The following is a 144,179-nucleotide window of genomic DNA, read 5'->3' on the forward strand; positions in this document are numbered from 1 at the left end:
TGAGCAGTGCCACAGGCTGATTGCCTCCATGCCACGCCGCATTGAAGCAGTCATTTCTGCAAAAGTATTCCCGACCAAGTATTGAGTGCATAACTGAACATAATTATTTGAAGGTTGACTTTTTTTGTATTTAAAAACACTTTTCTTTTATTGGTTGGATGAAATATGCTAATTTTTTGAGATAGGAATTTTGGGTTTTCATGAGCTGTATGCCACAATCATCAATATTAAAACAATAAAAGGCTTGAACTACTTCAGTTGTGTGTAATGAATCTAAAATATATGAAAGTCTAATGTTTATCAGTACATTACAGAAAATAATGAACTTTATCACAATATGCTAATTTTTTGAGAAGGACCTGTACTGCACATATGAATTTTGTTCAATTTCTGGAAGTTAAAATCTTCAGGTCTGGTTGTAAACTGGGGTATCAATTTACATGACCTGTTGGTCAAAAATGATTCTTTAAAACAGGAGTCCTCAAACTACGGCCCCCACGGGCATTTAACCGGCCCGGCTCCCTCCTCCCTAGTTAGTACCTGTGTTGGTGTTCTGCTCTGCCCCAGCGTGTCGGCACGTAACGCCGTGTAATGTGGTGATGTCTCCATGTTACACTTTGTTACGTGGTAACGCGGTTTGCCTGGATCTGGCTACTCTTTCTGAGGGGGGTGACTGCACATGCAAAATGCCTTTTTAGAGGTATAGAGATCTACATTATGGTAATTGCTCTTCTTATGACAGGTGTCACAGTGATAGATTGACCATTGCTCACCCCAGAAGCGTTCCTGCAGTAAAGCGCTGTTAAATAACTTTCATCATCCTGTTTATAAGTGCAGCTGCCTGTTTCTCTCTCTGGAGACTAGCATAATGGAGATGGCACACAGGGACATTCTCCCTCTGAATAATTTTGCTGCGTCACTCCTCAGCCACTGGGGACCTTGTGTTGGCGCCAAACAATGAACCATTGCTCCTCAATCCCTTTTGAACTCCAAGGGATTACTCACTTCTGCCCAAACTCATATCCTCCCTAGCTAGTACCTGTGTTGACGTTCTGCTCTACCCCAACCACCGCGTTACACACCGACGCACAGGGGCAGAGCAGAACGCCGTCATTCACTGAATCCCGCATCTGCATTTCTCCCTGCTCTTTCATGTTTTTTTGCACTACAAATAATATATGTGCAGTGTACATCGTTGATATTTTTTTTTCCAAACTATAGTTCGGCCCCCCAACAGTCCGAGGGACCATGAACTGGCCCCCTGTTTGAGTTTGAGGACCCTTGCTTTAAAATGTTATTAGAAGATAACTAGGTCATGGTTACCCAGTGATAAGCCAGGCTGCAAAATTGCACATCATGCAGGTTTATTACCCCAAGGGATATTTTTTTTACACCCTCACACAGGAAAAAGGTTTTCTATTAAACATCGTATCACATGTTCTACAACTCGTGCCATTAATTTTATTACATGTCCATGCGGTCTCTCGTATGTGGGTAAAGCGGATTTAACCCTTAAGATTAGGATGGATGGACACTGCTCAGCTATAAGCACTGCATTCAGGGATGGGAAAACCTCCAAGCCAGTTGCTAAATGCTAAACATTTCTTTGAATTGGGGCATAGGTTACCTATGTTTAAATACATTGCTATTGACCATATTCACCCGCTTAAACGTGGGGGTGACCGTGCTAAAATATTACTCCAGAGGGAGGTTTTCTGGATTAAAAAATTAAATACATTGTCATCATATGGTTTAAATGAACAGTGCTCATTCTCATGTTTTTTGAACCAGGGATAAAAAGAATCTGGCCAGGTTCTGGGCAGGTTTGAAAATTAATCGGATCGGGAACTGCATCGACGGACACCTATACTCATCATCGCCAAATGAATTAGCCTGATATTGCTGACCTGAAGGTGGGGATATTGGGAGATCTATTAGTGTGTATGGCCACCTTAACTCTACACCTGTGGTGGTGGGCCTTCCCTCTGTTGGGTAGGTGGGTGGGTGTGCTGATGTTACAACCCAGGTGGATGTTGCACATTGATTGGTGAGCCTGTTTTTAAACTTGTATATATTTATTGCTTTTAACTGAAAACTGTCTTAACAAAGGTCCAAGATGGGAACCTTTTTTAAATGCTATCTCTCACACTGAGAATGCACCTACAATGTGGATTTCAGACCCCTCCATGATGCAGCAAGAATGTAAATTGCCGGTGAGCTGGCTTACGCATCACTTTGGTTTTCCAAAGTCGCCCAAAGTTGCCTGACAAGGAAACTAATCTTCCCATCTGCTGCCTCTCTTAGGGGAATGGCACATGGGGTTGCTTTAATCTCTGCACCTTTAGTAGCCTAAAAATGTGGCAACAAGATACCCTCCATAACCATGAAGCAGCATTGGACTGGGCCGCCGGGGCACCGGGAAAAACCCGGTGGGTCCTGGTGCCGAGACCCAAATCTCCCGGGGTATTCCCACAATCATTCATCTGATTTTTTTAGCGCCGCAACTCAAAGTTGCAGGAAAAAAAATTACTACAAATTTGATTGCGACAATTCGCCAGCCAAAACTTGCCAAGATCATGTAGAAGTCAACAGCAGATGTCCCATCCCTTTCCCGGAGGATCCTTCTTTGCTTCAAAGCTTTAGAGGTTTTCAGATTTTTGACTCTGATTTTTGTGTGACAATTCAAAAAGTTGCAGTTTTTGTGCGACAATTCCAAAAAGTTGCGGTTTTCGTACCATAAGTTGAAAAAGACTTTTTCCCGCATGTGATTTTTTCAGTCCGGATTTTTTGATAAATCATTTAAATCAATCATCATTTAAAATACACTTAAGGATTTAGTATCATCAAGTTTGTTTACAGATTTGACGAATGGGAATGGTCAAAATTTTCCTCAGGTTTCAGGGAACTATAAGTGCAGAAGCTGTAGGTGTGTAACTTGCCAATATATAAAAGTTTCTAAGGAATTTAGATCAACTGTTACAAGTTTCAAGATTAGGGATTATATTAACTGTAACACCTCTACAGTTATTTATCTAATCACCTAGCCATTTTCTTCATTTCCCAGGGTGCCACAGCCATGTGACCTGTGCTCTGATAAACTTCAGTCACACTTTACTGCTGCGCTGCAAGTTGGAGTGATATCCCCCCCCCCCCCCAGCAGCCGATCAGCAGAACAATGGGAAGGGAGCAAGATAGCAGCTCCCAGTAGGTATCAGAATAGCACTCAATAGTAAGAAATCCAAGTCCGGCTTGGGACTCCTCCAGTTACATGGGAGTAGGAGAAACAATAGGTTAGCTGAAAGCAGTTCTAATGTGTAGCGCTGGCTGAAAGCTCAGACTCAGGCACAAGGCACTGAGATGGCGCCTACACACCAATATTACAGCTACAAATACATTTGTTGGTTCAAAAGTGCCCCATAAAAATCATGACAGACAAAGTTTTGGGGGGTACACACCTCCCTTTGTCAGGTTATAAAGCGCAAGGTTATAAAAATCTATATCTATATATCAAATCTCAGCCCCATCTCTATATATGGTTAAGAGTGGCTGTGCATCAATTCTAAGCTTTCCAATACATATGTATTCTAAAATGGAAATGGTAAAGTTTATAGTTGTGTAAGTGTGGAAATGTCATTCCTATTGAAGCAGAGATTATTTATGCCTTTCTGTTCACTGGTTCTGACTCATGAAACAATGTAGCAGAAGTCAGTTTTCCCCCCAGATTATTACTTAATACATGAGACTGTTTGAGGGTATAAAGTACTTCGACAGTAACAGTAACATCCCTAAAATCACACACAGGTCATCCATTTATAGTAAAGGCCACGCTATTGCTTATCTGGTATAATAATAATACAGTCACGTAGAGCGGTGAGTCTTTTATCCATCTTTTATTAACATTTATTACTATACAAATCTGGAATATTCTGTAAACCTGTAACCCAGTCTCTAGAATGTTTGCAATTTGTAACAACGTTCACTTATTCCATCGTTGGCGGAGAGGTTGAAGTGGTTTGCGGATTGCTGTGAGAGTGATTATAGCGCACTAACGAACGTTATTAATTTACATTCATATTAAAAACATTATAAAGTCACATTCAGAACAGTAAACACACAGCACATCCCACAGACTGGAGAGTACGGAATCTGTACTTCATATACAGGGATCTCCTGAAATAAATCAACAATGAAAACAACTTGGTAAACATGTAAAGGAAGGAACCGGTGTTGTGGTTCGAACAATGGGCAATCCCAGAGCTCTCAGCTATTGGACAGCAAAGATCTAGAACCCTTATTATTTCTGTCTGTATAACCCAACAATGAATATACTGTATTATTCTCTCAGATGGATGAATGGAAACTAAATAAGGTTCCATACAGAGATAAACAAATTCTGTCACAATCTGGAACCTTTTCCATTCACTATACATTTGATTAGTGCCCCTTAAATTGCCCGCCCCTGAGGAGCCTCCAGTTTGGGAAGAACTATTAGACACTCCCCTGACATATTCCATGGATTATAATGTTACATTCCAAGTAGAGGAATGTGGGAATGGAACATGACACACAGAACCTTCTCTTTCTAAACCTCACTTATGATTCAGGCCGATGCTTTCCAATGTAATTGAACATTGCTGCAGTATCTGATATTCTACTTATCAAATGCAATGCGAACAGTATAGAAAGAGAATTTGATCTGCCCTTACTGGGTGCAAAAAGATTGCAGTAAAATATGGAACAAGGTACCAGTAGGAAATAATGGAAAACACAAGAATGATGCAGGGGGGCAATTTTCAGGGGAAAATAGCAAGATAACTGGAAAAACATGGCATGGCCAGTGTGATTTTTTTATTAAATTAAATATTTTATGGTTTAAGACATAAGCCTCACCTCAAAAAAATCATTTTATTGTGCTTCTATGGCATAAGGGGGTAAATGGTGTTTCTGAAACATGAATGCACCTACAATGTTGAGTAGTTTTCTCCATTTTTTTGCTTTATATGGTGACAAAATGACTACAGTCTCCCCAAAAACTGCCACTTACTAGCTATTGAAACAGGTCTCTCTATAGCACAAACAGTCGGCCATGGCCTGGCTTAGAATGTGCTTATGAGCACAGTAGGTAGAGGACAAGAAGCCAGTGAACATTCAAAGTTACTCTGTTAGGCCGCTCCTTGGGCACTGCCACATGTACTGCCTTTGCATTTCATAAAGGTTTCTCTGGGAGACTGTAAGGCTCATTTATCAACACTGGGCATATCTGCCCATGGGTAGTACCCATAGCAACCAATCGGCAATTGGCTTTCCTCAGCCAGCAGCAGGCAAAACAATGAATGCAACAATTTGATTGGTTGCCATAGGTTACTGCCCATGGGCAAATTTGCCCGGGGTTGATAAGGACCCCCATTGTGTGCCATCAGCCTTAGGATCCTACCTAACAAATGAATCTGTAGGGCTGTAAGTAGATCATAGATCATCTGCCTCTTTGAGATTAGTGTGAAAATCCATGCAATTCTCACCCCACAAGTCTCACTGCCTGTTAGTAACAAGGGCATTTAGCTTCCATGTTGTTACCTAGAAACATATGTACTAAATGTCACATAGATGCCAATTAAAAGGTGCACCCTGTTAGTTTACTTGATAACTAGTTTGGAGTGATTTTAGGAAATGTATATTTGGGGGTAAATTAATACTGCAGTATTTATTGGATCGAGTTATGGTACCTGACAAATGCCGGTGGGTAGAAGTTTCCAGAATGTTCAGGCCACTCCTGTAGCTCATTATCAGGTTACAGAGGAGCAGTAATACTGAGCAATGCAGAGACAGACTGCTGTATATCCAGAATAACTCACATATTGCCCAGGGATTGCAGGAAAGCAAGTAGGCATTCAGCTCTAGGGCTGCCACCTTTTGGGGATAAACTACCGGCCTGCTTGTCTATGTTACTTTAACTGGCATCAAGCAGAACGCTTACTGGCTGGGCCGGCAAAATACTGGCCAGGTGGCTACCACAGTCATCATCAACAATTGGCTACTCATTAACTAAATTGGGCCCCCTGGTGAGACACTCTTGGGCACTGTTAGTACAAATACACGACAAAGCTCAAAATGCCCTACACCCCTAGCAGTAACAATAGTTCCAATAACAGGATGGGCAGATAATGCTGATAATGGGAATAGACTATGGTTGCTCTGCAGGGACTGAAGCAATTAAAGTGCTGCACGTGCCATTGGCCAACAGAACCATTTTGCCGACTTATCAAGATTCCTCCATTAATGACAGTTTTGCCAACACCAGGAATACAGATGACTAAAAAGCCTTTATGTATGAAAAATAACAAGACTGGACTAACAAAAATATGCAGTGTTCATAAAATAACCCCACTATGAGAATGAGAAACAGAAAACGCAGAAATTAAAAAGGGTCACAATGCAATAGTAAAACCGATACATTTTAGTCCTAAATGTGCCCTTTAAACCTATGGTTCCTGTGGCTAGCATAAGTATTGATTCCCCTCATCCTCCTGTATTGATTCTTTCATTGTAGTTTGACTTCTGTAAATGTAAACTGGAAGCTACATACACATGCAGAATGCAAGTAACTTTGCTTACCCATTTGTAAATTGTCTCTAAATATCAGTGTCTACTAAATAATTCTGAGATGAACTTCCCTTTATGCATAAAGCGAGGTTGCAGCTTTCCAATAGGCAGGTGTATATATAACGAAAAATGCACTATTGGGTTCCAGTTCCACCAGGATTTCGCCATCACTAAGCACTACTTATCACTTATGACATCACTATGATCCGTTTATAAGAATATCTGTAGAGGTGATGCATGGTTGCAGTGTATTATAATCCATTCTTAGGACATGGAATTGGCTTCTGCATTTTGTACCAAGCGTTTATAGTTTATGCGTCTGGAATAACTGCATATGAACTGTGGGATTATTTATATCATATAGTGCAGCCAATGAGGACAGTGGCTTATACATAAGCAGCAAATGATCATGTGACCAAGGAGAGCCCCCAATCTGTACATTAAAGATAATAAATAAACATAATAATCTCTTTGGACCTTATTTTTTTGTACTATGTTGTAGTTCTGCATTCCAGAACACGTCGCTGCAGAAGGGAATCGTAAATGCATAGATAGGAAAATATAAATATATACATATATATTACATTTCAGTAGTTTACCTTCACGTTTGAAAGACAGAAAGACAGTTCAGAAAGGAATTTCTCTCAATGACATCTCCTGAACCATGTCAGATCTAGAGGACATTTCCACCCTTTGGCTGATACAAGATATTAAAGTCCAGTCGTTACATTCTAACAGCTAATGGCACTGGTACCATTCACAGCAATGAGTAGTGCTGCACCAATCCCAAGCTGCTGTACAAGGGTAATGGAACAATAGCATTTCCCTTGGTTTAAAGTCAACTTGCTAGTTTCTCCAAGAAGTCAGACTCAACATTCTCTTCTAGCTCCTTTAAAGCCCTCTTGAAGTCTTCAACAGGGTATTCAATGGCGGGGTCTGAACTTTGAGCCTCTCCAGATATTTCCCCCTTTGCCTTGAATGCATAGCTGAGAGTTTTAAAGAACGGGGTCAGCTGTGTGATGGACGATATGGAATGGAGATTCAGAAGAGGGAATTCCGTCCGCTTCCATTTAGGATCGTCAGTGGCCTTCTCCTGTAATTAGGAACACAAACTACATGAGATTTCATATTTAATATACAGAGTTGTTCCCTCAGGGAGACTTACTTGTGTCATATCTTTATTATATACAATATGTGTGTCCTATTTAGCACACAGCTGGACCAAGGGTAGTTGAAAATTCAATCCTTTCTGTCCCCAGTGTGCATTTCCTACCTACCTTCCATTGTCCTGATTCTTGAATGGACTGCCTCAGGGATCCATACCCAACTTTGTCTTAGAATTCCCCTTCTACATCATTATTAATGGGGGATACTTACCCCAAACCTGAATTTCAGTAGTTCCAGTATTCGGAGTACATGAGGTTTGCATTCTTGGTAATTTTCCACTTTTTCTGAAGGCACACTGCAAGATTCTGTGGCTACTTCAGGTACAAATGCCCATCTGTATCTGTAACACAAGGAGTAACAACTTACAGTGGAGCAATGGGTAACATAGTATCAGGTGATGTGTTAGAGCAGCCATGAATCATTGGCACATTCGACTTGATGCCTACACTGTGTCTTGATTTGGCAAGCCATATAGCTGGCACAAAAAAACCTGTTTGATTGGTTTTATTTTACTTCTAGATATTTTCAAGATTTAAAAATGGGTTTTTGTCAGTACTTGATTTTTCTGCTAAATTTGAGTCTTTCGAAAATATTCTTGATTTTTTAATGTTTAGTTAACTTTTTTTTTCAAAAAAAAAATTGGCAGGTTTGATCTGTCAAGTACCATTGAGTCCTATGGGGGCTTAGAATAGTAGAGGAATAGCATAGTCAGTGACAGCCTGTCCTTGATACATTTTCAAGGAGAAGTTAATCCACTCATTGTTTTCTGTTTCATCCAGTTTCAAGGAGAAGTCAATCCCCCATTGTCTTCTGTTTTACCCAGTTTCAAGGGGAAGTTAATCCCCTTACTGTTCTCAATTTCACACATCAGCAAGGGGAAGTTAATTTCCTCATTGTTTCCGTTTCACCCAGTTTCAAGAAGTTAATCCCTCATTGTTTTCTGTTTCATCCAATTTCAAGGGGAAGTTAACCCCCCTTATTGTTAGCTGTTTCAGGCAGTTTCAAGGGGAAGTTAATCCTCTCACTGGTTTCTGTTTCACCCAGTTTCAAGGGGAAGTTAACCCCCTTATTGTTAGCTGTTTCAGGCAGTTTCAAGGGGAAGTTAATCCTCTCACTGGTTTCTGTTTCACCCAGTTTCAAGGGGAAGTTAATCCCCTTATTGTTTTCTATTTCACACATTTTCAAAGGGAAGTTAATCCCATGATTGTTTTCTATTTCACCCAGATTCAAGTGAAACTTAAAAACATTATTGTTTCCAAGAATCAAGAATGAGTACTAATGCTCCTAAAATGGCTGCTGGAGCGATTCCTGTTTGAAAAAAATAAAAAGGATTCATGGAAACGAATGTGCGTTTAAACTTGAATTTTTCGAGTTTTAACAATACTTTATGCTAGAAAAATTTGGAATTTTTCGAATGTAAACTCGAATTTTTGGTATGAACGATTCAAGCATTATTATGACATTTTATAAATACAACTATGATAGAGTTTAATTTGAATTTATACCATGTCGACTTTATACGACTTTCAAGGCAAGAAAACCCTGAATTTTAGTAAATCAGCCCCAATAACTCCAATAACCCCAGTCTCTGCGTGGCCAAAAAAAATGTTTATTACATTACAATGAGTTGTAGTTAACAGAAGTTCAGCACTTACAGTTGAAACAAAGGCATCTTATCTGGTGGGATTGAAAGAGCTGTGTCCAAAAATTTGCAGGCAGAGAGGTACAGGTCCAGTGCGTTCTGCTGGATTTCACAGTACACCGTCCCATTGACTTCCGCTGTTGCAGCCTTGTGTTTGTTTGCCTTGCTGGATCTGCAAAGCAGTTACATTACTACACAGCAGCACTACAGGCAATCTCTTATTGTAACTATAAAGTGGCAGCAAGCACAGTAGGGAGACACTGACATACAGAACTCATTCTGCAAAAACCTAACATGATCCTACTGGCACCACTGCTTTTATAAAGGTTGTTTATACAGGTATAGGACCCATTATCCAGAATGCTTGGGACCAAGGGTATTCTGGATAAGGGATCTTTCCGTAAATTTGGATCTCCATACCTTAAGTCTGCTATAAATCATTAAAATATTAATTAACCCCAATAGGATTGTTTTGCATCCAATAAGGATTTTTTATATATTAGTTTGGATCAATTACATGGTACTGTTTTATTATTACAGAGAAAAGGGAATCATTTAACCATTAAATAAACCCAATAGGGCTGTTCTGCCCCCAATAAGGGGTAATTATATCTTAGTTGGGATCAAGTACAGGTACTGTTTTATTATTACAGAGAAAAGGGAATCATTTAACCATGAAATAAACCCAATAGGGCTGTTCTGCCCCCAATAAGGGATAATTATATCTTAGTTGGGATCAAGTACAGGTACTGTTTCATTATTACAGAGAAAAGGGAATCATTTAACCATGAAATAAACCCAATAGGACTGTTCTGCCCCCAATAAGGGGTATTTATATCTTAGATGGGATCAAGTACAGGTACTGTTTTATTATTACAGAGAAAAGGGAATCATTTAACCATTCAATAAACCCAATAGGGCTGTTCTGCCCCAATAAGGGGTAATTATATATTAGTTGGGATCAAGTACAGGTACTGTTTTATTATTACAGAGAAAAGGGAATCAGTTTTAAAATTCTCAATTATTTGATTAAAATGGAGTCTATGGGAGACAGGCTTTCTGTAATTCGGAGTTTTCTGGAAAACGGGTTTCCGGATAAGGGGTCCAATACCTGTATAAGCAAGTGGAACTGCTCTGCTGGGTCACACCAGCCTCCTGATAACTAAAGCATTACAACACCATATAACACGGATCTGATGGAAAATCAAACCTGCCTGATCGGGCTACTGAATTTGCTTTTGTATTTTAGGCTTGATGGCACAAGTCTGCCTAAATCCACTGGCACAGAATATGCCCTGTGTGCCACCAGTCTAGTTGTACATTAACTCAACAACTGTTTTGCCATGCCAGCCTGTAACTGGCCACGCCATGCTGGTTTGGATGATACCAACTTACTTTGTTGGAATCTCTTCCATTAAATCCTCTTGAAGTTGGACAAACGTGTGGATCTTTAAATTAAAAAGAAACAAATAGGTAAATGCACTAAAATGAAAACCGGGGTATGAGTGGAGTGAAGTCCATCAGCCTCTGTGATGAACATTTATTTTTAACATATGAGCAATTTAGAATGACGACTATTTCCTTACCAGCTCAGTCACCATAATTGGCCACAGAGAGGTGAGATGCTGAGGGGATATCCTGAGCAACAGAACCCGGAAAAATAGGTACATCTGTGCAGCCATGATGGGAGTCTGTCCCATGCGGATATTTTCTGTTAGGCGCTCTAAAAAAAGAATGTGTTATTTAAAATGAGAAAGAACTCACAGATTTATTTCACTAACAGAGCAAAAGGTGCTCAAAGTAATATCATTGGTAATCTTTGGAAATAATAATCTTGGTAATAATGTAATTTAATTGTTTTGCAGGCTTTACTGATGCTGAAAATTATGTACAACGCAAGCCCTATTGAACTCTTGTTATACTGTCCCTTTTTGCTGTATGTAAAACAGTATTACCTTGTATTAGAGGCAGGTACAGATGGTACTGATCCACTTCCCCACTGAACACAGCAAAGCCCTGGCGTTTCAATAGCATAGCTTTCTGCTCGCTGCTAGAGTACAGCTTCAGGGAGCTACTGGGCATGCCTGCAACAACACCATATGCATTATATTAAATCCAGGCAGCATGTACTGCTTATTAAAATCAACAACATACAAATAGGATCGGATACACAAATGGACAGTCTGAGAAAACTATGTTGTCAGCTCAAGACTGCATAAATAACATATAGAAAGGATTTAGGGCGAAGACACACAGAGCTTCTAGTAGCAGCTACTTGTCCCAGTTACTAAACCCTCAAGGGACAGCAAAGAACCAGCCATAGAATGGGTTATACTGAAAGTGACCGGCGCTCTCTACAGTACAGAGAATCTATTATCCTGGACTATCCCAAACAAAATGGCTCCAGGGACAGTTGAGGAAAGATTCCCAGTGGGCAAGACAGTAATAATTTGGGTGCCCTTGGTCCCTCCAATGCCCTTTATTTGCTGATAAATTCCATCCGACAACCTTGTATACTGTATATCCCTATGGTGCATCATCACTAATACTCTACTAACCCCTCTCTATGGTGCACTGGTAGAAACAACAGAAAAATAATGGTCCCTTGATGACAGACATCGTTGGGATTCACGCTTATTACTAAGGTTGGTAATAGCTCATATCTAAATGAACATGTCAGGGCCACTGTGGCCCTTAGACTTTAAATGATATGTATTGGTCTCTTATATAATAAAAACACAAACATTGCACTTACCCATTAAATCCTTAAACATTGTTTTCTCATGAGTCAAGAAGTGATCAATGATTGCCTTCCAACTGTAGAAGCAGAAGAAACATCACTTAGAAAGTCACCAGAGAACATGGATTTTCATGTAGTAGATACACAGTATATAATTCTTTTAATCCAAAAAGCCCTTAATTTGGAAAACTGGATTTCTTTTAAACATTTAGCTCCATTGTTCTTTGTGACTCTTTGGAACAAACATTCTGCCCACCAAATGGGGGCCACAGACCCCAGCACCCAAAAAACTATTGCTCTGTGAGGCTACAATTGTATTATTACTTATTATTAGCCCCTCCTCTATTCATATCCCTGTTTCTCTTTCAAACCACTGTCTGGTTGCTAGTTTAAACTGGATCCTAGCAACCAGATAGCTGCTGAAATTCCAAACGGGAGAGTTGCTGAACCAAAAGCTAAATATTTCAATAACCACAAATAAAAAATATAGACCAATTGCAAACGGTCTCAAAATAGCACTCTCTACATCATACTAAAAGTTAATTCAAAGGTGAACAACACCTTTAAAGATATGTAGCAAGGAAAAAGGTCAATAGCTATTGATGTGTGTGATTGGACTTCCATAGCTTGAAATTGCAACTTGGATATAAGCATGTGTATTTTGGAGGGTTGTGTAAGACGATAAGATGGAGGTTCTGGGGATCACTAAAGTCTAACTAAGTCCTTTGTATCTCTGAAATCTCTCTGCAATCTACTAAGCCCCAGGACAAAGGGTAAGGCCGACTGAACTTACTGAACGCAGGAGGTGTCCATCTGGAAGAAGCCTGGATCCATGTACAAGTCCAGCACTTCCTTCTTCCAGGCCCGCTTGGTGTAGGCGTATCCACTGAGACTGCTCAGGAGCTGAGCACCAGCACGGAAACTGGGAATGTTGTACGCACTGGGACAGCCAATAAGATCATCAGAATTTGTTCATAAACAAAAATGGCCACTACAACCTATGTATTGGGCATCTATATTCTACATCAACACTTGTGAAAGGGAATCAATGTACATTTAGCCTATAGCTGCATTCTTGGTAACTTTCAATGGTCCTTTTTTGTTATTTTTAGGTGGGGCATTGAAAACACAGTCCTGTTATCTCATTCTCTTGGTTTCCATACATCATTCAAACTCAATACAGTATATACAAAAAATGAAAAAAAAACATACACGGCGGTTAGTAGAGGATAAAAAAGTTTATGCAGATGGAGGAGCCCTACAGGTTTAGCCTTTGGTGTGGAATCTCATGCTACAGACCCTGGTTTAATTCCCTGTTGCAACTCCTTCTCCATAATCCATAATCCCTACAATGGCTGCCTTGCTTGCTGTAAAGCACTTTGATTCCCACTGGAGAATAGCACTATATAAAAATAGATCCCTTTCCCCCTACATTCAGTTTTAAAATAGCCCTATAGAGTGCCAGCTGTACAGGCTTAGAGGCCCAGAATGTACCTGTGATTACGTAGGTAGGGAAACACGTAGTACAGAAGGCGGGATATTAGGGGTACAGCTTTCTCCTTCTCGTCGCTTCTGTACACCATGTCTAAAAGATTCGCCAGAACCTGGATTTATGAAGAGAGTAGGAAAAGAGAGCGATGTTAGGGGAACGATCTAGGTCAGCTATGCACTTTTAAGGAATACTGTCATGGTAAAACATCAGTTAATAGAGCTTCTCCGCAGAATCCTGCATTGTAATCTGTTTTTCAAAAACACTGATTTTTTTTTAGATTTAATTTTGAAATTTCACATGGGGCTAGTTATATTCTTCATTTCCCAGGGTGCCACAGCCATAACATAAGCAACCATTATAAGTTTCCATAGACCATTTTTTAATTATGACAATATAGGTAAAGAAAAAGCTTTTATTCTTATAAGCTAAATTGCTGATTGGCTGCATTAGCAGGAACCCGGTGTCAGTTGGTGACACATAAGTGGAACTTACCTCTGCGAGCAGGGACAGAGCCTGGACACTATACACGGAGGGAGCAGAAGCCGACACCATAGAGGACTGAGCTACCACAGAATCTTCTGTAAAGAGCAAATGGGAAACTCAGTCAGATATAAAGGGAAACTAACACAAATGGAACAATTCATGTATTTTCAGTAGGCAGTATATACACTAATATTAAAGTAACAATAAAGTAGATAACAAATGGGGTCATTCCCATTCCCACGGGTTAGGCAATTATCTTTCAAAAAAGCTCACTGCCCAATTTCTGAGCAATAGTTGTCCATGATCCATGAATCCACTGGCAGGGTCCAGAACATACTATACAAAGATGCAAGAATAGTACAAGTACAACCACTGAAGATTCAGATTATTCTCCTGTATTTTATATACCTTATGTAAAGTACATGACTTGGTCTCACCATATAAATCTTCTTCCTCTGCCTCATCCATTGAAACTTGGGGCTGAGCCTTCACCTCCAGATTCCTGCTTAGCCAACTGGTCTGTTCTAGGGAAGAGCCAGCAACATTCCCCACGGCCTCCAGGATCTTCTGCGTAACTTCCTGCAATGTGGGAAAGACCTGGGTCAGTCTCAAGCAACAAGGAAGGTTTTATTTTTTATCCATGAGTTACTCCCAGAACTCATTTATCTGGCTTCTCCTAAGCCACTAACATAAAAACAGCACTACTTGCTGCAAAACCAGGCATTTAACCTGTTGCTACGTGTATCCCACCTTAAATATTGGTGAAAATTACACCAAACAGTAATCTTATTAAAGGTCCCCATACACTATAAGATCCGCTCGCCTGGCAATGTCGCCAAGCGAGTGGATCTTCCCCCAGTTTCCCCACCTAGAGGTGGGCGATATTGGGGGGCATGTAGGTGAATTCGATCGTTTGGCCCTGGGGCCAAACGATCGAATTCTAAACGCTGCAATGGGGCAGTCGGTTCGGGGACCGCATCAACGAGCTGATGTGGTCCCCGATCCGACTGGATTTTCTAACCTGGCTGAATGATATCTGGCCAATTTCAGGCCAGATATCGGTCGGCCAGGCCCCTCGGTTCTGCCCCCTGCCGAATCGGTCCAAGGCACCGATATCAGCAGCTACTATCTGCCCGTGTATGGGGACCTTTACTGTATCTCTCACAAGATAAATATCGCTGTTAGCATGCATTTCAATAGCTGTGTCTATTGTGCGTGTAGGTACAACACAAGAGCGGAACTCTGGGAGCTCCACCTCAAGAGTTCCGCTCTACCCCAGGCAGAAGGTACTCCCAGTGCTCCCTTGTGTTTGTGTGCCCTGTACTCTGTGCTTGGGTGCAAGTGATAAGATAAGGTTCAACAGGCACCTTGGCACTAAGCTCAAGAGTATGTTTCTATGGTCAAAATATAGAGAAGCACATGAAGAATTTGAAGTAGAAATACATGGCAGATGCAGTGTAGGGGATCATAATATCAAATGGCACATTGCATTATTATGTAACTTTACCTGCAGTTCCTTCTGGTCCTTCTTATTTTCTAGATTAGGTGTTCTGATTACAAAATCATTGAGCATACTGACAAGAGAGAAAGTGGGGTTTATAGCTGAATATATAGAAATCACAAAAATCAGAGCATTGTGTGTGGCTACTGGTGAACGTACTATGGAATACTGCATTCGGGGAGGAGGCTTACTAAACAGTTGTGGGGTTTTAGTAGAATCTTAAACTCTACCAGAATGTTCTATTTGTATGTAGATATAAAATGGTGTAATTACATTTTACATCCCAAATAGCAGGCCAAATCTGATATAACTGCTCATAGCAGTGCCACCTACCAGCACCCCCATGTGAGTTTTTATCAAACTGGAGTTTGGACTTTGCTGATAAAAATGAACGAATTAACTTTAATTATTTTGTTCAAGCATCCAATTTTTTGTTCAGTATATTATAATTGTACCATAACTCAAGCATTTATTCTGCTAGATACAGCCAAAAATAATGATTAGAATGTAAGAATATATACATAGGAGGTAAGAATTACCTTAACAACAGGAAAAATCCAGGTGGAGCCAAGTTCAGAGGAACAGACTCTTTTAGTAATGCCAGCAAGGACTGGGAATTTTCCTGCAACTCGGACCCTGAAAGCCTGTAAATAAAACCAGGACTAATAAACCAAATGAAGACCAAATCCAAACAATCTGAAATTGTTCAGTTGCAGTTTGACTATATAAATAACACCCTGTGAGGAAGGTTTATCAGCATTAAGTGTGGTCTAAATGCTCTGTTATACAGCTAGAAATTTCAGCCATAAAGCAGGGCAGGACTGCTGCATACAACAGGGGGGGATCAGATAGGATCTGTGCCACTGTGACAGAATGCTCTGTTATACAGATGGCTAGAAATTTCAGCCATAAAGCAGGGCAGGACTGCTGCATACAACGGGGGGGATCAGATAGGATCTGTGCCACTGTGACAGAATGCTCTGTTATACAGATAGCTAGAATCTCAGCCATAAAGCAGGGCAGGACTGCTGCTTACAATGGGGGGATCAGATAGGATCTGTGCCACTGTGACAGAATGCTCTGTTATACAGATGGCTAGAAATTTCAGCCATAAAGCAGGGCAGGACTGCTGCATACAACGGGGGGGATCAGATAGGATCTGTGCCACTGTGACAGAATGCTCTGTTATACAGATAGCTAGAATCTCAGCCATAAAGCAGGGCAGGACTGCTGCTTACAATGGGGATCAGATAGGATCTGTGCCACTGTGACAGAATGCTCTGTTATACAGATAGCTAGAATCTCAGCCATAAAGCAGGGCAGGACTGCTGTTTACAATGGGGGGATCAGATAGGATCTGTGCCACTGTGACAGAATGCTCTGTTATACAGATAGCTAGAATCTCAGCCATAAAGCAGGGCAGGACTGCTGCTTACAATGGGGGGGATCAGATAGGATCTGTGTCACTGTGACAGAATGCTCTGTTATACAGATAGCTAGAATCTCAGCCATAAAGCAGGGCAGGACTGCTGCTTACAATGGGGGGGATCAGATAGGATCTGTGCCACTGTGACAGAATGCTCTGTTATACAGATAGCTAGAATCTCAGCCATAAAGCAGGGAAGGACTGCTGCTTACAATGGGGATCAGATAGGATCTGTGCCACTGTGACAGAATGCTCTGTTATACAGATAGCTAGAATCTCAGCCATAAAGCAGGGCAGGACTGCTGTTTACAATGGGGGGATCAGATAGGAACTGTGCCACTGTGACAGAATGCTCTGTTATACAGATAGCTAGAATCTCAGCCATAAAGCAGGGCAGGACTGCTGCTTACAATGGGGGGATCAGATAGGAACTGTGCCACTGTGACAGAATGCTCTGTTATACAGATAGCTAGAATCTCAGCCATAAAGCAGGGCAGGACTGCTGCTTACAATGGGGGGGGGGGGGATCAGATAGGATCTGTGCCACTGTGACAGAATGCTCTGTTATACAGATAGCTAGAATCTCAGCCATAAAGCAGGGAAGGACTGCTGCTTACAATGGGGGGGGATCAGATAGGATCTGTGCCACTGTGACAGAATGCTCTGTTATACAGATAGCTAGAATCTCAGCCATAAAGCAGGGCAGGGCTGCTGTTTACAATGGGGGGATCAGATAGGATCTGTGCCACTGTGACAGAATGCTCTGTTATACAGATAGCTAGAATCTCAGCCATAAAGCACGGCAGGACTGCTGCTTACAATGGGGGGATCAGATAGGATCTGTGCCACTGTGACAAAATGCTCTGTTATACAGATAGCTAGAATCTCAGCCATAAAGCAGGGCAGGACAATGCAGGATCTGTGCCACTATGACATATTTCATTTATTTTCTAAATTGTAGTGGATTGTTAAAACTAATAGCTGATTGGTCGCTAGGGGTAACTACACTAGTTCAGTTTAGTATCCCAGAGAGTGTATTAGTCCATGTCCCTCAGATTGTAGGAAAATGTTTTTTTACCTTTGTATAAAAGTATAGCTGAACTGCAACATCGGAATATCAACTAAAGACGACTTCTAGAAATAAAAGATGAAAAAGGCCATTAGAAGTGAAAATGCAACTAATCACATAATAAAACTGACAAATGGATTCTCAGACAAGAAAAGGGCGTGATTTAACACGGTTCTACCAAATCAAATGTGTAGGTACAATACAGTATAAGTATTGTTATAATTAGATTAAACTAAGAAAATTGAAGATTTGCAACATATATATTTTATATATTACAGAATTTAGTCTACATTAGAGCTGGCAAATAGCCATCGCAGCCCTTATTGGACACCCCCAGGAACTTTTTTATTCTTGTGTTGCTCCCCAACTCTTTTTACATTCAAATGTGACAGGTAAAAAAAGGTTGGGGACCCCTGGGTTACAGGGTCAGGGTATTTACAGTTGATAATGATAAGACCTTAGCATCAATACCTCGTCCCCTTTTATCTGCGGTGGCTTCTTGACAACCTCTTTCACCAGATGCAAAATGGTGTCTGTCTTCAAGGTCTTCAGTGCACACACAAGGTCAACAAGTGTGAGCTGAGACTCACTGGGCACTGGAATTATCTGCAAAAAGCATTGTAAATACTATTATCCAAGTAGGAAGCGTCTATAGAATGTATTTTCAAAGCGCTTGTTTGATTCTTTTTTGAGTTGCAGATAAAGATTTACTCTTTCCCTTTGTACATAGGCTAACATTGAGGACAAGTTCCTCCAAGCAAGGTCAAAACTTCAATTTTAGTTATTTACAATAGCATCTAACCTAGTGCATGTCCCTCCCAATAGGGTCTAACCTAGATGGCAAGTTCCTCACTCAGCGCTAGGCCAAGCCAGCCAGGTTGCCTAGGGTGTGTGTGTGGCCACGCTAAAGACAGAGGGGGGCAAGGAAGGTGGACATGTAGGTGGTGGGGGAGGAATGTGCTTAGCGTCCCCCGCACCATTGTGCCCTAGACAAGTGCCATTTATGCCTACCCCTAGTTTCAGTCCTGTACTCACTCACAAAACTAATGGACCAGTTTCTCCAAACACAGCCCAAAAGCATCAAACACTGAGCAAGTTATAACTATGTAACTATGCAAGTTCCTCCCAACAGGGACGAACCTAGAGAGTGAGTTCTTCCCAATAGGGCCTAAGCCAGACAGCAATTCTTTCCCACAGTATATGACCTAGTGCTAACAAATTATAATATATGCCAAATGGGGTCGTGCCTGTGCAAATTGCTCCAAAAAGTGCATAACACAGAAGCAAACAGCAACTCTAGAACTCTAACCCAGAGTGCAAAATCCTCCAAAAATTGGCTAATGTGGGTCCTCACCTTGGCCTTACTGAGGCTTTTGTTGAACCTTTTTCTCTTCCACACCGCAGCAACAGCCGCAATAAGCTGCACCCCCAGCGGAGATGTCAGTGGGTTCAGGAAATCCAGGATTTTCTGTTTCAGTGTCTGTCACACAAACAAATAAACCAATAAAGAGATACATGCAAAACAAGTAGCTTTTGAAAAGTTGTGGGATGGGAAAAGTATAAGCTCTAAAGAAGCAAGAGAGGCATGACTGGAAGGTCAGGAGATGTTATATACCAGGGTCAGTTCTATTGAGGTTCTTAGAGTCTGTACAGAGGGATAACTATGTCTATGTCTATGCTAGCACAGGTATTCCCCCCTTCTAAGCTAAATTATATTGTAAGAAATGCAAACTAATGTTTTTTTTAGATTGTAAGCTCTTTTGGGCAGGGCTATCTGTACATCTGGTATCACTTATTTTTTTAATATAATCTCTATGTTTAATATATAGACACACTTATTGTACAGCACCACAAAATATGCTGGTGCTTTATCAATATTTTATTTCAATAATAGATCTTATATTCAACATTTAAGGGGGCCCTGAAATGATTCTGTTGTGGGGCCCAGTATCCTTTGTATATTATATTTACCCTGCTGGGGAAGTATCTGTGCACTCTGGGAGTAGCAGGGTATATATCCCATGAGCTGGCATCAGTTATATAAAGCAAGTTGGTTTGGGAATATGTTCATAATATAAGTGTTGAGTGTTGACCCAATGAAAAGCAGATCTCTAGTTCCTTACTTTGGTCGATTTGAAATACACTGAAGAGGATGCTTTGATGGTACCCAGGAGATCCGAAGGTCTCTTCTCCCGTTCCTGTTTGCTGATGACGCTCCAGAGAAGAGACATGGTGTTAATGATGCGGGGGAGCTCTTCCAGGAGAGCATTGCGGGCATTCTTCAGATTAGCAGGATCTGCCGAAGAAGACTGAAAATAAAAGAGAAGTTTATCTTTGTTGTCCAGCTTGTCAGTGGTGCCCGCTGGGGGGGTACCTACCATTTTGGCACACCCCAGTGATTGTACCTTTCCATCTATTATAAGAGATCAACATCCACAAAGGGAGGATATACAGGAACTTTACCTTTTTCGATTGTGTGGGATGGTCCAAAAGACAAAAATGGCCAATCATGGTGAGGCCTTCCAGGAGCGTGAGTGGATAATCAGGAGAAACATTTTCTCTTTTAGATGTTGTGCTGTTGACATAAAGAGATCTAGTTTACTGCCTCGCAACAAGGACACACTTCCCGATGAACCTTTAATCTGGGGGTGTCACCCCTCCAGCTTTAGGGAACTCCAAGTATTCTCATTCAACTGTTGTCAGTAGTGTTTCTCCATACCCTGCAAGTCTGACATCCCTGTTCTACGTAGCTACGGAAGCCTAGTGAGTTGTCTACATGACATCATACCACAAACAAAATTGTCATACTTGCAGCTCTCTTTTTGTTGTGACTTACAACTCCCAGCATGCTCTGGAGGGTGAGATTTAGTTTAAAATCTTTGGAAAATGCCATTGCTGCAAAGTTTGTAGGTTTTTAGTAAAACTCCTCTGCATAGTATTCCCTTCTTTCTACTATAGACTATATAGTCTAGACTATAGTCTACTATATAGACTTCATTAGGCTTGATTCTGACCTGTAGTCAACTGCAGGAACATGCAGGTTACAGAGACCTAACTGCTGAGTTAGACAACTAGGCCACTAGAATCTCACCAAACTGGAATATATATATCAGTAAATATTGCCCTTTTACATCCTTTCCCTTGAGCCGCCATTTAGTGTGTGCTCCTTCAGAGATCAGCTGACAGGAAGTGATGCAGCTCTAACTGTAACAGGAAGTAGAGTGGGAGTAAAAGGCAGAACTCTGTCCATTCACTGGCTGATGGGGCCTAGCATGTATGTGTGCCTTGGCTTGTTTGTGTGCACTGTGAATCCTATGATCCCAGGGGGCGGCCCTTACTACTTAAAATGGCAGTTTCCTATTTAGGATTACCCAATGGCACATACTATTAAAAAAGTACATTTTTATGAAAATGGTTTATTCAGATGAAGCAGGGCTTAACAAATGAGCTGTTTATGCAATATATTTTTATAGAGACCTACATTGTTCTTAGGTATAGTTTTCCTTTTAAAACATTAAACTTACCTGATTTTAAAAGACTCATTTTCATACTGCTTTACAAGTTCATCCAGGTTTTTGCAGATCTGCACGACAAATGGAGCAACTGTTAATCCCAGCGATTTCCCAAAAAACGGCAAAGAAGAGGTGACCAAAGCGACCCACTGGGGGTGCATTCCATAGCCATATTCTGGGCGCAGAGCTTTCACAACAGCCGAGACAAACAAACCCTGGGATGTTATGCTATGGGCCTGCACGTACTGCATGGCATTAATGGACTGCTGGAAGTTGATGCCCCGTTGCCATTCCTTAGAGAGGTCTCCTTGTGTATCCTGGTCTTCCTGCAACTGCCTCAGATGATGCTCTAACACAATCAGCACCTGCAGAAGCTTCAGAAGCTCAATCTGAAGAGGGTGCTCACTCCATATCTGGTCTTGACCAAAATTAATGATTCCCTCCTCAAAAAAGCCTTCGTCCGTGTATTTGTTCCCACCAGCTGACACCAGCTCATACGTCTTCTGGCTCGTGTACATAGAAGCAGACAAAGACAAGAGCACAAACTCTTGCACTTTGCATCTTTCCAGCAAACAGTGTATGAACTCAACTTTCTTTCCCTCTGAGGACTTGGCAACGTTGACCAGCTGAGACATTATTCTGATCAAAACTTCAACACTTTTCACTTGAACATCCCTGTTTCCAAGCACATCCCTGTGGCTGACCTTCAAATAACAAGGATAATAGGAACGTAAGAAACTCAAGCAGAGGTAAGTCAAAAGTTCTATCAACAAAGAATGAGGGCACATCAATGGGGACTGAGTCTGAAGTTTGCCGTAGAAGCTCTGTCCAACTAAGGCCTCCTGGTGCCTGGCAAGAAGGTTGTAGATCAGGTTGAGATGTGCAGTTGAACTGGTGTCCATACTGGTGGTAGCTACAGATTCAATAAACTCTTTGGGATTGGTTTTTAGAATGGCTTCCAGCACAGTAAAAGCATACAAGACCCTCTTGGAATCATACGGTTGTAGGTACAAGAGGATGTGTTTGAACAGAGCTTCAATCATCTCCTCCTTCTCCTTTTGTTGCTTTAGAAGCTGAGAGCTTTTGATTGCTTGAAGCTCCAGATCAGCTTCATCATCACTAGAGAGGGATTCGGAGGTCTGTGTTACATCTGATTCTGTGCGAACAAGAGTTAATAACGTATTTTGTCTGGGCATTTCCATTATTTGTTGGCCTGTGTGCTTGAGGGTAGCTTGCCCTGCTGTGTTCTCCCTACAGTTCTGATCACTGCTGAGGTCCAAGGAGCTGGGAGAGAAGGATGAAGTGTTCTCACTGTCATTATGCCCAGTGCTGGTATCTGCTGATTCTGTATGCTCACTGTCATCCTGCTCCTGCTCTACACAATAAGGAGCATCCCTAAAATCTGATGTATGGTTCTCAGCCCACTCATTTTTCATTTTCTCGGGATCCTTCTCAACTTCAGCCCAAAGGGCATCTCTGTCCACGGTGTTAAACTGGGGTAAATTTTCCTCTGAACTGCTCAAAGGAGAGTCACGAAATCCCGCTGAGTCTTTCAATGAGGTTCTTTTCTTCCGACACCAGTAGCTGAACTCTTCAGAAAGAAAAATCAAAATGACATTCTGTTGCTTAGTTAGTAATAACAAAAACCACAAGACAGGATTATATTTTTTAATTGAATGTTCCTTTAAAGATATATTATATCATTAAAATAAATTGCAGAGAGACATGATTTAATATCACAGATATGGCGCAGTATAGTGATGACCTTGGAACTACCTAATGGTGGAAGCACATCGCATTGCATTTTCAGTAGGGATGCACTGTATCCACTATTTTGGGATTGGGCCGAATCCTGAGTGAAAGATTCAGCCAAATGCCGTAACACTCCCGTGTTTATGTGATGAAAAGTCACATGATTTCAAGGATTTTGATTCGGTTTGGCCAGGACCATGGATTCGCCCAAATCCAAATCCTGCTGAAAAAGGCTGAATCTTGCCCGAATCCCGGATTCGGTGAATCCCTAATTTTCAGTTTGCTTAAACAACTGATTTACTTATACCAAGGGTAAATGCCAATGGGTGCACTCAACAGACTATACACAGTGTGCTTGCTTCTAGTGTAGAGCAGCTTCCCTTAGCAGGGTCTAAGTAGGTGCAACATGAGGGTGGGAAAGTGCACTGTGGGTAAAGTGTCATAAAAAGACAAGTTGCAAATGGTCTAACTTCTACCTCTAACCTTCTAATCCAATGGTTCTCAACCTTCCTAATGCCGCCACCCTTTAATACAGTTCCTCATGTTGTGGTGACCCCCAACCATAAAATTACTCCTAAGACCATTGGAAATATGTGTTTTCCGATGGTCTTAGGCGACCCCTAAGGGGTCCCAACCCACAGGTTGAGAACCGCTGTAAAATAATCCTAGAATAACAGCTTTATAATAACTGACTGAACCCCAAGTCTGCTACCTGAAGAGTTCTTCTGCTTGATGCAGTGGATAGAGTTCCGTTGAGTCTTTGGGTGGAGCAGGAGCAAGAAAACAGCTTCCAGAATCCGTGCAACATCGTTCAGGGACAAGGCCCGTACCAGCCACCCCTGAGCAGCAGCTCCAATAGCACCGTCAGAGCAATTTAAGCTATCAAGGACCACAAATAAGGACCTAGAAACATAAGAATGATGGTATTAAAATCCTGGGATAAATTTAGAACACCTCCCCCAGGGTTTAGGGAGGGTTTCAAATCCCCTACTGTCCAGTCCTCTCTGCATTGGGAAGCAATTTTAAACCAGTACACAGTGGCATTACTTATAGGCACTGTGCATACTGCTTTTCAATTGGCTCCTTCTGCAGAGAGTAGAGATTGTGGCAGGTTAATTGGAGATCTAGTTGGAGCACTGGACCTTTTATGTAGTAAACAAGAAACAAAATAATAAAAGGTAAATAAGAAAGTAGCTTATTTTAGGGGATGTTAATAGAATCCCTAAACTATATGGGGAGCCTTTACTTCCCCTTTAAACATCTACTACATTTTGGGTGCAATTTATAGCTGTGTAACTTCTCCTTTAATGAAATTTGGGCCAAATTTCTGGTAAAAAAAAATAAACAATTATTTAAATGTTCTTCCTACAACAGATCAAGTTAGCAAGACATTTTTTAGAGAAATCATTTAATAGTGCGGCCCCCCATTTTTAATTAACCTGTCAAATGAGCGGTTATGGGATGTGACTCTGCTCCCCTGAATCTCCCGAGTTAGGTGCCAAATCACAGAAAACCGGAACAGCGCTTCCAGTCTGGTCAGCTGGGAAAAACAGAAAAAAAAGAATGGTTAAAATGGACACGAAAAGCACCAAAACGTAGAGAACAGTGGTATTGTGAGGCTGAGGGTCATGGAACATAACTCATTGGGGGAAGGTTCAAATACAGGCAGGGCACTACATGCAGGAGTCTGTATATTCTCCCTGTTTCGGTTTCCTTTCACACTCCAAACACTAAGGCAGGTTAATTGGCTCCTGATAAAACTGACCGTAGAGTGTGTGAATGTGATAGGGACCTTAGACTGTAAGCTCCACTGGGGCAGGGACTGATGGGAATGTGATAGGGACCTTAGATTGTAAGCTCCACTGGGGCAGGGACTGATGGGAATGGGATAGGGACCTTAGATTGTAAGCTCACTGGGGCAGGGACTGATGGGAATGGGATAGGGACCTTAGATTGTAAGCTCACTGGGGCAGGGACTGATGGGAATGTGATAGGGACCTTAGATTGTAAGCTCCACTGGGGCAGGGACTGATGGGAATGGGATAGGGACCTTAGACTGTAAGCTCACTGGGGCAGGGACTGATGGGAATGGGATAGGGACCTTAGACTGTAAGCTCCACTGGGGCAGGGACTGATGGGAATGTGATAGGGACCTTAGACTGTAAGCTCACTGGGGCAGGGACTGATGGGAATGTGATAGGTACCTTAGACTGTAAGCTCACTGGGGCAGGGACTGATGGGAATGTGATAGGGACCTTAGATTGTAAGCTCACTGGGGCAGGGACTGATGGGAATGTGATAGGGACCTTAGATTGTAAGCTCCACTGGGGCAGGGACTGATGGGAATGTGATAGGGACCTTAGATTGTAAGCTCCACTGGGGCAGGGACTGATGGGAATGTGATAGGGACCTTAGACTGTAAGCTCACTGGGGCAGGGACTGATGGGAATGTGATAGGGACCTTAGATTGTAAGCTCACTGGGGCAGGGACTGATGGGAATGTGATAGGGACCTTAGATTGTAAGCTCCACTGGGGCAGGGACTGATGGGAATGTGATAGGGACCTTAGATTGTAAGCTCCACTGGGGCAGGGACTGATGGGAATGGGATAGGGGCCTTAGATTGTAAGCTCCACTGGGGCAGGGACTGATGGGAATGTGATAGGGACCTTAGACTGTAAGCTCCACTGGGGCAGGGACTGATGGGAATGTGATAGGGGCCCTTAGATTGTAAGCTCCACTGGGGCAGGGACTGATGGGAATGTGATAGGGACCTTAGATTGTAAACTCCACTGGGGCAGGGACTGATGGGAATGTGATAGGGACCTTAGATTGTAAGCTCCACTGGGGCAGGGACTGATGGGAATGGGATAGGGACCTTAGATTGTAAGCTCACTGGGGCAGGGACTGATGGGAATGTGATAGGGACCTTAGATTGTAAGCTCCACTGGGGCAGGGACTGATGGGAATGTGATAGGGACCTTAGACTGTAAGCTCCACTGGGGCAGGGACTGATGGGAATGGGATAGGGACCTTAGACTGTAAGCTCCACTGGGGCAGGGACTGATGGGAATGTGATAGGGACCTTAGATTGTAAGCTCCACTGGGGCAGGGACTGATGGGAATGGGATAGGGGCCTTAGATTGTAAGCTCCACTGGGGCAGGGACTGATGGGAATGTGATAGGGACCTTAGACTGTAAGCTCCACTGGGGCAGGGACTGATGGGAATGTGATAGGGACCTTAGATTGTAAGCTCCACTGGGGCAGGGACTGATGGGAATGTGATAGGGACCTTAGATTGTAAGCTCCACTGGGGCAGGGACTGATGGGAATGGGATAGGGACCTTAGATTGTAAGCTCCACTGGGGCAGGGACTGATGGGAATGGGATAGGGACCTTAGATTGTAAGCTCACTGGGGCAGGGACTGATGGGAATGTGATAGGGACCTTAGATTGTAAGCTCCACTGGGGCAGGGACTGATGGGAATGTGATAGGGACCTTAGATTGTAAGCTCACTGGGGCAGGGACTGATGGGAATGGGATAGGGACCTTAGATTGTAAGCTCCACTGGGGCAGGGACTGATGGGAATGGGATAGGGACCTTAGATTGTAAGCTCACTGGGGCAGGGACTGATGGGAATGGGATAGGGACCTTAGACTGTAAGCTCACTGGGGCAGGGACTGATGGGAATGTGATAGGGACCTTAGATTGTAAGCTCCACTGGGGCAGGGACTGATGGGAATGTGATAGGGACCTTAGATTGTAAGCTCCACTGGGGCAGGGACTGATGGGAATGTGATAGGGACCTTAGATTGTAAGCTCCACTGGGGCAGGGACTGATGGGAATGGGATAGGGTCACAAGCATGAAAAAGGTTCCTGGGGGTGACAATGGGAGCTATAAATGGCAGCCTACAGAATGCTCTGTTTGGCTTTACACTGGGTTTTTATGCAACCAAAACTTGCCTCCTAACCAGAAATTCAAAAATAAGGGGTTGGCGAGCAAAATGTTGCCCCCGAGTCACTGGTTGGGGATCACTGCTATACTGTATATAATATCCTAATATATTAAGTGAATATAATTCATTTTACTTATTACAAAGATGTACAAAATCCATGCCATAGTGCAGTGGAAGTTTTGCAAATAAGCTATTGTATCTTCTATTCAATGTATACTGAACAGTTGCTGAAAATTACATTTTCTTTATGCATAAACTATTTTATGGTGGAGTTTCCATTTAACAGTTTATTTACAGAGAATACAAAAAAGGAAAACCCAACTAGCTTTTACTGCATCAAATTGCTGGGAAAGTTAGGGCACAATCTGGCCAAATCATTGAATATCTAAGATGTGCACTATGGCAGAGAGCAATACAACTGTGGCCCTTACTTTGTTATTGTGCAGCAGAGTCTGGCAGATGATCTCCTCACAGATACTGGCAGATGGAGCCAAACAGTGAAGTCTGTAGAACAGTTCCACACATGTGATGTGATGCTCCCTGGTTTCTATGTTGAGCTGATTCCACAGTACATGCGCCACCCTCTGGTGAGAGAAATAAACTGCATTACAAGAACAGTAACACCAAAAAATAAAATGTTTTAGGGCTCTGGCACACGGGGAGATTAGTCGTATTCATATTCCGTTTGTCATCGAGGCCTTAACATACCTGATAGAAATCAGTCTTATCAGCAATAAGTTTCAAAACTCCAGGTGAAACAGGCGGAATTGTGACCATCTGGAGTTTCCCAAAAACCTCGCCGTACCCTGGCGTCTTACTCCTTTTCATTCGATCCTCCAGAACCAGAGAGAGGGACTGGGAGTGGTTGATGACTTCGAGCAGGGTAGAAATGGCCACATTTTGGATATAGCAGTCCTTTACACAGCAGCACACTGTCATGAGAGACTTGAACCACAGGGGAAAGTTAGCATCACCCGAACCTTAAATCATAAAGAGAAAGGAAAAATAAGTGGAGTCTAAAGGTCCCCATACACCTTAAGCGAGCGGATCTTCTCCCGATATCCCCACCTGCGGGTGGGCGATATCGGGAAAATCTAGGCTAATTCAATCGTTTGGCCCTGGGGCCAAACGATCGAATTATAACAACGGGTATAGGAAAAGTTGTCCGGGGACCGTATCAACGAGCCGATGCGGTCCCCGATCCGACTAGATTTTTAAACCAGCCCGATCAAAATCTGGCTGATTTCAGGCCAGATATCGGTCGGGCAATCCTGTCGGTAGTGCCCATACACGGGCCGATTAGCTGCCGAATCTGTCTAAGGGACCAATATCAGCAGCTACAATCGGGCCGTGTATGGGGAACTTAACATTCCGGACTCAGTACATTTTTCCCTATAAAGAACTACTAAGGGCCCATTTACAATCATGATAAATAGTGGATAGTGGAATTGGACTCACCATGTTTTTTTTTTACCAAGAATACAGTGTTTACCCACTGAATTCCAAAATTAAAGTGGACGCACACGAAGTAGCATCTACTGAAGTTGTGTACAGTGTGCCAATACACACGTTATTTAGAGCAGGTACGGTGTCACCGCCAGTACCCCAATGTGTCAGCTTTATAATAGCATTAGCACGCAATATGCTTGGTGCAGATCAGTAGCGCCTATTGACATAACCCTCGAACCACCCCCTTATCCAATCTGTGACAGTGAGCACAGTTGTGCACTATTCACTTATAGAGAAAAGGGTGGGTGCTTTGGCACCCCCGCAAGTACAAGGACCTCAATTTTGAGTCCATTTGTGTTTGTGTTCCTTAAATCAGTGGTCTCCAACCTTTTGTGCACCATGGACCGGTTTTAAGCAAAACAATTTTTCTGAGTACCAGGGGTGGTGGGTATAGACCTGAGCTTGTTTCCGTGCAACTAGATGCACTTAGCCCCCTTGCTCTTCTTACTCCCACCTAAGTGGTAACATCCCCTAACGCTTAATATGGAGCTTTAAGTACTTTGGTCCTTTTTGCAATCAGTAGAAAGCTTCCTCGGCTTCGCCTAGCAGTTGTCATGGAGTTTGGATCACAGGTAATTAGGACCAGAGGTGGCCCAGTTTAGCACAGCCCACGGCCCGGCACCGGTCCCTGGCCCGGTGGTTGGGGACCCCTGCCTTAAATGAGCCTGTGTTTGGTATGCAGGTATATCTTTATTTATATAGTGCTACTTTTGTACACAGCACTATACAGTAAAACAATAGATTAATACAAACAGACAAAAAAAATGATAAATATAAAATAAGATAATAAATACATGCAGATCTGCAGGAAACTGCAGGTGACCTGACTACTTCTATGCTCTGAGGGGCTGATCCCCTCAACATATGATTATAATATTTAAAGCCTATGATGTAGAGAGTCATATTTGGAGACAATTTATGACTGGTCTTCATTTTTTATTATTTGTAATAAAGTTTCAGCAGGTATCTGGTTGCTAGGGTCCAAAGTACCTTTACACACAGGATGTGGTTTGAATGAGAGACTGGTAAATTAATATGAATGGAACTGAATAGAAATATAACTTATAAGAAGGACCAATAACAATAAAACTACAACCTCACAGAGCAATAGTTGTTTGACTGCTGGGGTCAGTGACCCCCATTTGAAGACCAATTGAAAAATTGCTTAGAATTGGCCATTCTAAAACATACTAAAACTTAACTTAAAAGCTAAAGCACCCCTTTATTCGCCATTATAGTGGCCAAGTCATACAATAAAATGGTCTCCCTTACCAGGCACTTGTGACAGAACAGAATATAAATGTTCTGTCTCCTCTTCTGACATGTATACAGGGAAGGTGGCACAGTCCAGAAGCACATGACAGGCAGCAGCGAAGGCCTCCCTACAGTCCTCGTTCATCTCCCCCATGTTCCGTAGGAAGCGCTCAATATCCCACTCCTCATCCGTCCCTTTATTTGTTGCTTTATTGGGGCTTTGCTCACTTTTCTGCTTCAACCCTGGGGCTCGGGGAGTGAAAAAGTCCGTCAGCATCTGTTTGAACTGGGGCCCGGTGATCGGCTTTGTTTCCCACGATCCCCTCTTTTTTGTGTTTGTTTCATTATCAGTCATCACTCCATTCTCAGGGGGGTTTTGCCCTTCACCTTCAAGCTGGATCCTAAAGAGATGTTTGCTTGCAAAGTTGGCCACCACCTCCTGGAAACAGTGCAGGGTCATCTGAATGCTCCCTCCCTTCTTCCACACATCTCCTTTGTCTGGGCACACCCTGGGCATCCGTAGGTGCTGAGACAGTTCCGGGGATGAGGCACTCAAGCCAATGCCGCTGTCCTCTGACTTGAGTGGGTGGAAGACAGGCTCGTCTTCTGGAATCTCCCCCTCGACTTCTGTAGTTGGATTCAACCTCTCTGATTCTTTCATTGGATCCTGATATGGAAAGGAAACAATCAATTAATTAATTAAGTAAATTGGAGCAGGACAATGAAATGGTTTGTAAAATATAATAAAAGCAACTTAAGGGCTTTGGCACACGGGGAGATTAGTCGCGCACAACGAATCTCTCTGTTCGTGGGCGACTAATCTCCCCGAAATGCCATCCCACCGGTGAAAATGTAAATCGCCGGTGGGATGGCATACGCGGCGCCGCGATTTCCCGATTTTTGCCAGAGCCCTAAGAGGTACGCAAACCACAAAAGGACCTGGTATGCCTGCAGCCCATGCTGTACCGGTAAGCCTACCATGTCTGAATTGGGTGTTTCCATGTCCAGAAATGCTGGCGGCATCTGCACTTTGCTGAGAACTTTAAAGCACGTCTTTAGGGCTACGGTCAGTTCCGGAAGGCTCAGAGAATCCATGTTGTCAGACAGGGACTGAGCCATGAAACTCAGCATCTGAGGTAGGTACTGTGTCTGTACTTCTGAATAGAGCTCCTAAAGAAAATGGAAATAATTCAAATGGTTATTTAATTATTTATATCAACCCAATATTTTAATGACGATACCTGCTTCCCTTGATCCTCCATGTACATAAACATACAGCACTTAATCACCTTTGAGCACTAAATGAGCAGCTAGCATAGGTAATATGGAACTGCTGAAGTAATTAGTTTAGATGTATACTGTATGTTGTACAAAAATCTGTTTCAAAGCTAATTGCATCCAAACTCATTTGCTATCAGCCCTGCAACATTTAGACTTCATGAGGTTGCCTTCAAAATACATAAGAAAGAAAACCCTCATTTAAGGCAGAAGATTATTTTCTGTTTAATCAAATCTGCAATCCACATTTGTAATGCAGGCATAAGATCTACTATCCGAAATGCTTGGGACCTGGGGTTTTCTGGATAAGGAATCTTTATGTAATTTGTATCTTCATACCTTAATCATTTTAACATTAGACAAACCCAATAGGATTGTTTTCAATTAATATGGACATGCAGCTTAGGTACCATAAAGTACAAGCTACTGTTTTATTATTACAGAGAAAAATAAAATCATTTTAAAAAATGAGAATTATTGCCATTAGGAAATAATTAGGAAACAGCCATAATTTGGCTCTTTCTGCATAATGGGCTTCCAGATCAGGGAACCCTTTCATTTGATACGTTTACTTTACTTTACAAAGTTAGATTGTACCAGAGGCCTAATACCCTGGCCTATTCTCTAAGAAAAGCAACAGCTGATATGGTGATCCAGTGGATTTGTTCCATCTTGAGGCAAAAAATGTTTTATTGTGATAGGCTAAAAATATTCTTATTGCTCTACTAAGAGACCCGCGTGTTTCCACTTTGATGTTTTCATGCTAGCGGAACAGATCAGATATTTTGAGAAGTAAATCTAGAACACAAGCAAAAAAGCTTGGCTTTATGAGTTGCTCTGGTCATTCCAGGACATGGGAAAATATGATGGCAAAATCAAGGCTCTTCTGCAAATAAGATTTACATGTCCCAGCATCCCCAGCTTGTTGCATCACTGAAAGCATTCCTAAAAAAAAGCAATTATACTTGTAACACTGAGAAACTTCCATACCAGGGGAATCACGTCCAGTAGAAATACCAGCAAACTGCAAACTTCTGTAATACTGGGAGCTCGGCCCAGATAGTTACCAGCAGGGGTATCATGGTCTTTTCTCCTAATGGAAGAAGCAACAATTAGCTGAAAAGCAAATAAACATTTATCACAGTTAACAGTTTCTTTAATGTTATGGCTTTCTGTTTCTTTATAATCGGGTCTTATGAGGCCAGGATATCTTTAGCTTAAAATGGGTCACACTAGAACGTTCTGATGGCATCTAAAGGTGGCCATACACAGGCTGATAGTAGCTGCTGATATTGGCCCCTTGGACCAATTCAGCAGCTTATCGGCCCGTGTAGGGGCAGGAACGAGGGGCATGCCCGACCGATATCTGGCCTGAAATTGATCGGGCAGGTTAAAAGTTTAAGTCGGATCGGGGACTGAATCGGCTCGTTGATGCGGTCCCCGAACCGATTGCCCCATTGCTGCCCAAGGGCCAAACTATCTAATTAGCCTACATTTTCCCTGATATCGCCCACCCATTGGTGGGTAGGTGTGTATGGGCACCTTTACAAGGAGAGAGACGGTTTTAAAGATACACAGTGGGCTGAATTAGAACAATGTGATGGGTAAATAGTGGCTCAGAAAAGAGTATGAGAATCTGTCACAGTTCTCTCCTGCCTTATGTTGCAGGGGGTCTGAAAGTCAACGATGGTGCATTATTACAGTGCTCTCCTAGAAAGGGGATCGATAGGAGGGTCTTGGGAACCTACTTTAATGCGCCATTGGACCTGAGAGATTGCTCAGACGATGTGTTAAGTGTAGGGCTCTCTTTAGTAAATTCAGCCAGGGTTCCCTGCTCTTATAGGTAAGTAACCTGGATCTTTCTATTTCTGTCCTTAGGGTTAGGGTGAGCTATTGTATTTGTAGGGTTAGTATAGCGTTGTAAATATGTATATATGTGTGGAGAAATCCTATGATGATAAAGGAAATGACATTCAAACACTTTGTTTGAAAGTAGGTTAAATGTCTATAACAAATCATTTGATTTAGGTGTTTACTGATGTCCATTTTGTTTTGTATCTATTGGTTTTTGTTTGAATTTAAGACAAAGTTTCAGCTATTATTGTAACTGTATTATATCCCTTTGTTTCTTTTGTTGCTTGCTTTTCAATACAATAAAAATCAAGAACAATGCGATGGGAGCTTACATGGGGAGGAACAGGAAGTCTGTAATTCAAGTAGTGGGTGGGGCTAAAACAATGCAATGGCAGCTTACAGTGAGAGGGTCAGGGAATAGCTAATTTAAGAAATAGGATAGAATAGACCGCCGATGGCATCTTACAAGTAGAGGGATAGTTATTTTTAAACTCATGCACTGGGCAGGGAAAGAACACTGTAGGAAGTGTATATTGATTTTACCCAATCACATTAGGGATGACTTTCCCTCTGTAATTGATTTCTGTAAATAGGTTTAGGCTTGCCTTCAATTCTTTCAATAATGCAATTTTATTTTGTATTAATCTGCTAAAAATGTGTAATAATCAGTCAGGCTTATTTCACAAGGAACTTTTATGTGTAAATAACACACACATCAGTACGGCATCCACTCACCTGAAGCTGTCCTCAAAGCAGATGGTCATGTAATCCCACAGAAAGTCTGAGCTTAAAGATGAGATCAGTAGGTTGACTGTTTTAACAATTTCAGAGGCATTCTTGTTTTCCTTAATGGCACTGTAAAACAAAACCAAGGAGTAAGATACTATTATTACTAGATTTTATTACTTTTAACAGTGGACAGGAAAATTAAGGGTTTAGTTTCCCTTTGTGACACCATGTTTATTGGACTATGGTTACATCAAAAAACATGACAGAATCCCTTTAAGCTGTGCGATAAATTGGCTATGGCATAATAAATATTACCGAGGGATCAGAACTGTTAGACACACACCTTATGAGCTGAGCACCATTTTGGCTGTAGCTGAGTTGCATCTGTGTCCCCAGCGCATCTTTGCAGTAAGCAATGAAGGCTCGCATCACTTCCAGGAAGAGTTCTCCCACCAATGGGGGGCCTGGAATTAGATTGAAATGATTGAAATATAGCCTCCATGGTTTGGCGTTAAATCATTTGGGAGTACACAAAACAAGCCTATTCTTCCACATAATGAACTTGCCAGTATTATGTTCAGTAAATTTTTTTGTACTACCAAAAAAAAAATAAAAGGTTGGAACTGAAATACTGAATTATTTAAGTTATACATTCACCTCCCCACTATTAGTCCTGCATTAGGTTAGACCAGGGGTCCCCAACCTTTCTTACACGTGAGCCACAGTCAAATGTAAAAAGATTTGGAGAGCAATACAAGCACCATAAAAGTTCATGGAGGTGCCAAATAAGGGCTGTGATTGGCTATTAGGGGCCTCTATGCACCCTATCAGCTTACAGGGGGCTTTATTTGGTAGGAAATCTTGTTTTTATCCAACTCTGTCCCCCAAGTCAGAATTCAAAAATAACTCCCTGGTTTGGGGGCACTGAGAGCAACATCCAAGGGGTTGGGGAGCAACATGTTCCCCCCGAGCCACTGGTTGGGGATCCCTGGGTTAGACAGTCCCAACAGTTGAAAGTGGGCAGGGTTTTGGATGGATAGGGGCATAACTGCACTGGCCAGGGGTTGATCATGGCCTAAATTGAACCTCCTCTAGATTTTCTAATACTTTCAATAATGTCATTTTTAAACAATGTGTTTGCTATTAGCTCTGCTGTGTTTCACGGTCTTTTTTTTCTAAACAAACCCTAATCTGGATTGCTGTGTTCAATATATAGCATAAATACCAAATATTCATGAGCTTTCCTGCTTACATAAATAATCTATGGGTATTTTAAATACAAATATTACGTTTAAAGTTGATTTTTTTTTTTTGGAAGACATATTGATCATTATGGGTACCTGTATTTTTATTTCTTGAGTTAATGGGCCTTTAAATAACCAAATGATTGAAAACAATGATATATATATATATGTGTGTGTGTTTTCTGTTACCAAAACTTGCTAAGCCAGCAGAAAGGCAGAAAGTACCTGCACACCCAAGGGCACGGAGTACATTGCACCTGCTGGGTGCCCACATATGGCTTTCCCATGTCTATAGATGGGACGTGGCTGATAAAGCTGCAGAGAAGATTTACTGTCAGCAGGAACAGTACTCACACATGATTAAAGCTGCGGGTTCCATTCACCTGATACAACAGACTCACATAATAACCCATTCCAGCCTATTGCACAGTACAGTACCCTTCTCTGCACATTCAGTATATGAGTAATAGATCTCCCACATGATATGGCCTCAGGCAGAGCACAAGGTTGTAGGAATGGTACCAGGAGCTTACTTACCTAGCTCAGGTTTGTCCAGAAGGCTAACAAGGATACGGAAAGGTTTCAGATAAACCAGCAGCCCCTGCTCTGTGTCTGAGTCCAAAGTGTTCTGGTGCAGTATCTGCATTAAAGCCTAGCCAGATAGATAAAGGGGTTTACTTAATTAATATTACTTGCATATTTATTTAGGGATTTTACACACACACACACACACTAGAAAATAAAGGCTACAGTAAGAATCAAAACTATAGAATCCTATATAATATAAGGATGCCATTAAAGATTACATCATCTCTTACAGTAAATGACCAATACCCAGAGTTCCCTAGCCTGTATTTTTCAGCTTTTATATGGTCTCAGAACCCCTCGGTGACTTCTAATATCCTTATCATATACAGTAGGGGGTACATTATCCCTTATAATAGATGAGTGATACTCAGAGTTCCCTGTATAACTCAGCCTGCAGCCTTGTGCCTTTATATGGGCACAGAACCCCTCAGTGACTGCTAATATCCTTATCATTTACAGTAGGGGGTATATTATCCCTTATAATACATGAGTGATACTCAGAGTTCCCTGTATAACTCAGCCTGCAGCCTTGTGCCTTTATATGGGCACAGAACCCCTCAGTGACTGCTAATATCCTTATCATTTACAGTAGGGGGTACATTACCCCTTATAATACATGAGTGATACTCAGAGTTCCCTGTATTCCCTGTTGCCTTAGTGACTTATAATCCTTATAATTTACATTACAGGGTTCTTTAATCACCTATGTATATGGGATTCTATCTTTTAAAGCTGTCAGCATGAAGCACAATGTGAAAATTCCACAAAAAATGTATGTGAATAACTTAGCTTCTGAAAGGGCTTTAGACAATGCTCTGAAAAAAATCTCACCTCAATCAAAAGATCTTTGGAGTATTTTGCAAAGAAATGGTTGCAGTACTCTTCATCCCCCAGGGAGTCTTTTAATTCTGGATCCACACACCTTCCCTTGATATCAGAACCTGCAAAATGACAATGAATATAAACAGAAAAGGCATTTGGTCTGTGAAGAGCACACATCAGTGGAAGTACCTGCATGTTATGTATGTAAATATATACTTGATACATTAGACACCCCCCCCCCCCCCCCCCCCATTAAGGGCAATGGAATAAGATATTTAACAAATCTGCTCTACTGTAATGGGTAACAATTGTGCCCTTGAAATTGGCAGTGCACTACCTGACTGACTGCAGTATTATAGACCAAAGTTAGATGGATATATCTAATAGGAATAATAGGCAAAAGGCCAACGTCCCCAGTTCCACCTACCCAGCAGCCAGGCAAACAGCCTCCTGTTCAGTGACATGTCCCTTCTTAGCACAGCCTGGATAGATCCAGTGAGTATTCGCACCATATCTGATCGCTGCAGCAGCATGGCGCATTCACTGGGGACCTAAACCAACAAAATGCAAATACAAAGTACATATATGAAAGAGTGCTACCAGCAAATATGTTTAGGGAAAAATGTTTCCTTAGGCAAGGGTGGTGGGAGTTGTGGTTTACCAACTATAGGATACAGTCTGAAAGCCCGTTGCCCAGCCCCAGAGGGATCTAGTAACAGGAATGTACACGTGCCAGAGGCGAATATCTCTCCCACCAATAAAAACTCATTCCGACATCTTGTGTCTCAACCCCTTCTCCTTATAGATTGTAAGCTCTTTTGGGCAAGGAGCTCTTCAGTTTTTGTATCTGTATTGGTTGCTTTGTTAATAATTCTGTATGTCCAATGTATAAACCTAATTATTGTACAGTGCTGAGGAATATGTTGGTGCTTTATAGGTACATGTTATTAATAATAATATGTGTGTAACATTAGCCTTAAAGAGACACAACATGCTCTATCTTTTTATACTGATAGAACAGTGTCAGTGTCACTGAAGGACACAACAGGGCACAGCACATTAATGATATAAAGGAGAATATGCAGTGAAGGAGAACTATGCATATAACCAATTTCACCTTTATATCTTATGATTTAAAGGAAAATTAACAAAAAGACAAACTATTCTAATGGTAAATATTTTCTCAAGGCTAGGAGCTACAAGCTCCAGGCTAATAAGCCTAATATAAGACACAATGCTGATTTTCAGCAAATTTAGCTCCTCCTCCTGTACACTATGTGGAGCAACGGTAAACATGGAACTCCACTACCTTCGCTACAGATCTTACCAGGCACGTGTTAAATGGAAAGAAGAATAGAAGAATTTCCAGTGTATTTCGCTGCACCAGGACATTGGAATCCACGACTGAGGCGCACAGAGATTTTATCTGCAAAGACCCAAAAAAAAAATATTTTTTAAATAAACTATAGCGCTGGCAGTTAGAGTTCAGCAAGTGAAATGCATCGCCGAGTATTAAACAATCACTAGATAATGTAACACTTTCTCATTTATACTATAACAAATATATTTTACAGCTTAGCAGCCAAAGGGCCTTTCTGTCTAGCCATAAAGTCATCCATGTCAATGCTTCGGTGCCACATCACTTCCAGGCCAAATACAGCACAGACACAGAGAAGATTATATGGAAACTCTGATTTTCAGCTGGAGCACTATTCTTAGAATGAACTTAGGGCTACCGATGGCCCCTTAAGGTGACCATAAATGTAAGGGCTCTGGTACATGGGGAGATCTCCCTGTTCGCGGGGGCGAGTAATCTCCCCGAGTTGCCATCACTTGCCATCCCACTGGCGAAAGTGTAAGTCGCTGGTGGGATGGCACACGCGGCGGCGCGATCTCTGCAAATCGCTGAAGTTGCCTCACGAGGCTTTTTCGGCGATTTGCCGAGATCGCCCAGGCAGGTGATGGCAACTCGGGGAGATTAGTCGCCCGTGAACAGGGAGTTTTGTCGCGGGCGACTAATCTCCCCGTGTGCCAGAGCCCTTAAGCTCTTGCCAAATAAGCTGGGCATATCAGGATAATTCAATTGTTTTGCCCTGGGGCCCAAGGATCAAATTACAATGAAAGGTATAGGAGCCGGACCCAGTACTTCATTGATAAGCCGATGCCCGATCAACACCTGGATAATTTTTGGACCAGGTATGGGGACCACCGACGGGTGTGCCCATACACGGGCAGAATAGCTGCTTAACTGCTCTAAAAAAAACTTGACTTGCCAGCTTAAATCTGCTTGTGTATGGCCACCTTAACACTTCTGTCCCCTCAGCAGTTGCAGAATACGCTCTATTGTTACACCTCTGTCTACATGTCAGAGAGCTAATGCAAGACCGCAGTATCCCTTGCCACATTCTTTATGGGAGCGTTCTAAATTCAAATCAATATCTGTCTATGTTCATTAAGTTTAATTTGCAGAAGAAGAAGCAACGTAAATTCCCAGTGGAATTCCAGGAAAGTGTTGGCATATTTGTCTATTACAGCTCTCAATTGTTCTACAGCTGGACTGTGCCTTTAATTATCTGTGTTCTGGAATGTACTTAAATTACTTATAAACTACACTAGTGGCTTAAATAATAGCATAGGGAGGTCAAAATTAAAAATAAGGTTAAAAAATATGACATTAAGGGGTATATTTATCATGCTGTGTAAAAAGTGGAGTGAAGCATTACCCGTGATGTTTCCCAGGGCAACCAATCAGCAATTAGATTTCAACAGTTAGAAAATAAAAGCAAAGCATCTAATTGGCTGCTATGAGCAACATCACTGGTGACGTTTCACTCCACTTTTTACACAGCATGATAAATATACCCCTTAGACAGCTTCATGGTTTCCTAGCAACACTAGAGCTCACCACAGTCCGCTAGAATGAAACCCACCACTCTATTCTATTTATAAAATCTATTTAGTTTGTGTAATTGTGCCTATTTGCTTATGTTTAGACCCCGATTTAGTGAGATGTCAGTATGGCAGACTTACGGCTAGCTCCTGATCCTTCCCAAGCATGTAGCTTTGTGACTGGGCAGATAAATCTTTATTAATGTGACTAACAACAAAGAGAGAAGCGGGAAGCCGGATGGAGCTGCTGACCAGGACACTTCCCCAGAGTGAGCCATAGAAGACGTCTTGTCCCACTACAACGGCGAGACGCTGGAGCAGCTGGTCTGTCCTAGAACAAGGGAAGAACAGAAATATGAATTATTACCTGGCAGCAGCGGGCACAATGAAGACAGACAGGGACAGTTTAACCGCTGGTGTTTTCCATCAGAAAACAGTGGCATTCAATAAACCTGAGTGCCATAGGCCTAAAGATCAGATGCCCGTTTAATACCCCTGTTATGTAACAGTCTCAGGAAAGGCCGTGTCAAACCCACTTACAGAAAATAGCTGCTGATTGCACTGTAACAGAACTAAACTTCTGTAGTGGCAAAGACAGGTTGGGAGTTGCATGGCAAAAAAATTATGGGAGTTTGGGCACAAGTTGCACGTTTTTTGCCCCTTTTAAACCAGGGACAACTCCCTGTATCCTGTAACAGCTGAGCTGGCAATACTTGGAGTTACCAAGCTCTAAAAGTTACCAGTTACTGCCCTACATTTACATTATAGTTCCAGTGATCACATTATTATATGTCTCTCTGCCTGCAGCTAATTACATCTTTAGATGAAGCCTAATTAGCCGACAGGCTTTTATAAATATTTAATATACACCTTGCCAAGTAGATATTATGCTAAATGGAACCGGTTAGAAATGCCTTTGGGTTCCCAGAGTGCATGTGGTGGTATCCAGGAGGGGAGGGGAGCTAACACATTATAAATAAATATTATAACTGGAAAATACGCTGATTTATTACATATATTCATTTATCCCTTTTTCCAACACGAACATTAAAATCTTCCTTAATGATAGCAGAAAAGCAAGCTCTTATTTATAGCTACATTTTTTAAAGATTATTTTTCCTCATATAATTTAGAATTCTTCATTCTGCCACTAGGTGGAGCATATACCAAAAACTAAAAGCAGAAGCGAGCCTTTATCAGAAGCTTTGGAAAATGGCACTGCTGCAAAGGCCCAAGACATAAGTGAAAGCAGCCTTTTCAACATTGCAGTCACTCATATTTAGATATACTTGAAGTAGATTGCCTCCATAGACTTTGTCTTTAGGTCTGGATCTGACCTGAAGGAGCCTGTGTCAGGAGAATGCAGATAAAAGAGACCAAAAACTGTTGTCACATACAGCTTGGATACAATCTAGGCAATCCCACCTACCCTTATGCAAAAGAAATGCAGCTTTTTAACCAGAATAAAGCACAATACTTAAATAAAAAAGTTATAGTTTCCCTTTAAGCCACATAATGATCACAGTGTCAGATGAGCCATTACCTCTCATAAATCTCAGATCCCTCCTCCAACCCGGGCAGCAATCCAGTGATGAAAGCCTGGAGACTGGGGAGCAGTGCCCTCTGCAGTGGGATAAAGTAGGTTTCATACAAACCCAGGAGAATAGGTCTCACCGACATGGCTGCGTGGGACAGCAGTGGAAATAGGCCAGAGCTTAAATCAAAAGAAACATATATTAATGCATATTGTTTCTATTAGACACAAGTCACCAGCGACTCTCCAGATGTAATGCTGGGGAGTTGTAGTACAACAACATTTTCAGTAATACAGGCTGGACCCACTAGGGACAATGGGTGTGCTGGGAAATGGAGCAAGGCATAGGGCAGCATCCTCACACATTTGTAAGGGTGGGCCAACCGAAACAAGGTACAAGGCAATTACCATGACATTTTTGGCAATTACCTTGTAGGCCCATATAACATGTGCCCCACGGATTCAGCTATAGAATGAACGACTGTATTACCCAAAGGCACAGAGATCACAGCTCTATGCTTGATAATGAGGGAGGGGTCAGGTCCACTTACTCCTAACATGAGCCCTAAATACAAATAATAATAAACTTTATTTTTACCTGTAGAGGAAGAGGTCCTTGGCCAGACATTTGGTTCCAATAATTTTGAATATGATTTCGTAGGTCTCCAGGGCCTTTAAGTGCACCCCACTGGGCAGGGCTGGGTGCAGGCATTGTGCTAATCGCTTGCTAACGATAAGGCGCCTGGGGAGCAGGCTGTACTTTATATTGCTCTGCAAAGCCTGCAAAACAAAACACATTACCGATTACTCTTTCACAATAAGGCATGATATGGGAGTCATATGGGCCTAGAACCCATGTAGTATGCTCATAACCTGGGCCCTTTAGCTTAGGGGACTACGGTTCTACCTATATGTGTATGGTTATCCATATGTTCTCAGTCACAGTTACTCACTAAGGCTAATGTTACCAGACCTGTTACCTCCGCCTTCCCTTAGTAATGTATGGAAAAGATGGTGCCTAAAGCACATGTAATGGTGACAGGCCGATCTCTGCTCATAGATTACTAAGAGAAACGGAGATACTACTGATGTTTTTTTGTGCCTGATGACAGCAGTAGTAAAAACGACCATGATAACATTAGCTAAGTTGCCCTTTAATTCTATAAAATGGAGACAGGACACGCGCAGCTTACCAGTCGGTTTCTTGGTACTGTTTTACCCACTGGCTGCCAAGTCTTGAAATCCCCAGCTCAGGGTTTAGCAGCAATTAGGTCTGATTATTTAAAGATCAGTTTAATCCCTAGTAACCTGGCTTTCAGAGCTGCTAGGTAGGTTTTAAAGATGATAACATGTAGAAATAGGTCAGTATCACTTTAAATTGGAACTATTTGGTTGTTAGGGACAGCGACCCCAGAAATCAGATCATTTTTATTGCTCTCTGTTCTGGTGCTTCTGGCTCTAATGTGCAAAGCAGCAGGCCTATAAGACAACCTGGCTTCCTGCTGTGCATTGCTTTAGCAGAAATGTCCCTGACAGGAAGTGAAGGCTGCAAAGGCAAATTAGTCCCCTACCCTGAATAAATATCCTTTGCATTTTGGTTAAAGATTCTACTTTAAAGGTGGCCATACACGGAAAGATTTGTTACAACTAATGGTGCCCATACACGTTAAGATCCGCTCGCTTGGCGAGGTTGCAAAGCGAGCAGATCGTCTCCCAATATCCCCACCTACGGGTGGGCGATATCGGGAAAATGTAGGCTAATTCGATCGTGTGGCCCTGGGGCCAAACAATCGAATTATAACAGGAGCAATGGGCACAGTCAGTTCGGGGACCGTATCAACGAGCCGATGCGGTCCCCGATCCGACTAAATCTTTTAACCTGCCCGATCGATATCTGTCCAATTTCAGGCTAGATATCGGTCGGGCAGGCCCCTTGTTCCTGCCCCTACATGGGCCAATAAGCTGCCGAATTGGCAGCTACAATCAGCCTGTGTATGGCCACCTTTACTCTTTCCCCGACATGCCCACCTTGGGTGGGCAATATTGTGCTAATGGAATTGATTGGCTTTAGGGCCAAACAATCTCATTGCAATAAAGAGGATAGGAAAAGTCAGAGTGAATGAGCCAATGCAGTCCCCGATCCGACGAAAAATCAACCTGTTTGATTAACATCTGGCCAATTTCCGGTCAGATATTGGTCGGGGAAGCCTGTCGGAAGTCCCCATACACGGGCAGATAAACAGCCGAGATTCTTAAGGAACCAAATCTGCCCCTGTACGGCCACCTTAACTTGTGATAAGGCTGCAGACGACAGGGCAGTTATGGAAGTAAACAGTGGGCACGCCCCAAAGTCACACATGTAGTACAGAATCTGGGAAATGCCCGATGGACTGAACATAACGCGCTTCCTTTGCCTTGGCCTTGTTTTTGTCACGAAAAACAAGGCCACAATAATTTAATGAAAAAAAGAGCAGTATGTGTGTAAACTGTCTTAATTTTGAAAAATAATAAATAAAAATAGCAAAGAAATTTATATTGAAAAATTAATAAATGTAGACACGTAAACAGCAATTCAAGTGAAAAAAAGTCCCAAAAATCAAAATGTGAAAAGCCAAAAAGTCACAACAACAGCAAAATAAAAGTTAACTTCTATTAAGACATATGAGGCCTAATGCGTTTCACTCCGGAATGGGCACTTACTCATAGGCATGAAACGCGTTAGGCCTCATATGTCCTAATAAAAGTTATTTTTTATTTTGCTGCTGTTGTGACTTTTTGGCTGTTCACATTTTGATTCTTGGGACTTTTTCTGATTTGAATTGCCACAATAATTTAATGTTGTTAGTACAATGCTGACCCTTCCTGTTATTCATTGGAATAAATATTGGAGACTTCAGCCTTGCCTATTATGTAATTATAAGACAAGAAGAACCCATAATAACCCAACAGAGACACCTGTATAGCTGGCAGCCATTCCTTGTTCTGGATTGTAATTTTTTGGGGGGTGGGAAAGAGGAGATGTAAATGTAGATAGATTCCGCTTCCCTACATAAACATTCACGTTGTGCCTATATGCCCTTAATCTGGCCCTGTAGGTAAGCATATTTAAGCTACGATACATCATTTTATCATGGGAATGCCCCCTCAGCCATAAAGGCTCAATTAGTCTTCATTATTTTTTTAATAGTTTTTTAATTATTTCCTCTCTTCTTCTAACTCCTTGCTGCTTTAAAATGGGGGTCACTGACCCCGGCAGCCAGAAATACTATTGTTATTTTTACTTTGTATAACTTATTTTTCTATTGAGGTCCTCTCCTATTCATATGCCAGTCTCTCAACGAAACCACTCCCTGGTTGCTATGGTAATTTGGACCCTAGCAACCAGATAGCTTCTGGTTGCTAGAGCTGCTGAACAAAAACTACAAATAATAAAAATAGAGACCAACTGCAAACTACATCAAACGCTCTACATCATGCTAAAAAACTCAACTCAACAACCCCTTTAACCTAAAACAGCCCTACAGGTGGGTCCCGTTCACTGAATTTAAACAAGCAGAATGATGGCGGCTCTAACTGCGCAGTATGAATATCAGGGCCCCGGCACGGTCCAAAGCAAACCCAGCCGACTGTAACGTCCTGGCACAGGGCGGAACTCACTGCTCCAGGACACACGGCTCCAACGTGTCCAGTGCAAACAATCACAGGGAAACACACAGTCATACTGGATCCTCTGGGAGTAAAGCTGTCATTAATGTGAGAGTTCCCCTTTATTTTTACTTTTTGTATTAAAATTATCTAAACATCCTATTTTTTTTTTCTTTTAAAAATAAATATTGGAATGCAGTCTAGTTGCTAGGGATAATTATTTTGGCAACTAGTAAGTAATTAGGAAGTGAATTGAAGTTTTTACTGCTCAACTAGACAGCAGGGCAAGGGCAAATATACCCTCATATTTTAGGGACTGTTCCTGCTCAATTGTGCTTAGTACAGGGGAATCCCTATGCTGCCATAGTTTTATGGTATCTCTCTGTACAGGCTATGAGCAAACTTAGGGGGCTGTTCCTGCTGAATTGTGCTTAGTATAGGGGAATCCCTACGCTGCCATAGTTTTATGGTATCTCTCTGTACAGGCTATGAGCAAACTTAGGGGGCTGTTCCTGCTGAATTGTGCTTAGTACAGGGGAATCCCTATGCTGCCATAGTTTTATGGTATCTCTCTGTACAGGCTATGAGCAAACTTAAGGGGCTGTTCCTGCTGAATTGTGCTTAGTACAGGGGAATCCCTATGCTGCCATAGTTTTATGGTATCTCTCTGTACAGGCTATGAGCAAACTTAGGGGGCTGTTCCTGCTGAATTGTGCTTAGTACAGGGGAATCCCTATGCTGCCATAGTTTTAAGGTATCTCTCTGTACAGGCTATGAGCAAACTTAGGGGGCTGTTCCTGCTGAATTGTGCTTAGTACAGGGGAATCCCTATGTGCCATAGTTTTATGGTATCTCTCTGTACAGGCTATGAGCAAACTTAGGGGGCTGTTCCTGCTGAATTGTGCTTAGTACAGGAGAATCCCTATGTGCCATAGTTTTAAGGTATCTCTCTGTACAGGCTATGAGCAAACTTAGGGGGCGGTTCCTGCTGAATTGTGCTTAGTACAGGGGAATCCCTATGTGCCATAGTTTTAAGGTATCTCTCTGTACAGGCTATGAGCAAACTTAGGGGGCTGTTCCTGCTGAATTGTGCTTAGTACAGGGGAATCCCTATGTGCCATAGTTTTATGGTATCTCTCTGTACAGGCTATGAGCAAACTTAGGGGGCTGTTCCTGCTGAATTGTGCTTAGTGCAGGGGAATCCCTATGTGCCATAGTTTTATGGTATCTCTCTGTACAGGCTATGAGCAAACTTAGGGGGCTGTTCCTGCTGAATTGTGCTTAGTACAGGGGAATCCCTATGTGCCATAGTTTTATGGTATCTCTCTGTACAGGCTATGAGCAAACTTAGGGGGCTGTTCCTGCTGAATTGTGCTTAGTACAGGGGAATCCCTATGCTGCCATAGTTTTAAGGTATCTCTCTGTACTGGCTATGAGCAAACTCAGGGGCTGTCTGTGCTTAGTAAAGGTTACTATGTCATGCCCCTCAATAGGGATTCTATGGAGAGAGATAAGGAAGCTTGTTGCCAGTATGAGAGACAATGGCAGTTTAGGCAGAAGCTTTAGAAAACAACACAGGAAATAAAATATATAATAAGCTGTTAATATGTACGTCAGACAGGGACATTTTAAACCTGCACTTATAAAAGAGGTCTGTTTGATTCATATTATCTGCTATACATATATTCCAGGATAGTTTTAGTGATAACTAAGCAAGGTTACATTCATGCTTTTCTACATAACCTGGAGCTGGGTGGGGCTTGCAGAGGAGTGGGAGGGGTTTGGCTTGATCATGGAGAGTAGTGGGTGTGGCTGAGCAGACAGAGACATAGCCATGCATGAAACATATTTTTGCCATTAGGGACTCATTCTACTTGTTGGTAGGGGTAGAGGCCTTGGGGGGGCTGCAAACTTAATAGTATGGGGCCCCATATATTCTGATGGCAGCGCAGGCAGCACCTACAATTCTACAAGAATTGGTTATTGGTTCATTGTTTGTGGAGAAATGAAATGGAACAGGAGGAAATACAAATATGGCTTCCTCCTGCAGCACCTTCATACTTAAATACAGTAACATACTGCCAGTGGTAGGAAGCGAACGATCTATATTTGCACAGATAACACATCTACCTAGCAATTCCAATCAGATCCCGGAATATCTATAGTGACCATTTAATAAAATGTTATAGGCCGATGCCTTTACCATAGCACTATGGGCTGCTCGTTACTCAGGCTTGAAAAACAGGTTCCTCAGCTTCCAACTCCGCGCAAGGGAGGAAGTTTATGGGCCTCTTCCTTTGTACTAGATCATAGAGATTAATAAACCTGCTTGTCACCTTTCTCTATAAGCAAATTGTTGCCTCAGGATACAGAGTATACACTTTATCAGAATGATTTATATATATATCACATGCCAAAAGTTACACTAATAATCGTCTTTCCAAGATCTGCTCAGCTTAATACTGAGCTACACTTTATTTTTAAACAGGGTCCAACTCAACAGCGCCCCCAGTGGCCAAAACCAGATTTGTTTTCAAATGCAAGAAAATATAATTATAAGCAACTTTCCAATATTCATTAATTACACATTTCCAATGGTTTTAAAGTTATGTCCTATTGGGTTTATTTAATGGTTAAATGATTCCCTTTTCTCTGTAATAATAAAACAGTACCTGTACTTGATCCCAACTAAGATATAATTACCCCTTATTGGGGGCAGAACAGCCCTATTGGGTTTATTTAATGGTTAAATGATTCCCTTTTCTCTGTAATAATAAAACAGTACCTGTACTTGATCCCAACTAAGATATAATTACCCCTTATTGGGGGCAGAACAGCCCTATTGGGTTTATTTAATGGTTAAATGATTCCCTTTTCTCTGTAATAATAAAACAGTACCTGTACTTGATCCCAACTAAGATATAATTACCCCTTATTGGGGGCAGAACAGCCCTATTGGGTTTATTTAATGGTTAAATGATTCCCTTTTCTCTGTAATAATAAAACAGTACCTGTACTTGATCCCAACTAAGATATAATTACCCCTTATTGGGGGCAGAACAGCCCTATTGGGTTTATTTAATGGTTAAATGATTCCCTTTTCTCTGTAATAATAAAACAGTACCTGTACTTGATCCCTGTACTTTCATTATTATGAAAATAATGAAGAAAATGACCCCCCCCCCCCCCCTTTAACACTGGAACTCTTCATGGCTTCATAGCAGGGGTCCATAATGACCTCTTTATTTCATTATTAAGGGAACCCAAATGGAGCTCAGAAAATGTTCAGTTGATTCTCCTTCCATGTCTCATGTGTTGTCTAAATGACTCACCGAGGTGAGAAAGGGATGATCAATATGTTGTTTAGGTTTAACCCCATGTAGTAGTTATGCTTTGGTTCCATTTTATTTGCCTTTTAAACCAGTAACAGTTGAAAGGGCAGTTGAGGAGTGAATAGCAGCAGTGCAGGAGTGAATAGCAGCAGTGCAGGAGTGAATAGCAGCAGTGTAGGAGTGAATAGCAGCAGTGCAGGAGTGAATAGCAGCAGTGCAGGAGTGAATAGCAGCAGTGCAGGAGTGAATAGCAGCAGTGCAGGAGTGAATAGCAGCAGTGCAGGAGTGAATAGCAGTAGTGCAGGAGTGAATAGCAGCAGTGCAGGAGTGAATAGCAGCAGTGCAATCAGAGCCAGACAAAGCGGAAGCAGAAATGTAGGAAATGGCCAAATGATTGCCTGTCTGGCCATCGGCATTGCACAAACCAGTTTGCATGTATGCGTGTGGGTGCAGGGTGCTCTTTAACCCCTGTACTGTAACAGGTATGGGCAGCACGAGCCCTGTTCTTTGCACTATTGCAAAAGAGAGTATACTGCCTATCTGCCTGACCTACACTGCTAGTGCGGGATGATTGCAGGTTAGAAGGCTCTGCTAAATTTCAAGAATGTCTCACTTGCCCCTTGTAAGTTTGCCGATGTCTAATGGGTCACTAAGGCAAATAAAAGAAGGGGGGTAAACAGTGTTGTAGGAGTATTGTAATTGGACAGATTCATTTCCTAACTTGCCCTGCCTGCTTTCATTGTTCTACTAAAAAGCTAATCACTGGTTGGTTACTATGGGTTACTGCCCCGGTGCAAATTTGCCCAGTGTTAATAAATTACCCCAATTATGTATCTAAAGTAGTTTGTAATCCATTTCTTCCCACTGGGGAGCCAGTCTCCATAGCTAATAATCCACTTCACTAACAAAGTGACTAACAGTAAAGATATTCTCCTCAGTAGTCATCTCCATATACCAACTCCAATCTATTTCTACAGCCATGTAACTAATGGAAGAGATATATTTTCAGCAGCCTGGCTGTATATTCAATATTTAACTTTTCCAACCATGTGACTTGACTTTATATGCCATATAGCCTGACTTTATATCCCATATAGCCTGACTTTATATCCCATATAGCCTGACTTTATATCCCATAATCCACTTCTCCAACAACCATGAAACTAATGGAATAGATATTCTTCTCAGTAGCCAGACTTTATATCCAATAATCTCCTTCTCCAACCAGGTTACTAGTGGAAGAGATATTCTCCTTAGCAGCATAGCTTCATATCCCATAATAAACTCCTCCAAACATGTTACTAAGGGCAGAGATATTCTCCTCAGCAGCTTAACGTTATACCCCAAAATCCATTTCCCCAACCATGTAACTAATTGAAAATATATTCTCCTCAGCAGCCAGACTTTATATCCCATTATCCCCTTCTCCAACCAGGTTACTAATGGTAGAGATATTTTCCTTAGCAGTCCAACTTCATATCCCATAATCCCCTTCTCCAACCAGGTTACTAATGGTAGAGATATTTTTCTTAGCAGTCCAACTTCATATCCCATAATCCCCTTCTCCAACCAGGTTACTAATGGTAGAGATACTCTCCACAGCAGCCCAACTTTATTTCCCATAATCAATTTTTCCAACTATTTAACTAATGGCATAGATATTCTTCTCAGATTCCAGACTCCATATCCCATAGTCCACTTTTAAAAATATGTGACTCATGTTAAAGATATTCTCCTTAGCAGCCCAACTTCATAACCCATAATCCACTTCTCTAACCATGTGACTAATGGTGGAAATATTTTCCTTAGCAACAAGACTCCATATCCCACAATCTACTTCCTCCTGTGACTAATGGTAGCGATAGTCTTCTCAGCAGCCCAACTTCACTCTCCACTTCCCCAACCATGTAACTAATAGTAGAAACATAATTAAAATCACTGACCAGATGCACCAGGACAGCCCCAGAAGTGACCTTACTGGCATGTGTGGAATAACCGAGTGCTCACTCGCTATTTCTACAGTGATTATACTGGTATAGCTGGGGTTAATATGGTAAGGTAAATTCTTTTTTGTAGTTATTATACTGGCACTTCTAGGTTTTGTTTTGATACAATTGGTGCAGTGTTTAGGGGTGTGGCCTAAAAGTGGGCATGGTCAAAAAGGACAATGGAGTCCCACCAATTGGATCTTTGCTCAGGGCACACCAGGGCCTTCAAATGGCCCTGCTTCCTAGTAGATTCAGTCACATTAACAAGATACTGACTGCAGAACCTACTCTGCTTTACATAAACTAGAATCCAAAAGGCAATTGTAGGCAAGAAACAGCTTTTCAAAGGTACTGCTTAAAAGCCAATTTATCAAATGAAATGAAAATTATTTGATTCTTAGTGAAAATAACACTTTTCTAATGCAGATTGTAATTCTCTACAGCAGTGCTGTCCAACTGGCGGCCCGCGGGCCGCATGCGGCCCGCGACCCCCCTCTGTGTGGCCCCCCACCTGTCTGGCTGCTTTGATGGCTTACCTTTGAGTAACCATTAAATGGTATCAGTACTGAGATTAGCTGGCCCCCTGCATGGTTCTCACCTCAGATTCAGGCTGTAATCCCTCTGTATTGTTTAAACATGTAATCCCCTGTGTTGTTCACACCTTTTAATCTCTGTATTGTTCACCCCCTGCAGTGTTCACACCTCAGGCTCAGACTGTAATCACTCCCATTGTTCACTTCTTCACACCTCAGACATAGGTACTGTAGGCAGAGTATGGCACATACAGCCAGCATAGGGCAGGTAGAGTATGGCACACACAGGCAGCATAGGTCAGGGAGGGTATGGCACACACAGGAAGGGTAGGGCAGGCAGAGTATGGCACACACAGTCAGGGTAGGGCAGGCAGAGTATGGCACACACAGTCAGGGTAGGGCAGGCAGAGTATGGTACACACAGGCAGGGTAGGGCACACAGAGTATGGCACACATAGGCAGGGTAGGGCAGGCAGAGTATGACACACACAGGCAGGGTAGGGCAGGCAGAGTATGGCACACAGAGGCAGCATAGGGAAGGCAGAGTATGGCACACACAGGCAGGGTAGGACAGGCAGAGTATGGCACACACAGACAGCATAGGACAGGCAGAGTGCTGCCTGTGTGTGCCATACTCTGCTTGCCCTATGCTGCTTGTGGGAGGTGAACCTGGCAGGGGTTTGTTGTGGGAGTTTGTTAGCAGTTGGAAATAGCCATTAAATGGTCCCTAAGGTGTGTAATTATGTTCTGGGGGTTGCTCTGCTATCCACAGGGGAGGAGGAGGCATATGGAATTTAAGGGTATATCTTAATATCACATAACTCTTTCACATATGAATGATGGTTGATATGCCCACAGTAAGGACCAAGCATTTGGGATTTTGCTGTGCTACGACCATTGTGATAAAATAGGTGTGGTTTGAAGTGGGTGTGGTTTCAAAAAGGGGAGTGGTCAAAACTGGCTTCCATTAGCGGCCCTCCACCATGTATGCTAGAGAAATTCCGGCCCTTGGCACCGTAGAAGTTGGACAGCACTGCTCTACAGTATTCTCTGTTTATCAGTTTTTCTCACTGGCTGCGGGCATCAGTTCTAACTCATGGGCACATCGTTGTCTGTCTGAATGGAAATCCTTATACCTCTCCCCTAAATGTAAAATAAAGTAGTTTCACTGTACTCATGTTAATATACTCCTTCCCCTTTAAGCAATTAGAATTTCGCTGGTCAGTATCTGGTGCGACACAGAACGAAGACTAATTGTTTTTCACTAAGTTTCGGTGCTTACAGCCTCCCCTGCTGCCATATCCTGTTTCACAATACGACATTTGTTTTCCTGGCCGCACCTCGTGCCATGGGATCCTTGGGAAAACAATTTTATTCATGCTCAGAATACTGTACATACAGTAATGGCCGTGCTGGAGGGCCCCAGCATCACATGACAAGGCCCAAATAAACAGGACAGGGCTGGTGCTTACACCTTATAGATACAGGATCTGTGCCAGCTCTGAAAGAATGCGCTTATATAAACCTGGGCGGAACCCTATAATTAATTGCAGGCTGTGTGTGGTTACAAATGATCTTTTGCCCTAATTTCTTAAAAGCTGGGTGCCCACGGTATTTTTTCACTTCCTATTTTGATGTGTGTGTTTTAGATAGCTAGAATCTCAGCCATAAAGCAGGGCAGGACTGCTGCTTACAATGGGGGGGGATCAGATAGGATCTGTGCCACTGTGACAGAATGCTCTGTTATACACATAGCTAGAATCTCAGCCATAAAGCAGGGCAGGACTGCTGCTTACAATGGGGGGGGATCAGATAGGATCTGTGCCACTGTGACAGAATGCTCTGTTATACAGATAGCTAGAATCTCAGCCATAAAGCAGGGCAGGACTGCTGCTTACAATGAGGGATCAGATAGGATCTGTGCCACTGTGACAGAATGCTCTGTTATACAGATAGCTAGAATCTCAGCCATAAAGCAGGGCAGGACTGCTGCTTACAATGGGGGGGGATCAGATAGGATCTGTGCCACTGTGACAGAATGCTCTGTTATACAGATAGCTAGAATCTCAGCCATAAAGCAGGGCAGGACTGCTGCTTACAATGGGGGGGGATCAGATAGGATCTGTGCCACTGTGACAGAATGCTCTGTTATACAGATAGCTAGAATCTCAGCCATAAAGCAGGGCAGGACTGCTGCTTACAATGGGGGGGGATCAGATAGGATCTGTGCCACTGTGACAGAATGCTCTGTTATACAGATAGCTAGAATCTCAGCCATAAAGCAGGGCAGGACTGCTGCTTACAATGGGGGGATCAGATAGGATCTGTGCCACTGTGACAGAATGCTCTGTTATACACATAGCTAGAATCTCAGCCATAAAGCAGGGCAGGACTGCTGCTTACAATGGGGGGATCAGATAGGATCTGTGCCACTGTGACAGAATGCTCTGTTATACACATAGCTAGAATCTCAGCCATAAAGCAGGGCAGGACTGCTGCTTACAATGGGGGGGATCAGATAGGATCTGTGCCACTGTGACAGAATGCTCTGTTATACACATAGCTAGAATCTCAGCCATAAAGCAGGGCAGGACTGCTGCTTACAATGGGGGGGATCAGATAGGATCTGTGCCACTGTGACAGAATGCTCTGTTATACAGATAGCTAGAATCTCAGCCATAAAGCAGGGCAGGACTGCTGCTTACAATGGGGGGATCAGATAGGATCTGTGCCACTGTGACAGAATGCTCTGTTATACAGATAGCTAGAATCTCAGCCATAAAGCAGGGCAGGACTGCTGCTTACAATGGTGGGGGGGTCAGATAGGATCTGTGCCACTGTGACAGAATGCTCTGTTATACAGATAGCTAGAATCTCAGCCATAAAGCAGGGCAGGACTGCTGCTTACAATGGGGGGGGATCAGATAGGATCTGTGCCACTGTGACAGAATGCTCTGTTATACAGATAGCTAGAATCTCAGCCATAAAGCAGGGCAGGACTGCTGCTTACAATGGGGGGATCAGATAGGATCTGTGCCACTGTGACAGAATGCTCTGTTATACACATAGCTAGAATCTCAGCCATAAAGCAGGGCAGGACTGCTGCTTACAATGGGGGGATCAGATAGGATCTGTGCCACTGTGACAGAATGCTCTGTTATACAGATAGCTAGAATCTCAGCCATAAAGCAGGGCAGGACTGCTGCTTACAATGGGGGGGATCAGATAGGATCTGTGCCACTGTGACAGAATGCTCTGTTATACACATAGCTAGAATCTCAGCCATAAAGCAGGGCAGGACTGCTGCTTACAATGGGGGGGGATCAGATAGGATCTGTGCCACTGTGACAGAATGCTCTGTTATACACATAGCTAGAATCTCAGCCATAAAGCAGGGCAGGACTGCTGCTTACAATGGGGGGGATCAGATAGGATCTGTGCCACTGTGACAGAATGCTCTGTTATACAGATAGCTAGAATCTCAGCCATAAAGCAGGGCAGGACTGCTGCTTACAATGGGGGGGTCAGATAGGATCTGTGCCACTGTGACAGAATGCTCTGTTATACAGATAGCTAGAATCTCAGCCATAAAGCAGGGCAGGACTGCTGCTTACAATGGGGGGATCAGATAGGATCTGTGCCACTGTGACAGAATGCTCTGTTATACAGATAGCTAGAATCTCAGCCATAAAGCAGGGCAGGACTGCTGCTTACAATGGGGGGTCAGATAGGATCTGTGCCACTGTGACAGAATGCTCTGTTATACAGATAGCTAGAATCTCAGCCATAAAACAGGGCAGGACTGCTGCTTACAATGGGGGGATCAGATAGGATCTGTGCCACTGTGACAGAATGCTCTGTTATACAGATAGCTAGAATCTCAGCCATAAAGCAGGGCAGGACTGCTGATTACAATGGGGGGATCAGATAGGATCTGTGCCACTGTGACAGAATGCTCTGTTATACAGATAGCTAGAATCTCAGCCATAAAGCAGGGCAGGACTGCTGCTTACAATGGGGGGATCAGATAGGATCTGTGCCACTGTGACAGAATGCTCTGTTATACAGATAGCTAGAATCTCAGCCATAAAGCAGGGCAGGACTGCTGCTTACAATGGGGGGATCAGATAGGATCTGTGCCACTGTGACAGAATGCTCTGTTATACAGATAGCTAGAATCCAGCCATAAAGCAGGGCAGGACTGCTGCTTACAATGGGGGGATCATATAGGATCTGTGCCACTGTGACAGAATGCTCTGTTATATCTAGACATTATTATAAAATATAAAGGCCAAGTAGGAACAGTAAAAAAAAACTTTCTACTTGGCCAGTTAAAGTGACATATTCCTATCAATGTGAAAAACTCCATCAGTATCATAAAATATCCCTGTTTTTTTTCTAATAGCTCCCTAAGCCCCCAAGCTGAGCTTCACCTATTCCAACACATTTAACCCGTACCCTAGGGGGGCTGGATAAATAAGTGACCTGGGCTGGGGCAGTGCAGTTCTTTTATAGGCTGGAGTACAAATACAGCGAATACTTATATATAGGATTGCACTGCTCCCAGTTCAGCGAGAATAACAGGTTTATCAGAAGGAGCAGCAGGTAACTCTGGTCTGGGGGGTAGATTAGGGCAATTAAATGAATAACCATCCAGGCACTATTTAAACCTAACTCAGAATGTATTCATATGAGCCATAGGCTCCTACCTGACTTGGGCTGGTGCTCAGCTACAGCCAAACCTCACTATTACAAACCCCGATTTTCCCACATTTTATACCATTTTCTGTGGTCACACTAGTTTATAATGTATAATATATTTTCCTGATTTTCCCAGATTTTACACTATTTTTTCTGGTCCCCTGAAAAACGTACAGTATAATGGAACGAGGGGACTCTATAGAAAAGCTTTATTGTTGCAGGGAGAAGAAGCAAGCATGCCATTGGTCCAATAGTTTCTAAGGCCTGCATGGATAATTGGGCAGACTCCTTGGCTGTTTCCTTTTATTCAGCCACCCAGTAAGCTCCACTCTCACTACAGCTCCATGTTTCTTCTGCACACAGACCTGGCAGTGCAAACTGGCAGTACAGAGTGTTGCCACATTTTCTGGAAAACACCCAGCCTTCCTATCGGTGTTATCTTTCCTGCTTATTAACATTGGCACAGGTACCAATTTCACTGGCTTGGCCATTAATGCGCCGGCCATATGGCAAGTAAAATTATATACACTACATCAATATATAATATAAGCAGATATATTTAACATTCAAGTATCTGGTGAATTTACCAAGAGGCAAACCATTGACTTTAATTTAAACTGGTTTGATTGGATCATGAACAGAAGGCAGTTGTTAGGGAACAGAACAGGTAAATGTCACTGTGACCCAACAATGCGAAGCAATGTTTGAACCACAAACCTTTGTACACTGAGCCTATTGTTACAATGGGAAATGCTGCTCTTCAAGTTCTACATACTTAGGACAAGCAGGGCTGCCCAGGGTGCTGCCCTCCAGCTTTAGTTCAGCTACAACTCCCAAGTACCTGAACAGCAGGAGGGTCATGGGTCAGACAGTTCTGCACTCAAGACCTATTCACATTGGCATTAAAAAGATACTGACACCAGAAATGAAAACTTTTTTACATCTATCAAAACATTGTCTTTGCACGCTATTTATAATTTTGCCATAAAAGTATTTGTCCAAGCTTTTACATTCCCTATCTGATCCCCCATGTTCCTCTATGAGGGGGCGGCCATATTTGTGCAGCAGGAGGCCGTTAGCATTAGACGCTATAACAGGCTGAGAAGGGACAGTCAGGTTGGCAAAACAGTCAGGTTTAGGGACTTCAAGTAACAATTACTTACAAAACCAGCCCTAAGAGTGAAAAAAGGTCAACATGACCTATAGGTAACTTTTTATGTAGATTCATAATTTGAAAAGTTGTTTTTTTTCGTGTCAGTATCACTTTAAGACAGCAGTGTCAGTTACAGGAAAGTTGGTTTTCAGCACTAATGTAGAAGGGGTGGGGCAAATGTTAAGGGGCAGGGTTTGAGAAATGGGTGGGTAAGAGAAGGGAGGGGATAGCGGGACAGTGGTAGAAACATATCTGCCACAGGTAATCCCTCATGGGACAAATACATAACTATTATATCGAATTATTAAATATAAACCGAGTGACCAACACATCCATTGCTAATATGTTGAAAAAACATGTCATGGCCGCCATGCAGCCTAGGAGGCCACCTACACATCCCTGCCAATTCCATTATCTCAGGGCTCTTGCCTCTCCCCCAGTCACAAGCAGCCTCAGAATTATTTATGAGAACATCTTGCTTCCCTCTGTACATAATGGCCTTTTAAAAGGTATTTAATGGATAGTTCTCCATAAAAAACAAACTTCCGAGATAGTGGCATTCTGAGAAATTTTGCCTCAATTTTTTTATTCTGTGTGGTTTTTAAATTACTGAATCTCAAACCCAAATGCCCTCTCTAGGAGAGTTCCCAAGCAACCTTGTTTCATGGGGAGGCTCAGCATCGTAGCTGTTCCATGTGTAACCAGTACGGCTGTGTGACTGCAGTGGGATACTGATGGACGTAAGATGGCAAGTCAGATCCAGGGTTTATCTTTTATGCAGGTATCAGACCCCTTATCCGGAAACCCGTTATCCAGAAAGCTCCGAATTACGGAAAGCCCATCTCCCATAGACTCCATTTTAATCAAATAATTCAGAATTTTAAAACTGATTTCCTTTTTCTATGTAATAATAAAACACTACCTTGTAATTGATCCCAATTAAGATATAATTAATCCTTATTGGATGCAAAACAATCCTGTTGGGTTTAATTAATATTTTATTGATTTTTTTAGTAGACTTAAGGTATGGAGATCCAAATTACAGAAAGACCCCTTATCCAGAATACCCTTGGTCCCGAGCATTCTGGATAATAGGTCCTATACCTGTATATTAAGGCAGATAATCAACCAGAAGTGCATAGCATATTGCATGTTATAGGGTAACTCCAACCAAACACAACAGTATTCACCTGTCCTCAGCCTGCCTTCAGCCTGCATCCTCCCAATCCCACAATTCCCTGCACATGTGATGTCAATAAGGAAAGGAACATCACAGAGCAATGCATTGTGGGTTATGTAGTTCATGCATGCCGTCTGTAAGCGGTGAAGAAGTTGTTACAATTTGTAACATCAATGTTTTAGTCCCTCCTTCCCTGCCAGGATTTCAAATGATGCAGAAAGAGAAGAACTGTTTTGCAGTTCTACTGTCCTAATGACCAGTGGTGTAAGTACCTTGGGGGCAGGAGGTGCAACTGAACCAGTGCCCTGGCTCCCCTGGGTCCTGGCAGCAATTGTAGCTGCAGCTTGTGATAAGGGCTTAGCAGGTGGTGCACTGTAGAGATAGATAAGGCAGTAGATAAACATTAATTAAATTCCACTGGGAGGGAGAATCTGATCAAATACCTTTTTTTTTTTTTAATTGTTCTGAAGTACCAAAGGGAAGTAGGAAGCATAAAATAAAAAAATAAGTTTAAAATAAAAACTGTTCTCTCTTTGCACCAGCCTGAGAATATATTGTTGAACTATACAACATGTATGGTATTTATATAGTTACACAGCATATTCCCACGCTGCCCATCAATGCAGAACCTAATGATTGGGTAAAAAGGGAGCGCTCAGCTGGGATTCCATGGTGCAGTCATGCAAAGCAGGCAGAAATAAATCTCCCCTTCTAGAACTTGTATTGTATGGAAAAGCCTAGGCCTTACCCAGCGTTAGGGTCTGGCCGGGACCAAGAGCTACAGGCAAACAAAGCAAGAAGTAACAGAGAGAAGGGAAACAATGATCTGTAATGATTACAAAATGAACTCCCTGTAGTTGACCTTTAAATCTGGAATGTGCCCATACTCTAGCTCAGTGAGTGCCTAAGAGACTCTTTATATTGTAGAACCCTTTACTTCTATAGGTAATAATCAAACAGAACTGGAACCACTGATTGGGCACAACATGATAAAGAAAATTCCAACAATCAGGGGTGGGATGTTTCTATCCTTTGCAAATACACACATAGAAAAGGTTAGAGGCGTTAAACAATGTAAGTGGCATGAATATAAATGCATATGCACCATCACTTTATTTCTCCTGAAGCAAAGGCTGGTAGCCAGATAATAATAATAGAGAAAGGAGTCCACAAAGGAGCAATAAATATATCAGATGTGTAAATTGTGTACTTTCACTACACAAATACACACTATACAACTCGGAAACATGCACGGTGTAGGCATTTCCCTTGCACCTTCACATCCCCTTTAACACAAGTTGAATAATAATGCCAAAAAGAGGTGTTTAAGTAGAGTTAATGACTCTGTAAATGGGGCCTGTTATCCAGAATGCTTGGGACCTGGGGTTTTCCAGATAAGGGATCTTTCCGTAATTTGTGTCTCCATAACTTAAGTCTGCTAAAAATCATTTAACCATTAAATAAACCCAATAGGGCTGTTCTGCCCTCAATAAGGGGTAATTATATCTTAGTTGGGATCAAGTACAGGTACTGTTTCATTATTACAGAGAAAAGGGAATCATTTAACCATTAAATAAACCCAATAGGGCTGTTCTGCCCCCCAATAAGGGGTAATTATATCTTAGTTGGGATCAAGTACAGGTACTGTTTTATTATTACAGAGAAAAGGGAATCATTTAACCATTAAATAAACCCAATAGGACTGTTCTGCCCCAATAAGGGGTAATTATATCTTAGTTGGGATCAAGTACAGGTACTGTTTTATTATTACAGAGAAAAGGGAATCATTTAACCATTAAATAAACCCAATAGGACTGTTCTGCCCTCAATAAGGGGTAATTATATCTTAGTTGGGATCAAGTACAGGTACTGTTTTATTATTACAAAGAAAAGGGAATCATTTAACCATTAAATAATACCAATAGGACTGTTTTGCCCCCAATAAGGGGTAATTATATCTTAGTTGGGATCAAGTACAGGTACTGTTTTATTATTACAAAGAAAAGGGAATCATTTAACCATTAAATAATACCAATAGGGCTGTTCTACCCCCAATAAGGGGTAATTATATCTTAGTTGGGATCAAGTACAGGTACTGTTTTATTATTACAGAGAAAAGGGAATCATTTAACCATGAAATAAACCCAATAGGGCTGTTCTGCCCCAATAAGGGGTAATTATATCTTAGTTGGGATCAAGTACAGGTACTGTTTTATTTTTACAGAGAAAAGGGAATCATTTAACCATTAAATAAACCCAATAGGGCTGTTCTGCCCCCAATAAGGGGTAATTATATCTTAGTTGGGATCAAGTACAGGTACTGTTTTATTTTTACAGAGAAAAGGGAATCATTTAACCATTAAATAAACCCAATAGGGCTGTTCTGCCCCAATAAGGGGTAATTATATCTTAGTTGGGATCAAGTACAGGTACTGTTTTATTATTACAGAGAAAAGGGAATCATTTAACCATTAAATAAACCCAATAGGGCTGTTCTGCCCCCAATAAGGGGTAATTATATCTTAGTTGGGATCAAGTACAGGTACTGTTTTATTATTACAGAGAAAAAGGAATCATTTTTAAAAATTAGAATTATTTGCTTATAATGGGAGATGGCCTTTCCGTAATTCGGAACTTTCTGGATAATGGGTTTCCGGATAAGGGATCCAATACCTGTACTTACAGCCATGTCAGCCCAGGGCCACAGGGCTCCTAAACATGCTCTTATGAGCGGCACCCAAACTCATGGAGAAAGCAGCCTTTATCAAACATGTTAAGCACCCATCATCTTGGCACAGACAAACCATAGAAGTTTCAGACCCACACCGGCCTGTACTCTGCTCCTTGCGAGCAATTTGCTATTACAGTGAGTCAGATAACATTATCTTTATCCACTATGGACTTAGAGCCCCTACAGGGTGTGTGCAGGCTAGTCAATCTGGACTGGGCAATTGACTTACCAGAACATGCCCAAGGCTCTGATCTGTATGGCACCTTCCTATGTCTACAGGACCTCACTTGCCATAATGACCCAGGTTCTATGTAGAATATGGACTCAAAGTGCAAGCCCTTTACATTATGAGGAAAGACCTGTGAGTCATGGCTGTAGATGGAAATACAAACCACAGAAGCAGGAATTGAGAGTGAGCACACAGGATGTTGCTGGGGGGTGTCACTTCTTACAAACACTCGGTATAGGTTTTAGCGAGGAAAAGCCAATATAAATATAAATACTGTGAATATTTCCAACGCAGAGGCAGTGGATTGGCCACAACGTACCTTGTTGAGTTTCCCAAGTGATGATATCAGATCTGCCCATTCGCTTGAAGACTCAAAGTTCCGCAGGGCTTTCTCAATGACAGAGGAGTAATTTCTGTATCTGTAGTCTCCCAGCAGCTCCTGTTCTTCTGGATCCATCTTTCATGCATGCCCGGGTCCCTGCAGAGAATAAGAGTCTGAGTGACCCATGCACGGTTACAGAGAAAGTCAATCCCAATTGCAGATGCAAACTGGCCAAACCAGACTGATTGACCCCCCAGGCCAAGGCTCGGATCACAACAGGGTCAGTAGCCAATGTCAGTCCATGTAGGGCCAGCATTATAGACAGGATACAGGCTTTAGCATATTGAAATATATATATATATATATATATGCTATAGGCCAGCAAGTCCCTCGTTTCCTCCTTATACTTATCCTAAATTAAAAACCCAAAGAGCAAACATTAATATAATTAATAATCTGAATTATTCTTTTATATTTATGTGTTTGTCTGAGTATCCGGTTTGGTAGTGCCCACTCATATGAATACAAACAGACATGCAGAATAAGGTGTGCAGACTATGCCAGCATGCTGTAAGGAACATTACAGGTAACGGCTTATGTATGTTATGTATGTATGTATGTATGTATGTATGTATGTATAACTTTATTTATAAAGCGCCACAAGGGTACGCAGCGCTGTACAGTCTTACAGAATACAAAATTACACACAGGGAGGACAAGTGATATAATAAATAAATACATGTATATATATATATGTGCCATGTGGTATGAGACACAGTAGGAAGGAGGTCCCTGCCCCATAGAGCTTACAATCTGAGTGGTTGGGTAACATACAGGCACAAACTGGAAGGTATCCCCTTTAAACATTTTTTTTCTATTCATTCGAGTTTTGTGCCACACAGTTTCCCAAAAATCATATATTTTAAAATACTGACATTGGGACCTGTACTGGCACTTTGGCACCTGTCTGCTAAAAAAAAAACTTGGTACACCATTGCCCTTAAATAAAAGGAGGCAAATAACAGGTGGCTCTCTAATCACTGTGAAAGAATGCTCTGCTGTAAATGTAGCTGGAATCTCAGCCATAAAGCAGGGCAGAAATGTTGCACTGTGAGAGACAGGAAGGAGCATTACATGTTTGCTAAAACTTTTATAGGCAAATACAATAGTAACAAACAATTGTACAATGAAACTATTGAAATAGTGAATAAACATTGATGGTGCTTGATGGTAACTAAGCTGCAAAAAATCCATGTTGGACCATCTGGAACACCCCAGGTTCCAAGCATTCCAGAACCAGGTAAAATACCCAGTAACCCGAGTAACAGGAAACAAATGAATGAACAAAAACTGAATAGAATGTTTTTCAGAAGGAAAGTAAATAACTGTACCGTATACTTAAGCACCCCATGTACCCCTGGCTGCGCCATAGCCCTAACTGAACAGAAAGTGAATACTCTGCACTGCAACAAATTGTTAGGATTCCAATACTAAACCAACAAACCAGTGAGAGAGGGAGATCAGAAATATGTCTATGTACAAACTAGAAAGGTTCCAGACTGAAGGCGATTGAGAACACAGAGCTAGCACCCATCTGGGGGGGGCCCCATATTGCTATTGTAGCAAAGCTGAGGATCTCCTGTATACACATGGGTGTGTAATAACCACAGGACAAAGCAGGGATTACTTGGAGGCCTTGCTGTGTGTTGGTCCTGAAACAGCTATTATGGCCTTGACAACAGAGAAGGGCCCTTAAATAAACAAGCAGAGAAAAGGCAAATACGAACCCCCACCCCCTAAACAATATATACAGATGGAGCAAACTTTATCTAGACATTCTATAGTCAGTCTATATAACCAGATTATTTACCCACCTCTTCTACAACATGTGTCCTGGGACACTGCATAGAAACAAAGTTTGCTCCATCTGTAGGACTGATTCAGTCTCACAACACTTGGCTAATATGTTGCCAGGCAGCCCTAGGTTTACTGGAGGCAGGTCCAGGTTGGAAGTGGAGGACCCCCCAATGCAAAAACTGCCCCATAAGATATGAATGTTCTCGCTGCACTTTTAACCCAAACTGGACCCTAACCTGCACCCAACTCAGTTCAAATTTCTCTACTTTATGACCTGCACCCAGTCCGACTCTACCCCATAAGTCACCAAAGGGGTGGGCTTGGCACGATTACATCACCAAAAATGAGGGTCTCTGCTTGACCTACCAGAACCTGAGACTCACTCATGACTAAACTGAGTGGATGTAGGCTGACTTTCTGTTTGCTATGCATTTGCAACAGGACTATAATTTCCTGGACCTACGGCCCCCACCCTAATAGCTAAATTTTAGTAAAATGGTAGAAAATAGAACTTCCTCCAATACCTCCAGTATTTAGTAAGGTCCTCATCAGGCGGTGAGATTCCTAGTGCTTAGCCACAGAAGCCAATCACATGCCAGCCACTCCAACTGATTCTATGGGACCCCCATTAGGAGTTGCTATGGGAATGGGCATGGAAACCTGTCAGAAAGGGAAACCAGCAAACTGAACAAAACAGTTTTTGGGGTATCACGGGAGAAGATACAGAGGTTGAAAAAGGCCCTGGGCCTAAGGGACCCCAACGGCACAAATAAGCACAACTTCCACCACAGGATAAAGAAACCTGTAGCAGGAAGGAGGCAGCTCCCAACGTTACCTGCAGGCACTGAGCTACACGACTCAACACACAATGTAGGAAAAGGCTCGCATCATAACATCGTCCTCGTTAGCAGATCAGCTCAACGCCCTGCTTGCCACGTGCCAGAGCCACACCCCCTCTTTTGATTGACAGCTTCTGTTCACAAATGGAATGTGAGCACGAGGGTCCTGAAGGTGATCTTTAATTGATTTTGGGAGAAATATTAACATAATCTGATTATACTGGGTGTAACTTTGCACTCCTATGCCCTAGAGTGGTGCCAAAAGCCGAGGGAATGAAGGGTCTGCTCCCCTATAGTTACAGCACTGACACCCCAAAGCAGGCAGACTTTCTACAGCAGCATGTACCCCAGCTCTATGTTGTAGCAAACTCTCCCTTTCAGTCAATGCTTCAAATGATGGAAAAAAACAAAGGCAAGAGGAATCTCAAATATTTACACATATCTTTCTCCGAACTGCTTCATGCGACTCTCTGTGCAGACTTTCCAGTTGGAGATGCCCGTTCAGCTGCCCGTAGATGAGCCAACCATGGCTGAGTGCCTATTATTATTATTATTATTAACATTTACCGTATATACTCGAGTATAAGCCGATCCGAATATAAGCCGAGGTACCTAATTTTACCTAAGAAAACTGGAAAAACTTATTAACTCGAGTATAAGCCTAGGGTGGGAAATGCAGCAGCTACTGCTAAGTTTCAATAATCAAAATAAATACTGAAAAAATTACATTTAATGAGGCATCAGTGAGGTATATGTTTTTCAATATTTATTTAAAAGAAAAACAGTAAACTAGCTCTGTAAGTGGAGAAGAGGGTCAACAAAAACAACATGGTATCAACAATGATGCCTTAAGAGTATTACCCCCTTAGCTCAATCAGCAACCAAGCTAAAACACAAAGAGTTAAAATAATTCAAAACTATATTTAATTTATATAGAATATAAAGTGCAATGTCTAGTGCAGAATGGGGCAGGTGCGGATGGTAGATGAAGATGAATTTGGGAGCGGGCCAGGGCACTGGAGGGTCTGGTTTATGGGGGGCCTAATTTGTACACAAAGGACAGAGGGTGCTAGTCTAGATGGACCCATGGCACCCGACTCGAGTATAAGCCGAGGGGGACTTTTTCAGCACATTTTGGGTGCTGAAAAACTAGGCTTATACTTGAGTATATACAGTATTTATAAATGTGCCTAGTCAGCAGCTTACTGGCCCATGCATGGGGCAAAATCCATGGCCTGTGTCCCATATCTGGGACTGGGCAGACAATGATAGTACAGATGATTCTCAGGCCAATAATCAAGGCAATAACATACTGCATTTGCAGTTCCAATGAAGAAACAGCAGCAGGGCCAGAATCTGGGGGTAGAGTTGCCACTTGGCTGGTATTCCACTGGCCTGGCTGGTATTTTACTAACCGGGGTCAGTATTTCTAATCGACCTGTGATGTACTTGCCAGTAAATTTCTAATAACTAACCCTATGACCCCTGGCATTTCTTCGATATACCCCAAATTCCCTCCTGATCCACCTCGAAATGCCTATTTAAGCTCCCCCTCTACCCACGCCACTTACATATTCTGCTCCTGATGGTTTGGCCCCTCCCCATTTATATCATAGTCAAGCCGCTTATGTCACGGACCCGCCTCCACCTGGGCCAGTAATGTATTGGCCAAAAGGTGGCAACCCTACTTAGGGTTAAGGCAGCAGAGGCATGTGTCTATGGCAAAGTGAAAAGGGGGCATTCTGGGATGCACCAGGTCAAGTAGTGCTATTGCTACGTGGACAGGGTGTCAGGGGCAAATTTGGGTGTTTCTCAGCAGGCCACACATAGCGCGCCACACACACAGAGCGCCACACACAGCGCGCCACACACACAGAGCGCCACACACACAGAGCGCCACACACACAGAGCGCCACACACACAGCGCGCCACACACACAGCGCGCCACACACAGCGCGCCACACACAGCGCGCCACCCCAGAGCACAGGGTACCAATGCACATCCCCAAGAGGAAGATTACCGTGAGTGGGTAGGTCTGGGATACTGGGCACAGGTGGAACAGCAGAAGGTTATTCAGGGCAGATTGGATTGAGGGGCCCCAGCTTCTTGTAAAGCAAGATTTAGTTGTGTTGCCAAAACATCACATTAGAGATTGCATTGCCTAATAGTTCAGTGGTCTTCTTGGACCCGTCTCTTAATATTTCCAATTTTGATACATTTCGGGCCTCTTGGCATACATGCCTAGCTTTAGTCTAACACTGCCCAACCAGCAAGGCATGTAAGGCACCTCAGGGGCAGATGATTCTCGGTTTGAGTAGAGACCAGCTGCTCCCCCTCTGTGAGCCAAATGAACTGAATACTGTGATGTGGCCCCCTGCATACACAGCGCCCCACAATATACTGACATTTGGCCCACGTGTTGGTTGCCACCTTTAGAAGCCCTATGCAGTAGTCAGTGACATCCCATTGCTTCTAGTCTAAAAGCCACCTAACAGTCCTGGCAAGTCAGAGACTAGAAGTGGTTTCCTATGCCGATACGTATGGCTTGATGAGTAAATACGGGCACGGATCTGGCACTTGTCAGTAAATACACTTCCGCCTTTGACTGAGCCGTAGGATCCCTGTGTATTTCCAACTGCCGCCTTTGGTACAGCAGCCCCTCAGCATTCATTTGTATAAAACTGCCACCTTGCACCAGCCCCACTTTTGTGCCAGTTTTATCATTACTCTGTCTGTGCCCCAATGGGCCTACTCACTGGCCATACACGTAACAACTATCAGCTGGTAGGGACAATACTGACCCAATGTTCCATTCTCATACAGTGCTGGTGAGTTCTTTTCTTACAAGGGCAGGCACTGGTGCTAACATTTCCTAAGTGCACAACTGTAGATTGTAAGCTCTTCACCTCTTGTATCGGTTATTGATTGCTTTATATGTTACTGTCCAATGTATGTAACCCACCTATTGTACAGCGCTGCAGGATATGTTGGCGCTTTATAAATAAATGTTAATAATAATAATAATTTATAACAGTAGCCAATGCCAATAAATGCCCCCCGGCAACACAATCTATACATTGCCTACCTGGCACACAGACACCAGATCACAATTAGGACTGACATTTTATCAATTCAACCGACATTGTAGCAGGGGGAGACTAGTTTATCAAGGGGTTACAGCACACAATGCCAACACCAGATGTGAGTAAATTATATTGTAACCAGTGGCCTCACCATACTGGGGGGACAACTTTAACCAACTTTTAGTTGCTAAACTTAATACAGATTTTCATGGACCCATTGACTGGCCCTAATGAAAGGTTTCAGCCTAGATGGAAGTTACAATTCAATAACATCTGAGGGCATGGTGATACAAAATAATATGCTCTTGGCAACCTGCAAAATTCCCCACCCTGACACCCAGCCATGAAGCAAGCAATTATTCCTAAACCAACCGCACCCCTCCCCAAATGGGCTTATTTACCCTTTACTGATACAGCAGCAGCTCCCCAAATGGGCTTATTTACCCTTTACTGATACAGCAGCAGCTCCCTAAATGGGCTTATTTACCCTTTACTGATACAGCAGCAGCTCCCCAAATGGGCTTATTTACCCTTTACTGATACAGCAGCAGCTCCCCAAATGGGCTTATTTACCCTTTACTAATACAGCAGCAGCAGCTCCCCAAATGGACTTATTTACCCTTTACTAATACAGCAGCAGCAGCTCCCCAAATGGGCTTATTTACCCTTTAGTAATACAGCAGCAGCTCCCTAAATGGGCTTATTTACCCTTTAGTAATACAGCAGCAGCTCCCTAAATGGGCTTATTTACCCTTTAGTAATACAGCAGCAGCTCCCTAAATGGGCTTATTTACCCTTTAGTAATACAGCAGCAGCTCCCCAAATGGGCTTATTTACCCTTTAGTAATACAGCAGCAGCTCCCTAAATGGGCTTATTTACCCTTTAGTAATACAGCAGCAGCTCCCTAAATGGGCTTATTTACCCTTTAGTAATACAGCAGCAGCTCCCCAAATGGGCTTATTTACCCTTTAGTAATACAGCAGCAGCTCCCTAAATGGGCTTATTTACCCTTTACTAATACAGCAGCAGCTCCCCCAAATGGGCTTATTTACCCTTTACTAATACAGCAGCAGCCCCCCAAATGGGCTTATTTACCCTTTACTAATACAGCAGCAGCTCCCCAAATGGGCTCATTTACCCTTTACTAATACAGCAGCAGCTCCCCAAATGGGCTTATTTACCCTTTACTAATACAGCAGCAGCTCCCCAAATGGGCTTATTTACCCTTTACTAATACAGCAGCAGCTCCCCAAATGGGCTCATTTACCCTTTACTAATACAGCAGCAGCTCCCCAAATGGGCTCATTTACCCTTTACTAATACAGCAGCAGCTCCCCAAATGGGCTCATTTACCCTTTACTAATACAGCAGCAGCTCCCCAAATGGGCTTATTTACCCTTTACTAATACAGCAGAATCATTCCCACCAGTCACCGCCCCACAGAGCTTACAATCTAAGGTCTTGCTCTACAGATGTTTCTTGGTGAAGGTGTTGCTGGACTACAACTCCCAACATTCTTCACCATATAACCTAAAGTACAAGTATGCTGGGAGCTGCAGTAGTAGACCCAAGATTAGGAAGCAGGGATTATTGGTTCAACAAGCTCTTGATGAATAAGCCCCTGTGTATGTATTATGGATGCGCACTTTTCAAGGGGTGATTTTGGCCACCCTGGCCATTAGCGACAGAATCGCAATAAGCGGCAATCGGAGTGCTACTCACCTGCTCAGCGGCGCCCAGCCCTCTCCCTGCCAGCCAGCAGCCTCCTACCCGCACTGACACATTCCCACTGCCCGGCTGCCCCCAGCGCTCTCACTACACCAGCTTGTCAGCAAGAGCTTGGAACCTACCACTTACCGAGGGGGGGCCGGGCCTGCTGTTATACCGGGCAAACACAACTGGTTCCTATACTGCTTCTTTCTAACACCGTATATCTATGGTAACTTAACACAAGACAGAAGTTGAATTTATAAACAATAAAAAAAACTTGCGTCCGCATAACTCCTGATCCTGAATGACACTATCCCCCCATTAGGCACATGGTAGCGTCCCAGCAGGCTGCCTGGTTGGGCTTGTTCTGCTGCTGGTGATGTCACACAATCAACATTTCTCTCTCCTGAAATCCCATTGGCTGCCTGATTTCTACCCCTTTATATCATCATTATTATTGTTATTATAGAGCAGGTAGTCTGCCCAATTAATACTGTAAATCAGGAAATCTCTCCCATAATATGAATAACAACAACAATAATAATAATATCATTTTATCAGGCATTCACTAACCACCAAGTTAATTATTATTTTTTGTAGTAGTATTCTTTATAATAACAACAATAATAATAATAATAATAATAATAATAATAATAATAATAATAATAATAATAATAATAATAATAATAATAATAATAATAATAATAGTAATAATAATAATAATAATAATAATAATAATAATCAGGCATTCACTAACTATTTTCCCTTTGTTTCCCTTCCTTTCTGCCTAGGGTTGCCACGTTTTCTGTAAAACAATACCAGCTTTCCTATACTTTTGCCTTTTTTCCCTATTAATAACATTGGCATCAAACATCATTTTTACGGGCCAGCAAAATACTAGCCATGTGGCAACCCTATTCCTGCCCCCAACTAATCACCTTTATACCTCTAACATCAAACAGTAGTAGTAGCACCCAGCAGTGCCTACAATAATATGTTACCAGCAGTGTAATTATAGGGGAGAAAATTCCATTGCTGGGGTGGGGGGCTGAGTAGCAGGGCTTCCTGCAAGGTCATGTGATTCCCCATCACCCCCTGCCTGACTGTGCCTGGGGATGATCATTGGCTGCGCATGGAGTGGGGGCAGAAATACATTTTGCTGGGGGCCCAGGGACACAATATACACCCCTGAATATGAAGTAGTTATCTGTACATTTTCATGAAAGGTGAGAGTTGGCTTTGAATTACACTTTGTTTCATTATGAAAAATTGTAGTTTTGGGCTTACTTACCCTTTACACAAAAAGTACCCAATGGGATCTCTTTGCCCCAATACCCATGCCAACCTGCACTATGTATATAGAGAGTAAGGAGCTTACTAAGCTAATAAGTAGCTCTGTGTGTCTTCACCCATACAGTTACCTGGGATGCCAAGTGCTGGGCATGGTGGGAACATGTGGGTGGGGGGTTGGCAGGGTGGGACAATGGGACATCTGTATGGTATCTGCCACTGCAATGGCTGCCACTGAGCTAAAGGGTATCAGGCTGGGGAGGGACAGGGCAATTAAAGTCAGATTAAATCATGCACCTAAAGGGAAAGTTAATGTCTCACATACTGTATCTCACTCCCAGCACAGTGCTGTTCCTACTACTCTCCTCCTCTGCTCATTGGAGTATATTGCTCCATTGCAGTGCTGCCCCTAGTGGAGATGGAACTCTGGGAAAAGTACCCTTTGGCTGCCAGAGAGTTGTAGCCCAGCAACATCTGGAGGGCAGCAGCTCACACCACCTTTCCTTTCTATATTAAGTATCTTATGACAGTAAAGCAATACCCTGTGCCACACCTCTCACAACTCTGGTCATGCCCATTCCCACACCTTGTGTCTCAGCCCTTTCTCCTTGTAGATTGTAAGCTCTTTTGGGCAGGGCCCTCTTCACCTCTTGTATCGGTTATTGATTGCTTTATATGTTACTCTGTATGTCCAATGTATGTAACCCACTTATTGTACAGCGCTGCGGGATATGTTGGCGCTTTATAAATAAATGTTAATAATAATAATAATAATGTAGATTGTAAGCTCTTTTGGGCAGGGCTCCCTTCACCTCCTGTATCGGTTATTGATTGCTTTATATGTTACTCTGTATGTCCCATGTATGTAACCCACTTATTGTACAGCGCTGCGGGATATGTTGGTGCTTTATAAATAAATGTTAATAATAATGACAGTTCCTTGTCTTACTATACACCCTCTTCAGCACTTACAGCTTCATCCTTACACTACACCTGCTTGTTCTAATGCGCAGAAGTGCATGTTTTTCCCATAACCCCATTTATGAGAAACACTTTTATGATAACAATGTGATTAAATAAAGGATAATGATAACTATAGTAGTTATAAGAATGCAGCACTAATAACCCCTGATGCCTCACTCAACTCTCCATCTCTTGCTGTTAAGTATTACTAATTCTCTGTAGTGGGCTGCTCCCTAGTGGTAGTTTCTAGGTATGGCAGGACCAGTCATTTTCCCCTGGAACATTATAGCCAGAAAACATTACTGGAATTTCTCTATACTTTGATGGGTTTATGTTTTATCTGTAACACTTATTGCCACTTTTAATGTGACATTATCTAATAGATAAAGCACCCTAAAGATAGTAACACCCCCTCCCCATCAGAAGTCTTGTCAATTTGCCTCAGAGGGGGAAAACAAGAGGGCAATTGGACAGTCCTTGGAATAACTTTGTGCTAAGGATATAAATGCCCTTATACCCTTAGGCAGGATATACTAAGATTTTGTTATATGATCCCCTTATATACATAGTTATCTTATCCCCTCTCCCCCTTCAAGCACCTCTTCTCCCATCTTCCATTCCCTTTATCAGTTTAGCTTCTTCTCTGTACTTTCTTTATGCTCCATTCATTAACATTATACTCTCTATTATATTATCCAACAAAAACCCAGAGCAGAGCAACATCACATGACTTTCCTGTTTTCCCCACCAGGAACACTGTACTGCTGTGTAAAATAAGGAAGGGAGGTCGCTAGTTTATATATAAAACCTTATGAATATAGACAAAATTGCAGAGCGGGAAGGATTTTGCAGATGCGCTTGACATTGTTTTTGTTTATTGACAGATCAGTAAAGTATTGGCTGCAACTACTTTGAGCAACACCACATCCCCTGAGTCCAATGCAGACCCCCCCATTCCCATATATTAGGCACCAGACACTGTTTAAATGAATTATTTATTTATAAACACACAGGACACACACATCTATGGTGATTTAGGGCTCGGCTCACACAATGTGGATATAAGGGATAACGCGGCACAGAGTATTGCAGTATAATTACCACGGCACAACTTTCTTCTCACTCACCAACTCCCCGTGGGGAGAATGTGCATTGTTGGGCAGGAGAGCTAAATACACAGGGGTCTCTGCACCTTCATCTGGGGATTTGGGGGCTTTGGGCCCAGCCATGTCAGTCCTCACCCACCCCGGGCAGCAGGCGTTGAGCAGAATCCCATCATCTTTCCTCTTCTCATTCAGCTCCCTGGCTTGGATTCGGGACAGTACAGTCACCCCGACTTTGGACACCCCATAAGCTGTGTTTGGCCACCCTTCCTTCTGATGGGCTCCCTTCTTGGCATCTTCTACAAACTTCTCCATGAGGGTCACCAACTCCTCCTCTGTGATGGTGTCGCTGCGGAACACCTTCTGCAGTTCTGGGCTACAGCCTTGGAGAGCACTACTACTTAACATGCTGGATACATTGACCACGCGCCCTGGGGGGACACAACAGTACTATATGTAATCAAACCAGGACTGATACTAGCCATCATTATTAGCTGCCCTACATGCCCAGAATTGGTCAGGCAGTTTGGTTCATTTTGTACTATACTGATTAATTGTCTGGACATGTCTGTGAGGCCCCCTTAGCTCATAACAATGTTATAGATATATAGAAACATTGGGGTAACAGTCACCCTGCTATAGTTCCAGGGGTACCCAGGCACAAATAAGCACTCACCCCAAATCCCCCCCTAACTGGCCTTCAGGCTGGGCCCCCTTAGCCCATAACAAGGTTACAGATATATAGAAACATTGGGGTAACAGTCACCCTGCTATAGTTCCAGGGGTACCCAGGGCACAAATAAGTACTCACCCCAAATCTCCCCCTAACTGGCCTTCAGGCTGGGCCCCCTTAGCCCATAACAGGGTTACAGATATATAGAAACATTGGGGTAACAGTCACCCTGCTATAGTTCCAGGGGTACCCAGGGCACAAATAAGCACTCACCCCAAATCCCCCCCTAACTGGCCTTCAGGCTGGGCCCCCTTAGCCCATAACAAGGTTACAGATATATAGAAACATTGGGGTAACAGTCACCCTGCTATAGTTCCAGGGGTACCCAGGGCACAAATAAGCACTCACCCCAAATCCCCCCCTAACTGACCTTCAGGCTGGGCCCCCTTAGCCCATAACAAGGTTACAGATATATAGAAACATTGGGGTAACAGTCACCCTGCTATAGTTCCAGGGGTACCCAGGGCACAAATAAGCACTCACCCCAAATCCCCCCCTAACTGACCTTCAGGCTGGGCCCCCTTAGCCCATAACAAGGTTACAGATATATAGAAACATTGGGGTAACAGTCACCCTGCTATAGTTCCAGGGGTACCCAGGGCACAAATAAGCACTCACCCCAAATCCCCCCCTAACTGGCCTTCAGGCTGGGCCCCCTTAGCCCATAACAAGGTTACAGATATATAGAAACATTGGGGTAACAGTCACCCTGCTATAGTTCCAGGGGTACCCAGGGCACAAATAAGCACTCACCCCAAATCTCCCCCACAATTTAGGTGCCTTGCAGAAGACACATATCAGTCAGTGCCAGGTACTTACCTTGAGGCCTGACCTGAGGCAGCAGCTCATTACACACATCCCTGGTAGCAAAGAAGTTGGTTTGCAGCGTGACATTAGCCTGGGTGCCAAATGGGGTTGGATCAGTACCTGACGATGATAAAAAAGACAGAATGAGAACAATGATGAGGTACAGTTAGGCCTGTATAGAGGCCACAGAGGCCTGGGTGTAGACCAACAATCTAGCCTTTCCACTTATTTAGGTGCCAAGAGGCTGGCAATCCTTTATTTGGTGCCAGAGTTAAATTAAGGACAGACACAGGTCCATTTGAGAAGCACTGCTGCCTGGTGCAACTTCCAGAGCTGGGGTGCCAGTGTTGGTGGCTTTTTCAGCTCACTATCGCCACCTCCTGTCCAGCTCCATATTACCAGCTGTGTTGGACTCTTAAGGAGCCCAAACAGGGTGAGATTCAAGCTGTCAGTTTGAGTCCTTCAGACTGATCTGGCATCTTATCTGCTAATGTATGGGGCCCCCCAACGGGCCTCCTCTATCTGACTGACAATTGGCCAGGTGTCAAATAGGCAGGTGTGATTTTCCCATCAGATTGGGGACCACATTGGCCCATTGATGCAGTCCTCGGCCCAACGGCTCCTATGTCCGTCCTTGTAATTTGATCATTTGGCCCTAGAGCCTAACCATAGAATTAGCCCAATATTTACCACCTTAGGCGGGCATATCGGTAAAAGATCCGCTTGTGTGGCGAGTATGTATGGACAGCTTTAAACTGGGCTCTATATCTCTAAAGGTTGGTCCCCAGACAGCAGAGGAGGGGCCCAAAGCTCCAGGATATCTGGCTGCTGTTCCACAGAGACGTTCTAATACATAAGGTAATATTTCCATATGCAGAAATAAAGGGGTCCTTCTCCTAAGGGTGTCAGGGTTCCAGATAGTTGATAAAGCCAAGATTATTCTGCACCTGATGCGACTAATACAGATAATAATAATATAAAATAATCCTTATTGGATGTAAAACACTCCTATTTGGTTTATTTAATGGTTAAATGTTTCCCTTTTCTCTGTAATAATAAAACAGTACCTGTACTTGATCCCAACTAAGATATAATTAACCCTTATTGGGGGCAGAACAGCCCTATTGGGTTTATTTAATGGTTAAATGATTCCCTTTTCTCTGTAATAATAAAACAGTACCTGTACTTGATCCCAACTAAGATATAATTACCCCTTATTGGGGGCAGAACAGCCCTATTTGGTTTATTTAATGGTTAAATGTTTCCCTTTTCTCTGTAATAATAAAACAGTACCTGTACTTGATCCCAACTAAGATATAATTACCCCTTATTGGGGCAGAACAGTCCTATTGGGTTTATTTAATGGTTAAATGATTCCCTTTTCTCTGTAATAATAAAACAGTACCTGTACTTGATCCCAACTAAGATATAATTACCCCTTATTGGGGGCAGAACAGCCCTATTGGGTTTATTTAATGGTTAAATGATTCCCTTTTCTCTGTAATAATAAAACAGTACCTGTACTTGATCCCAACTAAGATATAATTACCCCTTATTGGGGGCAGAACAGCCCTATTGGGTTTATTTAATGGTTAAATGATTCCCTTTTCTCTGTAATAATAAAACAGTACCTGTACTTGATCCCAACTAAGATATAATTACCCCTTATTGGGGGCAGAACAGTCCTATTGGGTTTATTTAATGGTTAAATGATTCCCTTTTCTCTGTAATAATAAAACAGTACCTGTACTTGATCCCACCTAAGATATAATTAATCCTTATTGGATGTAAAACGGTCCTATTGGGTTTAATTAATGTTTTATTGATTTTTTAGTAGCCTTAAGGTATGGAGATCCAAATTACAGAAAGATCCCCTATCTGGAATACCCTTGGTCCCGAGCATTCTGGATAAGGGGTCCTGTACCTGTATAATGCCAACCCAATGCAGCAAGGCAATCCAGCCTGTACTGAGCTAAACCCCTTCAATTGCTGTAAAACTACAATTCCCAGCAATCCCTGGAAGCACAGAGCTGAAAAATAATCATATCATATTCATCTCTTTGCCGACAGTTGTAGAATTGGCACTTTGCTCGCTACAATCTGGACAACTTTTGGTCACACCCAGGTCCCCCCCCCCCCCCATTTACACACCAACTGGCTCCAACCACAGCGCCTTTCCAATAGCAATTTATTTGCCCTGGGCAATGGAACAGCCCTCGGGAAGTAACTGGAAAAGCCCACAGACCATATAAAGCAAGTCACTTTATGGCAGTGGTTCCACAATTGGCACTGCCTTTAGCACTGGGGCCATGAGTTCAATAACAGCCAGGGAACTATCTGCAGAGAGTCAGTTACAATACAAATAATAATAATTCAGTGAAGGTGAAGTTCGAGCTTAAAGGGCAAACGCTGTCACAGAAACAAGAAATGCAGGTAATTCTGGGTCCAATGCGCCAATGAAGTGTTATGTTTTAGTTAACCAATCATTATCCTCGGCTGAGGCGTCAGCTGACATAAAGATCCCGTCCAGAAGCACTGGGAATAAATCAGCCCAACTGCAAAGTTGCTTTTATTACTTTTGTCTAAAATGTCTAACTGCAAACACAAGGGGCCCCATAATGCTAAGGGGGGAAATTGTATTATTATTATTATTTATTTATAAAGCGCCAACATATCCCGCAGCGCTGTACAATAAGTGGGTTCCATACATGGGACATACAGAGTAACATATAAAGCAATCAATAACCGATACAGGAGGTGAAGAGGGCCCTGCCCAAAAGAGCTTACACTCTACAAGAGTAAGTGATATTAGAAAGCGTAAGGTGATTACAGTATCAGTAAATACCGGGAACTTCTTTCCATCTGACCCCGGAGTCAGGTCACACACTGCTCTGTAATGGGACGTTGCTATAGACACACTGTAGCAACACCTGCCAGACTCCCCCAAGGAACTCAATGCTGTCTCCCTGAAACACTGCTCCTGGGGGGCACTTACCTTTAAATGCAATGCCAGCGTTGTTAATGAGCACATCGATCCCCCCATACTTCTCCTTTAAGAAACTCCCCAGGGCCCTAATGCTCTGCAGGTCATTGATATCCAGCTGGTGGAAGTGGGGGGACAGCCCTTCCTGCTCCTTCAGGGCCCGGACTGCTTCTTCTCCCAACTTGGGGTCCCTGGCCGTCAGGTACACGTCTCCCTTGAACTGTTTGCAGAGGGCTCTCACTATGGCCAGCCCGATGCCTTTATTGCCCCCTGTGACTACTGCCACCTTTGCACTGGCCATGCTGTTAATATAGTTTATAAGTACAGTGGCTGCAGCCTGAGTCGCTCTCCCACAGCAGCTCCTGTTATAGTGACACTCACTCCCCTCCCTCTGGGAACGCAGCCAGTGTAGCGGCGTCTCTCCGCCTCCAGGGCCCCAGTGCCCATCCCCAGTGCCCATAGCTTCCAGGCTTTGTACTAAACAGCGCCACCTGCTGCATGAAGGCGAAATAACCCTGTGCGCTTTTTCCCCAGTGCCCCTTAAAGTGATACTGACACGAAAAGACTTCAAAAAAATGTCAAAATATGAATATACATATAGGTCTTGCAAAGACAGTGTTATGATATATGTAAAAAAAATATTTACTTTCTGGTGTCAGTATCTCTTTAATTCCCAGGGACAGTCGCTCATTTCCAATCAGAAAGCAGTTCTAATGAGCAGTTCTAATCTGCAGAGGGTATTACTATTATTAACATTTATTTATAAAGCGCCAACATATCCCGCAGCGCTGTACAATAAGTGGGTTACATACATTGAACATACAGAGTAACATATAAAGCAATCAGTAACCGATACAAGAGGTGAAGAGAGCCCTGCCCAAAAGAGCTTACAATCTACTTTATTATTATTATTATTATTATTATTAACATTTATTTATAAAGTGCCAACATATCCCGCAGCGCTGTACAATAAGTGGGTTACATACATGGGACATACAGAGTAACATATAAAGCAACCAATAACCGATACAAGAGGTGAAGAGAGCCCTGCCCAAAAGAGCTTACACTCTACAAGGAGAAAGGGTTGAGACACAAGGTGTGGGAATGGGCAGATTACCCATTGTACAGTGCTGCGGGATATGTTGACGCTTTATAAATAAATGTTAATAATAATAATACTGCTTTCATTAGCAGTGACATTTAAAAATACTGGAATGTATATCATTAGGCAGCATTTTCATTTTGGGTTTATATCCCCTTTAACCCTTTAAAGGTGTAGCCCCAGTGGTACCAAGGGATGAATCGGTGCAGCCGTATTTACACAGTAGAATAGGCCTGGGCTTGCTGTGTGTGCATGTAGCGGCTGGCAGCTGATTGGCAGATTGAAGCTATTGTCTGGGAAATCCTTATTCTGACCTAACATGCTCTGTGCTGCCTGTGCTCTCATGTCAGCGTGACTCAGCCTTTCCCTCATGTCGCTCTTCCAGTCTCACTTTAGAAAAACCCGTAGAACTAATTGGTATAAACGAACCCATATGCACTGCTGTTGTATGTATGTATGTATAACTTTATTTATAAAGCACCACAAGGATACGCAGCGCTGTACAATCTTACAGTATACACAATTACACACAGGGAGGACAAGTGTTATAACAAATACAATAAATATATATAAATACACAGGGAGTAAGGGCCATGTGGTATGAGACACAGTAGGAAGGAGGTCCCCGTAGAGCTTACAATCTAAGTCTGTGAATGGAGGATTCCATATGGTCTTCTGCCACGGTGCCTTTTTCTGAATGTGTCACATGGTATATCCCAATCAGTGAGGGTAAAACACATTTAGATCTGAGGAACATCTTCATACAGCCCCTAAGTTTGCTCATAGCCTGTACAGAGAGATACCATAAAACTATGGCACATAGGGATTCCCCTGTACTAAGCACAATTCAGCAGGAACAGCCCCCTAAGTTTGCTCATAGCCTGTACAGAGAGATAATATAAAACTATTTCTGATAACTGAAATATCAAAGGGATTCCCCTGTACTAAGCACAATTCAGCAGGAACAGCCCCCTAAGTTTGCTCATAGCCTGTACAGAGAGATACCATAAAACTATGGCAGCATAGGGATACCCCTGTACTAAGCACAATTCAGCAGGAACAGCCCCCTAAGTTTGCTCATAGCCTGTACAGAGAGATACCATAAAACTATGGCACATAGGGATTCCCCTGTACTAAGCACAATTCAGCAGGAACAGCCCCCTAAGTTTGCTCATAGCCTGTACAGAGAGATGCCATAAAACTATGGCAGCATAGGGATTCCCCTGTACTAAGCACAATTCAGCAGGAACAGCCCCCTAAGTTTGCTCATAGCCTGTACAGAGAGATACCATAAAACTATGGCAGCATAGGGATTCCCCTGTACTAAGCACAATTCAGCAGGAACAGCCCCCTAAGTGTGCTCAAAGCCTGTACAGAGAGATACCATAAAACTATGGCAGCATAGGGATACCCCTGTACTAAGCACAATTCAGCAGGAACAGCCCCCTAAGTTTGCTCATAGCCTGTACAGAGAGATACCATAAAACTATGGCACATAGGGATTCCCCTGTACTAAGCACAATTCAGCAGGAACAGCCCCCTAAGTTTGCTCATAGCCTGTACAGAGAGATGCCATAAAACTATGGCAGCGTAGGGATTCCCCTGTACTAAGCACAATTCAGCAGGAACAGCCCCCTAAGTTAGCTCATAGCCTGTACAGAGAGATACCATAAAACTATGGCAGCATAGGGATTCCCCTGTACTAAGCACAATTCAGCAGGAACAGCCCCCTAAGTTTGCTCATAGCCTGTACAGAGAGATAATATAAAACTATTTCTGATAACTGAAATATCAGAGGGAATGATGGCGCTCTAACTACCATTTAGATGTGCTTGCTGTATGTACATGTACCAGTCAGTAGATTGGAAAGGAGAATAAGTTGCAGATGCTTCTTGTTGCTGTTGCGCCTGTGCTGCCTGTGCTGCCTGTGCTCTCAATGCTGTGTCACCGTGACTCAGGCTTTTCCTTCAGTTGACCTGCAAGTTAGTTATGTTATATAAAGGAATGAACTATAACAACACTGTGGGCGTTGGTATCTGTGCAGGCAAAATCATACTGAATGCTTGTGTACAGTAGCCCTGGGTTTCTATATATATAATGTTTCTATATATATGTAACCTTGTTATGAGCTAAGGGGGCCCAGCCTGAAGGCCAGTTAGGGGGGGATTTGGGGTGAGTGCTTATTTGTGTCCTGGGTACCCCTGGAACTATAGCGGGGTGACTGTTACCCCAATGTTTCTATATATCTGTAACCTTGTTATGGGCTAAGGGGGCCCAGCCTGAAGGCCAGTTAGGGGGGGGATTTGGGGTGAGTGCTTATTTGTGCCCTGGGTACCCCTGGAACTATAGCAGGGTGACTGTTACCCCAATGTTTCTATATATCTGTAACCTTGTTATGGGCTAAGGGGGCCCAGCCTGAAGGCCAGTTAGGGGGGGAGATTTGGGGTGAGTGCTTATTTGTGCCCTGGGTACCCCTGGAACTATAGCAGGGTGACTGTTACCCCAATGTTTCTATATATCTGTAACCTTGTTATGGGCTAAGGGGGCCCAGCCTGAAGGCCAGTTGGGGGGGGGGGAGATTTGGGGTGAGTGCTTATTTGTGCCCTGGGTACCCCTGGAACTATAGCAGGGTGACTGTTACCCCAATGTTTCTATATATCTGTAACCTTGTTATGGGCTAAGGGGGCCCAGCCTGAAGGCCAGTTAGGGGGGGATTTGGGGTGAGTGCTTATTTGTGCCCTGGGTACCCCTGGAACTATAGCAGGGTGACTGTTACCCCAATGTTTCTATATATCTGTAACCTTGTTATGGGCTAAGGGGGCCCAGCCTGAAGGCCAGTTAGGGGGGGATTTGGGGTGAGTGCTTATTTGTGCCTTGGGTACCCCTGGAACTATAGCTGGGTGACTGTTACCCCAATGTTTCTATATATCTGTAACCTTGTTATGGGCTAAGGGGGCCCAGCCTGAAGGCCAGTTAGGGGGGGATTTGGGGTGAGTGCTTATTTGTGCCCTGGGTACCCCTGGAACTATAGCAGGGTGACTGTTACCCCAATGTTTCTATATATCTGTAACCTTGTTATGGGCTAAGGGGGCCCAGCCTGAAGGCCAGTTAGAGGGAGATTTGGGGTGAGTGCTTATTTGTGCCCTGGGTACCCCTGGAACTATAGCAGGGTGACTGTTACCCCAATGTTTCTATATATCTGTAACCTTGTTATGGGCTAAGGGGGCCCAGCCTGAAGGCCAGTTAGGGGATGATTTGGGGTGAGTGCCCTGGGTACCCCTGGAACTTTATTACCACAGTCTGTAGATAATCTAACAAAGATTTAAAGACTGGCCCCCCAGCTGTTGAGCGCTGCACCTCCCCAACAGGCAAAGACTGACATCCAGGGTTTCAGCCAATTATTGAGTCACACACTGTTTAGTAAATTATGTTTTTATTTCTAATGAAAATAAAATAAGAGAACATTTTTGGCAGATAGAGGGATATATGGTCTTGGGTACTTAAGGCAGGTTTTTTAATAAGAACATACAGGTTAGGAATGAGCAGCCGGAGTGGGGGGACTTTACCAATTTACCACGGCACAACTTTCTTCCCACGGCACAACTTTTTTATCACTCACCAACTCCCCATGGGGAGAATGTGCATTGTTGGGCAGGAGAGCTAAATACACAGGGGTCTCTGCACCTTCATCTGGGGTTTTGGGGGCTTTGGACCCAGCCATGTCAGTCCTCACCCACCCCGGGCAGCAGGCGTTGAGCAGAATCCCATCATCTTTCCTCTTCTCATTCAGCTCCCTGGCTTGGATTCGGGACAGTACAGTCACCCCGATTTTGGACACCCCATAAGGTGTGTCCGGCCACCCTTGTTCCTGAAGGGCTCCCTTCTTGGCATCTTCTACAAACTTCTCCATGAGGGTCACCAACTCCTCCTCTGTGATGGTGTCGCTGCGGAACACCTTCTGCAGTTCTGGGCTACAGCGCCCGAGGGCCATGTAACTCGCAATGCTGGACACATTAACCACCCGACCTAAGGGAAAGGAACAGAGAAAGCAAGGACTGTCTAGGGGGCACCGTCTGGTTCCCAATCAATTGATAAGATGATAATGAGGAGTAGATATATGTACAACTATCTGCAGGCACTGAAACACCAAATAAAACCAGACATAGTATATTTTATAATAATTACAAATCTCACATTTTGGTGCAAATTTTGACTCTTCCTGATCTATAATTCCTTGGTTCCCAGAAGATCTGGGAATATGTTTGGCTTCAGGGTTGTGTGAGTCCAATAAGGTTGTAGGAGCAACACACACATTGTATAGTTATCAGCCCAATACTCAGGGTCTGTGCTGGAAATGTGTCCTGTTGCCAACCAAGACTCCAACTCCCACAATGCATTGTGATTCTCCCTCTCTATACTGGACTGGGGGGGGGGGGGGGGGTACATTTCCTTTAATGTTTATACTTACAATTAAATCTGCATTCATTGTGTAAAATTGGATTTGGGTTTACTTCCCCTTTACCTGTAAAATTAAACTGTTCCTCAGATCAGCACTGCTCTGCATTGTTTATTGCAAGAAATAACAAAATATACTTTATTTGCTTACATTAATACCACAGGCACATATATATATGTGCGCCGCCCCTTTAAACTCAGCAGTAAAGTGAGACTAATGGTAGGAAAGACACTAAGGGGCACATTTAGAAAAGCACGAACGCTCGAGTGTTCATGCGAACGCTCCTAGCATATTTTCGCCATTTTTTTCGGGCGTCCGCACGACTTTTTCGTACAGCGCACGACTTTTTCGGACGTTTGCACGAAAAAATCGGAAAGGTTTTACCGCTGTTTACAATTGTTCGTTACGAAAATTTCGTGACTTTCGAATCGCCAATACGATATTATCGTGAGTAATACGATTTTTTCGTAAGCATTTTCGTGATATTTACGATCTTCCAAAATTTTCGTTTCCAATACGATTTTTTCCCATTCGTGATTCGGATTCGTGGATTAGTAAATGTGCCCCTATGGGTGACACTAATTACTCACCATGGGGCTTAATCAGTGGGAGGAGCTCATTGCAGACGTCTCTGGTGGCGAAGAAGTTGGTTTTCAGAGTCACCTCGGCCTGGGTGCCAATTGGGGTGGTGTCGTCAACTGGCGAGATAGAGAGACAGAAAGGGAACAGGAATATTATACTTGTCTATGGTTTTATAAGCACAGCACTAGCCCCACCAACCGGGGGCATTAAGTGACCCTTTATGTCACAGACTCATGTAGTGGGTGCGACTAGAGCACTCATATGGCAGCTCCCAGGCCCAGACATGGCTGCAATAATCATAATGGCCTTTACAAAGCCAGAAATGATACAGCAGCTATGTTACACTAATCTGTGTCTATATTATAGATACACTCCTGTCAGACTCTCCCAAGAGCCTCTGTGGCTGTATTGTTATGTTATGCTGTGTGGGTAGGTTATTGGAATAATAATCACTCCGAGGTGGGGGGGCACTTACCTTTAAAAGCAACGCCAGCGTTGTTAATGAGCACATCGATCCCCCCGTACTTCTCCTTTAAGAAACTCCCCAGGGTCCTAATGCTCTGCAGGTCATTGATATCCAGCTGGTGGAAGTGGGGGGACAGCCCTTCCTGCTCCTTCAGGGCCCGGACTGCTTCTTCTCCCAACTTGGGGTCCCTGGCTGTCAGGTACACGTCTCCCTTGAACTGTTTGCAGAGGGCTTTCACTATGGCCAGTCCGATGCCTTTATTGCCCCCTGTGACTACTGCCACCTTTGCACTGGCCATGCTGTCCAAAGAGTTTGTGTGGTACGGAGATCTAATGACTGGGGCTCCGGTGCTGCTGTGAGTGGGAAAGCTTTGCCGCTCCCTGCAACTTACTCCCCAGCACTAAGCCCTGCCTGCCCCACCTTAAACTGCAAATACTATACAGATTCAATTATACATATTATATAAATATTAAACAGCACCACCTACTGCCCATCAATGGAATGCTCTGTATCAAAATGATGGTTTAAAAACGTGTGCATGGCTTCAGAAACATGAAAAGCCCTACTATTTAAGGAAAGATACCCTACATTATACTCTGTCCCTTAGGTACTGACGTATACAGGGCTGGGCCAGGGATATAGGGGCCCCTAGCAATGCAAGTAGGCTCTGGTACTCTCTATAGGGATAGGGGGAATAACATGAATCAGGGATGTACAAGATGGTACAAGAGCTGAAAAAGTCCCAAGCCCCCCATCATGCTGACAATGGTGGATTAACTGTGTCCCCCCCCCCTGTATATCTGTTATGAGCTAAGGGGTCCCAGCCTGAAGGCCAGTTAGGGGGGATTTGGGGTGAGTGCTTATTTGTGCCCTGGGTACCCCTGGAACTATAGCAGGGTGACTGTTACCCCAATCTTTCTATATATCTGTAACCTTGTTATGGGCTAAGGGGGCCCAGCCTGAAGGCCAGTTAGGGGGGGATTTGGGGTGAGTGCTTATTTGTGCCCTGGGTACCCCTGGAACTATAGCAGGGTGACTGTTACCCCAATGTTTCTATATATCTGTAACCTTGTTATGGGCTAAGGGGGCCCAGCCTGAAGGCCAGTTAGGGGGGGATTTGGGGTGAGTGCTTATTTGTGCCCTGGGTACCCCTGGAACTATAGCAGGGTGACTGTTACCCCAATGTTTCTATATATCTGTAACCTTGTTATGGGCTAAGGGGGCCCAGCCTGAAGGCCAGTTAGGGGGGGATTTGGGGTGAGTGCTTATTTGTGCCCTGGGTACCCCTGGAACTATAGCAGGGTCACTGTTACCCCAATGTTTCTATATATCTGTAACCTTGTTATGGGCTAAGGGGGCCCAGCCTGAAGGCCAGTTAGGGGGGGATTTGGGGTGAGTGCTTATTTGTGCCCTGGGTACCCCTGGAATTTTATTACCACAGTCTGTAGATAATCTAACAAAGATTTAAAGACTGGCCCCCCAGCTGTTGAGACCTGCACCTCCCCAACAGGCAAAGTCTGACATCCAGGGCTTTAGCTAATTAAAAGACACACACAGTTTAGTAAATTGTGTTTTTATTTCTAATTATAATGAAATATGAAAGAACATTTCTGGCAGATGGAGTGATATAAGGCAGATTCTTATAAAGGGCAAATACAGGTTAGGAATGAGCGGCCGAAGGGGAAGAAAGGCTTTACCACGGCACAACTTTCTTCTCACTCACCAACTCCCCGTGGGGAGAATGTGCATTGTTGGGCAGGAGAGCTAAATACACAGGGGTCTCTGCACCTTCATCTGGGGACTTGGTGGCATTGGGCCCAGCCATGTCAGTCCTCACCCACCCCGGGCAGCAGGCGTTGAGCAGAATCCCATCATCTTTCCTCTTCTCATTCAGCTCCCTGGCTTGGATTCGGGACAGTACAGTCACCCCGATTTTGGACACCCCATAAGCTGTGTTTGGCCACCCTTCCTTCTGATGGGCTCCCTTCTTGGCATCTTCTACAAACTTCTCCATGAGGGTCACCAACTCCTCCTCTGTGATGGTGTCGCTGCGAAACACCTTCTGCAGTTCTTGGCTACAGCGCCCGAGGGCCATGTAACTCGCCATGCTGGACACATTAACCACTCGACCTAAGGAATCAGAATGGAATAAACCAAATCTGTATCTAGAACATAGTAAGTTAGGTTGAAAAAAGACGTACGTCCATCACGTTCAACCATAATGTCTAACTCAATCGTGTCCCGTTTGAGCACCGGAGACCAAAACTGAACAGCATATTCTAGATGGGGCCTTACCAGCGCTCTGTAAAGGGGCAGAATAACCCCCTCCTCCCGTGAATCTATACCCCTTTTAATACAGCTCAGTACCCTGTTTGCCCTTGCAGCTGCTGCCTGGCATTGCTTGCTACAGCCAAGTTTATTATCTACAAGGACTCCAAGCTCCTTCTCCATTATGGATTTGCCTAGTGCAGTCCCATTAAGGGTATACGGGGCTTGCATATTTTTACATCCCAGGTGCATGACCTTCCATTTATCCACATTAAATCTCATCTGCCACTTAGCTGCCCAGATTGCCAGTTGGTCAAGATCCTGCTGCAGGGATGTCACATCCTGGATAGAATTGACTGGTCTGCAGAGTTTTGTGTCATCTGCAAACACTGATACATTACTCATAATACCCTCCCCTAAGTCATTTATGAACAAGTTAAACAAAAGTGGACCCAGTACAGAACCCAGACTATGGAACATAAAACTCTTTAAACGATGACATTCCGACACCCGTTACACAAAGTACAATTTATAATGATTACAAATCTCACATTTTGGTGCAAATTTTGACTAATTCCATGGTTCCCACAAATCCTGGGCTCCGGCAGGCTGAAATGTGTCAAATCAGTTTAAAGCCGCAATACAGAGATACTATAGGAATCAGCCCAATAAGCAGGGTCTGTTCTACTTCCAGTCTCCCACAATGCCTTGTGATTGTCCTTCTCTATACTGCTCTGAAGGGGGGGGTCTATAATATTTTAATCAATGATATCTGCTTTTATTATGCAAACTTTAATTGTAACCTAGGGCTGAACATTCCGGCACAAGTGCCAACTGAATGCAGGTGTGTTTGCTCCGCCCCTTTAAAGCGCTACTAATGGGAGAATAACTGTCACCAATAACTCACCACGGGGCTTAATCAGTGGGAGGAGCTCATGGCAGGCATCTCTCGTGGCGAAGAAATTGGTTTTCAGAGTCACTTCGGCCTGGGTGCCAAATGGGGTGGTGTCGGCAACTGGGGGATCAAAAGGAGACACAAAGAGAACAGGATCTATTACTCTTGTCTACTGTCCCAGTAGCAGCACTAGTACCTACCAACTGGTGCAGGTTAATATCAACTAGAGATCATATAGGAGGAGCTTCAAGGCCCAGACATGGCTGTAACATTAATAAACAATATATAACTCCTGCAAGACTTTCCCTTAAGCCCCTAGGCTGCAGGGTACTTACCTGTATCTGCTGTACCAGTATTGTTATGTTATTCTGTGGGTAAGTTATTATAGATACACTGTATCACTCCTGGGGGGGTACTTACCTGTATCTGCTGTACCAGTATAGTTATGTTATTCTGTGGGTAAGTTATAAAGATACACTGTATCACTCCTGGGGGGGCACTTACCTGTATCTGCTGTACCAGTATAGTTATGTTATTCTGTGGGTAGGTTATTATAGATACACTGTATCACTCCTGGGGGGGTACTTACCTGTATCTGCTGTACCAGTATAGTTATGTTATTCTGTGGGTAGGTTATTATAGATACACTGTATCACTCCTGGGGGGCACTTACCTGTATCTGCTGTACCAGTATAGTTATGTTATTCTGTGGGTAGGTTATTATAGATACACTGTATCACTCCTGGGGGGGCACTTACCTGTATCTGCTGTACCAGTATTGTTATGTTATTCTGTGGGTAGGTTATTATAGATACACTGTATCACTCCTGGGGGGGCACTTACCTGTATCTGCTGTACCAGTATAGTTATGTTATTCTGTGGGTAGGTTATTATAGATACACTGTATCACTCCTGGGGGGGTACTTACCTGTATCTGCTGTACCAGTATAGTTATGTTATTCTGTGGGTAGGTTATTATAGATACAATGTATCACTCCTGGGGGGGTACTTACCTGTATCTGCTGTACCAGTATAGTTATGTTATTCTGTGGGTAGGTTATTATAGATACACTGTATCACTCCTGGGGGGGCACTTACCTGTATCTGCTGTACCAGTATTGTTATGTTATTCTGTGGGTAGGTTATTATAGATACACTGTATCTCTCCTGGGGGGGCACTTACCTGTATCTGCTGTACCAGTATTGGTATGTTATTCTGTGGGTAGGTTATTATAGATACACTGTATCACTCCTGGGGTGGCACTTACCTGTATCTGCTGTACCAGTATTGGTATGTTATTCTGTGGGTAGGTTATTATAGATACACTGTATCACTCCTGGGGGGCACTTACCTTTAAATGCAATGCCAGCGTTGTTAATGAGCACATCGATCCCCCCGTACTTCTCCTTTAAGAAACCCCCCAGGGCCCTAATGCTCTGCAGGTCATTGATATCCAGCTGGTGGAAGTGGGGGGACAGCCCTTCCTGCTCCTTCAGGGCCCGGACTGCTTCTTCTCCCAACTTGGGGTCCCTGGCTGTCAGGTACACGTCTCCCTTGAACTGTTTGCAGAGGGCTCTCACTATGGCCAGCCCGATGCCTTTATTGCCCCCTGTGACTACTGCCACCTTTGCACTGGCCATGGCGCTGGTTACAGAGATATAGTGACAAGGGCGCTGTTAGTATTACAATTACACCTCCCCTGGAACTAACACGCCCTTAGCCCAACCCGCCCCGCCGTCAACCTATGAAACATCGCCACCTGCTGTACATCAATGGAATCGGCCAACTTATATTCACAGAGGATGGACTCACTCCCAAACTTACTTCGCCATCTAGCGATCGCTGCAGGGATTGCACACTTCCTGGTTAAAGCCCATGACACCATGTGAAACATTTAGCCAATATGTCTATTAGCCAATAGAATGCGAGGGGCTTGGTTAGAGAACCCGGAAGTGGAAGCAGCTTGCTGCACATGTTGTACGATGCAGTTCCCTGAGGTGCCGGTCGCTGGCTCTGAGCTGGGCGTTATGGTGCTGCCCGACTCACTCCCGTGGGAATATGGAGCTGAGTGAGTCTCAGGCAATAGTCCGTGCAGTGTGCCCAGTGCTGAAGGTATTGAGTAAACATATGAAAGCCCATGTATTAATAGCCCTATGGCCACTGGCATAATGCAGCTGTAATGGAATATTATACTGTATGAGATAGTAACAGGTCTGGTCTGGGGTTTAAATTAGTCCCTGGCATTTCAAGCACACAGAGGCCTGAAAAGCCCCCAATCAGCCCAGTAAATAGGGACTGTCTGTGGCTTCTTACAGCCCCTCTGGCATTTGCCTGAATCCTTTAATGATTCCCTTTTCCCTGTAATAATAAAACAGAACCTGTACTTGATCCCAACTAAGATATAATTACCCCTTATTGGGGCAGAACAGCCCTATTGGGTTTATTTAATGGTTAAATGATTCCCTTTTCTCTGTAATAATAAAACAGTACCTGTACTTGATCCCAACTAAGATATAATTACCCCTTATTGGGGGCAGAACAGCCCTATTGGGTTTATTTAATGGTTAAATGATTCCCTTTTCTCTGTAATAATAAAACAGAACCTGTACTTGATCCCAACTAAGATATAATTACCCCTTATTGGGGCAGAACAGCCCTATTGGGTTTATTTAATGGTTAAATGATTCCCTTTTCTCTGTAATAATAAAACAGTACCTGTACTTGATCCCAACTAAGATATAATTACCCCTTATTGGGGCAGAACAGCCCTATTGGGTTTATTTAATGGTTAAATGATTCCCTTTTCTCTGTAATAATAAAACAGTACCTGTACTTGATCCCAACTAAGATATAATTACCCCTTATTGGGGGCAGAACAGCCCTATTGGGTTTATTTCATGGTTAAATGATTCCCTTTTCTCTGTAGTAATAAAACAGTACCTGTACTTGATCCCAACTAAGATATAATTACCCCTTATTGAGGGCAGAACAGCCCTATTGGGTATATTTAATGTTTAAATGATTTTTTTAGTAGTCTTGCTAAAATTACGGAAAGATCCCTTATCCGGAAAACCCCAGGTCCCGAGCATTCTGGATAACAGGTCCCATACCTGTATATACATTACACACACACATCATCCAGTTGGCAAACCAACCAGTATTGGTTTAAGGACAACTAAGCGTTTTTCTTTCAGACTATGAACTGAGGCTGCACCACTATGAAATCCAAATGGGGGAGGACAGGGCGAAGGAGAAAAAGGAAAGGGCTGCCTGGCACTAAATCCTATGCAGGTACATTGGGTCTCACACATTGGGCAGTTTGGGGGACCTGGAATGTTCCTTTGCCCGTTACCATCAGATCCAATGATGGTTGACTGCCCTGTGTTATGCTTTAGTATCAGGGGTTTAACTAACTTTACAGAAGACCCCGGGGTTATGGGGGTGTCCGGACCGCAGGGTCTGCTGTATTGTAGTCCCTCCTCCCTGGGCCGGGAGTTTCAGCACTGTGTAGGTCTGGGGGGGGGGGGACTGTTTGCATTGGGCTCCCTTAAAAGATTTTTTTGCAGAGGGGCCCGGCACAACCAAGTTACGCCACTGCTTGGTATTCTATGAAATATAAAGTGTTTCCATGGCAATATCATGTATGTGACTGATGTTTATCATTTTAGTTTAGAATTCACACTAACTGCAATACGCTATCATTATCTAAACTCATACTGAACCTCAGCCCGAAACTCTAATACCAGGTCCGGACCCCACAAATGACCCACCTATCAGTGGTAAAGTTTCTTTGTTCTTGTCCCCAGCCAATCGGAGCCATGAATGGGAGTACATCCAGCTGCGGAGATGGCTGAAGGAGAGGGGGTTTCAGGGCAGGCACCTAAGAGCGGCTGAGTTCACAGGTATGGCCTAACTATAGCTATAATATGGGAGGGTGCAGTGAGCCATATAAATGGTTTTACCCACTGGGCCAGGGGGGCATCTGGGTGTAATGCAGTGGCAGCACCCATAGGGTGGGAGGTTGTAGTTGTCTGGAATAAAGGTCTCTAATACGCACTTTATCTCCTTACAGACACCGGGCGAGGGTTAATGGCTACCAGAGACTTGCAGGTGAGTGATGTTAATAATAAAGTCATTTCCTGGGTTTTACTTTTGTAGAAAAATTAAAAATATTTATATATAAAAGTTTAATATTCTCATTAGGCAAAGCCATAGGGAGGAGAGAGTCTATAGTGCAAGGCTAAATGTATAACTGTTCTTTCTGTTTGCTTTTAGCCAGGGGAACTGATCATCTCCCTGCCTGACAGCTGTCTGATCACTACAGAGACTGTTCTACAGAGCTATCTTGGGAAATATATCCGGACGTGAGTACCCCCTGCACCCAGCCGTGCTGCTAAAGGCTTATCATTGGGTGCCTATGCTTTGTATACAGCATTTCTCTGTCTATGGCCCTGTTTCTCAATCCACAGATATTGCTGGATTACAACTCCCAGTGCTCTTCAACATATTATCAAAAGGTATGCTGGGAGTTGTAGTCCACCAAGGTTAAGAAACATCTTGGGCACCCAAAGCATGCTGGGACACTGAAAACTAGTAACAGGTAATAGTTTGCAAGGAGTGACGTGCATTTCATCATCATTTCTCTTCCTGTGCAGATGGAGCCCCCCTGTCTCCCCATTGCTGGCCTTGTGCACGTTCCTGATCGCAGAAAGGGTTGCCAGGGAGCGCTCCCCATGGAAACCTTACCTGGATGTGCTGCCCAGCAGCTACAGCTGCCCTGTTTATTGGGAGTCGGAAATTATCAGTCTGCTGCCCGCGCCCCTCCGGCAAAAAGCTCTGGAGCAACAAACGGAGGTTAAAGAACTGCATACGGAATCCTGGTCTTTCTTTGTCTCCTTACAGCCCCTGTTTGGGGGCAATATAACTGACATCTATACGTATGGGGCCCTGCGCTGGGCCTGGTGCACTGTCAATACTAGGACTGTATACATGAAGCACCCCAGGCGGCACGGCCTCTCCGCACAGCAGGACGTCTATGCCATGGCGCCATATTTAGATCTACTGAACCACAGCCCAGCGGTGCAGGTAAGGTCATAAGCTTGATATGAAGGGAAACAAAACAGGGGGTTAGGGGATGTTCCCTATAGAGGTGGGCTGAGTTAAAGAAGAGGCTTTAATAATGGGGGGGTGTTAATTTTTTTAGATATATATTAGGGCTGCGCTGAACTCTAACAGTGTTGGTTTGGGAACTAATAGGTAAATCAGCTCTGGGCTCATTGCTCCTCTCTGGTTTCTCCTTTGATTCTCTCTCCATTACTAAAGGTGGAGGCGGCATTCAATGAAGAGAGGCGCTGCTACGAGATCCGGACCAACAGCGGCTGCCGGAAACACGACCAGGCATTTATATGTTACGGGCCCCATGATAACCAGCGCCTCCTGTTGGAGTATGGATTCATAGCGGCCAATAATCCGCACCGGAGCGTTTATGTGACCAAAGGTTCAGTATCCGTGTAACCTTCTAACCTGTCCTTAACCCTCTCTGTTATACTGAGAGATTTATCTGTCTGCTATTCTTCTTCTTATTGTTATGATTACATGGATCTATAAAAGGGGTTTAAATGAGCTTTTAGTATGATGTAGAGAATTTGCAATTGGTCTTCATTTTTTTTATTATTTGTAGTTATTTTTAATTATGTAGAATTATTTAGCTGTTTGTTCAGCAGCTCTGCAGTTTGGAATTTCAGCAGCTAATTGGTTGCTAGGGTCCAGATTACCCTAGCAACCAGGGAGTGGTTTGAATGAGACTGGAATAGGAGAGGGACTGAATAGAAATTTAAGTAATAAAGTAATAATGATGAAACTGTAGCCTCACATAGTAATAGTTTATGGGCTGCCCCATCGGATCAAATTACAACTGCAGGCATAGGCCATGTCAAATTAAGGGTTTAATGAGCTGATGTGGTCCCCCATCCGATGGAAAATCAAACCTGCCTGATCGAGATCTGGAGAATTTTAGGCCAGATATCGGTCGGATAGGCCCATTGGGGATGCCCATACACGGCAGGTAAGCTGCCAATTCGTTTTGAAGGATCTAAATGTGCCCGTGTATGGCCACCTTAAGGGAGGTCACCTGAGGAAGGGTGCTAGGGGCCTCCATTAAGGCCAGAATGTGACTGGGCTGGCAAGTGTTAAGAGATAGAGGGGGCAGGGGCAGCCGCAGCCCTGGGCATAAAGATGGAGTGAGAGAGGGGGCGGGGGGGGGGGGGGTGTATTTATTAACTATGTTCTATGTTGCCCATAGAAACCAATCAGATCTTTGCTTTTGGTTTCTAACTTGTAGGTGATCATTCAAATCCTATTGCTGATTGGTGATGTTTGTCCTACAATGTTGATAAATACACCCCTATTTTTTTAAGGTGGAAATCATCCTTAAAAATTCATTATTTTAATAATAGTAGTAATAATAAGAAGAAGAGGACATGTGATTGTCAACTTTTTATTTTTGCTCCACCCCATATGATACCTGTAATATCAGGCCGAGCCCATTTACACCTTTTTCCTATTCGTGACTTTGTTCAGATGCCATCGTTGGTTATTTGCCTCCCGGGGACAAGCAGATGCCAAAGAAATGGGCTTTACTAGGGGAGAATGACTTTCTGGGGTATGTTCAGATCTTATTGACTAAAACCCAACACATTATTTAGTATCACAGTAACACCCCCCATTCCCCCAACTCTAATGCGCTGCTGCTACTGGACTCTGCTCGCACAGCTCTCTTTTCAGAAACTTACTGAGCTTGGCTTTGTGTGGATTTGGGAGCAATTATCCGGCCCATGGTATTTTATTTTTTTCTCCCCATTAGTTTGTAAAAAAAAAATTGATTCCTTTGCATCTTTTCCTAGGAATTTGACGTTCGGGTTGGACGGCCCATCCTGGAAACTCCTGACTGCTGTGAAGCTGCTTTGCCTTAGGCCCGAAGAATTGTAAGTACACAAATTGGCCCCACCCCTCTTACCTACTCTTAACCAATCATTGTGCTTACTGGGCCCGGACTGCCAATCTGTGGGTTCTGGCAAATGCCAGAGGGGCTGCTGTAAGGTGCCACAGACAGTCACTATTTATTGGGCTGCTGGGGGGCTGTTTGGGCCTCTGTGTACTTGGAATGCCAGGGCCTATTGTGACCCCCAGTGCAGACCTGGTACTTACAGTACGGGAATAAGCATGTGGGTGGGCAGATTTCTACAGCCTGATTGGGTCCTACCCATCCAATGGGCATACTTCTGATGTTGGGCAGTCACGTGCCTTAAAGCTTTGGGACTGGAACAAATGAGGGGGTCCCCTTTCTTTTTACAAAGTAGGAGTGGTTATTCTATGCTGCCCATGGATTGGGGGATAAGTCTTGTTGGTGAATGTGAGGTATGCCCTGTATTGTAATCCAGTAAAATGGTTTCAATTGGTTTCATTCATTTTTTGTAATGAGGAATGTAATCCAAATGGGGTGGCGCTGCCTGCTTTTTGGAACAGGGATCTGCTGCCACCAACAGGTGAATAAGTTGTACTGCAAGTGGATCACAGTTACGGCTGAACTCGGTTCCCTCCCTGTACATGTTCCCTATAGTTATATCCCTCCCTAAAGGAACTTGCTGATTGTTTTTAAAGATGGAGAGTTCTAGATCATTCTTGTAATCATTCCTGCCTTTATTTCCAGCACAGTGAGTTGGTGCCGGGATTTAACTGGAAAGCCTTGGCAGTTTGAGGCTCATTAACCGCTGGCAAATATCTGTTTTGAGAACAGTTCATACTGTGACATTCTATTGCTTTAACGGCAGCTGCTGCCAACTGTTCCCAGAGGCCCCGCCCTCGCCTTCCCATAACCGCCGTGCCCTTTATTCCTATTACAGCACGAGCTGGAAGAAGGTCATTCTGGGAAGTTTTGTTTCCGATGCCAACGAGCGGGATTCCCTGGAACTTGTGAGGAAAATCTGTTTCCACTTGTTGGATGAAACCTCCTGTGCCCTTAAAGAGGCAAGTGCCGTCCTGCACTGGGTATTGGGGGGGGAAACGTTCTCAGGATGTAGTTTCCCTTTAATAACATGGGGGAGGGGATAAGCAAATCGGTGATTAAGGTAATTAGGTCATACAGCCAATCAAATGTTTGTTTTGTTTTAGATTGGTAAGTATAGGGTGTGGGTGCTGGGTTTACTTGGAAGGGTTGAACTTGATGGACTCTGGTCTTTTTTCACCCCTATGTAACTATGTCTTCAGTTAGCTTAACAGCAAATGCTACCAGCTGATTGGTTGCCATAAGTGACAGGCCTTTCAGTAGCTGTGCCGAACAACCCCTTTTACAATTTGCAATTGGTCTTCATTTTTTAAGTGTGGTTTTTGTGAATCATTTCACTTTTCGTTCAGCAGCTCTCCAGTTTGGAATTTCAGCAGCTATCTGGTTGCTAGGGTCTAAGTTAACCTAGCAACCAGGCAGTGGTTTGAAAGAGAGCCTGGAATATGAATAGGAGAGGGACTGGATAGAGAGGGAAGTAATAAAAAGTAACAATAACAAGAAAATTCCAGCTTCACAGAGAAATAGTTTATGGGCTGTCGGGGGTCAGTGACCCCCATTTGAAAGCTGGAACGAGTCAGAAGAAAAATTAAAAAATGAAGACCAATTAAAAAGTTGCCTGGATTGCCCCTATGTAAATCCTCCCCTGAGAACGACCTATTGTATGTGCCTGTGTGTAGTTCTGTTACAGCCAATGTGGGGCGCCCCATCCTTACTGACTGGGGGTTTGTTTAATTCAATGTATTTGGCAGATTTCCCTTGTGAGAAGCCAGAAGCTCCCCGACCCTGCGGCTGCCGCGCATCACTTGGCCTTGGTGGAAGCTCTGAGACTGGAGGAGCTGGAGATTCTTCAAATGTCTGCAAATCTACTACAGAATGGACCCTCTGCCTGACCTGCAGGGGCTGCTGGGAACTGTAGTATAATGGGGGCAAATGGGTTCTACATTCCTGGTTTGATTGATGGGAGGCAGAACGGAAACAGTAGCCAAGAAAAGTGCAAATAAAAGAAAGAGACCAAGTTGCACCTGGTTTGGAACTGGCATTCTGTCACAAATCCCTGTACAATTCAGCATTTTCCATCATCAAACAAAATGTGTATCTGTGTGCAACTATAACCCTCACCTACGCTCGCTCCCATAAAGCCAGCTGGGTGGGTCCAACTGCCCTACTGCCACATGGGGAAATGGAATTCTCAGTGCTGAAGAAAGAAATGGAAAAGAATATTTTCATTAAATATTTTAATTAATTTTTTTAAGCTTTTATTGTGTTCTCTTATTTGTTGTTTTTCAGTGCATTACAGGGACGTCTCACCCTAGGGATTTGCTGAATCTTCTCCGTATACTTATGATAGTGACATTGGAATGGTATGGATATCAATATTGCTCTGAGGGGTTCTGTGCCCATATAAAGGCACAAGGCTGCAGGCTGAGTTATACAGGGAACTCTGAGTATCACTCATGTATTATAAGGGATAATGTACCCCCTACTGTAAATGATAAGGATATTAGCAGTCACTGAGGGGTTCTGTGCCCATATAAAGGCACAAGGCTGCAGGCTGAGTTATACAGGGAACTCTGAGTATCACTCATGTATTATAAGGGATAATGTACCCCCTACTGTAAATGATAAGGATATTAGCAGTCACTGAGGGGTTCTGTGCCCATATAAAGGCACAAGGCTGCAGGCTGAGTTATACAGGGAACTCTGAGTATCACTCATGTATTATAAGGGATAATGTACCCCCTACTGTAAATGATAAGGATATTAGCAGTCACTGAGGGGTTCTGTGCCCATATAAAGGCACAAGGCTGCAGGCTGAGTTATACAGGGAACTCTGAGTATCACTCATATATTATAAGGGATAATGTACCCCCTACTGTAAATGATAAGGATATTAGCAGTCACTGAGGGGTTCTGTGCCCATATAAAGGCACAAGGCTGCAGGCTGAGTTATACAGGGAACTCTGAGTATCACTCATGTATTATAAGGGATAATGTACCCCCTACTGTAAATGATAAGGATATTAGCAGTCACTGAGGGGTTCTGTGCCCATATAAAGGCACAAGGCTGCAGGCTGAGTTATACAGGGAACTCTGAGTATCACTCATGTATTATAAGGGATAATGTACCCCCTACTGTAAATGATAAGGATATTAGCAGTCACTGAGGGGTTCTGTGCCCATATAAAGGCATTTTTGTAGCAGTGGTTTTGGTGAGTTGTGAAAGAAATTACACCACTAAGCTCCGAATATAACTGATGACATCACTAAGCACCATTTATAAGGATATCAATTATTAATGTAACTAAATGTAACCTTTAGTATTATTATTAATAAGAATGTATTTATAAAGCAACACAGTGCTGTCCAATAAATGAGTTTATACATTAAACATATAGAATTACAAAGCAACCAATATGCGACACAAGAGATGAAGAGGGCCCTGCCCCGAAGAGCTTACAATCTAAAATTATGTTATGCAATGTCCTATTGTTATCAGCTTAGCAAACTGGTCTTCATGTATTATTTATTATGGGGGTCCCTGACCCTGGCAGCCCAAAAAACAATTGTTGTGCGAGGTTCATCTCTTAACAACCTTTCAATTGGTCTTCATTTTTTTTTTTATATAGTTTTTGAATAATTTGCCGCCTTCTAACTCTTTGCAGCTTTTTGCACTGACCCCGGAGGCCAAAAAACTATTGCTCTGTGAGGCTCCAGGTTTATTGTTATTGTTACTTTTATTACTTATCTTTATATTCAGTCCCTCTCCTATTCATATTCCAGTATCTTATTTAAACCACCCCTCCCTGGTTTCTATGGTAATTTGGACCCTAGCAACCAGATAGCTTCTGAAATTCCAAACTGCAAACAGAAATAATTAAACTACAAATAAGTGAAGACCAATTGCAAATTGTTTCAGACCATCACTCTCTACATCACACTAAGGGGCACATTTACTAATCCCCGAATCCGAATGGAAAAAAAACAGATTGGAAACGAAAATGTTGCGATTTTTTTCGTCGCCGGCGCGATTGTTTCGTATTTGTCACGACTTTTTCGGCGCCGTTGCGACTTTATCGTATTTTGCGCGATTATTTCTTCGCCGTCACGATTTTTTCGTATTGCGCTATAGTAATCGGCGGAAAAACCATTCCGAATGTTCCGCAACGGTGACGAAAAAGTCGCAAAAAATATACGATAAAGTCGTAACGGCGCACAAAAAGTCGCGCAAAATACGAAACAATCGCATTCGGGAGCTTTCGGACGTTCGTGGATTAGTAAATGTGCCCCTAAAAGTGAACTCCAAGGTAAACAACCCCTATAATGCCCTTTTATCCCAATAGCAGTTCAATGTAGCATTATCCTGTTTTGCTGTCTTATCCTTCTTTGCCCCCTGGGTGGCGCTAGACACTCACATTACCCTTTCAGTTTCCCACACACACAGGGAGCCACCTCTGAACTCTGTGAATTTATGAGGAGTAATGAGAGGAAATGGTTCGCACATTATAAAGCATGTAGCAAACTCCGAGGGCTTCCCATGATGTCAGACTGAAAATAAACTCCGCTAAACATTCCCGTATTCCAGCAAAGTGTTTGGCATGACTTACCCTTTATTTGGCAGGGAACAGTAGCTAACTTACTGTCTGACGGGAGGTGAGAGGTGCTGGGGGTCAGGATGCAGGATTGTTACAGCTGGGAGGCTGCGAATAAGGGAATAAGGCGGCCAGTCGCTGCCTGTACTGCTCTACAAGCCGCCCTGATTATTATTATGATTATTATTATGATTATTATTATCACTAATCTGGGATAGAAACATATGGAATAAAAAAGAGATATCTGGGTACCACCGTATTATCGGCAGTATATCTGGGTATTGTTTGAGCCTTATATCTGGATACCTGAAAACAATTTTTATTACTGTGTAAATTATTGCCCTTCCCCTTGGGGGGGGGGGGCGGGGGGAAGAGAGGGCTGATGCTTACAGGCAAGGATAAGGATCTGGGTTGGTGGGGCAAATGGATTTTTTCCCAGTGTCCCACTGGCCCAGTCCAACCTTGAAAGTGATTACCAGTCATTGAAACCTAGGAATGGCTGCAGCTTAGGGTTTGTTTATACAGAGCTCATTATTTCCTTTTAAACGATTGACGGGGAGATAGTGTTAAATGTGTAGTTCACCATTAAATTAGCTTTTAATATGATGTAGACATTAAGACAATTTGTAATTGGGCTTCATTTTTAGCTTTTTATGGTTTTGCAGCTATAAAGCTTTTTGTTCTCCATTTGTTATTTTAGCAGATATCTGGTTGCTAGGGTCTTATTTACCCTAGCAGCCAGGCTATGGTTTAAACGAGAGATGGGGTTATGAATAGTAGAGGGCCTACAGAGATAAGATAAGTTATAAAAAGTAACAATAAGACATTTATAGCCTCATAGAGCAATTGCTTCCGGCTGCCGGGGTCAGCGACCCCCAATTGAAAGCTGGAAAGAGACAGAAAAGAAAGGTAAATAATTGAAAAACTATAAAAATTAAATAATGAAAACCAATTGCAAAGTTGCTAGGAGTAGGGCATTCGATTACATACTAATTATTATATTTGGGAATGACAGATAATATAGGAAATATTTTTTGCCCCATAGTGAGTATTCTGTGTATCCTGCTCTAGACCCCAATGCCCCCCAAGTCTCTGTGGCTGAAGGAGGAGGAGCCTAATGTGTCCCCTGGTTTCTTGTCTTGTTTTGCTCCATGTTTGACCCCCGGGGGCTTAACCGTTTAACTGCCTGGTGGGACCCGTGTCTCTTTGGGGTCTGAGGGGAATGTGAGACTGTAACATGGGCCTGTCCCCTGGCTCTTTGGCTCTGAGCCCTCGCACCTTCCCTTCCTGATTTCTCTCATGTTGAAATGAAAAGAATCGGGCAGGACGGGCGCTCGCCTTGTGCCAGGAACAGACCGGCTGCAATGTTTCCTACGGCTTCAAATCATTTCCCTTCCTCTTGTGCCAGAGCTGCACTCACAGGCTGATCTGTAAAACAGATGGAATATGGCACATCCACTACAGCGAGGGTGTAGTTCTACTGAGTCCGATCCATCTCTCCTGCACAGGGAAAGCTAAAAACTGTATTGAACCCGCCGATTACTTCTGTCTGTCTGCTGCCATTTTACTGTGGGAATTAGGGTTTAACAGCAGAGCCAGTCCCTGATGTACAGTACAACTGTCCCACCGATTATCCCCCAGTCCCTTCCCAGAGGCTATTATCCCCCCACAGCTACTATAGGCACCATCTCTCCCTACTATACCTGCTATCCCACAGCCCCAGTCCCTTCCCAGAGGCTATTATCCCCCCACTGCTACTATAGGCACCATCTCTCCCTAATATACCTGCTATCCCACAGCCACAGTCCCTTCCCAGAGGCTATTATCCCCCCACTGCTACTATAGGCACCATCTCTCCCTACTATACCTGCTATCCCACAGCCACAGTCCCTTCCCAGGGGCTATTATCCCCCCACTGCTACTATAGGCACCATCTCTCCCTACTATACCTGCTATCCCACAGCCCCAGTCCTTTCCCAGAGGCTATTATCCCCCCACTGCTACTATAGGCACCATCTCTCCCTACTATACCTGCTATCCCACAGCCCCAGTCCTTTCCCAGAGGCTATTATCCCCCCACTGCTACTATAGGCACCATCTCTCCCTACTATACCTGCTATCCCACAGCCCCAGTCCCTTCCCAGAGGCTATTATCCCCCCACTGCTACTATAGGCACCATCTCTCCCTACTATACCTGCTATCCCACAGCCCCAGTCCCTTCCCAGAGGCTATTATCCCCCCACTGCTACTATAGGCACCATCTCTCCCTACTATACCTGCTATCCCACAGCCCCAGTCCCTTCCCAGAGGCTATTATCCCCCCACTGCTACTATAGGCACCATCTCTCCCTACTATACCTCAGCCCCAGTCCCTTCCCAGAGGCTATTATCCCACCACTGCTACTATAGGCACCATCTCTCCCTACTATACCTGCTATCCCACAGCCCCAGTCCCTTCCCAGAGGCTATTATCCCACTGCTACTATAGGCACCATCTCTCCCTACTATACCTGCTATCCCACAACCCCAGTCCCTTCCCAGAGGCTATTATCTCCCCACTGCTACTATAGGCACCATCTCTCCCTACTATACCTGCTATCCCACAGCCACAGTCCCTTCCCAGAGGCTATTATCTCCCCACTGCTACTATAGGCACCATCTCTCCCTACTATACCTGCTATCCCACAGCCCCAGTCCCTTCCCAGAGGCTATTATCCCCCACTGCTACTATAGGCACCATCTCTCCCTACTATACCTGCTATCCCACAGCCCCAGTCCCTTCCCAGAGGCTATTATCCCCCCACTGCTACTATAGGCACCATCTCTCCCTACTATACCTGCTATCCCACAGCCCCAGTCCCTTCCCAGAGGCTATTATCCCCCCACTGCTACTATAGGCACCATCTCTCCCTACTATACCTGCTATCCCACAGCCCCTGTCCCTTCCCAGAGGCTATTATCCCCCCACTGCTACTATAGGCACCATCTCTCCCTACAATACCTGCTATCCCACAGCCCCAGTCCCTTCCCAGAGGCTATTATCCCCCCACTGCTACTATAGGCACCATCTCTCCCTACTATACCTGCTATCCCACAGCCCCAGTCCCTTCCCAGAGGCTATTATCCCCCACTGCTACTATAGGCACCATCTCTCCCTACTATACCTGCTATCCCACAGCCCCAGTCCCTTCCCAGAGGCTATTATCCCCCCACTGCTACTATAGGCACCATCTCTCCCTACTATACCTGCTATCCCACAGCCCCAGTCCCTTCCCAGAGGCTATTATCCCCCCACTGCTACTATAGGCACCATCTCTCCCTACTATACCTGCTATCCCACAGCCCCAGTCCCTTCCCAGAGGCTATTATCCCCCCACTGCTACTACAGGCACCATCTCTCCCTACTATACCTGCTATCCCACAGACCCAGTCCCTTCCCAGAGGCTATTATCCCCCCACTGCTACTATAGGCACCATCTCTCCCTACTATACCTGCTATCCCACAGCCCCAGTCCCTTCCCAGAGGCTATTATCCCCCCACTGCTACTATAGGCACCATCTCTCCCTACTATACCTGCTATCCCACAGCCCCAGTCCCTTCCCAGAGGCTATTATCCCCCCACTGCTACTATAGGCACCATCTCTCCCTACTATACCTGCTATCCCACAGCCCCAGTCCCTTCCCAGAGGCTATTATCCCCCCACTGCTACTATAGGCACCATCTCTCCCTACTATACCTGCTATCCCACAGCCCCAGTCCCTTCCCAGAGGCTATTATCCCCCCACTGCTACTATAGGCACCATCTCTCCCTACTATACCTGCTATCCCACAGCCACAGTCCCTTCCCAGAGGCTATTATCCCCCCACTGCTACTATAGGCACCATCTCCCCCTACTATACCTGCTATCCCACAGCCCCAGTCCCTTCCCAGAGGCTATTATCCCCCCACTGCTACTATAGGCACCATCTCTCCCTACTATACCTGCTATCCCACAGCCCCAGTCCCTTCCCAGAGGCTATTATCCCACTGCTACTATAGGCACCATCTCTCCCTACTATACCTGCTATCCCACAGCCCCAGTCCCTTCCCAGAGGCTATTATCCCCCACTGCTACTATAGGCACCATCTCTCCCTACTATACCTGCTATCCCACACCCCCAGTCCCTTCCCAGAGGCTATTATCCCCCCACTGCTACTATAGGCACCATCTCTCCCTACTATACCTGCTATCCCACAGCCCCAGTCCCTTCCCAGAGGCTATTATCCCCCACTGCTACTATAGGCAACATCTCTCCCTACTATACCTGCTATCCCACAGCCCCAGTCCCTTCCCAGAGGCTATTATCCCCCACTGCTACTATAGGCACCATCTCTCCCTACTATACCTGCTATCCCACACCCCCAGTCCCTTCCCAGAGGCTATTATCCCCCCACTGCTACTATAGGCACCATCTCCCCCTACTATACCTGCTATCCCACAGCCCCAGTCCCTTCCCAGAGGCTATTATCCCCCCACTGCTACTATAGGCACCATCTCTCCCTACTATACCTGCTATCCCACAGCCCCAGTCCCTTCCCAGAGGCTATTATCCCACTGCTACTATAGGCACCATCTCTCCCTACTATACCTGCTATCCCACAGCCCCAGTCCCTTCCCAGAGGCTATTATCCCCCACTGCTACTATAGGCACCATCTCTCCCTACTATACCTGCTATCCCACAGCCCCAGTCCCTTCCCAGAGGCTATTATCCCCCCACTGCTACTATAGGCACCATCTCTCCCTACTATACCTGCTATCCCACAGCCCCAGTCCCTTCCCAGAGGCTATTATCCCCCACTGCTACTATAGGCACCATCTCTCCCTACTATACCTGCTATCCCACAGCCCCAGTCCCTTCCCAGAGGCTATTATCCCCCCCACTGCTACTATAGGCACCATCTCTCCCTACTATACCTGCTATCCCACAGCCCCAGTCCCTTCCCAGAGGCTATTATCCCCCCCACTGCTACTATAGGCACCATCTCTCCCTACTATACCTGCTATCCCACAGCCCCAGTCCCTTCCCAGAGGCTATTTTCCCCCCACTGCTACTATAGGCACCATCTCTCCCTACTATACCTGCTATCCCACAGCCCCAGTCCCTTCCCAGAGGCTATTATCCCCCACTGCTACTATAGACACAAAATATATACACAAATAATGCATGGTATTATGATACCCTGTAGTTCACAGGTAGAATGGATGCCTTAAGGTAACACCTCTAATTCCTGCATGTGGCTTTAATGTTAAAAATAAATAGATAAATGAGCAAATGAACAGACTGTTCCGCACCATTGTGGCTCAGGGGACAAAAGTTTATGTGGCAAATCAATCACAGCCAGTCTTTCAAAGTGCCGGAATTGATGGGAACAAGTTGGGGCCCAGGCTAGGGTACAGCTGTTTATACACGGGGAGAGCTATGAAGTCAGAACTGCAGGTGTTATAAGGTGACAGCAAATCTGTTCACAGATTAGATCCTTTGGCTGGCGGAGGGCCCCATAGTGATGCAGGGCTGGAGGAGACTGGGGGGTGTCTAACACCTCGGGCAATATTCTGTCAGGGGATACCAGTTGGAAGACTTATATTTACAGCAGATTTTGCTGCTCATGACTCCCAACCAACAGGCAAGTGTATATTTCTGGCGGAGCCGAGAGATCACAATAAGAATACACCTTTCCTTCTATATAATGGTTTAACGGGGTGGTTTAACTTTTAGTATTCTATAGAATGTCCTATTACTAGTAACTTTGCAATTGGCCTTCATTATTTAATTGTTATAGTTTTTGAATTGTCTTGTAGAGTGTAAGCTCTTTTGGGCAGGGCTCTCTTCACCTCTTGTATCGGTTACTGATTGCTTTATATGTTACTCTGTATGTCCAATGTATGGAACCCACTTATTGTACAGCGCTGCGGGATATGTTGGCGCTTTATAAATAAATGTTAATAATAATAATAATTTGCCTTCTTCTCCTGACACTTTGCAGCTTTCAAATGGGGGTCGCTGACCCCGGCAGCCAAAAAACCATTGCTCCGTGAGGCTACAGTTTTACTGTTATTGTTACTTTCTTTACTTATCTTTCTATGCAGCCCCTCTTCTATTCATTTTCCTGTTTCTCATTTGAACCACTGCCTGGTTGCTAGGGTGAATAAGGCACTAGCAACTAGATAGCTGCTGAAATACCAAACTGGAATACTGCTAAACAAAAAGCTAAATAAACCAAAATGTCTCAGAATATCAGTGTCTATATCATACTCAAAGTTAATTCAAAGGTGAACTTTAACAGCCATATAAAGTAACTGTACCTCTATGTCTTTATGTACAGGGACCCAATAAAACCTGAACCATATAACTGCCCTAAGGCCATAATGAGCCCAACATGTACTGTATCCCTTATGTACTTTTGTACAGGTAATGTCTGACTCCTACATAGAAGTTTCTTTTTGCAAATGAGACTTCCAGGAAAGCCGACCGTGTATATAATAAAGTTTCCATACTGGCGAGAGGACTAATCCCATTTGGCTTTGTGTTGATTGCAGCGGCCCATGCTATTAGCTTTAATGCTATATATATTATGTATGAACTATCAATTACATGAATCCTTCCTAAACAGTAGCGTGAACTCCCCCAAAATGCGCCCGGAGGTACAAAACACGAGGGTCAAATTGATCAGGAGCCAATTAAACTGCTTGAGAACCCCCAAACCTTCCAGAGACCCCCCAGTGCATATAAAGTCTTGATTACTTGATTATAGTATCCTGGTCAGAATAAAGGGAAACTCCGGCCTCCAAACCAAAATTTCTTAAAGAGCCCCACATAACACAGAAACCCCTAATACCCCTATCCCGGTAATCTGTTCCTTCAAAAAAGTAGGAATAAATACCATTTTATATGCTGAAATCCAGCTGCAAACCAGTTCTTCACTTTCTGCATCATTTGTAATCCTGGCAGGGGAGGAGGGACTAAAACACTGATGTTACAAATTGTAACAACTTCTCCACAGCTTACAGATGGCATGCAGGAACTACATAACCCACAATGCATTGCACTGGGATGTTCCTTTCCTTATTGACATTATGTGTGCAGCAGGGAATTGTGGGATTGGGAGGAGGCAGGCTGAAGACAGGTTGAGGACAGACGACTACTGCTACATTTTATTTGGGCCTACGCCAGGGGCTCCCACACCCATTCAGGGGCCCCCGACTGCCCACTTACCCACCGCCAGTCCCTTTTTCTCCCCCCCATGCTTGCAGGGGAGCAACAGGTGGAGATTGGATCTGTAGGGCCCACCAGATTTTTTCCCAGTGTCCGGCCGGCCCAGTCCGACCCCTCTAGAAGAGGTGAATTTCTTGGTAAAGTTCTCACCTTTAGAGATGTAGCGAACTGTTCGCCGGCGAACTAATTTGCGCGAACATCGGGTGTTCGCGAACACGGAAATTCGCGAACTTTTGGCGATGTTCGCCATTTTGGGTTCGCCGCGGGGTTTTTTTGCGCCGCGTTTTTTCGCCTCGGTTTTTTCCGCCGTGTTTTTTCGCTTCGGTTTTTCGCCTTTGCGTATACATAGGAATAGCTTGCGGGTTTTTTTGGCGTTTTTTTTTGGCGTTATTTTTTGGCGTTTTTTTTTTGGCGTTTTTTTGGCGTTATTTTTTGGCGTTTTTTTTTTGGTGTTTTTTTTACAAAGTATTTTTCAGAGAAATTTTTGCTTGATCCCCCTCCTGCATGCCACTGTCCAGGTCGTGGCACCCTTTAAACAACTTTAAAATCTGGCCAGAATTGGCTTTTCTAGGTTTTAAAGTTCGCCTTCCCATTGAAGTCTATGGGGTCCGCAAAGTTCGCGAATATTCGCGAGTTTTGCCGAAAGTCCGCGAACGGGTCCGCAAAAATTTTTGGCGATGTTCGCTACATCCCTACTCACCTTTCCACCTAGCAGGAGTGGCATTATTTGTCTATGCAGCCTGTAGGCTTGATAAAGAGCCCCTGGGGGGCCATTATCTAGATAATATAGACAACTCCACAGGTGAGTGGTCATCTGTATAACTACCCAACACTTTCATAAGTGTGTTATATCTAGAGGGTTGAGCTCTCCATCATTGTACATCTAGAAGCAGTGTCGTGGTTGGTTGTGCTGGGCCCCTAACAAAAAAAATCTCCTAAGGGGGCCCTGTGTGAACAGTCCCTCTTCCCCGGCCTTTCTGCACCTCTATTTTAAAGGTAGGGAGGGGTGACTATGATAAAGCAGACCCCGTGGTCTCCCTCTTGCCTCGCCCCCCACCCCGATGGGGTCTGCTGTATAGGTAGTCACACCTCTGTCCCAAACACTTCTTCTACAGTCCAACCACCCAGAAGTACATGTCTAAAATGGCCGCCATTATAGGCCAGGCAAGGTGACCAACCTCCAAATGCTTCCGTCCCTCCCCGCCACTCTTCATCCGCGCGTAGAAAATGTACGATTTGGTTAATTTTATAGCTCTATGCAATATTCACTCCTCCTGCCAAAATAGAAACATAAATCTTGTTTACTTAGCTAATCCCAGGCAGAATGACTCTCTTTGTTCAAGCAGAGAAATCTATTCTTCACCTCCATGGGAATGAATGGTCCGGGGCTGTCAGGCTTTTTCTGTAACACAGTCACAATCACATGGAATCCGTCACCGACACAAAGCATAAATCCTGTTTTTGTGAACACACAACTTACAGTAATTTCTCAGCCGGAGAAACAGAATTCCTTTTATCATTCTATCTTCTCTCACACTGTTCCTTCCCCCCCCCCATCCCCAGTTTCACCATCGCTCCCCCCCAGCAAATGGTATTTGTCAGAAAGTAATTGGCAAATGCTGGAGGCAGTTTTCAAGGCTGTCTGAATGGAAAATCTCAAAGCAGTTGTCTGCGTTGAAAGAAAATATTACATTTGATCTTTTTTGCTTTTTTTATTATACTCACAGACGTGATGTATGTCTGCATTCTTTAGCTAGAAGACAAACCCCCCCCCCCAAAAAAAAAGATCTATAGGAAGTGAAATTGTGCTCTTAATTTACAGCGTGTCTGTGAAGCGGCCACAGAATGCAAACGGAAAAATAGGGGGGAAAAATAGCTCTTTCAGCCCTTGGAATAATTGTTTAATAACTTTTTAAACTTTGGTTCAGAGGTCGCCATGTTTTATGAGTGCACATTTGGCTGAGGGGCTTAGTAGCAATGCTCGCAAGGGTCCTGTTTTGGGATGTTGTTTCGTATGATGTAGTACCAGGGAAGAAGGGTGTATGGAATAGCATGGAAGGGTCCAAGTGTACAAGAACTAGACTTTTTAACATAGAGAGCATTTATCAACCAGAAGTGAGAAAGGACAAGGACAATGTAGAACAGTGCTCCCCAACCAGTGGCTCAGGAACATGTTGCTCACCAACCCCTTTGATGTTGCTCCCAGTGGCCCCAAAGTAGGTGCCACTTTTACATTTCTGGCTTGGAGACAAGTTTTGGAAGCCCAGAGACACAGTTTTACTCTAAGCAGAGTCTTCTTCAGGCCAGCAGTCACATGGGGCTACCAAATAGCCAATCATTTGGCACCCCCAAATAACTTTTTTCATGCCTGTGTGTCTCCCCAACACTTTTTGTGGCCCACAAGTTGAAAAGGTTGGAGATCCTTGCCCTATATAGTCCATTTTACAGCTTCATACCCAGCCTCCAAAGTGGAAAGGTCCCCTTGCCTAAGAAGGTACAGCTGCTAGCCTATTACATATAGGAAGGCCCTGGTGCCCACATTGTGTGGCTCATGAGTAAAAAAGGTTGGGGATCCCTGACGCAGAGGAATGCAAGTAACAAAGTTGTATTTAAAGAGTTTAAAGTGATAAGATCTCCCTGACAGCCCCATACCTTTGTATAAATACACCCTTATACAGCACTTAACATTGATATATCTCATGGTTGAGATACATAGGAATTTCGGAGTGTTCATCTTGAACTGTCTTTCTAATGACCTATGATGTCACAAGTAGCTCTACTTCTTTATGTTGATATATGTCAATCTTGGGGTCACTGTGGCAACTGCCTTACATTGATATGGCACCAGAATAAAGGAGGAGGGGTTATATATACACTATTGGGCTTGCCCTTTATTCTGGAGAAAGGTCTCAGAGGAGAGTGAAGACTGTGGTCCTGTTTGCTTTTCCATTATTATCTCCCACTCTAGCCAGGACAAAGGGGCATTTGCCCAGGACCCACCAGGGTAGGGGGCCCACTAGCCCACCTTTTACCTGGAATAACTTTTTCAGAGATGGCAGGCCCCTCATTTTAATCCCCTGAGCTCTATACTGTGATTCTTTTCATTTCTTTATCTTTGTTTGTGGCATCATCATTTTATCAGTTTCATGCCTGTACTAATTGCAGGTAAACATGGCACTTGAGCATAGATAGCTGTTGGAGGTTGTGCGTGGATCCATAAGATAATGATATAATTGAGGTGTGGCAACAAGAAATACTATCTCTGCAGTGGGACAAATAGCCAGAGACTATGAAGAATAAGGTCACACTGGATACAATGGTCCACAGTACTGTGGAACTAAAGAACTAAAGAATTAATAACTGCGTATTCATATTTCAGGCCCACTGAGCTGCATCAGCTCCAATTAGTTGCCATCTGGCCAGTATTAAACTAGCCTAGCCAGTAAATCACCAGCTAGGGCACAAACAGTAATACAAATTTGCCAACAATATACTTGCCAGTAAATTTGTAATACCCTATAAATCCCTCCCTTTCCTTAACTTTTCTGCCGATCAGCCTTTATAATCAAAGGCCCACCTCTGCCCTGCCTATTGCCCTGCCCTGTCTGCCCATATTTAAACATGATTTCCTTTTTTTCTGTAATAATAAAACAGAACATTGTACTTGAGCCCAACTAAGATATAATTACCCCTTATTGGGGGCAGAACAGTCCTATTGGGTTTATTTAATGGTTAAATGATTCCCTTTTCTCTGTAATAATAAAACAGTACCTGTACTTGATCCCAACTAAGATATAATTACCCCTTATTGGGGGCAGAACAGCCCTATTGGGTTTATTTAATGGTTAAATGATTCCCTTTTCTCTGTAATAATAAAACAGTACCTGTACTTGATCCCAACTAAGATATAATTACCCCTTATTGGGGGCAGAACAGTCCTATTGGGTTTATTTCATGGTTAAATGATTCCCTTTTCTCTGTAATAATAAAACAGTACCTGTACTTGATCCCAACTAAGATATAATTACCCCTTATTGGGGCAGAACAGCCCTATTGGGTTTATTTAATGGTTAAATGATTCCCTTTTCTCTGTAATAATAAAACAGTACCTGTACTTGATCCCAACTAAGATATAATTACCCCTTATTGGGGCAGAACAGCCCTATTGGGTTTATTTAATGGTTAAATGATTCCCTTTTCTCTGTAATAATAAAACATTACCTTGTACTTGATCCCAACTAAGATATAATTACCCCTTATTGGGGGCAGAACAATCCTATTGGGTTTATTTAATGTTTAAAGGCATAGCAATCCAAATTACAGAAAGATTCCTTATCCAGAAAGCCCCAGAACATGATGGATAACAGGTCCCTTATCTGTAGATGCTCTGCACTGCTTGTGGTGTCCTCAAAATCTAAATCAAACTTTCTTGGGTAATTCCATAACCTAGAACTGATGCCCTGAAGCCTAGAGAATACAGCGGCTGTCATAACAACACCTCTCAGTACATATCTAGGTGAGGGATCACATAATAATGGATACACTTTCCTTTCTATTGTATCTGAGGTTTCTCTATACCTTCAGGGCATGACGAAATGCTCCCAGCCTGCTGTCAGGCCCCCGAGATTAAATGTGTGCATGAATGGAGCTGTTACATTATGACTGGCACAATGGAGTAGCTAACAGCCTTATCATGATCGATTGAGACAAGTTGGACCTGTACTTTTACAAAGTTGTGAAGACTAAAAAATTAAATGCACCCTCTGGCGTAGATCAGCAATCAGTTCGAAAGCAGAATCATTTACAGTGTTTCTGTCATATTGGTATGTTGTGTAGCTGTGGATTCCAGATTCAGTTCAATGAAAAAACCCCATCTAATTCCAGATTTTGCAGATAAGATTTCCCTCATTGAACTGAATGTGTATACAGGTATGGGATCCCTTATCCGGAAACCCGTTATCCAGAAAGTTCTGAATTATGGAAAGGCCATCTCCCATAGACTCCATTTTAAGCAAATAATTCTAATTTTTAAAAATGATTCCCTTTTTCTCTGTAATAATAAAACAGTACCTGTACTTGATCCCAACTAAGTTATAATTACCCCTTATTGGGGGCAGAACAGGCCTATTGGGTTTATTTCATGGTTAAGTGATTCCCTTTTCTCTGTAATAATAAAACAGTACCTGTACTTGATCCCAACTAAGATATAATTACCCCTTATTGGGGGCAGAACAGCCCTATTGGGTTTATTTCATGGTTAAATGACTCCCTTTTCTCTGTAATAATAAAACAGTACCTGTACTTGATCCCAACTAAGATATAATTACCCCTTATTGGGGGCAGAACAGCCCTATTGGGTTTATTTAATGGTTAAATGATTCCCTTTTCTCTGTAATAATAAAACAGTACCTGTACTTGATCCCAACTAAGATATAATTACCCCTTATTGGGGGCAGAACAGCCCTATTGGGTTTATTTAATGGTTAAATGATTCCCTTTTCTCTGTAATAATAAAACAGTACCTGTACTTGATCCCAACTAAGATATAATTACCCCTTATTGGGGGCAGAACAGCCCTATTGGGTTTATTTAATGGTTAAATGATTCCCTTTTCTCTGTAATAATAAAACAGTACCTGTACTTGATCCCAACTAAGATATAATTACCCCTTATTGCAGGCAAAACAAGCCTATTAATAATTGTTCATATTGTATATGAATACCATGGAGACGTGTAACCAACCTATGGCAAAAGGTAAGGACAGGGCAAACGTTTTTTTATCCGGCACAAGGTTGCCAGGAGCAGTCCAGGTAGGAGCCCTCCGTTTCATCAAGATGGCAGCGCCCATGGCCGCAACATCATGTTGGCGTGCCGCATAGGAAGGTGCCACCATGTGATGTTATGCATTGCCCTCTTGCACAGAAATGCAAAATAAATAGACCAGGGTTCAATGCCTGAATATGGGTCTTACTCTGTGAGTTCCTGGGTGCATCTAAATTGCTATTTTGACTTGTTCTCCTGGTTCCTGACTTTCTGCTTTGATTCTGACTAGGACTGTTTGCCACCTGCCTTAAACATTTGCCTGAATATGATGACGAAGAGCTTTCTTAACCCTTTGGACACAGTGAATTGGACTTTCTGTATGCCAGCTTTCTTCTTGGTCCGGACTTCAACCCAGTAAGTGCCATCAGGCTTTGACAGAGGTGCAGGGTGCAGCTAGTTCTTGGGAGTAATGCTCTGTACATGAGCACTAAGTGGCACACTCGCCCAGGGACATTAAAAATGACCTCTTAGATCTCCCATATTCTCTTGGGCAGATAGACAACTTTCCAGAATATAAAAAGCTAGGATACATTTCAGTAAATTGATACCACACTCATATGATACCAAAAACATGTGGTTTCTAGAAACCCCAAAACATAAATATTGGGTTCCATTTTTCATGGCAGACAATTCCCTGCAAACAAATTCCTAAAAGTGAGAAACCATTTATATTTTTTTATAGAAAGAACCATTTCTGCAAAATTACAGTACTTGTACTTATCTCCCATGTGTTCTTGTTACAAAGAGAAAACATAATCCATATAATGCTAATAATGCTATAATGCTAATGCCAGGCATCTTTTGAACACTTGGATACCACATATACATATCCATATGACTACCCTGACTGTCTAATTTAGAGACCCCCAAAATGAGAGTAATTTACATTTGTCTAGGGCACAGAGACAAAACATGATTAATCTGAATGGAAAACTTCTCAATACTTGGGTACAAGATATGCATTTGACTATCCAAACTAAATGCAACCTTGAGCCCAGGGTTGGACTGGGCTGTGGGGCACTGGGAAAAACAGGTGGGCCCCACTAACCCAGGCCTTCTTCCCCAGCTGATAACTGCGCTCCCTCTCCCATTGTGGCCACAAGGAGGAAGTGTGGTTCATGTTGGGGAGGAGCTTCAGGTGCTGCCAGCCCCCGTGGGCCCCAGAAACCACAGTCTGGAGCTGCTACACCCCTCTTTTTCCCCCCATTTCCTTGTAGTGGTTGTAATGGGTGGTGTAGTGCCCATGTCCACAATTATTGATGGGGGGGAGCAGGCCTGGTTCGAGGGCCAGGGCCCACTGGAGGTCCAATCCTGTCCTGCCAGTTCAACCCACTGCAAGATGCAAGTACAAGTGCTTGTATGTGGGGCTCTTAGTACTCTTGCCCTTGTGTCTATCCATGATAACTATCTGCTTTTCTAAGTGTCAGTTAAGCTCTCAGTAGAAGGTATCCACTAAAAACGATATATTTAGAGAAAGAACAATTCCAGAAATGTCTACTGCCCATAGACTGCATTATTTTCCACCAATATCACACATAATCACCCCTGATTCACAACCTTTAACAATGAGGTTAGGGGTTTAAAAACCACGCTACAGCAGATTATCGGATGAGTAAGATTAATTGTGTGGGGGTGGAAAGATGGTGAAGAGACGACCAAATATTTTAAAGACTTGAGAAACTGGCACATCTTCAATTCCACACATTTCATTTGTCTACAGAGAATAAACTTCTCTTTGTGGAACCACATTCTCCTGCAGGGCATAAATGTTTGGCACGGCTTCATCCCCAACCCCGCTGTGCTGCTGTTTAACCCCCTCGCCTTTTCAGATGTATATTTCAGTTCTAGGTATTGAATACACTTATGGATATGCAAAATGTGTCCTTCTAAAACTAAATTCTGTCTTGCTCCAGTAAATCCTATCAACCAATCTTGTTTCTATTTTCCCTGTGCTAGATCACTCCTGATTTCTTTCTATTGGGTTCTTGGCCTGGATAAGTAATGAATGCACTCTCCTATCACTCATTGTAGAAGATCCCTGAGTCTAGAAACCAGAGCCTTTCTGTCCAGGCCATCTGCTATTCATCTTCTAGTCCAGTGATCTCCCAGCCAATGGCTTATGTACATGTTGCTCACCAACCCCTTGGATGTTGCTCCCAGTGGCCCCAAAGTAGGTGTCATTTTTAAATTTCTGGCTTGGAGACAGAGACACAGTTTTACCTCAAGCAGAGCCTCCTGCAGGCCAGCAGACCACATGGGGCTACCAAATAGCCAATCACAGTCCTTATTTGGCCCCCAAATAACTTTTTTTTTATGCTTACGTGGCTCCCCAACACTTTTTACATCTGAGTGTGGCTCATGAGGACATATAGTTGGGGATCATTGTTCTAGTCAGTGAATCAAACTACTAGGGTAAGTTGGATCCTAGCAAACAGTTACATGTCCAAACTGCAACAAAATGCTAAGTAATTCAAAATGTTCTATTTAGGATTACCCAATGGCACATACTACTAAAAAAGTATATTTTTATGAAATAACAGGGTTTTGCATATGAGCTGTTTGTGCAATAAATTTCCATAGAGACCTATGTTTTCCTTTATAAAAGCACAAATAATAAATGAAGACCAATTGCAAATTGTCTCAGAGAATTAAGGTGGCCATACATGTAAAGATCCACTCGTCTGGTGAGGTCGCCAAGTTAGCGGATCTTCTCCCGATATCCCCCCACCTATATTGGGTGAATTCAGGCTAATTCGGTCGTCTGGGGCCAAACGATCGAATTAGAATGCCGGTAATAGGTGCAATTGGTTCGGGGATCGCATCAATGAGCCGATGCGGTCCTTAATCCGACTAAATTGTTTAACCTGCTTGATCGATATCTGGCCGATTTTAGGCCAGATGTCGGTCAGGCAGGCCTGTCGTTTGTGCCCCTACACGGGCCGATAAGCTGCTGAATCGGTCTAAGGGACCCATATTGGCAGCTACAATCGGCCCATGGATGGGGACCTAACTCTCCAAACCATACTAAAAGTTAACCCAAAGGTAAACAACCCATTTAAAGCCAGTTAGTAAGACAGAGGGAATGTGCAACTCCGTAACATACTTTCCTTATATCCAGACTTTGTAAATTACACTGAGCCCATAGTGGGAAAGTGTTGAACCGCTACAATCTAGCAGGGAGAGTAACCAGTAAGCAGTAACATATGGAGTGATTGAGTTAATTGACATATAATTGGCATATATTTCTAAACCACACCAACAATTATGTGTAGAAAAAAAAAGCTACTTTCTATTTTCCTGAACAGATTTCTTTCTAAAAATGGCTAATAAGGCAGCGGGATGTTTGCTTATCTTTTGGAACTGTTTGGAGACCAAACCACAACGGTGTTGGGTAAAACAACTGAGGTTAGACAGTGATAGCGCGCTCCAGAAGCTCACAATCCGGGCTCACCACAAAAACCTCAGGCTGATAGAGGCTCCTCCAGAAACAAAGGAGTTTGCCACTGAATTGAAACTCTCCGTCTGCAGCCCTCACACATTATACTCAGGCTCTACCTGTCTGTCAGGCACCAACGCTCCGCGCTTTAACATGTTTCAACTGATTATTGGCTGAAAGGTAATGGATACGGGATTGGAATAAAACCCAAAGGCTTATGAATTCCATTTCCATGTTGTGGAATGTCTATGGTTGCGCAAAATACCGGCTGGCACAGTGGGGCCAAAACTCAAGCAGGAACTGGAATCAAAATCAATGCTTTATTTTATAGTACAGGTATAGGACCTGTTATCCAGAATGCTCAGGACCAAGCGTATTCCGGATAAGGGGTCTTTCCGTAATTTGGATCTCCATACGCTAAGGGGCTGATTTACTAATCCACGAATCCGAATTCCGAATGGGAAAAAATCGGATTGGAAACAAACATTTTGCGCCTTTTTCGTATTTTTTGCGATTTTTTCATCGCCGTCGTGACGTTTTCGTGAATTGTCGCGACTTTTTCGTAGCCGTTACAACTTGCACGAATTGTCGTGACTTTTTTGTATTGAGTGCAAGTAAACGGCGGGCAAACCTTTCCGATTTTTTCGCGACGGCTACGAAAAAGTCGCGACAATTCGTCCAAGTTGTAACTGCTACAAAAAAGTTGCGACAATTTATGAAAAAGTCGACGAAAAAATCGCAAAATACCGATCATTACGAAAAAAACGCATTCGGGCGCTTTTCGGACATTCGTGGATTAGTAAATCAGCCCCATAGTCTACTAAAAAATCAATAAAACATTAATTAAACCCAATAGGATTGTTTTGCGTTCAATAAGGATTATTTATATCTTAGTTGGGATCAAGTACAGGTACTGTTTTATTATTACAGAGAAAAGGGAATCATTTAACCATTAAATAAGCCCAATAGGGCTGTTCTGCCCCCAATAAGGGGTAATTATATCTTAGTTGGGATCAAGTACATGTACTGTTTTATTATTACAGAGAAAAGGGAATCATTTAACCATTAAATAAGCCCAATAGGGCTGTTCTGCCCCCAATAAGGGGTAATTATATCTTAGTTGGGATCAAGTACAGGTACTGTTTTATTATTACAGAGAAAAGGGAATCATTTAACCATTAAATAAACCCAATAGGGCTGTTCTGCCCCAATAAGGGGTAATTATATCTTAGTTGGGATCAAGTACAGGTACTGTTTTATTATTACAGAGAAAAGGGAATCATTTAACCATTAAATAAACCCAATAGGGCTGTTCTGCCCCAATAAGGGGTAATTATATCTTAGTTGGGATCAAGTACAGGTACTGTTTTATTATTACAGAGAAAAGGGAATCATTTAACCATTAAATAAACCCAATAGGGCTGTTCTGCCCCCAATAAGGGGTAATTATATCTTAGTTGGGATCAAGTACAGGTACTGTTTTATTATTACAGAGAAAAGGGAATCATTTAACCATTAAATAAACCCAATAGGGCTGTTCTGCCCCAATAAGGGGTAATTATATCTTAGTTGGGATCAGTTACAAGGTGCCATTTTATTACTACAGAGAAAAAGGAAATCAGTTTTAAAATTCTGAATTATTTGATTGTAATAGAGTCTATGGAAGACGGCCTTTCCGTAATTCAGAGCTTTCTGGATAATGGGTTTGGAACGTCTATGGGAAAATAATTTATCTATTAGCCTGTGTCAATTTGGGTGGGAGCAGCTATTTTAAAGAATAAAATCTCTAAGAATTCAAATCTCTAAAATCAGAATAACATTCCTCTTTCCCAGCATGCAGATTTGTTTTGCTTCTCAATTACAAACAGCTGAACTGCAGCTCTTTTACTGACTTCTTTGTCTAGCATGAAGCTCCTCCCCTTTTGCTTTCTGAGCCCTCCTTCTCTCTCCGATTATGAAGCCCTCAAAGAGGTGCATACTGGGCATGTCTGATTGATTTTAATTGGAGCAGAGGCAGTGAGCATGCCCAGTAGGCACTGGGCATCTGGTATCTGAATTTCCATAACAATGGTATTTTAAAATAAAAGACTAACTTATCTTTAAGAGGGTGGTTCTCCTTTACATTAACTTCTAATACGCTATAGAACAAGTCTATATAACGGGAGGTCCGTGGGCCTGATGTGGCCCCCCAAAGGCTTTTTATGGCCCCCTTTATTGTAATGTAATCTGGCCCAACACATTGTATGAGGTATAATTGGCCCACTACTTGTAATAAATTGAACAGCCCTGCTACAGAATGTCCTATTCACTTGGTCTTCATTATATGTTTTTTTTAGTGTTTGAATTAATTACTTTTCACTTTTGCCTCTTTCCAGCATTAAAATGGGGGTCACTGACCCTGCCAACCAAAAAAAAACCTATTGCTCTGTGAGGCTACCTTTTTAAGGTTATTGATAGTGATGGGCGAAAAGTTTCGCCAGGCACGGATTCGCTGCAAATTTCCGCGTTTCGCCATTGGCGGATTGTTTTGCGAAACGGATGAAAAATTTTGCCGGGGAAAAATTCGCCGCACGTCCAAAAATTGTCGCCAGCGTCAAAAAAGAATAGCCGAGGGCGACAAAACAATAGCCGCGCAACAAAATAATAGCCGCGGGCGACGGAACAATAGCCGCGCGACAAAATAATAGCCGCGGGCGACGAAACAATAGCTGTGCGACAGAATAATATCCGCGGGTGACTAAACAATAGCCGTTTCGACGAAATAATAGCCGCACGACAAAATAATAGCCGCGGGCGACAATTTTTTTTTGTCGCACGACATTTTCGCCGTTTCGCAGATCTTTTGAAAGATTCGCGAATTTTTCGGCGAAGCGAAATGGAACAGATTCGCTCATCACTAGTTATTGATACTTTTTATGACATGTTCCAATTTAGACCTTCTATTTATATTCAAGTCTCTCATTTAAGCTGCTGCCTGGTTGCTAGGGTAAATAAGACCCCAGCAACCAGATAGCTGCTGAAATACCAGACAAGAGAGCTGCTAAACAAAAAGATACATAACTTAAAAACACAATAAATAGAAAATGAAAACTGATTGCATATTGTCTCAGAATATCAATGTCCACAGAATATTAAAAAGTTCATTTATAGGGAACTATCCCTTTAATATCATTTTTGTCCGGCATGTTTTTGACCCCAGTATTGGACAAGAACTTTGTTGCAACTTTATTGGCTCTTGTAAAACTTAAACTTATTGGCTCTTGTAAAACTTAAAGCAATCTTCCCATGATATAATAATTAATGACAACCTTGAACTACCTACCTAAGGGCAATTCATTGCCTTTGTATATACATTTAGTGCCCTGGAACACACCAGGAGTATGTACCAAACTTGCTGCCTGCAAACGCGTGTGGGCCCAGTGTGCAGTGTTCAAATGCGTTTGGCGCAAATGCCACATTTTGTTTGTGTCTGCAATGTGTCTGTTTCTATTTATTCCCTCCTTCTGAGGATGACATAGGCAAGACTGTGTGGGTAGCGGCTTACTGGGCAATTCCTAGAGTGTTATAACCCATGTGGTTTTCCTCCTAATGGTCCTGTTTTTGGTGGGACAGTCCATGACACTGGGAGATAGACAGAAGGGTTGTGCTTGATGGTCTGTCAGGGTCATATTGGGCTCGTGGGACACTATGAAAAAACCCAGTTCCTCGTGGGCCCTGCCAACCCAGAGCCGATCTCTGCCAGCACTCCTCCGCTCACCTCCCTCCCCTGATTGCACCTAGTTTTCTATGAGATATATGTGCTCAGGGGGAGGGGCAGGCAGGGGCGGATTTACAAATTTGCCGCCCCAAGGCCGACCCCAGTCGCATGCCCCCCCCGATTGCGCATGCATGCGTGCGTGAACAGCAGGGGGGCGGGGGATGAGGTGTGCGCGCATGTGCGAATAGCAGGGGGGGGGGGCTGCAAGCGCGCATGTGCCATAGGCCAAACTTGCATACGGAGCAGTGGGGAGAAGTCCCCATTGCTCCGTATGGGAACACAAATTTTTAGATCTTTGTGCGGTGGGGCGGCAAGGTTTCTGCCGCCCTAGGCCTGGGCCTTTGTGGCCTCTCCACAAATCCGGGCCTGGGGGCAGGGTGTGTGTGCAGGAGGCGGGGGCCCCTGGGGCTATGTGGGGGCCCCTGAGGTGGTAGCTCCGGTGGGCCCTGCACACCCCAGTCCGATCCTGTGGACAGTTGTCTGTTTTCATCCCCAATGAACCATGTAACTATGTTCAAAACAAGATTTCAGTGAAAGGGTAGAAATGAAGGATGAAGTCTCACACGTGTTTGGGTTCAAACGGAGGTTGAAGTACAGAATCCGGTTATAAGGAGAGGGGGATACTCTCTACTCCAAACAGCGCACATTCCTTCCCTCCCCATCAGTTCAGACATGTGTGACCCTTTCAATCTGCCTGCGTTTAACCCTCTTATCTTGTCATGTTCCCCTGTAGCAGAGGAATGAGGAGAGAAGGAAAGAGCAGACTCAGTGACTCACACAGGTGCTAAATGGGAATAGCCGCAGGCACAGAGACACAGCCGTCATTTTCCTGCCAGACAAGATGGCCTCCCTCCTCAGTCTGGATATGAAGTCAGATGTCAACAAACACCACGTCATGAGGGAGATAATGATCCACTCTATGAGACTCTATTTCATGTTTCAGGGTTAAAATAAATCCATGGCTGGATCATTATCTCCCTCATGATATGGGGTTAGTTGGTGTCTCTTTATAGGAGTTGATCAGAGAATTACAGCTAATAAAGAATTCAGTCATGGCAGTGGGAGGCTATTGTTTTTCCAATGGTCCCATGTTCTGTCCAACATTGCGGTGGGGCAGCGTTTGTGTGGGGTCAGGGCAGAACAAGGGGTGTGCTGTCATTTTTTCCTGTCATTTTTTTGATCATTCCTATGTTGGGAAGTACGAGGGCTCATTTATGACTGAGGAGGCCATGAAGATATCAGTGCAACCAAAGCAGTGGGGCAATGTAGGTCTCTACAAAAATATATTGTATAAAACAGCTCATATGTAAAACCCTGCTTCATATAAATAAACCATTTTCATAAAAATATACTTTATTAGTAGTATGTGCCATTGGGTAATCCTAAATAGAAAATTTTAAGTATTATGGGCCGCCCCCTGGGATCATAGGATTCACAGTGCACACAAACAAGCCAAGGCACACATACAAGCTAGGCCCCATCAGCCAATGAATGGACAGAGTTCTGCCTTTTGCCCCCACACTACTTCCTGTTACAGTTAGAGCTGGATCACATCCTGTCAGCTGATCTCTGAGGGAGCACCCAGTCCATCACTAAATGGCGCTCAAGGGAAAGGATGTAAAAGGGCAAATTTTACCAATATATATTCCATTTTGGTTATAGTTTGGGTATAGTTTTCCTTTAACAGGTATCAGTGCAGCCGTGGCAGTGGGCAGCTCTTGTGTTTTGATTAACATCTGGGGATATAAGCTTGGCCAAGGCAGAGCTCTTGTTTTGATACAGACAACTCTGGGTATCAGTGTAGCTGCTGTGTAGCCAGGCTGGAAAAAGGAGAAAAGGCACAGGTTACACAGCAGATTGAAGATAATCTCTGTAGAATACAATGGTGTTTTACAAAGCTATTCTATATAACCATTGCCATTTAGCCCTATTTCAATTAGAATAGCTACCTCTGCGGCTACACAGCAGCTTATTTATATAAACTATAGCAGTCTTTCTGAAGCAAACACTATCATTTGCAAATGACAAATGATATATGGATGCACTAATTAATGGATATGTATTGTATATACTGTATGTCAGGGGTCGCTGAACTACAATTCCGAGGAGATGCTCTTAATTGGGGTTTAACCTTTGCCCTGAGAGGCGTTGCCGGCCCTATAGCAATAACATGGTTATTACCGCAGATCTAACACATAAGAGTGAGGCAGCCGTAGAATTAATCATGTTTTTACTGGATTACAAGGGTCTTGTACTAAAGTGCAACCTGCTCTGTATAATTTCGCCATTGGAGGTTTGACCCTATTACTGGAAATCACAATAAGAATTCCCCTCGGTTGCGGCTCTTAATGTTCCAGCACTCAGGGTCATTAGAGGAGAGACCCACACTCGGCAGATAACAACCAGCAGCAAAAAAACTGTATGCAAGGTAATTTGTGACCAGTGCTGTTAAATAGCGGTTGGCAATTATTAACCCTATGACCTGCCCTTAATGGGCAAATCCTAGAAGATATCCGAGACAGCAGGGGAATCGCTTTGTTTTTACAAAGAAAATACATTCTAGCTTTTTTCTCATTTACAGACAATATAGTATGAGTGTATATTTCTTATATATAATTCCGTATTCACATACCTGTAGTTGAGCAGGAGTTGCCATACTGCATAACTTAAAGAGACAGGAGAGCCTATGTAACAGACAGTGCAAGTGCTGAAGTGCCAAGAAACACAAAATCCTACTCGTTAGGTCCCATAAATAGTGCAGAGCCGGCTCCATTGCACTTCCCATCCCCTGGTCCCCCTTGTGCATCTGAATTGGCAAACAATGTTGGGGCCTCCCCCCAGAGAGCACCCCGAGAGCTAACCCTGCAGCTTGCTGTAATGGCTTATACCAGCACTGCAAATATAGCGTATATTATGCAGAAAGAGTTGAACATATTGGGGCATTACTACTGGGGGGGGGGCGTTACTACTGGGGGGGGCATTACAACTGGGGGGGGCGTTGTTCATGTTGCCTTTCTATTAGCTTTCAATATAGAAGGATCTTTCTGTGCAGGGCTGGAACTAGGCTTTGATGCCCGTCGTTGTTTCTGTGTACAATTTTTTATGTATACAGGTATTTTGATATAAAGAATGGGATCTATTATCTGGAAATAAGCAAACAAGGAAACTCTAATACATGGCAGTGTCTTGCCTATTAAATGCCTAAGGAGCATTAGGTGCATGAAGGGTTAACGCTCCATACTTTTGATTGAACCCTATCTCTAATAATTAATATTAGATTTCGCCAAACTTTGAGGTGGACCATTAGGGGCAGGTACATATACTAAAGGAAAAAACACCATCTAAAAGCTCTTGAGATCATGTAGAAGTCAATGACAGGTGTCATTTATACAACTGGAAGATATTTTTTTGCTTTGTGGTTTTAGAGGTTTGTGTGACCAAATGAAAAAGTTGCAGTTTTCAAGCTTTTTTGGGTCTTTTTTCATCCAGATCTTCAATCCAGATCTTTTAATAAATGATAGGCATTTGTGGTTTTTGTAGTAATGAGTATAATCATGGTTTCAAAAAACTCTAAAACCACAAAAAGTCAAATGTTTTTGCTAAATCTGCCCCTTGGAGTGGCAAGTGGGGGCAGGCCAATTATAATGATCTTTGAGGGGAATCCCTTTTTTCCCCTAGATATTTGTGGAAACCCACCATCAAGGTCAATAATGAAATTTAGGCCAAACAATTATTTATCCCATTATTTATATTTATACTTCTTAGACCTATGGCAGATCCAGGGGGGGTCTTGAACCAAAAAAAACTCCGAACCCCTCTTCTTTATGGAAACATACTCAGAAGATGTCAACAGAGAGGTGCATTCTATTGTAACCGCTATAAATGCTTTTCATTGGAGGTCTCGGCTTCCTTATGTGGAGGCTTTGGGTGAATAAAAGGTACATCTGTCCCTGTCTATCCTGCAGTCCAAGTGAATGGATTTGGCAACACTTGTGGCTAGCTATGGGTCAAACTGCAATGGTTTCTAGCCTATCCTAGAAAATCTAGGTAGCCTGCAGACTCCTTTCCGTTCCAGTCTGTTGACCTCCTCCCCAAGCCACCGACAGACATCAATACAAGAGACAAGTTGATTTTATTCCTGCAATGAATCCATGATTGATTAAACTGCCTCCCAAGGTGCTTTAAAGGGCTCCACAGAGATTTATCTCTGAAGTCTCTAAAGTGACTGCTGGCAAAGCGACATGACAAGTTAGAGAGCTTTAATGTTAGAGACACAGGTTTCCTCTCTGTGTGAATCTTACATTATTACATGGTGTATTTGTTTTGCACACGTGCACGCTCTTTTTCTGTAAAATACTTGAAATTGTATTTGAGTCGGGGCATGTACGGAGACACTGATGGCAAGATTACAGATGTCTTTGCCATTCCGCTAATGCCTTTACCCATTCACTGCCTCTGATCCCACTTAAGCCCTGTCTTTGTGGAACACATTGGGTGTATGATTATTCCAAGTGTGTTTTAGCCCCTTCTCCTTAAATTACATTTTTTGTTAGATTTCTGGTTACTATGTGTGCTACTAGTATAAAGTTAGCTGCTAAAAATGAATAAAACTATTTGGTGATTGGCAAATCACTGAATCACACTTTCAATGTATGATTATATTATAGTTTCCCTCAAAACAGATAGTCTTCTACATTGCTGAGACCTATGGGTTTGGCAACAGGCAATGCCAGCAGAAGACATGGACCCACAACATGTCCTTTTTCTCATTGTATCATGTGATGCCCCCTTTATAGGTCCCTGGAGGTCATCGCCCTAGTTTAGTAGGGGCTCATCAATTCTGTAACCCAAGCTGCTTGCAGAAGCTTCTGAAAAAGGTTGATCCAACCAAAACATGAAGGTCTGAGTGCTTATCATTCTAGTGGAGACCAGCTTGACTTCTCAGAGGCCTACTATGTTCTAGATACAATTTCCACCACAATTTTGAGACGGTGCCTCTCTGTGAGACTCTGTGAAGACAAGGAAGGATGTTCTTAAAGCTCTTCAGTAAAATACAAGTCTACAACTGGAAAGATTTATGGCAAATACATTGTTATATGTTTCTTCATCAACCACCCATTTAAGTAAGAGTCTCCAAGAAATCACTTATTATTAAAACACAGTGTAGCTGCTGGGTTAACATATCTGATGCCGCTATCTGACCTCTACTGCATCTGGTTATCCCCCCCACCTACACTTTATAGGCCAGACTGAATTTGAAGGGAAAATGTGTCTCCTTATTTCCATCAAATCTTCAATTAAATTTGATAGAACTTAACCTGAAGTAATAATTTATTTATATTTTGCTTCTATAAGAGAAAACCTTGGATGATCTTTCTTTCCAAATGTTTGTAACTCTGCCCAAAAATGACCTAGTACTACTGACATCTGGAAATGAGCAAACAGTTCTGGTACAGGTATGGGATCCCTTATCCAGAAACCCGTTATCCAGAAAGCTTGAATTACGGAAAGCCCGTCTCCCATAGACTCAATTTTAATCAAATAATTCTAATTTTTAAAAATGATTCCCTTTTCTCTAATAATAAAACAGTACCTGTACTTGATCCCAACTAAGATATAATTACCCCTTATTGGGGCAGAACAGCCCTATTGGGTTTATTTAATGGTTAAATGATTCCCTTTTCTCTGTAATAATAAAACAGTACCTGTACTTGATCCCAACTAAGATATAATTACCCCTTATTGGGGGCAGAACAGCCCTATTGGGTTTATTTAATGGTTAAATGATTCCCTTTTCTCTGTAATAATAAAACAGTACCTGTACTTGATCCCAACTAAGATATAATTACCCCTTATTGGGGCAGAACAGCCCTATTGGGTTTATTTAATGGTTAAATGATTCCCTTTTCTCTGTAATAATAAAACAGTACCTGTACTTGATCCCAACTAAGATATAATTACCCCTTATTGGGGGCAGAACAGCCCTATTGGGTTTATTTAATGGTTAAATGATTCCCTTTTCTCTGTAATAATAAAACAGTACCTGTACTTGATCCCAACTAAGATATAATTAATCCTTATTGGATGCAAAACAATCCTATTTGGTTTAATCAATGTTTTATTAATTTTTTAGTAGACTTAAGGTATGGAGATCCAAATTACGTAAAGACCCCTTATCTGGAATACCCTTGAGCATTTTGGATAATGGGTCCTATACCTGTACTGTGCAAGTTCTGGAGAGCTGGTTTGAGGGCAAAGCATTTGCAAGAGCTAAGGGGCCTTCCCTCTGATGAACCTGTCTTGAGGGTCATGTATGATAGGTACATGAAGGGGTATGTAAGGGTAGGCCTACATCAATCCAATGTGCTGGTCTTTCTGTGCTGGCATGTCCAAGCAGGGGTGTCCGGGGCCCACTAGGCCCGCTACCTCAAGGGGCCCACCACCCTCATTGTGAACCCCCAACCATACCTGCCCACCATGTTCTACATACCTCTTCTGAAAACTTGCAGCCACCCTTCAGATCCCATAACAGCAGCAGGACTTAGGAGGGCCGGGCCCACTAGGTTTTAATCCCAATGTTCTGCCAGCCAAGTCCAGTCCAAAATAACACCTGTATTTTTTGTACTTTACCTGTTACCCCGCTGATAAATAAGCCCTATTATCTTTATAAGTTTACCTCCTTTGCTGATGCCGAACTGGTTAAACACTCTTCCACCGTAACCTGCGGTTTGGGAGTAAATATGAAAATTAAAAACAGTAACAAAGATAACATTCTCTCCAAGGTTAACCACTACCCAGGCCTCCTTTTATTTCCCTCTACAAATCAAAATATTTGCTCAGCTAAGGCCAACATTAGCGCGGGCGATGGACAACAAACGCTATTACAAAGGAACTTTCACAAGTGGCCGGGGATATTTATTCTGCTATTATTTAACGCCACCTGCGCTGGGTTGACAAAGAGGGCGTGCAGCCTTCCAAAAGCTCCCTTACTTTAAAGCAGCCATGTTGCTGAGATACGGGGACTGGCAGTCAGCACAGGGGAAAAACCTAATTGTCTACTTTCTTCCGCTAAATGTCAGTATTTGGAGTCAGATCCCGTGTTTGCATTAAATATGACCTTTATACATTCCAGCTCTTTACATGCTTAGGTAATAACAGGAATAAAGAATTTGAAAGCACTATTTATTTGAATAAAATGAATACAATATAATTATTGTATAAGGACACATTATTAAGAGTTCATTTACCATGGGAACAGGTTCAAGTCATGGAGAGACATGGGGTGCAAATCCAAACCTGCCTGCCTCAAACCTGAATACAGCCCAGCACACTGGATCATGCTTTATAAACCCACCCCGACCCGTACATGTCTGGATAACTTCTGATTGGCCAGCAACGAGGACATGATGACTAGGGATGTAGCGAACCTCAAAAAAAAGTTGCAAACCCCATAGACTTCAATGGGAAGGCGAACTTTAAAACCTAGAAAAGCCATTTCTGGCCAGAAAACTGATTTTAAAGTTGTTTAAAGGGTGCCACGACCTGGACAGTGGCATGCAGGAGGGGGATCAAGGGCAAAAATTTCTCTGAAAAATACTTTGTTGATACAGCGTTGCGTAAAACCGCAAAGGCAGCTGGCAGACCTAGCGGAAATATGGCTCACGGCTAAAAGGTTGGGGATCCCTGGACTAGAAAGTCAGAAAACCATGAGGCTAGCCATTCTAGACAGGACTTCTGGTTGGTTTTAATGGAAGTCTGGTGTGACTTCTGCACTTGGGCTACTAAAGTCCCATTTACAGCAAGCCAATAAGGGTTGTCTTTATGAGACACTCCCACGGTGTTAGTCTGTGACTGTTTGAAGCTCAAAAAGAAAGAATACACTTCTATTATGCATCTGATATCCTCTTATCTCCAGGCACTTTAATCTGCATCAAGGCACACTCTGTATCACCCTCTTTTCAAACCATAAGAAAAAAATCACAATCCCTATTTGCACAGCTGCCGTCAGCTCCCCGTCAGATTCCCTTGTAGAAAGAATGGCCTGAAAAAAAAAAAAAAAAGGTGAACATATTCCAAGAAGCCACGGTGCTTAAGTACATATAAAAGAAAACATTATGATGAGTAATCAGAGTGAAATCAATGATAACCTTTCCTGCATTATAAATGATAAAGTTTGTGTTTAATAGCTCTTAGCCAAAGTGTGGGTGTGACAGTTTGCAAAGCACAAGTGCAGGAGAGCTGTCAGCCCGTAAATGCAGAAATTAATGGCTCTCTTAACATGCGTATCTCACATCTGCCAATACAAACCCTTCATATTTATACAGTAAAAATAAGGCAAAGCGTGTTTTGGTGTGACCTATTCTTTCCCCCATCAGTTACTGCTGAGAAAAAGCTTTCTGCAAACACAGTGAAGTGGCAAACGGGACAGGGAAAGATGATCCGGCCTTGGGTTTCGTAATGCCAGGGCAGGAGAAAAAAATGGAGATCAGGTTGCTATGAGACCAGCATGGCATAAAAAATTGGTAGAGAATTAAACAAATATTGGGTTTCCCGAAAGAATTGAGCTTGATTATGCATGGATCAACCTCATTTATTTCTTTGTATCCATTGGAGTGGTAACTCTTTGATATAGGATCAGCAATCTGGGTTATAACTCATCCTGCCAGCAAGAACTGAGCAAGAATTGAGGATCAAGTCTTTCTTCAAGGAACAGTGTTTGTGGGACAGGTCAATCATCCTGCAAGAACTGAGAAGAATGTTCATTAGGTGGTCAATGTTATTTCAGAGCCACCACCCCCATCAAGGATCAAGTGTGTCTTCAGAAAAGAGTTGTGTTTGTGGGACAGGACAATGGTCCTGCAAGAAAGGACAAGAGAGTTCTTTAGGGGATCAATGTTATTTTAGATCTACCACTCCCATGAAAGATCAAATGTGTCTTCAGGAAAGAGTTGTACCAATAGGAAGGTCAATCATCCTGCAAGAACTGAGAAGAATGTTCATTAGGTGGTCAACGTTATTTTAGAGCCACCACCCCCATCAAGGATCAAATGTGTCTTCAGAAAAGAGTTGTGTTTGTGGGACAGGACAATCGACCTACAAGAACTGACAAGAGATTTATTTAGGTGATCAATGTTATCTTAGATCCACCACTCCAATGAAAATCAAATGTGTCTTCAGGAAAGAGTTGTACAACAAGGAAAGGTCAATCATCCTGCTAGAACTGACAAGAATGTTCTTTAGGTGGTTAATGTTATTTCAGAGCCACCACCCCATCAAGGATCAAGTATGTCTTCAGAAAAGAGTTGTGCTTGTGGGACAGGTCAATTGTCCTGCATGAACTGACAAGAATATTCATTAGGTGGTCAACATTATTTCAGAGCCACCACCCCATCATTGATCAAGTATGTCTTCAGAAAAGAGATGTGTTTGTGGGACAGGACAATGGTCCTGCAAGAACTGACAAGAGAGTTCTTTAGGTGATCAATGTTATTTTAGATCCACCACTCCCATGAAAGATCAAATGTGTCTTCAGGAAAACGTTGTACCAATAGGAAGGTCAATCATCCTGCTAGAACTGACAAGAATGTTCTTTAGGTGGTCAACAATATTTCAGAGCCACCCCTTTATTAAGGATCAGTGCTCAGAGCCACCTCTCTATCAAGGATCAAGTGTGTCTTCAGGAAAAAGTTGTACCAATAGGAAAGGTCAATCATCATCATCTGAAAAGGCTGTTTTTTAGTTGGCCATGATTTCAGAGCATGTCTATCAGAAAGAGTATCAGTAGGGGTCAATAGTCAGGCCAGCAAGATCTTATTACCAATGGCTAAAAAGGGCTGCATTCCACTGGTTGCACTTTAAGCAATTGTAGTCACATAAATGGATGCACCAAATGTAGACTAGGATCCATAAGTAGATCATGAGTAGGATCCACAAGTAGATCATGAGATAGTTGATCAGTTGATAATAGCATGCCAACATTGTCTACGTACAGCTCTGTTAGATTGCTCTTCTGGGTACTTTTTAACTCTGATTTATTCATTTTAATGCAAAGCAATGCAGTCCCCCATCTTTCACAAATTAAAGAAAATATCTACTGCATGAAGAAAATGTAATGCAAGGCTGCCCAACTGGTGGCCATAGGGCAATATCTTGCTTCAAAAGAAGTATTATAGCCCCTAGCCTGCCCAATGACATCAAAGACATTATCAGCATTGTATGATCTCATACAATTTGGTTGTATGGCTTACTACATAGAAACAGCTAGGCAGCAATGAGCTGCGGATTGTTCATACAGTAGTGTACGGTACATTAAGAGGTAAATATATTAAACACCCCCCTTATGGCTGCCATCATAGGCACAGAGGACTTTTGGGGCTTCAGATGTTACAGACCTACAACTACCAGAATCCCTTTAGCACTGTAATTGATGGGCAATAGTGGATAAGTGATGATCCCCCTAAGGTAATACACTTTATACAGGTTATTTACCTACGCAAGGGCAGCGTGCATATACAATTTTGGATGTGCCATTTTTTTTACCCACAATGCAGAGTTTTTTTTCCCCACAATTCCAGCATCATTGCCCTGCAGCTCACCACAATAACGTCCAATATGTCAAAACAAATGCAACTGTGTGAGCGTTCATTCATCAATATGGGGCATATTTCAGCTGGAAGGGAAATTCCAAAATAAGGCCAAAACAAATGACTGAAATAATTCACCAGTTGGGGAAAAAAAGTCCAACCCAAATTTGACTTTGCAGAAATGGGAAAAAAAATCCTACTTAGCAATTTAAGTTTGAAATAATTTCAACCTGCAATACCTTTGCCCTCTACGGTTGTGTTGGTTACTGACCATTTTTCTTCCTGGGGTGTAAGTCATTTTACTAATATACAAGTGCCCACACAAAGTTGTCTTTGGGGGATTCAAATAGGGGCCACAATCCTGTGCCCCCCCCACATGCAAATGTCTTCAAGCTTTGGAATAAGTTTGTTCATCCGAAAGCAGTGACCCCCAACCAGTGGCTCGGGGGCAACATGTTGCTCCCCAACCCCTTGGATGTTGCTCTCAGTGCCCCCAAACCAGGGAGTTATTTTTGAATTCCTGACTTGGGGGCAAGTTTTGGTTGAATAAAAACAAGATTTCCTACCAAATAAAGCCCCCTGTAAGCTGATAGGGTGCATAGAGGCCCCTAATAGCCAATCACAGCCCTTATTTGGCTCCTCCATGAGCTTTTATGGTGCTTCTGTTGCTCCCCAAGTGTTTTTACATTTGACTGTGGCTCCCAAGTTAGAAAGGTTGGGGATCCCTTACCTAAAGGCTGAATGTAAGTATCTTTTCAGTAACCTGGGCAGCCTGGAAAACTCTTAACAGCAGCCTCTTATACTTATTTATATAGGCCAATGGCACGCCAGATTTGCTCCATTGGCTGCCACCTCTCAGGCTGCCTGCCATAAACTTGAATAGCATATGAGTATTTTTGGGCTGAATCGGCTGTCATTCAAGACCATGGCAGGCAGCCCGAGTGGTGAGAGGTGTTTCTGTGCCAGCGGAAATGTGCCGGCGGGGCAAACACCTGGTGTGCCATGTGCCTTAGGATAGCTGATTTCAACTGTTAAAATGCACATTCTTCACAAGTCTATTCACGGCACGCTCAGAATATATATTCGTAGTAAATATACACAACTGGCTGAATCACTGGGGTTCTTTTTGTACTAACCTTAAAGTCATTATAACATCTACATTACAGATGTCTCGAACGATTACGTTGTTAGTAAAGATTTCATTAAGCAAACATTCTGGAAAGGTTATTTTACAAGCTCTGTGTAATAATGCGCAGCAGATGGGGAAACTGGCACGGGCCGACCAGGCATAAAACATATTGTAGCTTTAATTCTCTTAGTGAGTCTGCGCTGCCAGCATAAACGTGCCATGGCGGCGAGACTGCCGATTCTACGGCCCTGGGTTTCTCTTTGATTTATGCCACATCTCATGTTTACTGGCAGCCACTCTGGCAAAGCCCATACTACAAGCTGAGCGCGTGGCCTTCATCCCATCCCATGTGGGCTTATTTAGCAGTTTGTGGAGTTTGTGAATTTTAAATTTTTTTCTACTTCGAATAAACTCACAATTGAAAAAAACTTTGCTTATTTATTTAAAAATCTGAATACAGGTATGGTATCCCTTATCCGGAAACCTGTTATCCTAATTATGGAAAGGCTCCCATAGACTACATTATAAGCAAATAATTCAAATTTTTAAAAATGATTCCTTTTTCTCTGTAATAATAAAACAGTTCCTGTACTTGATCCCAACTAAGATATAATTACCCCTTATTGGGGGCAGAACAGCCCTATTGGGTTTATTTAATGGTTAAATGATTCCCTTTTCTCTGTAATAATAAAACAGTACCTGTACTTGATCCCAACTAAGATATAATTACCCCTTATTGGGGGCAGAACAGCCCTATTGGGTTTATTTCATGGTTAAATGATTCCCTTTTCTCTGTAATAATAAAACAGTACCTGTACTTGATCCCAAATAAGATATAATTACCCCTTATTGGGGCAGAACAGCCCTATTGGGTTTATTTAATGGTTAAATGATTCCCTTTTCTCTGTAATAATAAAACAGTACCTGTACTTGATCCCAACTGAGATATAATTACCCCTTATTGGGGGCAGAACAGTTCTATTGGGTTTATTTAATGGTTAAATGATTCCCTTTTCTCTGTAATAATAAAACAGTACCTGTACTTGATCCCAACTAAGATATAATTACCCCTTATTGGGGGCAGAGCAATCCTATTGGGTTTGTTTAATGTCTAAATGATTTTTAGCAGACTTAAGTTATGGAAATCAAAATTACGGAAAGATCCTTTATCCAGAAAACCCCAGGTCCTGAGCATTCTGGATAACAGGTCCCATACCTGTATGACAAACTCGAAAAACTTGAAGACCTCAAATTGAAAATATGGCTTCATTTTTGCCTAGGACGACTCCCATTGACTTTTACATAAACTCACATGAACATTTGGGTTTTTGAGCCAAAAAATGAGACTGTAGACTGCATAGCAAAATCCCACATTTTAATTACCATGAATAGGAAACATTACCCCTGTATCTGTAAGAGTTTGCAAGGTATAAAGTATGATTAAATGTTATTACCAAGCTATATACAGAGTATCCTGAGGATCAACACAATGAGGGCTCCACCCTTTATATAGATTCTTTCAACCGTATACTGGGCAGAGTTACTTTCTCATGCTGTACTGTAAATATGTCCCATGTAGTGAGCCAAATCCTCTGCCAATGTGGATTTTCCTGGTGTGACTTATAGCTTGTAAACAGGTGTTTGGCACTTTAATAAAAGGTCAAGTTCACCTATAAACGAAGGCCAATTTCTACAATAACACTTTTAGTCGTTTGTGTTTACCTAAGCCCCGCCCCCTGTTCCCCTGCTGATCCGGCTGACTACTTTGAGACTCAAATAAAATGAAACAGTAGTCGCCTGTCCTCAGCCTGCCTGCAGCCTGCATCCTCCCAATCCCACAATCCCCTGCACACGTGATGCCAATAAGGGAACGAACATCACAGTGCAATGCATTGTGGGTTTTGTAGTTCCTGCATGCTGTCTGTAAGCTGTGGAGAAGTTGTTACAATTTGTAACATCAGTGTTTTAGTCCCTCCTCCCCTGCCAGGATTTCAAATGATGCAGAAAGAGAAGAACCCTCCTGCAAAAAAAAGGAGCCCAATTATTTCTCTGTAATAATAAAACAGTACCTGTACTTGATCCCAACTAAGATATAATTACCCCTTATTGGGGGCAGAACAGCCCTATTGGGTTTATTTAATGGTTAAATGATTCCCTTTTCTCTGTAATAATAAAACAGTACCTGTACTTGATCCCAACTAAGATATAATTACCCCTTATTGGGGGCAGAACAGCCCTATTGGGTTTATTTAATGGTTAAATGATTCCCTTTTCTCTGTAATAATAAAACAGTACCTGTACTTGATCCCAACTAAGATATAATTACCCCTTATTGGGGGCAGAACAGCCCTATTGGGTTTATTTCATGGTTAAATGATTCCCTTTTCTCTGTAATAATAAAACAGTACCTGTACTTGATCCCAACTAAGATATAATTACCCCTTATTGGGGGCAGAACAGCCCTATTGGGTTTATTTAATGGTTAAATGATTCCCTTTTCTCTGTAATAATAAAACAGTACCTGTACTTGATCCCAACTAAGATATAATTACCCCTTATTGGGGGCAGAACAGCCCTATTGGGTTTATTTCATGGTTAAATGATTCCCTTTTCTCTGTAATAATAAAACAGTACCTGTACTTGATCCCAACTAAGATATAATTACCCCTTATTGGGGGCAGAACAGCCCTATTGGGTTTATTTCATGGTTAAATGATTCCCTTTTCTCTGTAATAATAAAACAGTACCTGTACTTGATCCCAACTAAGATATAATTACCCCTTATTGGGGGCAGAACAGCCCTATTGGGTTTATTTAATGGTTAAATGATTCCCTTTTCTCTGTAATAATAAAACAGTACCTGTACTTGATCCCAACTAAGATATAATTACCCCTTATTGGGGGCAGAACAGCCCTATTGGGTTTATTTAATGGTTAAATGATTCCCTTTTCTCTGTAATAATAAAACAGTACCTGTACTTGATCCCAACTAAGATATAATTACCCCTTATTGGGGGCAGAACAGCCCTATTGGGTTTATTTCATGGTTAAATGATTCCCTTTTCTCTGTAATAATAAAACAGTACCTGTACTTGATCCCAACTAAGATATAATTACCCCTTATTGGGGGCAAAACAATCCTATCAGCTTTTAGTACTGTTTAATTAATGTTTTAGCAGACTTAAGGTTGGAGATCCAAATTATGGAAGACCCCTTATCCGGAAAACGCATTCTGGATAATGGGTCCCATACCCATACCAGGCATTGGCTACTCTGAAAAAATTGTATAATAAAACAGGGAGTAAAAAGAAAGAATATTAGAAATTTAGAAAAAATGTTCCATGCTGTCAGTAGAGCTGCCGAGCCCCGAGTTGGTTAGAATGCAGTGTTGGGCGCCCAGCATTGGGCACTTCTCTTCTCACAAACAGTTATTCATTTAAGGGAATTACATTATTCAGAAGATCTTCCCGTAGGGCCAAAGCATGGTGTGAAGAGTAAACACGAGTACGGTAGCCCCCCGGTGTCTGCTGAATGTTTTCCCTCACTCGGCGCAGGCACAACACAAAGTATATGAGGAGAAACCATGTCAGGACAAAGCGAGTGTTTAACTGGAGCTTTCATAATAGATTCACGGTCACCTTGGCGAAGAGATCAGGCTGTCTTTTAACCCCACCTTCCCCAAAAAAGTCTTGCCAATAAATCTGAAGTTTGTGTAATATATATCCTTATAAATGGTGCTTACTGATATCATTAATTATTATAGGTGCTTCATAACTTGACTCATTAAAATGTGCCACCTATTGCAAAATATAGGCATATTAGTATGTGAGTATGTGACCTTTATAAAGGCAGTTGACCAGTTGCCCCCTCTGTGACTTCTAATATCCTTATCATTTACAGTAGGGGGTACATTATCCCTTATAATACATGAGTGATACTCAGAGTTCCCTGTATAACTCAGCCTGCAGCCTTGTGCCTTTATATGGGCACAGAACCCCTCAGTGACTGCTAATATCCTTATCATTTACAGTAGGGGGTACATTATCCCTTATAATACATGAGTGATACTCAGAGTTCCCTGTATAACTCAGCCTGCAGCCTTGTGCCTTTATATGGGCACAGAACCCCTCAGTGACTGCTAATATCCTTATCATTTACAGTAGGGGGTACATTATCCCTTATAATACATGAGTGATACTCAGAGTTCCCTGTATAACTCAGCCTGCAGCCTTGTGCCTTTATATGGGCACAGAACCCCTCAGTGACTGCTAATATCCTTATCATTTACAGCAGGGGGTACATTATTCCTTATAATACATGAGTGATACTCAGAGTTCCCTGTATAACTCAGCCTGCAGCCTTGTGCCTTTATATGGGCACAGAACCCCTCAGTGACTGCTAATATCCTTATCATTTACAGCAGGGGGTACATTTGAATTACTACAAGTAGATAAATAAATGTAATACAAAAAGAAAAATATTTGGCAAAACATGAGTGCCGGTATATCATTACTATAGTGCACTTTTACTCAAACAAACAAATCTAAAGAGATCTGGGGGATTCTCAGCACACACAGAGAGGACGGGTCCGGCTGCGCTACTGGCAGTTGGCAGCAGGTGTCAGCAGGTATCTATGGAATGGTATAAAGAGCAGACACTTTGCTATAGATAAACACAATGTGCACTTACATGACCGTTCCTTAAAGGCAAATCACAGTTGAAATCCATCTGTTGCTATAGAGTTGAGAGAAGCACTTTGTTACAGTTATACACATTTATTTCTCATTCGTTAACAGAGGTTAGAGCATTTGACATTGTGTCCACTCTTTATAAAGCTGGTCACACACAGTTTCAGATGGAGTTGCTATATCAGTGCCGTCCAATCATTAAACCCAAGCAATGGCCTTACATATTGGTGCTAAAATTACCCATATCCTTATTGACTTGTACAGGGACAGTAGTTCCTATAGGGCTGCGGACCTCTCGCACAATGCCATCACTGGATGCCGTCAGTAAACATCCCAGTACTGTTCATTGCTCTATTGGCAGCAACACAGAGGTGCCCTATTGTAATAAGGATATTTGGAGCCATTATGTCTATAGAATACAGCTAAGTCCTAATCTTAGTGTTTACTTTGTCCAGTATTCCTATGTTCTGCTGAGGCCCAAATAGTTGACCCGCACCCTACACTAATCTACCCCTTCTAAATCCACACCTGACCCGATTGGCGACTTACATAGTAACATAGTACGTACTATGACGTACGCCCATCACGTTCAACCTTAATGCCTTTATATAACCTGCCTAACTGCTAGTTGATCCAGAGGAAGGAAAAAATCCAATCTGAAGCCTTCCTGACTCCAAGATGGCAATCGGAGCAGTCCCTGGATCAACTGGTACTAAGAGCTAAGACTTCACGTCTATTTATAGAGCCACACCTCATTGGCCCCATTTATGACATCACAGAGGGGGCGGAGCAGGAGAGGCGCGTGCCTATAAATAGATGCCACCAGAGCCAGAAGCGGGGACCAGTTACGTTGGTTGTTGATAGAGGCAGAAGAACTTGACCCAAAACCGCCTGTGAGGCGCTTCTAAAGTTTGGATGTTGGCCTGAACTCGCCCAACCAGTGGCCATCACACTGAATGTTTGAGAAGGGAAAACATAATAAAAGTTGCTGCCAGTCTAGTAACCCATAGCAACCAATCAGCAGGTAGTATTTACAATAAATCAGCTTGGTCTCTTTGTCTATTTAGTCTGGGCACCCCCAACCTAAAATGTCCTAGATGGGATACCAGCATGCTTGTCTCCATCTGTGGCTACCAGAAGCCGCTACCCCTCAGCCAAAGCTCCAACCCGTCATTGGCAAGACTGTGACAGTGAATATATTTGCCTGTAACAAGTATAATAGGCCCTGTGCTCTGTTATAATCCAAGTCTGTGAAATTATTTAATATACTTAAATGCATGTAGAGTCTGTCTTCTCTTCCCTCGAGCTATTAATGAGATGGCATTTTATTAGCAAGAGTGCTTATAGCTGTGACTAATCAGGAAACATCTGTCAGTCAAGCGCTGCCTGTCTGCCCAGTCCCGCCCAACCATAATCGTGTTTAGCGCAAAACGTGTAATTAATTATTATTGGTAATGACTACCTTGTATCATGCTTCTGTGATAATCATTTTATTCACTTGTAAATCCCCAGTGCTCCCTATGGTATTCCCTGCCCGGTCTTGTCCTGGTATAGTCAGCCTGACACCTACAGCTCAACACTACTTGGTACATTCGCTTCACTCTCCAGGCTCTCATGGAACTTGGTTTGATCTGAAAAAGATCCCCATCAGTAGGACCTAGGGGTTGGTTCAATGATTTTCCACTAGCGTTGGACTGGCCCAGTTTATATAACATTATATTTCTTGTGAGAGTGGCCATCAGATGTCAGGTTCTCCAGTTGTTCCTAGGTAGTCCAATCAGACATTGGGTTCCAAAGTGATGGGTAGGGAAACTTCAATGAGGTGCTCTTCTCATTGCCAAAAAGAAGTTCTTCATCTTGCAATATAATGGGATTTTGTTGGGTCTGGGTCTGAGCTGGAGAACAGAGTTCAATAATACTTCCAAAGAAAAGGACGTCAAGCATCCTGAATAAAACACTTTTGGGCTTTGTGTTGACCAGTTAATGATGGTTGGTCTCTTCTTCAGACAGACGTTCTAGTGATACTAGAGGATAATGGGATATTGCCAGGTCTAAGCTTACAAACTACTTTTTGTACTATTTTGGTCAATGAGTTTGGGAATATTCTTGCCGTACGAGAAGGGGAACTGAGAAGTTGCACTAAAGCAGCGTCAGAATTAAATATTTGAAGTGGAGCTATAGCTTTATTAATAGGTAAGAAATTTGCCAATTTATAAATGCAGCCATATACAACAATCAAGCCCCTACCCCCCAACAGACATTGCCATACCCAGCTTATTTCAATGTGAGGTTGAGCAGATCAGCAGGCTTCTTAGGCCTGTTAGGTGATTATTGGTCGTATTGCCTGGAAATTAGTGCTGGCACCAAATTATATATTCCTATTCTTATGACAAGGGCAGCATCAAGCCCCGCAGGAAGGATACCCCTCAAAACCTTCTCCTTCACTGAACACTGGACCCCTTTTTTGGCACCCCTTGCCAATGTAATGACACCCAGGTTTTGGAATAGAGAAGGCGACAGCTTTCATTACAGATTAAGATACAGATACCCCCACGCACAGTTACCCTTATCTGATCCACAGGGTGTGTGGGCGGGACGCTGCTCAAGATCAGGCAAAATGGTGCTGTCCTTCACTTCCTGTCACAGTTAGATCTTTCTAGCGCACCTTCCCCCAACTTTTGATGTCACTTCCCGCCCCCTTTCTAGCCCAGTGGCTGCCCTCCTCCCTGTACCCTTTGATCCCATATGAAATCCCTATTATGCATAATATATTCCTCAGCCCAGACATTATTTATCATTTCCATCAGATTCTGCCTTAGGAGCTTACACTCTACACAATTGTTTTTTTTTTTTATCAGAAATCAAGTAACCTGCCTGTGTATTTTTGGAGTATTAGGGGGCACCACAGTACCCACAGTAAACCCACACATGGGGGAAAAGGCACAAACTAATTGCAGACAGTACTCTGGTCATGGTTACCCCCACAATGGGAGGTAGCAGGGTGTAGTGTTTTGACTTCCTAGGATTTGGAAAACCTCTGGAAACTGTAGTTTTTTTGCTCAGGAGTAGTAGTTATCCCTCAGCAAACAATCAGTATTTTGTATTCATCCTTCCTACGCTCATGGTACGTATAGCACTTTGGGGCACTTTGCCTGCCGCGTTTCATCATCTCCCAATGTGATAAACAAAGCACTTAAGAAGAATGTTCTCCAATTCAGAGACTTACCCAGCGCTAATAAGTAAATAAGCCATTCATGATCTGACAATGTGTTTTGCCTTTAAGGCACATACATTAAAGACAACATAGACTTTACATTTTTCCTCATGTGTTGACACTGCTATAAAAACAATGGCATTTCCATGGAAAACAGCTTCATTCTGAGAGCGACTACATCTTCCCATCTGCGGCCAACCTTATTGTCGAACAGTATAAACACCGCTTTATTGGGGCTTAAGTTAATTACACTGTGAATGCTCCTCTAGAAGAAGGGGGCTTTGTGGAGTCCTTTGGATACAATTTGTCAGCCACCGAGAAGTGAGAGGACTCTAAGTAAATAACAAGCCAAATGCATAAAAGGAAAACTGCAATTATATTCTTAATGGTCCTATTTAGCTTAATAATTGGTTACAGCAACTGAGAATAAGTTTTATGTTTCATCGCTCCGGCACTTTGAATGGGGTTTCTGTGTGTTGGGCGCTTTGATTTGCTTCTGTTACTTATCTCCTCTCTTCTAAAAATAATTTTCAAAGCCTGTATTTAAATAAATCAGTGTGAGAAGAAAATAGAATGCCTTGATCTTCAAAATAGAAATCTGTTGACAGTGGCGGATAATGGCAAGCCATTCCACTTTTCATCATTAAAGGGGGGTACATTTATTGTTTTTTGGTAAGGATGGTTGTGGTGCAAGTCATGTGACTTCCTGCAGTTCTCTTCCATTGGCCAGCAGAAATGGATGAGGATCAAGCACTGAGTGAGTCCATTGGCAAGTGTTGGAGATGGCTTGCAGGTTGCTTTGTGTATTGGTGTACACCATGGAACATGGCACAGAGCTAAATCAAACAGGCCATGGTGGGTAGTGCCATGTTTATGATCTAAGCAAAGTGCAGTTGGTAAGGCCCCAGGTGACCTTATGGGAAAGCTCAGAAATATTTAGCATGACCCTCTATCTCCACAACTTGGATGCAGCCATGTCTATCTAAGCCATAATCTTATGACAGGCTGCATTCCCCCTGTGACATTTACTTCCTATGGAGGAAACCCCAAGTTCCAGTCTCTGCTGGAGGCCATAGGTTAATGCCAATGTATTGACCAAGGTAAGAGATAGTGGAGCTAATGCAGTTCATCTGCCAGGAATTCCAATGAGTTTATTGGGGCAGCACAATCTTGGGCTGATTGGTTAAATGTGCCCTATGATTCAAGAATCAACTTGGGTTGGGGCAGAATGTCATTTATTTGAATGGTACCTATATGGTGAGATCTACATTGTCCCACTGGCTTTTTCTAAGTTGCAGTGTTGGACTGGAGTGTTTGGGGGCCCACCATCTGGAGGGTCAACCAACCCAGGCACTACATTGTCACCTATCCCCCGGCTTCACCCCCTCCCCAACAAGTACCTCCAAGATGTAGCGTGTAATTTTTCCTCCTTGCCACTGCCTGCCAGCACAACCGCAACCACATCTCTACTGGGTTTTCTCCTGGTTCCCCAGCAGCTTAGTCTGTTGGTGCTAACTAGTGGGTCTGAATGACATGCAAGTTATGGGATGGGTAGAGTGTGTGGGGAGGGGTACGAATATAACCCCCCCCCCCACATGCCTCTCATGAATACATCACCGATGAACACAGGCAGTGCTATATTCATGGGGGGATACATGCATCTGCACTGTGTATTGGAGAGCACCTATGGGGTGGGACCCAGGTCCCTCATTTGGAGTAAAGACCTGCAGCAGTATTTTCAAGGTGCAAGGCAAGGCACAAAGTGCAAATAATTCGATTTATAACTAGAGTTTCTTGAAAAGTTTGACTGTTTAAAAAAATCTTTACTTACAAATTGGATTTTTTTTCAATCTCACCTTTACCAGCACATATGTTCTTATATATAACAAGTCAGGGGCTTCAGAAATAAAAATGGGGATTCTGATTATGAATGAAAATTAATGCATTGTGCAATTTAGATCCATTTCTTAGTGGACAGTCCTCCGACCGATGAAATGAAAAAATATCATAGAGCGGATCCTTTCCACCCCATCACCGACACCTGAGGAATAAATATTATTGGTTTGACTCTTAAAATAGGTTCTCAGAAAGGATCCATTCATCGGCATGTTCCAATTTTACATTTCTGTCTGAAAAAAGAAAATAAAAAAATAAAAGAAGCAGTAAAACTGCGTGAAGCCTCCGTCCAGTTAACAACATGTTGCTTTGCTAGAATTTCCATAATTAATGAACCGGCTCAATGTGCTGAACTATTTGACTTTGATTCATAGGATATTGAGTGTTCCCAGTGGGACTGTGGCCAGGTTGCTCAGTAAGCTCTTATGTCTGTATCCAGGGCATGTGTATGGATCAGTGCTCTGGCTTCGGATGCTGGCAGAGTTTGGTCTGGCCTTAGTCATCCTGACTCCATGCAATAAAAAGCAACAGGGCTGCGTCCCATTAATAATGCAGTCACAACAAGCAGGACAAGGGTACGTCACCTCGCCCGCTTTCCAAAACAACAGATTAAATCATTTCCCTTGCATGACATTAGAGTTTCGCAGGAAATTATTTTTATTCTATAGGATGGGACGGCAGAACACTAAATATAACTGTGGATAAAAGCCCATTGGCTAACATGGTTTCCCAGTGGAGAATACAACTTGTTTTTCTAACTGTAACGGGTAGGGAATGAAAAGGGCGGAAATAAAGAAATGAGTGTATGGGTATTTTTCTATTTCTTATTTAAAGGTCTCCATACACGGGCCGATCCGCTCGCAGATCTTCTCCCGATATCCCCACCTACGGGGCCAAATGATCGAATTATAACGACGGGTATAGGAAAAGTCGGTCCGGGGACCGCATCAACGAGCTGATGCGGTCCCCAATCTGACTAGATTTTTTAATCCACCCGATCGAGATCTGGCTGATTTCAGGCCAGATATCGGTCAGGCAGGCTCATCGATAGTGACCATACACGGGCCGATTAGCTGCCACATCAGTCTAAGGGACCGATATTCGCAGCTAGAATCGGCCCGTGTATGGGGACCTTACGTCTACATTATGCACAGGCTGGTTGGCTACAATCATACTTTTTAGCTCCTATTGCCATCCCCTTGCAACAGGGATCCCCAACCATTAGAGATGTAGCGAACATCGCCGAAAATGTTCGCGAACCCGTTCGCGGACTTTCGCCAAAACTCGCGAATATTCGCGAACTTTGCGAACCCCATAGACTTCAATGGGAAGGCGAACTTTAAAACCTAGAAAAGCCATTTCTGGCCAGAAAACTGATTTTAAAGTTGTTTAAAGGGTGCCACGACCTGGACAGTGGCATGCAGGAGGGGGATCAAGGGCAAAAATTTATCTGAAAAATACTTTGTAAAAAAAACGCCAAAAAAACGAAAAAAAAAAACGCCAAAAAATAACGCCAAAAAAAAACCGCAAGCTATTCCTATGTATATGCATAGGCGATAAAACGCGGCGGAAAAACGCGGCGGGAAAACCAAGGCGAAAAAACACGGCACCAAAAAAAAACACGGCGAACCCAAAGTGGCGAACATCTGCAAAAGTTCGCGAATTTTCGCGAACGCGAACACCCGATGTTCGCACGAATTAGTTCGCTACATCTCTACCAACCATTTTTACTAGTGAGCCCCACTGAGATGTAAAAAGTGTTGGGGAGCCACGTAAGCATAAAAAAAAGTTCTTTGGTGGTACCAAATAAGGGCTGTGATTGGCTATTTGGTAGCCCATGTGACTGCTGGCCTGCAGGAGCCTCTGCTTGGAGTTTAACCCTGTTTCTGTGCTTTGAGATGTACGTTTGAGTTTAGAATGTTTCTGTAGAGAAGAGAAAAATGGATAAAAATCTTAGAAACAGAGAAGAAGTTTGTATTTTATGTACTCCCTAAAAGAAAGCCAATAGTTATAGACTTCAGTAGTTGTGATGAGTGGTAGAGTGGAGTGATAGACTCTAGGACACTAAGGGGCTCATTTGCTAACCATTGGATCTTTCTTTCCTAAATTCAGATTTTTAGCGCTAAAAAAGAGTCACTGTGTGACTCTCCCTAAGCTGATCAGCAAACCCTACACTGATGAGCCCCAAGAAGGGCAAAACCGGTCTGTAGTTGGGAATCAGCTGATCAGCTATTATCCTGGCTTCTGCTTTATACCCAGTGGGTGAGCTGTAGCCTATAGGGTAAACCCATGTAAATGAATCCGAACCCTGCCGAAAAAGGCCAAATCCTGGCCAAATACTGAACCGAATTCTGGATTCAGAGCATCACTACTTCTAGATAATTTTGAGATTTACAAATGGGTTTTCACCAGAACTCAATTTTTTTTTCGTTATTGTTCCCCAAAAAATTCGAGTTTTTCGAAAATAACTCCTATAATTTGTGATTTATTAATGTTTAGTTAACTTTTTTTTGTCCAAAAAAATTCAGCAGGTTTGATCTGTTGAGTACCATTGAGTCCTATGGAGGCTTAGAATAGTAGAGGAATAGAATAGTCAGTGAACGCCTGCCCTTGAAATTTCAATGAGAAATGAATCCCCTCGGTTTCAGTTTCACCCAGCTTCAAGGGGAAGTTAATCTCATCATTGTTTACTATTTCACGTGTTTTCAAGGGGAAGTTAATCCCCTCATTGTTTACTATTTCCCGTGTTTTCAAGGGGAAGTTAATCCCCTCATTGTTTACTATTTCCCGTGTTTTCAAGGGGAAGTTAATCCCCTCATTGTTTACTATTTCCCGTGTTTTCAAGGGGAAGTTAATCCCCTCATTGTTTACTATTTCCCGTGTTTTCAAGGGGAAGTTAATCCCCTCATTGTTTACTATTTCACGTGTTTTCAAGGGGAAGTTAATCCCATCATTGTTTACTATTTCTCCCGGTTTCAAGTGAAACTTTTTTATTGTTTTCCAATGAAACACATTATGGTTTTCCAAGAATGAGTGCCAATGCTCCTAAAATGGCTGCTGGAACAATTCCTGTGTGGGAAAAATAAAGAGTATTCATAGAAACGAACGTCCTTTTCAACTTCAACTAGCGATACTTTCAACTCAAAAAATACGAGATTTTCTGATGTAAACTTGTAATTTTCTTACGAACGACTCAAGCTTTATTATAATATTTTATAAACACAGCAATGATCGAGTTTAATTCGAATTTATACCATTATACGACTTTCAAGGCCAGAATAAAAACAAATTTTAGTAAATGTGCCCCTAAGTGTCAGTGGCACTACTCATGGTCAGTGGGGTTTGGGCTGCTACAGACTGGGCATGCTCAAGTGCTGATAACTCATACTGATAAATGATGTACCCTGTGGGGTCACTTGCATGGGGCAGACTAAGACTCCAAAGGATTATGAAGCTCTAAATGACAGTTTCAGAGGCCCAGATAGTAGCCTCTATGTACTACATGCCCAGGTTACTCTATGTAGACTACATCCTAGTCCCTAATTCCCTGTGGAGATTAATTTTACTGCCAGTGTTGAGCCAGTTTCCCTTAGTTTGCAGATGGGTCTGGATGTTGCTAAAAGAAAACAATGTAATGAGTTCTTATTAGCTAAAATAAACAGATATCTTTCTCCAGAGCGAGCTGCAGAAGTCCCCTTTCTTCCTGTCAGCGTGTCTGAAATGGAGAGGGCTGCTAATTATGGTTACGGCTCTCGCTTCTGTAATTAGCTCTGCCTGTCTAGCCAATACATGGCGCTAGCCAACCAGAAAACCTACATGGTCACCGTGCCCTTTTGACTGGGATCCAATTTTAAAAAATGCAGTGATTTGTGCCTGTGCCACTGTCACCAAGGGACAAGGGAGTAGTGGATGTATTTGCAACAGTTCCTTGTGCAATGAATATGAGAACAGTTTTACTTTCATAGTTTTCTATACACAATGCATTCTTATCATGTTGTCTGGGAGGCAATTGTCTTTTTGGTCTTAAAGGGGTGGTTAGTTTTAGAATGAACTGTTAGTGATGCAGACAATGAAAAGGTCTATAATTGGTCTGCCTTTTCACCTCATTTCTTTGTAACCCCAATTATGATAGCAGGAATATGCTTGTTCCATAACCAAAATCTACCACCAATAACTGGCCATGCACAAGGTATCTATTTTATTATGGATTTTATAGATTTATGGTGTCTCTATGTACAGGCAATGAGAAAACCTAGAGAGCTGGCCTGCTTTGGAGAGTTTCATTTTTGGCCCTGTTTGACTTGGTAGTCAAACCATACTGTATCCCCTGGCCTGCTAGATCAGGCATCCCCAGCCTTTTATACTTGTGAAACACACTCAGATGTGAAAAGTATTGGTGAGCCACACAAGCATGAAAAAAGTTCTTTGGGGATGCCAAATAAGGGCTGTGATTGGCTATTTGGTAGGCCCATGTGGCTGCTGGCCTGCAGGAGGCTCTGCTTGGAGTAAAACGGTGTCTCTGGGCTTCCAAAACTTGTCTCCAAGCCAGAAATTTAAAAATGGCACCTACTTTGAGGCCACTGGGAGCAACATCAAAGGGATGGTGAGCAACATGCTGCCCCCGAGACACTGGTTGGGGACCACTAAGCTAGATCATGCCTTGTTCTGGCTTCTTGCAGGGGAAATATAACAGAAAGGCTGTGGGTGGAATCTTAAGGCCAGGTAGGTTGATAACCAATGGAGGT

At 43.0% G+C, this 144,179-nt stretch overlaps 5 protein-coding genes across 7 annotated transcripts; 1 reads left to right on the plus strand and 4 right to left on the minus strand.

Annotated features, from left to right (window-relative positions):
* Positions 1 to 3,871: 3,871 nt before the first annotated feature.
* dop1b (DOP1 leucine zipper like protein B) lies at positions 3,872 to 68,467 on the minus strand. Of its 2 annotated transcripts, XR_004221205.1 has the most exons (38): positions 68,362 to 68,467; positions 60,856 to 61,014; positions 41,643 to 41,824; positions 41,054 to 41,224; positions 39,652 to 39,841; positions 37,949 to 38,047; positions 37,049 to 37,172; positions 36,631 to 36,740; positions 35,749 to 35,863; positions 34,311 to 34,431; positions 33,974 to 34,093; positions 32,375 to 32,477; positions 31,085 to 31,276; positions 30,125 to 30,773; positions 28,052 to 28,323; positions 27,775 to 27,927; positions 24,824 to 24,924; positions 24,097 to 24,287; positions 21,645 to 23,223; positions 20,584 to 20,695; positions 20,244 to 20,429; positions 19,475 to 19,600; positions 18,592 to 18,726; positions 18,130 to 18,185; positions 16,165 to 16,269; positions 15,632 to 15,698; positions 14,562 to 14,703; positions 14,134 to 14,219; positions 13,644 to 13,753; positions 12,943 to 13,089; positions 12,165 to 12,226; positions 11,365 to 11,493; positions 10,996 to 11,132; positions 10,805 to 10,857; positions 9,423 to 9,581; positions 7,978 to 8,107; positions 7,200 to 7,693; positions 3,872 to 4,170 (listed from the first exon to the last, which is right to left on the minus strand). XR_004221205.1 is itself a non-coding variant. In XM_004912123.4 (37 exons), the coding sequence occupies exons 2-37, from the start codon at positions 60,991 to 60,993 to the stop codon at positions 7,439 to 7,441; spliced, it is 6,807 nt and encodes a 2,268-aa protein (XP_004912180.1). In that variant the 5' UTR covers positions 60,994 to 61,014; positions 68,362 to 68,467; the 3' UTR covers positions 3,872 to 7,438. The 2 variants fall into 2 exon arrangements, 1 of the variants encoding a protein (XP_004912180.1); XM_004912123.4 differs by having other exon boundaries at positions 3,872 to 7,693.
* A 3,116-nt stretch (positions 68,468 to 71,583) lies between these two features.
* Positions 71,584 to 76,576, minus strand: cbr1.1 (carbonyl reductase 1, gene 1). The gene is made up of 3 exons (NM_001011190.1): positions 76,241 to 76,576; positions 73,258 to 73,365; positions 71,584 to 72,136 (listed from the first exon to the last, which is right to left on the minus strand). The coding sequence occupies exons 1-3, from the start codon at positions 76,527 to 76,529 to the stop codon at positions 71,700 to 71,702; spliced, it is 834 nt and encodes a 277-aa protein (NP_001011190.1). The 5' UTR covers positions 76,530 to 76,576; the 3' UTR covers positions 71,584 to 71,699.
* Positions 76,577 to 80,746: 4,170 nt separating this feature from the next.
* cbr1.2 (carbonyl reductase 1, gene 2) lies at positions 80,747 to 83,147 on the minus strand. Its single transcript, XM_004912124.3, has 3 exons — positions 82,844 to 83,147; positions 82,377 to 82,484; positions 80,747 to 81,356 (listed from the first exon to the last, which is right to left on the minus strand). The coding sequence occupies exons 1-3, from the start codon at positions 83,130 to 83,132 to the stop codon at positions 80,893 to 80,895; spliced, it is 861 nt and encodes a 286-aa protein (XP_004912181.1). The 5' UTR covers positions 83,133 to 83,147; the 3' UTR covers positions 80,747 to 80,892.
* Positions 83,148 to 84,391: 1,244 nt separating this feature from the next.
* cbr1.3 (carbonyl reductase 1, gene 3) lies at positions 84,392 to 87,670 on the minus strand. The gene is made up of 3 exons (NM_001126568.1): positions 87,350 to 87,670; positions 86,010 to 86,117; positions 84,392 to 84,964 (listed from the first exon to the last, which is right to left on the minus strand). Exons 1-3 carry the CDS (start codon positions 87,636 to 87,638, stop codon positions 84,528 to 84,530), a joined length of 834 nt encoding a protein of 277 aa, NP_001120040.1. The 5' UTR covers positions 87,639 to 87,670; the 3' UTR covers positions 84,392 to 84,527.
* A 265-nt stretch (positions 87,671 to 87,935) lies between these two features.
* On the plus strand, positions 87,936 to 95,304 carry setd4 (SET domain containing 4). 2 transcript variants are annotated; one of them, NM_001017105.2, is given in 11 exon segments: positions 88,008 to 88,110; positions 89,193 to 89,289; positions 89,805 to 89,900; positions 90,071 to 90,108; positions 90,274 to 90,362; positions 90,654 to 91,083; positions 91,321 to 91,495; positions 92,578 to 92,659; positions 92,901 to 92,981; positions 93,900 to 94,023; positions 94,810 to 95,304. In NM_001017105.2, coding segments are annotated over 10 exon segments (1,329 nt in total). In that variant the 5' UTR covers positions 88,008 to 88,110; positions 89,193 to 89,216; the 3' UTR covers positions 94,951 to 95,304.
* Positions 95,305 to 144,179: the final 48,875 nt, after the last annotated feature.

This window comes from Xenopus tropicalis, chromosome 2 (genome assembly GCF_000004195.4).
Source record: "Xenopus tropicalis strain Nigerian chromosome 2, UCB_Xtro_10.0, whole genome shotgun sequence".
NCBI classification, from domain to species: domain Eukaryota; kingdom Metazoa; phylum Chordata; class Amphibia; order Anura; family Pipidae; genus Xenopus; species Xenopus tropicalis.

Coding starts and splice junctions, on each gene's coding strand:
- dop1b (XM_004912123.4), bottom strand. CDS start 60,993: ATGGATCCAGAAGAACAGGAGCTGCTGGGAGACTACAGATACAGAAAT. Junction 34,432..35,748: donor TCTGGACAAACCTGAGCTAG/GTAAGTAAGCTC, acceptor ATCTAATTCCAG/GCCCCCCATTGGTGGGAGAA. Junction 13,090..13,643: donor CCCTACCTACGTAATCACAG/GTACATTCTGGG, acceptor TGGCTGTCCCAG/TGCGTACAACATTCCCAGTT.
- cbr1.3 (NM_001126568.1), bottom strand. CDS start 87,638: ATGGCCAGTGCAAAGGTGGCAGTAGTCACAGGGGGCAATAAAGGCATC. Junction 86,118..87,349: donor CGCTGGCATTGCATTTAAAG/GTAAGTGCCCCC, acceptor TTGATCCCCCAG/TTGCCGACACCACCCCATTT. Junction 84,965..86,009: donor CCCACTGATTAAGCCCCGTG/GTGAGTTATTGG, acceptor CTGATTCCTTAG/GTCGAGTGGTTAATGTGTCC.
- cbr1.2 (XM_004912124.3), bottom strand. CDS start 83,132: ATGGCCAGTGCAAAGGTGGCAGTAGTCACAGGGGGCAATAAAGGCATC. Junction 82,485..82,843: donor CGCTGGCGTTGCTTTTAAAG/GTAAGTGCCCCC, acceptor CTATCTCGCCAG/TTGACGACACCACCCCAATT. Junction 81,357..82,376: donor CCCACTGATTAAGCCCCATG/GTGAGTAATTAG, acceptor CCTTTCCCTTAG/GTCGGGTGGTTAATGTGTCC.
- cbr1.1 (NM_001011190.1), bottom strand. CDS start 76,529: ATGGCCAGTGCAAAGGTGGCAGTAGTCACAGGGGGCAATAAAGGCATC. Junction 73,366..76,240: donor CGCTGGCATTGCATTTAAAG/GTAAGTGCCCCC, acceptor TATCATCGTCAG/GTACTGATCCAACCCCATTT. Junction 72,137..73,257: donor GCCTCAGGTCAGGCCTCAAG/GTAAGTACCTGG, acceptor GTGTCCCCCCAG/GGCGCGTGGTCAATGTATCC.